At 45.6% G+C, this 137,805-nt stretch overlaps 2 protein-coding genes across 5 annotated transcripts; one reads left to right on the forward strand and one right to left on the reverse strand.

The window, feature by feature from the left end:
- Window positions 1-6,267: 6,267 nt before the first annotated feature.
- Window positions 6,268-48,327, forward strand: LOC144739050 (carbonic anhydrase 12-like). Of its 4 annotated transcripts, XM_078622053.1 has the most exons (14): window positions 6,271-6,806; window positions 7,836-7,865; window positions 10,716-10,892; window positions 20,876-21,024; window positions 23,196-23,291; window positions 23,895-23,961; window positions 24,672-24,829; window positions 26,551-26,707; window positions 35,418-35,615; window positions 36,926-37,126; window positions 38,114-38,225; window positions 43,573-43,599; window positions 45,225-45,309; window positions 46,804-48,327. In XM_078622053.1, exons 1-14 carry the CDS (start codon window positions 6,434-6,436, stop codon window positions 46,924-46,926), a joined length of 1,953 nt encoding a protein of 650 aa, XP_078478179.1. In that variant the 5' UTR covers window positions 6,271-6,433; the 3' UTR covers window positions 46,927-48,327. The 4 variants fall into 4 exon arrangements, with proteins under 4 accessions (XP_078478193.1, XP_078478199.1, XP_078478179.1 ...); XM_078622067.1 differs by lacking the exon at window positions 46,804-48,327 and having other exon boundaries at window positions 6,268-6,806; window positions 38,114-38,241; window positions 45,225-45,283; XM_078622058.1 differs by lacking the exon at window positions 38,114-38,225 and having other exon boundaries at window positions 6,275-6,806.
- An 11,090-nt stretch (window positions 48,328-59,417) lies between these two features.
- Window positions 59,418-84,704, reverse strand: LOC144739083 (gamma-secretase subunit Aph-1b-like). Its single transcript, XM_078622084.1, has 6 exons — window positions 84,178-84,704; window positions 81,799-81,969; window positions 77,833-77,906; window positions 66,130-66,252; window positions 64,617-64,744; window positions 59,418-62,594 (listed from the first exon to the last, which is right to left on the reverse strand). Exons 1-6 carry the CDS (start codon window positions 84,288-84,290, stop codon window positions 62,427-62,429), a joined length of 777 nt encoding a protein of 258 aa, XP_078478210.1. The 5' UTR covers window positions 84,291-84,704; the 3' UTR covers window positions 59,418-62,426.
- Window positions 84,705-137,805: the final 53,101 nt, after the last annotated feature.

Genomic DNA, 137,805 nt, shown 5'->3' on the forward strand with positions numbered 1-137,805 from the left:
GTTGAAATCATTGTTGCTGGAAGCATGTCTCAGGATTGAGACCAATGCTGACGTTATGGATATAGTATAACAGGCAAACAGGCTTGTAATGGCTATCTAACGCAAACAAAAATAAAACCCACTGTCATTACTATTCTGTAATCTTTCATTTCGAACTAGCTCATAAAGCCTGTCTTCGCCAGGCAACATTGTCCAATAAATGTAATAATTAACCTGATGTGATTATTATTTTTCAATTTATATCTATGATCAGACACTAACAACTACCACAAAAAATTGTATTTTTCCGCAAAAACAAAACACAAACGTTTTTGACGACTTGATTCAACCTCTTATACTCTTAGGTTTTTCGGTAAAGTAAAAAAACCTAAGAGTACGAATCCTTGCAGTCACGAAAGCTTCAAATCTAGATCAACCTCGTATCTTTAAAGACGTACCCATCGGCAATTGCTCAATTTAAATAATCAGTTTTTCTTTGTTAAGTGTTTCTCTGCCCTTTAACATTGTGTTATACAATTGATGCACTGCTTGCTTTCCGCTGTACCGCACCTGATTTTGTAATCTTTCGCAAAACAGTCTCCTATGAAGAGACACTTGAAGTCTTAGTGGCCTCTCACATGATCACCGATACAAATTGCTGTCGGTCTGGTTGATTAAATATGAATGATTCACTTGTTTTTTTTTAGTGTGTTGTCTCCCACCCCACCCCGCACCTCCGATGAGCACGGCTGGGCTACGTACGGTGCGAACAAAGTTCAACATACGATGATTAGTCATGTAATAGCAATGTTACACCGGGGTGAATTTGCCTCTGACCAACTCACTCTAAATGTTCTCTATTTCGTCAAATCTCCGAAACCAAGCAGAGGCGAGCCTGGATGGTGCTTGGACGGGTGTCTGCCATGCATAACAGGTGTTATAGGCTAGGGGGGGGGGTTACGTGGTTGCCAGGAGAGAGCAATGCAGCAAAACCCAAAGTTGTACTGTACTACGTTCAGACATCTATGTGCCCCGCCGATTCTGGGCTCGAACAAATGTTGACCATTGTGTGACTGATGAACGGCGATCGGACCAAGTACCGTACACACACTGGCCCTTGCCATGCGCAAACAGAGACCGTGGGATCATTGTCTGAGCGCTGACAGCAGAGATGCGACACCATTCCCAGTTCTCGTTCAAACGTCGAGACGCGTTCAGCTGAAGTGCGACCCGCCCTTGGTAATCTGATTAATGAGCTACCCTAATTCTCTTTTTGCGGGGCAGTGGACCAATGGGCGAAGGGTCGGTTTAGTCCGGTCCGGTTTAGTCGGGTCCGGTTTAGTCCAGTCTGGTTTGGTCTAGTCCGGTTTAGTCCGGTCAGGCTTAGTCCGGTTCGGTTTAGTGCGGTTCGGTTTAGTCCGGTCCAGTTCAGTCCGGTCCGGTTTAGTCGGGTTTGGCAGACTTTGAGAGATGTGAGGCCCATTACGTCACGCCAGGTGTTTCCATGTCATCCATAATGCAGGGGTTTTTGGGGGGTTAGATCGCGTAAATATATAAATGTGTCGTTAAACCCGCCACCACCCGACACAGCCAACTAGTAAGGGTTGTCACGTAAACAGAACGTGGCCAATTCGTCACTAGTACAGCACTAGTGTGTAGTAGTTTAGTGTATCGTGTAGTATATAGTGTAGTGTACTAGTACAGCACACCGGTGTGTTGGAGAGCCAAGCCACAACATTTACAATCTGAGTACGACGTTTGGCCAGTAATTACAACTAGCTTCATCAGGCGACAGCCAGATTTGTGGAGAAGTCCACCTGTTTCGTTCCTTATATAGAAGCTAGTTGTAATTACTGGCGAAACACCGCACTCAGATTGTTGTTCTTTGTGCACGATGTCGGGGCTTTTCCCTCTGCACGCTGAGAGCATCTTCAGCGTTCATTCTTTCTTGGGTGTCTTCAAGGAAGAAACGAGTTCAATAAAAGAGCGTTAAAAATGTTCCCAGTACACTTGATAAGAGAGGTCGGACGGATGTAGTGCCCAACAACGCGTGCAGTCCAAACCAGACAAAACAACAAACCTCACCGCTGCTGCTTCTCGGTCAAGTAAACACGGGGCTGGCCGTGCTATCGCTCTGAGCAGGGCCGGTTTATCGCCACCGTAAATTAATGACGAATTGTACACGGTCCGTTAATTGGCAGACACTGTGGAGCAGGACTGTGGTGGGGTCAGGAGGGCCGTGTTTGTCAATTGCCAAATTGACGGTGGCAAATCAAGCTTCGGGGTACAAACTACAAAGGGCAAGGGTTCATCATTCCCACGGCTATTTGAAAGGGTTGAATGAACAACACTTAATTCACCCCCGTGGTGACGAATAACAACTGTAATTAGGATAACAAAATTAATAATTCATCAGACAATAGGTCTCCACATATTCGTCTCAACATTCAAAATATACCAAAATATGTACGACGTGACCCAACTGCACAGCCTTCTGGGAGTGTGGTCGAGTTATTTTGAAATTCTAAAAAATGTATGACAGCCTGAACATCCAAAAAGAAAACAAGTCTTAAAATACAGTGGAGCAAATGCTGTCAGCAAGAACCTGTCGGAGCTCGCATGACTCTCCGCCTCTGTCCCTCCAGCACTGATGTTTACACAGCACACCAGCTACTCATTTTAGACTTGATCAGTTTCAGATACCAATTGGTCAGAAATCATACCTGGGTCTCCAGGCTTTTAGCGCATTGCAATAACCACCGCCTCTCTTATCACGTTTTCCTCTGAGGTGCGTGGTCGCCCTGTGCTCTTCCCCTTACATCAACAGCCCGTTTCCTCAAATTGTCGGTACCAACGACGAATGCTCTTTGACATTGGCGGGTCAATGCCAAAACGCCGTTGAATCGCACGCTGCACCGCAATTACGGATTCAGTCTTGCCGAACTGCAGAACGCAAAACGCCCCTTGAGTGTTGCGGGGTTGTCATCTTGCGAATGACTGAAGCTAGGGGCTGTTTGTGCGCTGGGAGAGGCATCGAGCGGTAATTTATGCCCCGCCCTTTCAAGTGGTAAGAGTTTCATTCATGGGCGGTTCGTAGTTGCAGAGATATAGCGATTTCAAATCGGGTCCATTTTTTTTAAACACGCTGTATAATTAGGCGTATAACTGTATAAAATCGTGCCACATGCTATGGGCACATGCTAAGTTGCATTTTAACAGGATGTAATAATTAACTCCTACCCAATACAAGATTCAATTTTTGAGTAGAGCCTTAATGTTTTTAAAATAATTCCATCACTCACCAACTTGCAGTGACTATGGACAATTTTAATTTTGGCTTTTAGAAGCCAGTTTTATTTTATTGATTCATATTTTTTAAGCTAATATATAATTGCGGATTCAAAGCACAGAGTGTGTGTTTGGTAGTCATTTACAAGTGAGTAATGCTGCTGACCATTAGGTACTACGGCTCTTTACTTACCAACCTATTACCTGTGAGTGATGTGCACAGGTGCGCAGCGAACGAGTTGGTAGACAACTATCAAAGTTAAAGTGACTCCCTGTGCAAGGGGTGGCAATCATTTATTTCCGCCCGGGGGCCCCCATCACAAGTGGCGAATATTCCACATTCCTATGACGGTGGAGCCCTCGCCTTCATTGGATGCCCACCGTTTGATTGCACAAAGTGGCACATTTTATTCAGGCCCAGAGATGAGGAACTGAGTCAACCTCTAACCGTAATTTTGAGCCAAAATGTTCTGATTGCGATTCGTGCTTTCCGCAAAAATGTAGGGAAAGCAAACGAGTGCATGGGCTGAAGCATATTTATGAAAAAATGGGAAAAGGTTTTACCGTTTCCGACAATAAAACAGGTGACACTGGTGAGACTAGGCCATGAAAAAGGCTGTCTCTGGTGTAGGCCAATCCGTTTTCGAAGACAATGCCATTTTCTATTATCACAGCATGCTCGTTTGCATGTTCACCACAAGTACGTGTGGTTCATGCAGACTTGATTACTTGCAAAAAGGTTTCTATTTGGTGTTTGAACATCTTAACACATCCTGTTGTATTGGCAGAGAGGGTAAAACCTATTCTTATTTGTCATACTTGCAAAAAAAATCCCATGATATGAAGCATATTTGTTAATGTTTTAGTTGATTGGATGGGTTTGTAGCCATGTCAGTTGAAAGATGCAGCAGCAGCAGCAGAGAAGTGGAAAGAGTACTGCAATGAGATATGGGTGAAGGGCATGATCACACCCCGGAGACCATTAAAGATCAAGGGACGAGAAAAATAATTTATTGGCAGGGCCGCATTGTACTTATGATGGGTAATAACGATGAAGGCAATATACAGTCATGCAAGTTGATTGCCATCAAATCTAAATATTGCACATCAAGCTCTGGTGGTATTTGAAAATAGGCTTACAATAAAACGAAATTGAAGGAATTTTCAGCGTACAATTATGATTCTACGCGTAGGCTTTGTGTTTTTTCGCTCCATGCCCGTGCGGTCCGGTTGCAAATGTAACCCCTTCACGCTCATTGTTGCTCGGCGCACAAAACTCCGCAAGGACTACTTACAAAACACCACGAATCTTAACTAATCTAAATGTACACGAGATCGTGTAGAACGAGGCGGGGGGGGGGGGGCAAAGGAGCACAACCCCCCAGTACGGGAGACTGAACCCGAGCACCAAACACACGCACAAAAGACAAAGACCCTCCATATAACCTTAACATACTGTTGGGGCAAGTGCTGTTAGCGAGCACCTATGAAGGCCGGCACGGCACACGAGGGGATGGGTGGCCAACACCACGCCCGACCGCCTTTGTCTCCCCAGTGGCGATGTTTACACACCGCACCAGGTACTCAATTGAGGTTCGTCTAGGGGAGGCCCATGACCGGTTCAGATAATCGTCACCGGTATTGGCCGTGAGCGGGAATCGACCCCTGGTCGCCGGGTTCGTATCGCAGCGTAGCGCTAACCACTGGACAACCGCTCCCCACACACTATCCAAACAACCCACCACCCCCCCTAACACACAGAGACTCCCAAACAAAGCCACGATAAACACATCACACAGGCCAGTGAGCCACACACTGCTCCAAATGTTGGCACGGGATCCACGAGTCACTTCCGTAACGGTGCTACCACGTGCTGAAGCAGGGTCGGGCCCAGGATTTCGCTCCCCCCGCTGCTTACCCCCCCCCAACCCCCCCCCCCCCGTTTAATGAATCACAAAGCAGCGCTTTCTAGCGACTGCTCTCCACGCTGTGTTGTTGCAGGTGTGTGTCCCTGTGCGCGCGCGATGTGTTCTATTTAAAGAGCGCCTCGTATCGCCGGCACTCCGATCTCGCGACTAGCGATGATGGCTGTCCGGGAGTGCGTGACGGGCCTTCCCCTAGGTCGACTCAGCCTCAAGTGTTTTCAGCTGGTGCGATGTGTAAGGGGCCGTCCATAAATGACGTCACGCACCTAGAGGGGGGATGGTCAGACATTTATGACGATGTGTGACGAGGGGGGGGGGTGAGAAATGTGACGTCACATCAAAATGCGCAACTTTAAATAAATATAGACAACACGTTCTACTTAATTAAATAGACTTTTTAATAAATGTTTTCTCCTACAACATCAGAGTGCAGCGCCACGTTAAATACGCACTACAATGACAATAGTTTAAAGCGATTTGAAGCATGTTTTATTTTTGTTTTGGAGGGGAGGGGCAGAGCTTTGTGACGTCATATTTGAGAGGGGGGGGTCTGACGTTTTGTGACGCCGTGTGACGAGGGAGGGGGGGGAGTCAAAAATAATAAAAAATCACGTGACGTCATTTATGGACGGACCCCTAAACATCGCCACTGGGGAGACAAAGGCGGCCGGGCGTGGTGCTGGCCACCCACCCCCTCGTGTGCCGTGCCGGCCTTCATAGGTGCTACTCGCTAACAGCACTTGCCCCTACAGCCTGGGGGTGGGGTGGGGTGTCTTGGGTCTTGGTCTGCACCGTGATGGAAGCGCACGTGGAGGCGTGGAGCGGTGGCGCCACGCGCTACCATCCCGGCGACGACGACGATGATGATGATCTGAACCCGGTCCTGGGCCATCCCCTAGGTCGACTCGGCCACGAATGAGTAACCCGGTGCGGCGCGTGACCATCGCCACTGGGTGGAGACAAAGGGCGACCGGGCGTGGTTGTTGACCCACGCGCCCGCCCACTCGTGTGTCGATGCTACTCGCTAACAGCACTTGCCATCGCAGTCCGTCGAGGCTACACGGGGGGGGGGAGGAATCTTTATCTTTGGTGTGGCGTTTAAAGAGCGCGCGTGTTGCCGGCGGACTCGGGGAGCGCAGCAGCAGCAGCTCCTGTTGCTCCTGCTACAGTTGCTACAGCTACTGCTGCTACAGCTACAGCAGCTCCTGCTACAGCAGCTCCTGCTACAGCTGCTACAGCGGATGCTGCTACAGCTGCTGCTGCTGCTACAGCAGCTACAGCTACAGCTGCTCCTGCTACAGCTGCTACAGCTGCTGCTGCTACAGCTGCTACAGCTGCTCCTGCTACAGCTGCTACAGCTGCTGCTGCTACAGCTACAGCTGCTACAGCTGCTGCTGCTACAGCAGCTACAGCTGCTACAGCTGCTCCTGCTACAGCAGCTACAGCTGCTACAGCTGCTGCTGCTACAGCTACAGCTGCTACAGCTGCTGCCGATGCTGCTACTGCTGCTGCTGCCCGTGGCGAGCAAGGTGGTGCTGATGAGGCTGTGGCTGCCGCTGCTGCTGGTGGCGACGGTGGCTCCGCTCAGCCTCGCTGCGCACGGCAGCGATAACGGTGATGATGATGGTGGTGATGACGGTGATGGTGGTGATGGTGGTGATGACGGTGATGATGGTGGTGATGATGGTGATGGTGGTGATGGTGGTGATGACGGTGATGATGGTGGTGATGATGGTGATGGTGGTGATGGTGATGATGGTGGTGATGGTGGTGATGGTGATGATGGTGGTGATGGTGGTGATGGTGATGATGGTGGTGATGGTGATGATGGTGATGACGGTGATGGTGATGATGACGGTGATGATGATGATGGTGGTGGCGGTGATGATGATGATGGTGGTGGCGGTGATGATGATGATGATGGTGGTGGCGGTGATGATGATGATGGTGGTGGCGGTGGTGTGAGCGCGTCGCTCGCTCGTCAACATCGCTTCACGCACGTCGCTGTCGGCACTTTGAGCGCAGCTCTCGCTCTCTCTCTCTCGCTGTCTGTGGCCGTGCTTGTGAATGTTACTTGCTGGTTGTGTGTGTCTGCGTGCCGTTTAGCCGATTGCACCGCTGCACACGTCCTTTTAGAACTGTGATTATGAGTGTGCGTGGAGATGCTCATTTGTTGAAATCTGTGTGCGCGGTCGCGTGAGCTTTTTTTTTTAAAAATCTTTGGTTGCATGTGTTAGCTAATGTGTGTGTCGGGTAAGTGTAGGGAGCGGTAGTGTAGTCGCTAGCGCGCTGCGCTACAAACCCGGCGACCCAGGTTCGATTCCCGCTCCAAGGCCACCACCGGTGATGATTACGTGAACCCTGTCTTGGGCCTCCTTTAGGTCGACTCAGCCTCAAATGAGTACCTGGTGCATTGTGCAAACATCGCCGCGAGGGAGACAAAGGCATCCGGGCGTTCCCGGCCTTCATAGGTGTTCGCTAACAGCACTTTCCCCAAAAGTCTGTTCAGGCCAATATGGGTACCCGGTGCAGTGTGTACATGTCAGCATTGGGGAGCAATGGAAGGCGGGCAGCACCAGCCCCAACAGTCTGTTATGTGTGAGAGCTTTGCCTTTGACATGGCCTGCATCTGTTTTCTCCAAGGATCGTCGAGCGAACACTGGACACACCGTGGTAGGTGACATTGCACGACAGACATGACGTCACTTTCAACAAGTGTGTGTGTGTGTGTACACGTTTTCCCGTGCAGCAATAACGCACATTGCTGCGTTATCAAGCCAAGCGTGAATGCACCGCTGCACGATACGAGTGACACTGATAAGGCAATTCGGGGCGTTTGTGTGAATGTTTGCACGCAGGTAGTTTCCACGTGGTCCACTGGGTTCTTATCCCCAGCCTGACACATGCTCATGCTGAAATACTTTGTAGAACAACACGTGTGATGCAGCGCACGTGCTGTTTTTAGTTACTTGCAATTATGCATCAAATGCCGCCTGTGGCCTTTATTATTTGTAACTGTGGGTCACTATTGAAAGAGTGGAAAATAATAAAATGAAGCTGCGTGAGATCCCACCAAGACACCCATCTCTTTCGCGAGGGAGACACTTTGTGTCAAGCCAACAAATTGCCGTTATGTTGGAGAAACGGGCATCTGCCGTTGGAGTGTGGACTTTACGCCACCGACTCAGAGCCACCAACAGCCCCCGAGTGACAGGTCAGAGATTGTTTGAACAGTGAGACACCGCCTCGTGCACGGATGTGTACACTGCATACACTGTGTATGTATATTTACATTCCGTAACGAAAACCCAACACCAACACTTCAATGTTGAACTCTCCTCCATTCAAGTTAAGACCTATAAAAAAAATAAGAATAGGTTTTACCCTTCATGGCAATAAAACTGGTGTTAAGATGTTCAAACACCAAACGGATAAGAGGTTCATAATCTTGGTTCTTTCGGTAAAGTCACGTAGAAGGGAAATAATAAAATAATGAAAAATATCAAACAATTAACAATATTTTATAATTTCTCTTCTACGTGACCTTACCGAAAGAACCAAGAATATGAATCCCTGCAGTCACGAAAGCTTTAAATCAAAATGTAAGGATAAGAGGTTTTTTGGGTTGGATCACGTGAATACGCGATCTATTTACGCGATCGAACACAAAAAAAACCTCTTATGGATGGTATTGGTCGCAAAAGCCTACGTGTTAAACTGACCAAATGGATACCTTTCGCAAGGAATGAATTCTGCATTAACCAAACGTACTTGTGTTGAACATGCAAACAAACACGCTCTGATTACTTACGCATCGTCTTTGAAACTGATTGGCCTACACCAGAAACAGCAGCCTTCTTAATGACCTCGTCTCACCAGTGTCAGATCAGAGAACGCCAAAAGACCAACAGTACAAAGACAATGCAAGTATTAGATCATTCATAGCTCGAGGTGAGCAGCTATATCATGAGACCTTTTCGCCAATACGAAAGGATAAAAAAGAACATCGGTTTTACCCTCTCCGGCAATAACAATAATCACATTGATAAAACAGGTGTTAAGATGTTGAAACGCCAAATAGATACCTTTCGCGAGAAATCAAGTCTGTGTTATTGCCAGAAAGGGTAAAACCTATTCTCACTTTTCATCATTTGATATGGGGCAACAACGACAAAAAGGTCCCATGATATAAAGTCAAGACCGCATACAAATGTCAAATCTGCGGCTTTGGCTGCCTCTGCGTGGTCTAAACTGCCTTAGGGCGTCGACAGTGAACGCGGTCAGGCGAGCACCGCAAAAAATCCTTGTAAACAAAAGTCCCCGAATTATGGGGATTAAGTCCACCGATGCTGACTCATGTCCATTGAGGCGGCCAAGAGCCCCGGGCTCACTTTGATGTTAACCTGACCACGCTCGTGTGCCCCGAGCACACACGGGTAGAAAGCAGTTGTCGTTAGGTTTCTTTTTAGCCGAACAAAGTGAGTCTCTCTCTCTCTGTGTGTGTTTGAGATCTCTGTCCTTCTGTGCGCAAATCTTGCTTTGCGTTTTCGTTTAGAGTAGTCGACACCGCGGAATTGTGAGGTGTATGGCCGAGAATAAATAACATTAGGGAAAGCGAAAGAGTTGACTGGGCTCAACATGCGCACCGGTTGGCTCATGGGCTAAAGGTCACTTTGCGGTACACTTTTGGTTATTTGTACATCTCATCGAGCTGCACTACAATTTAAAAAAACACGCAATTCCGCATCCATGAGCCACGTTGCAGAGACTTTTTCGAGAGGTAATGCACCTCGATCGACCAGCGTTCACTAATTTTCAGGGGTCGGGGGGGGGCAACTTTCGCCGGTAAGACATCAGTGTGAGGGCTGCCACACATTTGAAACCGTTGGGGTTAGACAGCAAGGCGATGGGGGGGGGGGGGGTGTTTTCACTCGTTGTCAGAGGTCGCAACCGGGTACCCGATACCCGTACCCTACCCGATACCCGGCTACCCGTACCTGGTCGGGTACGGGTAGCCGTTTGCGACCCTGGTGCAGCCGGGTACGGGTAGGCCGTGAGTCACTGGTGAGTAACTGTTTGTCACTCATTTCGGGTAGGGTACGGGTAGGGAATGGCTACCCGTACCCGGCCGGGTACGAGTACGGGTGGCCGTTTGCGACCCTGGTGCGGCCGGGTACGGGTACGGAATCAAAACCCGTTTGCGACCTCTGCTCGTTGTGTATTGCAAGGCCCGCGCCAGTGGGCCGCGGGCCTTGCAATGAAGCACACTGCAAGAGACCAACGCTTTGTTAAACTAGAGCCGATGAACCGTGTACACATCTTCTTGGTTCTTTCGGTAAAGTCACGTAGAAGGGAAATAATAAAATAAGAAAAATAAAACATGATAAAAATACAATTCTCACGACGTTTCGGCCACAACGCAAGCAGCCGTCCTCAGGTGACTTTACCGAAAGAACCAAGATGAATCCCTGCAGTCACGAACGCTTTAAATCGAAACGTGTACAAATCGTCGATGTTCCGCAGGTGATGGCGGTCAGGCGACGTGGCCCACCACGATTCCACAGTGTGGAGGCTCATCCCAGTCTCCTGTCAACATCGACAGTCGATTGGCCAACGCGGACAACAGCCTGCAGCCAATCGTTCTCCACGGATTTGAAAGTCTCAGTGCCGCCTACAGGATGAGAAACAATGGACACACGGGTATGGCGAACGCCAAACCGGTCGACGCATTTATCATGTTTTGCAGCTGGGTAGTGGTATTGGTAGGGCCCTTGCTCGCTCAAGGTTTCAAGTGGGAAATCTCAGATGTAGGTTGATGGTGATTCTCTCAGAGTAACACAAAACAAAACGGGTACCGAATTCTGCACGAGATTATTTCACACCTTGAGAAAGACCTGGACGTAACATTGACCAAGGGAGTAACATTTACACACGAAACACATCACACCCAGAACGTAAACATTTGCAATACAGGGCAGCAACAGTTTAATAGTTTACAGATGCCCTTGAAGCCAGACCTTTGCCCGTGTAGCTCAGGAGATGGCTGGGCTGCTGTATGGGTAAAGGTCTGTTGATCTCATAGCAAAAGGTTATGTATCAATGCTTTTCTGCCAGTTAGTTGTACAATATTTGATGTCCATTTATCACGTTTTGGGACAGTTAACAGCCGTTGTCCTATGAGTACAGATCACCACCATCAACAAAGTGAATTTCATCAGCTGGTTCAGGGTCCATATAACGATATGCACACTTCCCACTTCTTTGAGCAGGGAGAAATGAAACTCAATTAACAATTTCAGGCTATAATTTTGGCATGGTCATGGAAATTACAAATTTGATTCAAGTGCATGAAAGTTTGTAAACGGCCGTTGAACACTAGATTAGGAACGTCCAGGTTTGGACTGGGGCAAAATAAACAGCCCTGGCAACCACGAGCATACGGCCTGCGAAAATAGTGTGATAGTGGCACAGAGGTAGAGACACGCTTACAAAATAACCACCACACTTCCTTCATTTCTTCTCAATTTCACGAAATATGGCCGTATCAAATAGTAGCCTGTTTAATGATAAATGCATCTGTACTTACTCACAGATGCCTAACTGGGTGTTGACTCTTTTCAGGAGTGTCCTATTTGAGATATTTGGAAAACTACATTTAGAAAGTTTATGTGATTCTCTGAGGATATCCACACATCCTCGCAGCGGCTTTTGGCTGGCCATCGAACAGAGACGGTCACTGCATCGCACGCTCTCAGATGCGCTTCTGCTCTTCCTTCCTATATTAGGACGCCACTGGAGCAATGCACTTTTAAATCTAGATTGAAAACGAATTTCTTGAGAACTGATTTTTGTGTTTAGTTTGTTGTCCTTCCCCCGCACCTCTGATGAGCACGGTTGAGTACGTACAGTGCGAAAGAAGTTCAACATACATACATGTAGAGAAGTTCAACTTCTAGTAATAGGTTTTTACCCTTTTAACTGGTACAAAATCTGACACCTTTATACAAGTGTTAAGTAGTTGTTGCTGTTGCAGACGGAGGTACTCGGAGACGGAGGTGAGTTAGGGGCTTCCGCCAGGGTTTATTAACAGGTATCACTATAAGGGTTCCCTCTTCACCCCTTCCACTATCCCCGTTCCTCCAGTGACCCCGCTTACGTCACGGGGTCTCCCTTAAATACCCTCTGAGGCGAGACGTCACGTGCACTGCCCGGCGCGTGCGACCCCACGTCCCGTGATGTCACAGCACCGGACAGCGCACGCGACGCCACCACTCTCCTCTACTCCTCTACATCACCCCCCCCCGTGAAAAAAAACAGCCGACCCGGCTGCAAGCACCCCGCAAGCGGGGCCCCACACCGGACCGAAGACCGAATATTCACGAGTTCGTGTGCCTGAAGGTATAACCGGCTGCTAGAAACTAAACCTTAGGGCAGCACGGCCCCTCAAGCAGAACAGCAACAACAAAAAACAAGACAAATAGACCCCGAAGGCCTCATCCGCCGGATAGCGCCGAACGGGCGCCAGGGGCTGGGCCCGCTGAACGGCCATCAGGGCCGTCACCGGAGCCGCATCCCCCTCGAGCGGGTATGCGCTGCTGGCCCGCTCCCCCGTATGATGTCCGTCTCCCATGCAGGTGGCCCGTCAGCGGGCAACAGGCCCACCGCCGTGGCCTCCGGTGACCGGGGGGTCTCTGTCGGCCTCACTCGGGAGGGGCCTGGGGGCACACACACAGGTCGGACGTCACCTCCGTCAGCGAGACCCGGCCGGTCAGGCACGCCGGACACATCATCAGCCGGCCGCTCCGGAATTGGGGGTGGATCCCCCAGGGTAGATGGAACATAACGTTTGAGCCGGGACGGGTGCACTATCCACTGCCGGCGACCGAACCGAATCCGGACGCATTGCGGCCGGCGGACCTCCACAACCTCCACAGGGCCCTGCCAAGGGCGATGCAATTTGGCCGATGTGCCAACGGGGACCTGGGGACAATGCAGCCACGCTTTTTGACCCGCTATCCACGGGAGGCCAGCTGCCTGGTGTTTGGGCAGCCGCTCATTAGCCGCCTGCCGGCTTGCGGAATTCTCGGCAGCGGCCTGTCGCGCCTCGCGCAGCCGGTCAAGCGCGACCTTCAAAGGGGTCGGCACCGCCGACCCCTTCTTGGAGGAGCCAACGTCCATCTGGACGTGCACCGGGGGCTCCGGTTCCCTACCGTACATCAAATAAAAAGGCGAAAATCCCGTGGAGGCATGAGGGGCCAACCGATACGCCGCCAAGACCCCCGGGACGAACAGGTCCCAGTCTGACTGGGACGTGTTCACCTGGTGGCACAGCATGGACGTAAGGGTGCGGTTCAAGCGCTCTACCATCCCGTCTGACTGGGGGTGGTAGGGCGAGGTGCGGATTTTCTTGGTGCCAAGGAGGTCACACACCTCCTTGAGCAACCTAGACGAGAAATTCCGCCCCTGGTCAGTCAACAATTGTTCCGGCGCGCCCTTGTCAAACACGTACCCCTGGACGAAGGCCTCGGTGATAGAAGAGGCCAACTGATCGACCAAAGGCCATGCCATGGGCCAACGTGTGAGGTACTCAACGCCCACCAAGAGGTATTTGTGGCCCCGTTGGGATGCAGGGAATGGCCCCAAAATGTCGAGCGCCACGAGCTCATTAACGCGAGAAACCCGGATGGACTGCAGCGGGGCCCGGTCCCGGACAACTGGGGCCTTCCTCCGCGCGCAGTCGTGGCAACCCTTTAAAATCAGTGCCACGTCACCTTCAACACCCGGCCAGTAATAGTCCCGCTTAAGGGTCAATAAGGTCTTGTGGTAGCCAAGGTGCATAAGCTTCTCGTGAATGGCTCGGGTTAATTTACCACGCAGGCTAGTGGGCACAACCACACAATAGCGTTCCAATTGGGCATCCCAACGCATGAGTAGTCCGTCATGCACGGCGATCTCCGGGGCAGCCGACGAAGCTGAGCTCCGGGCCTTATGTCCGACACGGCGCCGTAGCTTCAGCAGAGAGGAATCCTCCATCTGCAAGCCGGACCATACCTCCCGGGGAAGTCCAAGGCCGAAATCCGCGGGCGACGCCGCACCTGGAGGGGTGTCCGCCTCGGCCGACGCGACCAACTGGGCCGCGGCGTCCCCTGGGGCCTTGCAACGGCTAGAGCCCAGGGCGCAAGCACACCCACCGCCTGCCGGCAATCGGGATAAACCGTCCGCATTTCCATGCTGTGTCCCCTTCCTGTGGATTACATCAAAGGGGTAATCCTGGAGCACTTCGAGCCAGCGAGACAGCTGACTCGAGGGCTGACTAATCTTCAGCGAATATTGCAGGGCCGCGTGGTCGGTTCGGACCGTAAACAGCCTACCGTACAAATATGGTCTATACAACTGAACAAAATAAACTATGGCCAAAAGTTCCCTCCGGGTCACACAATATCGCTGTTCCGTCGAGGACAGAACGCGACTGCCATAGGCTACCACCCTCTCAACCCCGTCGACCACCTGGGCCAGGACAGCCCCAATTCCCGTGTCGCTGGCATCGGTATCGAGCAGGAAGGGTTTCGTAAAATCCGGGTACCCCAAGGGCGGCGCATCGGCCAAGGCCGTGCGAAGCGCCGCAAAAGCCGCCTCCTCCTCCGCGCCCCAGTGAAACCTTTGGCCTTTGGCGGAAAGGGCGTGCAGTGGCTTCGCAATGGTCGCAAAATCGCGGACAAACCGGCGATAGTACGATGCGAAGCCAACGAAGCTACGCACCTCCGCGACAGATGTGGGAGTCGGCCACGTCCGGACACAAGCCGTTTTATCCGGGTCCGTGGCGACACCTGACGTGCTAACAATGTGTCCCAAATACCTCACCGATGGTTGTAGCAAGTGGCATTTCTGGGGTTTGAATTTCAAGCCAGCAGCACGCACTTTGACGAACACCGCCTCAAGGCGTTGCAAGTGCTCGCCAAACGTACGGCCAAAAACAATAACGTCATCCAAGTAGATTAGACAAGACTCCCACTGCAGCCCCGCCAAGACCATCTCCATGAGACGCTGGAAGGTGGCCGGGGCCGAATGGAGACCCATAGGAAGCCGATTGAACTCGAACAACCCCTGGGGTGTGCGGAACGCTGTTTTGGGTCTAGAGGCCTCATCCAGTGGCAATTGCCAGAAGCCGGAGAGCAAATCTAAAGTCGAAAAGAACCGCGCGCCCGAGAGGGCGTCCAGGGAATCATCCATGCGAGGCAATGGATATGCATCAGCCACCGAGATCTTGTTCAATCTACGAAAATCGACGCAGAACCGGAGACTCCCGTCCCGTTTCTTGACTAGCACAATGGGGGCACCCCAAGGGCTAGTAGATGGGGAGATGATGTCCGCCGCCAACATTTCCTCGACAGCCGAGCGGACATGATCTTTTTCCGCTGGGCTAAAGCGGTGGGAATTAAGTCGAATAGGGGCCGCGTCGCCCGTGTCTATGTGGTGGTCCAAAAGAGTAGTGCGACCCAGATCAAACTTACTTTGGCTGAATACATCGGTGAACCGCTCGATGAGGTCGCGGAGTTGCCGACGTTCCCCGGAGGACAACGAGGCATTCTCGTCGCACAACGTGGCAATCCATGATGCGTCGGGGTCCCCCGTGCGCATCACGCCCGCCACGACCCCTCCATCCGGGGCAGCGCTCTCGGGTGGAGGAGCCGGGGTCGCGTGTGCCAAAACGGCGCCGGCCGGGACTACGACCGGCAAGGGTCCCGAATTGAGGACCTGCAAAAAAAGGTCCTGGCCCCCCGACACGGCTGTCAAGGCGCCCACCAACCCCTTCGTCCTTGAAAAGTAGCTTGACGGAGACAGGAGGATACCCGTCTCCGTGGAGCCCATTTCGAGCGGTTTGCGCAACCTAAGGGGTATCAGGATTTGTGACGCCGGTGGTACGGTCACCGGCACTTTATTCAAGGCCCGTACACCGGCGACCAAGGGAGACAGGACGGTAGGCGATTGTAGGAATTTCAGCCGCCTCCCTGACGGCATTTCCACACAGCCCTGGTCAACGAGAATTCGGATGGGCATCCTAGACAAAAAGTCGGTCCCCAAGAGGCATGGCACTGCCAAGGTCCTGGAGACCAAAATCGGCCCGGCCAACTCAATCTCGTCAACCCGAACCGACGCTACAACGTGGCCCAAGATGCCCAAACTGCCGCCGTTCGCGGCGACACAAGCCCCGCGAACCGGCCTTAACGGACCCACGCTGCGGGGTAGCAGCCCAAAAATGGCCTCCGAAATAATGGTGGCCGATGCCCCCGTATCCACCAGGAGGCGAACGTGCACCCCTTGCACATATCCTGCCACCGCTGAGGAGCCGGCAGCTGCCGCCACCATCCTATGCGCAAGTGCATCCCAGTGGCGGGTCTGTCTGGGCCATTGAGGGGGTGATGACGATGGTGCACCCGACCCTTCGAGGACAACCCCATGACGATGGGTCCTAGCCCCGCTAGATGCATGAGGTGAAGGGAGCGGCCGCGCAGATGATGCGTCGCGACTCGCCTGGGGCCCCGGACCCGATGCCAAGGAGGGTCTAGGAGAAGGTGGAGTCCCTTTTCCAAAGGCCCCCGGGGCATTCCGGCAGCCCCGCTCAATGTGGCCCCGCTGACCACAGCGGAAGCAGGCCACCGTGTCCGCCTCCTGTGGACGGGAAGGTCCCGGCCGCCCCCGCTGCTCCGGACGGCGACCACCCGCCCCCCTTCCTCGACGATCGGGCACCGCCAGGGCCGCGAGGGTGTCCACCCCCTGAGAGGTGACCCCCCCGTCCGGCGCCGGGACCCCCGCACACGCCGCCATCTGAGGCCGTTGGCGGAGGGAGAGGTGCGCCTGAATGTTTTCGGCGACCGCCAAGGATGTGATCTGCCGATCATTGTTGATCGACAGAGCAATTCCTAGCTCCCTTGCCAGGTCAAGCAGCTTCCCCAAGGCCATAGAATCAAGTGCCCTGCCGTACAGGTCAGGGTATGCAGCCTGTGCCAGGGCCAGGAGCGAGCAGCGGAAGGCCAGCGGCAGTTCCCCCTCCTCCCGCCGCCGCAATGAAAACTTTAGCTGCGCGGTGGACGGCGGCTCAAAAACGTTGGCCATTTGGATATAGGCCGCCGGGAGTGTAGCCCGATTGGCCGGATGGATGGACTTGAAGGCCTGCAGAGCCCTTTCGTCCAAGCAGGTCGGAAGCGCCGGCAAGGCCTCCTCCATGGACCAGCCGACCGACATGTATGCCGCGTCGAACCGGTCCTGGAAGGCCGACCAGTCGCCTCCTTGCGCGACAAACGGCGCAACGTCGGGTAACCGGCGCTGCCATTGGCCGCGCGGCGCCGCGAGGTGTGGAAGCCAAGCGGCACCTGCGGGCCACCCGGCGGACGCGACGTGGTGCGGCGGTGGCAGCATTGCGGCTCCCGCGGGCCACGCCGAAGACGCGGAAAGGTGCGGTGGTGCTGCGGCTCCCATGGGCCACGCCGTAGGCGCAGCGAATTGTGGCTGAGTTGCGGCCCCCATGGGCCACGCCGTAGACGCAGCAAAGTGCGGCTGAGTTGCGGCCCCCATGGGCCACGCCGTAGATGCAGCGAGGTGTGAAGGCACCTGCGCTTTCGCGACCCACCTGTCAGCGGCGGCGTACGAAGCCACGGCGTCGTCCCGCAACGCGGCGAGGGACCACGGCGTTGCCGAAGACGCGGCGGTATAAATCGGGCCTGCAGCGGCCCCCGCGGCCCACCCCGCCGGCGCAGCGAGGTGCGGGACAGCGGCCGTAGCCGCGGCAACCTCTCGCGACGCAGCGAGGCACCACGGAGTTGCGGCCTCCCCGGGCCACGCCGAAGACGCGGCGGTATAACACGGAGCTGCGGCTGCCCCCGCGGCCCACCCCGCCGGCGCAGCGAGGTGCGGGACAGCGGCCGCAGCCGCCGCAACCTCTCGCGACGCGGCGAGGCACCACGGCGTTGCAGCCTCCATGGGCCACGCCGAAGACGCGGCGGTATAACACGGAGCCGCGGCGTCATCCATGACAAGGGACGCAGGCACGGCGAGGTGCAGAGCCGCGGCATCGCCGGTGGCCGGCCCCGTGAGCGCAGCGACAGGTGGAGCCGCGGCAGCACCCGCGGCCCATTCCGGCGGCACGGCGATGTACGGGGCAGCGGCAGCTGCCGCTGCCCACCCCGGCGGCCCGGCGAGGACGGCACGCGCGTACTTACCCGGGGCCCCCCCGGCGGGCGCAGCTTGATGTAGAGCCGCGTCGTCGCCGGCGGCTGGTCCCGCAGGAGCGGCGTGCCGAGACACCCCGGCCGCGTCAGTGTAGAGACGCGGCGTCGCGGTCGCCATGGCAGCACCCGCGGCCCATTCCGGCGGCACGGCGATGTACGGGGCAGCGGCAGCCGCCGCTGCCCACCCCGGCGGCCCGGCGAGGACGGCACGCGCGTACTTACCCGGGGCCCCCCTGGCGGGCGCAGCTTGATGTAGAGCCGCGTCGTCGCCGGCGGCTGGTCCCGCAGGAGCGGCGTGCCGAGAAACCCCGGCCGCGTCAGTGTAGAGACGCGGCGTCGCGGTCGCCATGGCAGCACCCGCGGCCCATTCCGGCGGCACGGCGATGTACGGGGCAGCGGCAGCCGCCGCTGCCCACCCCGGCGGCCCGGCGAGGACGGCACGCGCGTACTTACCCGGGGCCCCCCCGGCGGGCGCAGCTTGATGTAGAGCCGCGTCGTCGCCGGCGGCTGGTCCCGCAGGAGCGGCGTGCCGAAAAACCCCGGCCGCGTCGGTGGAGAGACGCGGCGTCGCGGTCGCCATGGCAGCCATGTCCGCCGGCCGCCGCGTCGCAGCCGTAGTAGCGGCCGCATACGTCTCCCGAGCCAACATGGCCGCCGCGGATTGCGTCGCAGCCAACATGACGGCCATTTCCGGTGGAGCGGTCGCTGGGAAAACGGCGGCGCTTTCAACGTTGGCAGTTGACAGTTGCTCCCGTCTCGAGTGCGGGGCGGTTGGCTGCGTCCGTGCCTCCACCTCGGCCAACCTGACGGTCAGCTGCCCCACCGCCTGCAGGAGCTGGTGCAGCAGAGCTGCGGGGACGCTTTCCGTCTCTGGCGGCGGCGGTGAGCTGGCACTCCCCGCAGCCGAATCCTCCCGCTCCGGCCCGCTCGTTTCCATGGGGACCGTCACCGGGGTCCCGGGCTCCGGGGTCACTGCTGGAGCCTCCTCTCCGCCTTCGGCACCCTCCAAGTCATGTGCCGGTGGGTTCTTACGCCGTGCGCCCGCTTTTGACATGTTGGCGACGGTGTAAACTTCTGACACCAGTTGTTAAGTAGTTGTTGCTGTTGCAGACGGAGGTACTCGGAGACGGAGGTGAGTTAGGGGCTTCCGCCAGGGTTTATTAACAGGTATCACTATAAGGGTTCCCTCTTCACCCCTTCCACTATCCCCGTTCCTCCAGTGACCCCGCTTACGTCACGGGGTCTCCCTTAAATACCCTCTGAGGCGAGACGTCACGTGCACTGCCCGGCGCGTGCGACCCCACGTCCCGTGATGTCACAGCACCGGACAGCGCACGCGACGCCACCACTCTCCTCTACTCCTCTACACAAGGCATCATGTTTGCAATAACCTCAACACAAGAAGTCAAAATGCAAACAAAAAGAAACAACTCTGATGATGATAATGATATGCACTGTCCTTTGTACCAGTTAAAAGGGTAAAAACCTATTACTATATTTTTGCCACTGGTAAAGGAGATCTCAAAGTTCAACTTCCATACACTATATACACACGCGAGCGATTGACGTTCACACTCTGGATAGATAGCCAGCATGTCATTGCAATGCAGCTGGGTATGAAATGCATGCCCCGTCTCAACCTTTGTGTTCAACCAACACCACGTCCAAGTCGCTGGATCACAAGCTGCGCCTTTGAATGCAACGGTGTTGCACCGTATGTCCCCCCCCACCCCGCATCAAAGCAAGAATTGTCGATTGGGGTCACCTGTTCCAGCTCATAGCAAGGAGGGCAGCTACCTGGCCGAGCGGTAGCACATTTACCACTTGTTGCTGATGTTCACAGTATGAAGCCAGCAGCTCTCCTGGTTAATACGGTTGGGTGCACTAACAGTGGATGTTAAAGATCCTGCAATGTTATACTGTGTGCCAGAATCAGCCTCCAAATTTGAATTATTACGTGCAAATTTCTTAATCGGGTTAAACCACGTAACATCGTCCCCCCCCCCTTGCTGGCAGACTATCCGTCTGTAAAAAAAAATCGCGCTTTCGAAATAAACTTGCACGTTAATAACGGCGAGAATACCGCACACACTAAATTATCGTTGTGTTAAACCCTTTCCCGTTCCGAGACGTCTGCAAGTTGCATGGTGGGTGTCCCGTTCACCGCTAGATCTCAGAACGCGGAAGCGGTTCGCGTTAATTTTATTTAGAGAGGCGTAGCGCCGTTGTTCTTATAGACATTGTAATCTCTGCAGAAAACCAAAGCGACACGACCGCACTCTACAAAAGCGGCCGCCAAACTGTGGCACACACCCTCCCGCATGGCCTTGTGGGAGCCTCGGTTCCGATGACGTTTCATTTTCGTTTTTCCGTCGGTTCCGACGTACGTCATCGGAACGGGAAAGGGTCAGAAAACAGATACTGTGGGCATTGGCTGCGCTCGTCGTTTTCCCACAGTCAAGGTGTACTTGCCCGAGTCGATGAGCGTCACCACCGGGCTCCCGTCCGAGCACACGGCCGCCCAGCTCCACCTGCACTGGGGCGCGCGCGATGAGGAGCCTGGCGGCTCGGAGCACACGGTGGACGGGCAGCGTTATGACGCCGAGGTGGGCGCAAGGAAAACCGCGTCGCGCGATCTTGCGCAGCGTTTGTGGGCAATAACACGGCCGGGAACCTCTGTCCTGTGCTTTCGCCTCCATATAAAATGCGTTTCAGTTCGTCGACCTTACTGGCTTTCCAGAAGCAATATTGTCCAGCGAGCATTTGTTTCAAAAAATGCTCTTGATTTGTTTCAACCTCCTGGGTCTCATCAGCAGTCCAGGCTTGTTAACTAAGTGCTGTTCGGTTGCCAGATATTATTGGTAAGAGCACAGTCTCAATGACAGGGGCCTGTTCAAGAGGTGGGAGTATGGGAACCGTTAATCATTAACAGGGGTATCTCAAGGGCCAAGCTTAAGGGACCGAGGCAAAGGAAACTGCAGAGTGAAAATGTTAATATCTGTAGTGCAAATGTAACACCATCACCACCACTAGCAAATGCCTCATTTCCATGGCACGTTAAATGTGCACCTTGCCATGCTGTTCCTGGGCCGTTTCCATCCTGTGGAATCCACACGATTGAAAAAGGCGACGACGTAACGATACCATGCAAGCAATTGTCAGTCGACTTGTATCTGGATCAACCTTTAAACCAGCCACCACGTCATGAGATCAACATGGCAATTAGACCGTGCCATGAGATGCATACACATATTAATTCAGCAGTGTAGAGCTGTATTAATCAAACAAATAATTGCATGAAGTATGAATTGCCTTCATAAAAAACAAGGTTATGTTGCTATTAAAACTTTTCCAATTGAAAAGCAGCCAAATAAATTAAAGGGCTATCCAAAACTTGGTGATAAAAAACATCACTAAAAGTATTTTTCCTTGCAAGGCAATGCTATTGTTACCGTGTTACATTGACCCCCCCCCCCCTCCCAATGATGCCGTTACGTGCAACATATTGAAATTTTACATGCCACATTGCACATGACATCCCATCATGTGACTTGGATCATTAAGCGTATTGATAATTCAACACTTCTAATGACAAATGCATGTTGGAAAGCATTACAGAACCCATGCATATACACGGTGTTCTCCTTGTTTAAATCAAGGGCTGGTTACAATTGAAAAGCCAAGTGCCTCTCTGTTCTAGTCAGAATGAACTGGCACGCAATTCTGTTGGCAGCCCTAAGCCAGCATTTAAAATTCCACATTTCTCTTTTCTCTGGTGTGGGCCACTCTTCCCATAGAACAACCACTGATGACATACTATTACTATTTATTACAAGGAGTCATGTTTGCATAGACCACAATACCTGCAGTCATAATGCAAACAAAAAACATAACTCTGATAATGTATGCACTGTCCTTGAAGTTGATTGGTCCACACCCGAGACAGCTTTCCTTAGAGCCTAGTCTCACATGGTGTTGGACCAGATGACGCCAAAAGGCGCACAACTCAAAGACAATGCACCATCAGAGTATGAGAGCTCGGGGTAAGCATTTACACCATTGGAACCTCATTTGCCAGATAGAAGGGTAAAAAACCATTTGCCAGATAGAAGGGTAAAAAACCAATTATCATATTTTTTACTGGCAAATGAGGTTCCAATGGTATTACTAATTACTACATTTATTTTACCAGGTAAGGCCAACTCTACCCACTAAGCTATATATAGCTCTTTTTCAGAAGTGACTTGGCCACAAATGATCGCTCAACAAAGTGGCTTATCATGTGGAAATGTATAGCAGCCAAATAGTCTAAATGCATGTTTATAAATGTGGAGGGAAAAATCCACGTGACCACGGGGAGAACGTGCAAACTCCAAATATACGGGCATCAGGGTCAGAATTGAACCCACGACCTCCTGTATACCAGGCGAGGTAGTTAACATCTCACCACTGCAGCGCCCATACAGTTGCATCTCTGAAACGTATTTATTCCTGTACAGCTGGTTTAAGCCAAACCGGCAAAGAGAATGGGACTTTTTTCAGTTGTTCGGATCTGGTCCAAATTATTGTTTTGGATGTGCCAACTACATAACTTAGCTTTTAATTGACACCCTAATAACGACTGCAGTCCCCTGGACGTTGTGACCCTCGTGACCCCTACCATGGCTCGTGGAGAAACGAGCCATGGTAGGGTCACGAGGTTTAGAGTAGAAAGCGCTTCGACGCGTCTTCTCTTGCCTGCTCACTGATGAAACACACACACGTGGTCCCATTGCAGATGCACGTGGTACTTTACAACTCGGAGAGCTATGCGAGTGTGGCCGAGGCTTTGGGAAAGCCCCAAGGGCTGGCTGTGCTTGGTGTCCTGCTCCAGGTAACGCTATCAGTAATACCAACACCACTGCTATCATCTTAACCACCTACCACCACCACCAAAAACAAAGACCCCCCGGATAAACTGAACAGACTGTCAGGGCAAGTGCTGTTATCGAGTAGCACCTTATAAAGGCCGACACGTCACTAGTACAGCACACCGGTGTGTTGGAGAGCCAAGCCACAACACTTACAATCTGAGTACGACGTTTGGCCAGTAATTACAACTAGCTTCATCAGGCGACAGCCAGATTTTAACCACATTATCACCATTATGGATGACATTGGTCGTGAAAGCCAACGTCTTATACTAGTGACGAATTGGCACGTTCAGTTTACGTGACAACCCTTACTAGTTGGCTGTGTCAGGTGGTGGCGGGTTTAACGACATATATATTTACGTGATTTAACCCAAAAAACCTCTATTATGAGCAACAAAAGTTATGAATTGATATCCAGGTTCCTTAGCCATTCGACGGTGTTGCCCGTGACCTGATGATTTGCTTCGGTGCCACCGACCCGATGGTGTTGGCGAGCAGCAGGTGACGATACTTGAACGCGCAATTTTACCGCAAGCGATAAACATTTGCCGTTGTGTGAACAGGTCGGTTCACAGGAGCACCCAGCCTTCCAGAAGATTGTCGATGGACTTAAAAATATCAAGTACAGCAGTGAGTTCTAGTGGATGTTGTCTTGAGCGTGGGAGAAGCGCCCATGTGGAACACACCCGTGGGTCTCTGCAGGCCAACTTCCCCTCCTCGAGTCTCTCTGCCTTATAGACAGTTTCTTCGCCGAAGTTTTCCCCCATCCTTTCCAATCTTGCACTTACATCTTAATGTATCCATACAGTCTCTTCATCAGCCGCGCTATTGCTGTAGTTGTCTTCCTTTTCTACCTCTTGGGTTTTTAAAATTGTATTTTATAGTGTCCGTTAAATAGCCAGCTGGTTCAGTGGTAGAGGGAGTGGCTTGCAATCGACAGGTTGCGATTTCAAATCCTTGGTTGAGGGTTGAATCAGCCCCTCATTCATCTGGGATTGGTGCTATGGATCACTCGCTCCCGCCACAGGAATGTGACATTTCCACCACTGTCTCAGGGCTCCCGATGGTGATTAACGCTTTCCTGCTACTCACTTGAGCAGTGTGGCACCTTGTATTTGCTGCTGATGAGATTTGTGTTTTTGTGCACGAACCACATACGCGCGTTTTTTAGTTCTCAAAGCAGTTGCCGAGGCCCCGCACGTAAAGCGGCAACCAGCAAACTACACCAACTAAGTGTTTTGTTATTGTTGTTTTTGTTTAACGGATTAAGAGTTCAATGTCTTGAATTGAGTGGGGTTCTGAGAACCCGCGGGAAACCGCGTGCTTTCCCGTGCGAGCAGATCAGGCTACGGACGTGGGGCCCTTCGAGGTGCGATCGCTGCTGCCCCCCGACCTGGGGCGATACTTTCGCTACGACGGCTCCCTCACGACGCCTCCTTGCACCGAGGGCGTCAGCTGGATCGTCTTCAACCAGACCGTCAGAGTCGGCGTCCAGCAGGTCCGCCGCACACTCACGGCCACCGCGGCCACCGTGGTGAAGAGTCGGGTCGCCGCATCATGTAGGACTGGATTAACCCGTAGGCTAATCAGGCCCGTCGGCCCTCGTACTTTGTGAGCGTGTGGAATTTTTCTTCACAAAGCCCTTACTGAAGTCTCATTTATTGTATTTTTAAAGTGTCCCATATTTAGACTGTTCGATCAATTCCTTCGTATGCTTTGCTGGAGTACTCGGAGAAATCCCCACGTGTTAAATGAACACATGCCCAAAGTATGGGCAGAAAGAGTATTTGGCTGCTATAAATTTACACGTGACGATAAGCCACTTCGTCGAGCTATCATTTGTGGCCAGGTCGTTTCTAAAAAAGAGCGATATGGCTCAGTGGGCCTTACCTGGTAAAATGAGAATTAAACATAGTTTAGTTTATTAGATCAAGATTCCATCAGCTGTACTACCACCTCCTTGTCAGTACATAGCTAAGCAGGCTGGAAGTGCCAGGCCCTTGATGACATCCGCACGATCCATCAACCCCACATCGAGTAAGCGGTGCACCTCCCATGCAGAGTGGGTTATCTTTCTCCACCCAAGCCACTTTCCTGCCAGGGTGGTTTTACAAGGAACTGGCAGTGATCAACGATTAATGACTAGAATCGACGACGGCTGACTGGAACCGATGGAGACGTTTCTGTGGCACGCAATCGGCCACTAAGGCTGAACAAGCAGCGGTGGCTGTGCATGCCTTCAATCGAGCACTGTGGCGGCAGTGACAGTTGGTGGATCGCACAAACTCCCTTTCTGTGGGTGTCGAGGTGCCATTCCCTGGCTCACCGGGAGAAAGCAGAACAGCAAGTGGACAAATCGGTAGCTGTTTCCATCTGTTACGGGTATTTATCGTTCCGACCTCGTGCACGTGGCTTTTATCCGGGTTCTCTGGTTTCCTCCCATTTATATAAACACTCATCATGAAATTTGTCTGAAAACCCAATGCAGGACCCTCCTGAAAGAAGAGTCAAATGACTCAGTGTGGCTCTGCTGGATGAATAAGTTAAATTAAATTAAAGGTTGTACCACATATTGTTGGGCACGATATGTGTGTGTGTGTGCGTGTTGTTACACATGAGGTCTATCTAGTACACCGAACAATCTTAAAAACACATCAGAGAGCTGTACAGTAGGGCTGAACGATTTGGGGAAAATATCTAATTGCGATTTTTCTGACAGATATTGCGATTAATTTGCGATTATATTTTTTAAAAGTCAAGCTTCAGTTCAATATTTACTGTGTAATAGATTTAAAACATGTGATGGAGCATTGCCACATGATACCATCAAAATATGAACTGCTCTATATATTTTAATGCAAGGATGAGAACTTAAAATATATGAATTGCCTCCAACATGTATTTATAAAAAAAAATGTGAAATAGAACAATCAAACATAAAACAATTGTTAAGTTAAATAAATAAAGTTATTATAATAATAAATAATAAACCAATGCCAATAAGACATTTATCGGACTTTTCAAATCGCAAAAAATCGCAGCCTTTGCGATTTGCTAAACGCACTGTTTAAAATTGTGATTTCTATTTGAAATCGATTAATCGTTCAGCCCTACTGTACAGCACAACCAAAGGTGAGGCTGTGACTCGACTGACTGACTGAGTCTGCAATGGAATTACTGTTGGCTCTGGGTTTGTTCTGTCGCCGTGCCCTGACCCAGCTGGAGGCCCTCCAAACGGGCATAATGAGCACCCAGCAGAACGACACTCAGCCGGAGCTCCTGGACGCCAACTACCGCCTGCTACAGGCGCTCAACAGGCGTTCCGTGCGCGCCTCGTTTACAACGTCCATCGCCGTGCGCGGCAAGCCGGGCACAGGTGAGCGTGTGTACGTGTGCGTGGGGAGCGGTGGTGCAGCAGTTAGCGCTACGCTGCGCTACATACCCGGTGACCCGAGTTCGATTCCCGCTCACGGCCAACACTCAGCGTCGTTATTTGAACCGGTCCTGGGCCTCCCCTAGGTCGACTCAGCCTCAAATTAGTACCTGGTGTGGTGTGTAAACATCGCCATTAGGAAGACAAAGGCGGTCGGGCGTGGTGCTGGCCACCCCACCCTCTCATGTACCGTTCCGGCCTTCACGGGTGCTCGGGAGCAGCACTTGCCCCAACAGTCTGTTAAGGCTATATGGGGGATCTTAGTCTTTGTGCGTGTGCAACGACGCGAGCATTTGGATGTGTAGGGCTGTTACGGGAGGGCTGTAAGTGCATACGATCCAATGGGTAACAAACACAGTGGGCGGAGTTACGGGAGTACACGGGGGGGGTGCCCGCAGCGACGTCCGCATCAGGCAGCCTGGGGGGTTGTGATCCTGATGGGGGGGTATAAAGGGGGAGGACAAAGAGAGCTCGGGGCTCAGTCTGGGAACGAAGGAGGAAGAGTGAAGATCCTCTAGCTAGAGCCCTGGACTCCCCTCGACGCCGCCCTTGTCAGGGCTGCAGAGGAGCGAGCCAGAGGCGTGGTTCCGTGAACCAGGGTTAGACCCTGGGACTCCGGAGACCGTAGCCCGACTCACCAGTGTCGGGCCAGTTAGCCTCCCCTAGCTCGTTAGAGGAGGACTTGGGGATAGGTGAGATTAGCTAGGGGGTATCCCCAGTTATCCGGGTGAGAGGGCCGCTACCCCCTCTAGTGTTGTCCTGTACCGATAAGCTGAAATAAATATACGTGTGCCTCAACCTGGGTGTCCAGCGTCTTCACCGGTACTTCATCTGGTGTCAGAAGTACTACGGACATGGAAACACGTCAGACAGCTCGAGCCAGAGTACCGGAGGAGGACACTGCTGAAGTCGTTGAGCCCGAGGCGGCTCACCAAGACATGGCGCAGCCGGGGGCCGACGCGTTCCTACCGGGGCATCGGCATGAAGAGGGGCCGCAGCCAGACGCGCTACGGCTGGCTCACGAGAGACTGGCGGAGCTACTGTACGCCGCTGCCGCCACGCTGGAAAACATCACGCGGCTGGGGGCTGGTGGTCCACCACGGGGCGAGGGGAGTCGTCAACCTGAGCGCCTTCCCGCCATTTCTGAAAACTCAAACTTTGAATTTCCCGCCATCGTCACGGCAGCTGCGGAGGGCGTGGCCGGGCTCAACCTTGGGTCCGACACCGCTCTCGCTGGGACAGCTGCGTCATCTCCAGCGGAGGGAGCGTCATCACATCCGCGACAGGCGATTCCATCTGCCATTCGCGCCGACGCACAGCCGAGTCCCGGGGATAGCAGCCTACAGACGTCCAAGGCGAACGCTGCGCTACAACAACGGCTGCCTCCGCTGAAAGAATTTGTTGGTGCAGAGGGCGACTGGGGCGGCTTCCAGCGACGCTTCATCGCCCACCAAGAAATGGCAAGGTGGTCCGACGATGAAGCCCTCTGCGCGCTGCCGGCGCTCCTCGACGCAGACGCGCTCGCCGCCCTCACATCGGCGCCGAAAGAGAAGCGGTCTACTCTGCCGAAGGCACTACAGCTGCTGGCCGGGGTCTATGGACCTTCAGCGGAATGCAGAGAGCGGTTCTACGAGCGCAAGCGGGGTGAGAAGGAGTCGCCCCTGGCATACAGGACGAGCCTCCTAGCGCTGGCTAAGACGGCTTTTCCCCGTATGGACGACGATGGCGTGGACGCGATGGTCACGGAGAAAATACTCCTCCTGGCAGACGACCTGGACATCGCTGTCGTCGCACAGGAGGACGCCGAGATGACCTCTCTTCAGGCGGCGCGCCTCCTTCACGCCAACCTTCTGTCCCTGCGGCGGAAAGCCAGCAGGGCATCGGCAGGGCGTGCGGTGGCTGCAGCCACCCTTCCGACGGAGGAGCTCTTCGCCGTCGACCATCAACGGCAACAGGCGCAAGAAGTACGGTCGGCCCGGGACGGGTCAAGCCGTTTCAACCGCCCGTCGTCTCCACCGGGGCTCCCGCGGTGTTTCAACTGCGGCGTCCGGGGCCACGTCGCCTCGGGGTGCCGCTCTCCTCGACAGCGCGGGACGACGGCTCGACGGGACGCCGGGCCTCCTCCTCCCAAGCTCCAGCAACATGACCCGGCGAGTCGCGGCACCACACATGTTTGGCCAAAGCACCTACCCGTTGCACGCTCTCGCACCACAACAAACGGGGGGCCGATGTCGCGTTGCGAGGGGCCAACGCGGATCACTGCGGGGACTCAAATCGAGCCCAAACAGTGGTCCGTGTTGGCCCATCGCGTGGTAGCCGCGTCGTCAGGGTCGTCGGCCGTAGTCGGATACATTGACGGGGTAGAAGTACGCATCTTGGTCGATACGGGGGCATCGGCGACAATCATTTCGGAATTAATTTACAATATTCTGCCCGTACAAAGCCGGCCTTTACTGCCGGTTAACGTCCCATTCTATGCCGCTAACGGGGGCTCTCTCGGCATCATGGGACAGATTCGAGCGCAAATTTCTATTGGGGACATCAAATTGTCGGGGCCGATTTTCGTTTCCTCCTCGCTGGCGGTTCCGTGCCTGCTGGGGACGGATTTCTTAGGTAAAATGCCCATTCGTATTTTGATCGACCAAGGATGCATTGAGCTTCCATCGGGGCGGCGCATGGCGTTCCTGCCATCCCCTGCGGCGGCTCGGTCGGCGTTCGCGACGGTACCGGCGTTCGTCGTTGAAACTGTTCGTGTGCCGCCGGGAGCTCAAATGCTAGTGCCTCTGAAACTTCGTAAGCCCTTCGCTAAGGGCATAGGGGATCAGGGTGTTTTGTTGGGACCGTCTAGGGCCGGGGTTAATGGGCCTCATTTGATTCCGGCCCAGACCGTCGTAAGAGGGGACGGGGACCCTTTCATCGCGGTCCTAAATGTGGGATCGCAGACGGTGGTGGTTCCTCAAGGGACGGTGCTCGCTCACGCGACGCCAATGCCCTGCGAGGAACCTGTCGCGAACCACGTTGGCACTGCTTCCCGGATGCTCCCACATTCGGACAGCGATGAAGGGTGGATCGACGCGCTTTGTGCGGGATCGACGGACCTGACAAATTCAGAGCGCCAACAGCTTAGAACGCTACTGAGGGAATTTTCCGACGTTTTCAGTCGTGATAAATATGATTTGGGTTGCACTCACCTGCTGCGTCACCATATTGACACGGGTGACAGCGCGCCAATTCGCCAAAATCCGTTTCGGTTAAGTCCCGCCGAAAAGGACCATGTCAAATCGGCTGTTGATGACATGTTAGCCGCCGACATCATTTCTCCCTCCACCAGCCCGTGGGGAGCGCCGATCGTCCTGGTTAAAAAGCAGGACGGCTCGTTGCGGTTTTGCGTGGATTTTCGGCGCCTTAATAAAATTTCGGTTGCCGACGCATACCCGCTCCCACGGATGGACGAATCGCTGGACGCTTTGGCGGGAGCGCGATTCTTCTCCACACTAGATTTACTTTCGGGATTCTGGCAGCTTCCTCTGGACGATGATTCTAAGCCTAAAACTGCTTTCCGTACACCGCACGGCCTGTTCCAATTCAACCGGTTGCCGATGGGCTTACACTCAGCGCCGGCAACTTTCCAGCGATTGATGGAATTGGTTTTGGCTGGATTGCAATGGGAATCGTGCCTGATTTATTTGGATGACGTTATTGTCTTTGGTAAAACTTTTGATGAACATCTCCAGAGGTTGCGGGCGGTTTTCCTAAAGATGCGGGCTGCTAATTTGAAATTTAAGCCCCAAAAATGCCATTTGTTACGCGAGTCGGTGCGTTATTTGGGGCACATCGTAGGGCGCTCGGGTATTGCTACCGATCCCGCCAAAACGCAGTGTGTCAGCTCCTGGCCGACTCCCACCTCGGTGGGAGAGGTCAGGAGTTTTATTGGCTTCGCATCATATTACCGACGCTTCGTCGCTAATTTTGCAACAATTGCCAAACCCCTACACGCGTTAACATCTAAAGGGGTTCGGTTCCACTGGGGTCAGGATGAGGAAGCTGCTTTCTGCTCCCTTCGGGACGCGCTGGTGAAGGCTCCTCCCTTGATTTACCCAGATTTTTCGAGGCCGTTTTTGCTCGACACCGACGCGAGCAACACGGGTATTGGAGGCGTGCTTTCCCAGGTGGTTGACGGCGTGGAACGGGTGGTCGCGTACGGCAGTCGGGTGTTGTCTCCAACGGAGCAAAGATATTGTGTCACCCGTAGGGAACTGTTGGCAATTGTCTATTTCATCCAACAGTATCGCCCATATCTGTACGGTCGGCATTTCACCGTCCGCACAGATCATGCGGCACTGCAGTACGCCCTGAAGGTTCAACAGCCATCGGGACAATTGTCCCGATGGCTGGAGGTCCTCCAGGATTTCAGTTTTGAAACCACTTATCGTAAGGGCGTTCGCCACACCAACGCTGACGCTCTGTCACGGATGCCAACCGCCTCCGAATGCGCATGTCTCCTGGGGTCGGGGCGTTGCAAGCCAGTGGGGGACGTGATGGTTCCGGTCCTGGCGGCGGCCGCCGACGATGAAACGGTAGTCCCCATTGATATCGCCGAACAGGGGAGAGATTCCCTGCTTGGATTGCCCGTTGATGAATGGGGGCGCCTCCAGTTGGAGGATGCCTCCCTCCTCGCGTTGCGTCGTCGCGCCGGGGAGAGGGGGCGTGTGACGGGTCATGCCGACGCATGGGAAACCCATGCGGGCTTGCTTATGCATTGGGACGGGAAATCCCAGCGTCACCGGCTGGTGGTCCCTTCTGGCCTACGAGGTAAGGTGGTGTGGGCTGCTCATGAGCGCCTCCTCCACCTAGGTACCCAGAAAACACTCGCCTTGCTTCAGCTGAATTTTTTTTGGCCGGGTATGACAAGGGATGTTGCTGATCTGTTGGCGGCATGCCCTCAGTGTGCGCAGCGCAAACCACCGGCACGGGAGTCGAACCCGCCCTTACAATCCATCCAGGTCTCCAGAATAAATGAACTGGTCGCACTGGATATTCTGGGGCCATTCCCCGCCACCTCCAGGGGAAATAAATATTTGCTTACTGGGGTCGAATATTTTACACGCTGGCCTATGGCCTGGCCCCTGGCGAATCAGTCGGCAGCAGCCATCGTCGACGCCTTTGTCCAAGGTTATGTCATGGACAAAGGTGCCCCGGAGCGGTTGTTGACCGACCAGGGTAGAAATTTTTCGGGGAAACTCCTAAAACAAGTCTGTGATCTCCTGGGAACGAAAAAAATTCGAACCTCCCCCTATCACCCGCAAACGGACGGGATGGTCGAGCGTCTGCATCGCACCATCACGTCTATGTTGTCGCAGCAAGTTTCGGACTCACAGGCTGATTGGGACTTACAAATTCAAGGGGTTCTAGCGGCATACAGATTGGCTCCCCATGCTGCGACGGGGTTTTCACCTTTCTTTCTTATGTATGGCCGCGAACCCGACCCACCTGTTCGGGCACAGTTGCAGATCCACGTGCCGCTGGGCAAATCTAAATTGGACGATCACGTTAAATTTAACCTTGACAAACTGACTGAGGCGCGGGATGCGGCGAGGCTAAATTCTGACAGGCGTCAGAAGGCGAACGAGCGCCTCAGACTGGCTCGCGCGCACGTGCTGCAGTGGAAGCCGGGGGACAGGGCATGGCTGCACTGTCCCCAGGTACCACTCGCGACCTCCTCTAAACTCGTACGCCCGTGGCGGGGCCCCGTCGAGGTTATTGAGGTTTTGAGGCCTCAGTGCGTTCGAATCCAATGGGGGAGGCGCCGGTGGTTTGTACACCCCTCTAGGCTGAAGCCGTTTGTTGCGGTGCGGGGGCCCACGCCACGCACGCGAGGCCAAGCATGTGGGGGGTCGACCGACTCGGAGGGTCCGTCGCTGCTCTCGCCTGATGTGTTGCCGGCTGTCCCACCCACAGGTGTACCGGGAATGACGGGCTCACGCCCTGGAACCCCCACAGGTGATGCCGACAGTCGCGCGACTTCAATCGCGACCTCACCTCGAATGGGACAGCCGCCACCGGATGGTCCGCCGTCCGGGGTTGCCCCGTGTGACGGGCCTGCGGCAAGGACGCGCGCTAAAATGCGCAGACTCTTATAATATACAGCAGGAAGAAAAAGAAAAAAAAAACTTTTCTTATTTATTTTCCTTCACGTGTCATGGTTACTGTATGCTGCGTCGGTGGTGTGCTCCTTGCACACTGAGTGTGTTGTGTTGTGTGGGCGCGGTGTGTGTGTTGTGGGTGCGTTGTGTGTCGTGGGTGTGCTGTGTGTGATGGGGGAGTTCCTGGCTAGTTGTACATACGTGCTTACGGATTTCGTATTTATGCGGGGGGGGGGGTGCGTCGGACATTCCCTTCGGGGGTATGGTTGTTGTTCTTGTTGTTGTTCTGCTATTTGCATTTTGTTGAAAAAATGAGGCACACACGGGGTCGAGGGGTAATTGTTCCTTTATTTGGAATTGTTGCAGCCGGGACGGCTGCGAGCTGTAATGGGGGGGGTGATGTAGGGCTGTTACGGGAGGGCTGTAAGTGCATACGATCCAATGGGTAACAAACACAGTGGGCGGAGTTACGGGAGTACACGGGGGGGGTGCCCGCAGCGACGTCCGCATCAGGCAGCCTGGGGGGTTGTGATCCTGATGGGGGGGTATAAAGGGGGAGGACAAAGAGAGCTCGGGGCTCAGTCTGGGAACGAAGGAGGAAGAGTGAAGATCCTCTAGCTAGAGCCCTGGACTCCCCTCGACGCCGCCCTTGTCAGGGCTGCAGAGGAGCGAGCCAGAGGCGTGGTTCCGTGAACCAGGGTTAGACCCTGGGACTCCGGAGACCGTAGCCCGACTCACCAGTGTCGGGCCAGTTAGCCTCCCCTAGCTCGTTAGAGGAGGACTTGGGGATAGGTGAGATTAGCTAGGGGGTATCCCCAGTTATCCGGGTGAGAGGGCCGCTACCCCCTCTAGTGTTGTCCTGTACCGATAAGCTGAAATAAATATACGTGTGCCTCAACCTGGGTGTCCAGCGTCTTCACCGGTACTTCAGATGTGATGACACATTCTCTTGTCGAGTACACCTACAGTTGACACCATCTGTTTGTGACGTCCTGACGGGCCAGAGTTGGTGAAAGATAAATGCTTCAGATCCTTCTGATGAAAGTGCATGCCGATGCATCACTTTCATTTGAAGGGAACCAAGCAGGGTGCTTTGTGGAAACGTCAAAAGAAAATGATGTTATCTAGAGTATTTATAACATTATTCGTGGCATTTCTATTTTCCAGCCTGCTGGCACTGTGGTGTGAGCACTTCAATCATCCTGAGCCAATGGTGGACTTCCACATTCCAATGATAGAGCCAATTTACATGAGAGTCAATTTGACAACATCTAAGCAGTTGCGTTAGGGTTACTATTATAGTTGTTTGGTTAAATACTGCAGTGGGCAATGCCCCTACCGTTGGGCCAGGTTTCAAAGCATCGACATATCAATTATCTGCCTCTGGGTCTGTGATTTCTACAGAAAATTAGCAACACTACAATGTGGGCATTGCAGATCCTTGAACACAATTCTCAAGGGTAGGATATTGTTTGCAGGTGTCATAGCTCCTCGCTGCTACAGCTGAAGCATGGACTATTTATAACCACAGGAAAATAACAACTTAACACTTTAAAATAAAATGCACTAAAATAACTACAGTTCCCATAAGTCACAATCATATGTTTCCTTTCCTGTGCTGTACCAAAGTGACAACACGAATTGCAGTTATTACAGCCATTTGACGGTGTTACTGACAAGTCAACGCCAACATTCAAAGTACAGGCGAAGCTGGATATATGCACATATCTTGGGAGCAAGTCAGGTCGTGCTTATATCCAAAGTATGCCTGCATCAGAAGTTGCAGTCGCCTTCCGCCAACACAAGTGTAATGTAAGGGTGTTTTGCTTATGTCAGATAAAAGGTGTGCTCAAAAAGCCGTTTCCATCTCGCAGCTTACGTAAGTCTGAACCCTTGTTATCACACACTCGTGTGAGTCCAGTCCATCACGAATGCGCCGTGCTGATCACACAGGGTAAGCTCTTTGGAGTAACAAAACTCTGTTAAGTCTGTTGCCAAACTGGCTCAGACTCAAGGACGGATCCCGAATATCTGCCACCTTTTACCTGGTCCCGGTCCTCGGGCCGGAGACCCCCGGCAACAGCTTGGGGTTGACCTTCATCCAGCAGTGAGATGGTCATGGCTGTCATACATCGCGCGCTTTCAGATGCGCTTCTGTGGCCGTCTGTAACGCTCTTCCTTCCGTTATTAGGAAGCCTAAATAGCTATGCACTTTTAAACTTAGATTGAACACTCGTTTATTTCGATTTAAAGCTTTCGTGACTGCAGGGATTCATCTTCTTGGTTCTTTCGGTAAAGTCACGTAGAAGGGAAATAATAAAATAATAAAAATAAAGCATCATATTTTTATTATTTTATTATTTCCCTTCTACTCGGTAATTTAGAACTGCTTTTGTGTTTAGATTGTTGTCCTTCCCCCGCACCTCCGATTAGCACGCTTGGCTACGTTTGGTGCGAAAAAAGTTCAACACGCATACACGATTGACGGTGACGATGACGCTGATGCCCAGACGGAGCCGCTCCGTGCCAGCAGCCGTTGGAACGTGGCGGCGAGCGTGGTGAGCGGCGCTGGGGGTTCGACGGCGCGAGGGGCGTGTGCGTGCCCTTCCTGAGCGAGGGCCAGGCCGGCAACGCCAACAGCTTCCCCGACGTGGTGGCGTGCTCACGCTCATGCCTGCCCAATGGAGCCACGCTATTCCCCGAGAGAGGTGTGCGCGTGCGCGTGATTTTTCTGCGCTAAGCGGTAGGTTAGCGCGCTGCGCGAGTTTGATTCCCGCTGACGGCCAACACCGGTGACGATTATTTGAACTAGGCCTGGGCCTCCCCTAGGTCGACTCAGCCTCAAATGAGTACCCTGCGCAGTGTGTAAACGTCACCACTAGGGAGACAAATAATGCCGTGGTATCCCATTCGCACGATCGGCGTCACATCACGAGACGAACAACACATTGGGATTTTTCGCAGAGCAGTGCAAACCCTTGGTGGCAGAGAACGGCTCACGGAAGAGGATTTCACAGAGTGACCACCTTCGAGGTCCCCGCAGGTGACCTCTGGCCCACACTGAGCAGAGCAGCACTTCCTCTTGCGTTCTGCGTTATGAGACCAATCTTTGTTGCATGACGAGTCAGATCGATAAATGTCAAAGATGGAAATTAGTCAAAATCGGAGCTCCCGTAAACAGATACAGACATTTGTGTTTTACAGTTGTAAACTTCGAAGCAAACGTTTGCTGAAGAATCTGCATTTCATTTCCATTTTGGCTATCAGCAGTGGTGGTGCTAGGCCATTTGGGGCCTTAAAGATAAATTCATTTAGGGGCCATATTTTATTCTAGAAAATCCGAGTAATATGACAGATGAGATTTCAACAATAGGTCCAGATGTAGTGAGGTAAGAGATATGTAGATCAAAGCACAGGTATAGTGAGACGAGAGCAGATAGGTGCAGACGATATACGCTATGTATATGAGAGAGATTAATTGGCTTTTTATTTTAATTAGCTCATGTTTTTATAATTGTAATTTGTGTTGATATATGGATGCACCTGTATATATATATTTTTTTATGAATCCGCAGTCCCTTGAGCTGTTTGGGGCCCTAAACGTATGCTTGGTTTGCTTACACTTTGTATGTATGTACGTTGAACTTTTTTTGCACCGTACATAGCTAACCGCAATGAGCCATGACGGAGAGTGAATTTCATTTGGTATTTCGCCTGGAGGTCTCGAGCAATGATCAGACAGACCCAGGTGTTATGTGTGCAGCAGTAAATACATTAGTACGCAGGACTAGGTGTTTTACAAAATAGTTAGTAAAGATTGTTTTATTGCCAAAATGAAGTAAAATTCAGTCCATTGACCAATGAGCTCTCTCAATTAATATAACCAAAACACAATTGTTTAATCGAGGAATACACTGAACAAGACAATGTGTTAAGTACATGTGTATTTAGTTAAGTATACTGTACAGTAAAACTTATTTTGCTAAATTGGATTATTTGCGATTTTATATACACACAGACCTGGCGTGCAAGCTGCCTGCCGATTCGGGACCTTGCCAGGAGGCCACCTACCGGATCCATTTCAACGCCAGCAATGGGCTCTGCGAGTCCTTCCCGTACTCGGGCTGCGGTGGCAATGGCAACTCGTTCCCCAGCACGCAGGCATGCCGACGCATGTGCGGCGCCCGGGCCATCACGCGCCAATCCTCGAACAATGCCGGTCAGTCCGTCTGTGCTCTAGCAGTCAGGGGTCGGAAAGCTTTTTCAAAAAATAAGAGACATTTTTTAAAATTGTATTTGTCTTTTACAAAAATTGTTCGAGAGCCGCATCACATGCGGAGCTACTTATACACACACACAACTAGAGCAGCAGGTATACGGCAGATGACAAACACATTCTGACTCGAACAAACTAAATAGGTGATGGAATAAACTGAGGCTATTTAACGTCCCCCCCCCCTTTTGGTTATTATTTAACAAAACAGTTTGACAGTTGTACATTTTGTTGTCACCAAGACATTCCACGGTGACCCATTCCCTACCATATTCAATCAGTTATCTTGACGTTAAATTATGTTTTAAGATTTGAGAATTTTATTAAAGTTTCCACGCTAATGTGACATTTAGACTCACGGAACGAACCCAACGCAACAAATCGGAGTGAATATACACGATGACAATTTCAACCCGTGTCACATCTAAACACTGCCGGCGCTCACGACGTTCGACAAACCTTTGCCTGTTGAACACACAGTCGGCCTTCGTGACCAATATCATCCACAATAGAGGTTTTTTTTTGGGTTAGATCGTGTAAATATATAAATGTGTCGTTAAAACCCGCCACAGCCAACTAGTAAGGATTGTCACGTAAACAGAACGTGCCAATTCGTCACTAGTACAGCACACCAGTGTGTGTTGGAGAGGAAATACACAAAATTTACAACCAACTTCATCAGGCGAGAGACAGATTTGGCTGTTGCCTGATGAAGCTAGTTGTAATTACTGGCAATACGTCGTACTCAGATTGTAAATGTTGTGGCTTGACTCTCGTTCTGTTTACGTGACAACCCTTACTAGTTGGCTGTGTCGGGTGGTGGCGGGTTTTAACGAAACATTTATATATTTACGCGATCTTACCCAGAAAAAACCTCTTACAAACCTTTTCCCCGCGCGAAACAATTGAAACAAGACGGTAAAATCTCGACAGAAAAGAAATCCGCTTCTCGCAGCACATCGTGCCTCCGAATCGTGACAATTCATCACAGCGCTGGTCGGACGAGCACGAGCCTCATCCATCGACTGCAGCGCGCACGGGCATGGTGAATGACTGTCAATGTACGGCAGCGTTTCTCGGATGAGCAACCAGTCAGTTATGTTGAGCGCGGTTACGATTTACTTTTCTCAGTCGGTGTTAGCCGCTGCGGGCGGTGACACGTTTCTTTCTTCGTTCCTGTTGCTCCGTGCCCCGTGGACCGTTCCCGTTCCGTTGCAATGTGCACTCGTGCCGACTTTATCGAGGGCAATATTGGCACGTAAAATGAAGATTTATTGATTGATTGATTTAAAAGAGACCCGCCAATGTTAATCGTCAACACCTGCTCACTTTTAGCATCCATAAAAGCAACAATAAAATTGTAAATCCTTTCACTGCTCGAGCAAAGCTGATTCCCTTGCCTCAAGGCAAAGTAATTTGTTTCTGTTCTTCAACGCTACACTATCTGTAAATCTGAGAGCAAATGGTCTTTCAAAACGAGGCATTTCCATAAAGACTAGCAGCTGCTTCATGTAGTCCTGGGCATTAACACAAACTATCTCAGACATTGCACTTAAGATTGTCTACGATGTTTCCATCTGTGTACATATTCGGACCATTCTGTTTTGCAATTGCAAACTCTGAACCAAACATTTGCCGTATTATCTGCATCTCAGTTCTGATGTGGATTTAATTTAGAAATGTGCAACTTAATTCGCTACCTTGTCTAGCATATTCACATCTGAAGCTTGGCTGAAGAAAGTTATAAGACGTGGGTGGTTTGGGATACACGATCTAGACAATTTATACCTTAAGTAATATTAAAGTCAAGATCAACACGATTCTTGCAAACCAACGCTGCCGATGTTGATATTAGTACATGAATCAATCAATCAATATCACCTGTGGAAGAAGAACAGATATGCATTTTTCATCAGCTGTGCAAGCAATGGCAGAGCCAGGATTTTCAGGTAGGGGGGGCAACCCCTCCAGCAGTGAAACATGATAGAGGAGTTGTTAGTAAGTGAGGACTTGTCCCTTGCTTTTATTTCGACGCGTGTGCGGCGATGGCACAGACATCGATCGAGGGTCGAATTCGAACCACGTTGTGTGATCGGCATCGCTCTCGCTGAAGGTGTTTGCCTTCAGGGAAGTGACTCAGAATTGCGCACAATTCTGTGAGTCACTTATAACTGCTTTGCTTCTAGATTTGAAGCTTTCGTGACTGCAAGGAATCATATTCTTAGGTTTTTTCGGTAAAGTCACGTAGGTAAAACATCAAAATTAATGAAAATAAAATAAAATAAAAACAAAAATCACGACGTTTCGGAGGCAACACAAGTCTCCGTCATCAGGTGGGACCGTCACAGCCGAATTAGCTGCATCAAGTGAGGCAATGATTCAAGAAGTAATCCCTTATAAGCAAGTTGAAGGGGGGGAGGAGAGGGGGGGGGGGAGCTCATCAGAATGTGGTAGCCAATGAATGGAACGTATCGGGAGGGAGGGGGGCGGGGCTCAAAGACAGCACGGAGTGCTAAGTACAACGCATCGGGAGGGGGAGGGAGCGGGGCCAAAACAATGGACGACGGCTTGGACGCGGTTGCTGCTGCACACGCCAACACAATGGGCAGAGAGGGGGAGGGGAGGTCTGATACACATGATAGACAAAAGAACGAAAATGCCCATGTTTATACCAATGCTGGCTGAACAATGAAGAGAGCACTGCCAAAAAATAACTGGGGATGTTAACACTCGGTAAAGTAAAGTAAAATAGTGCCTGTCAGATAAGATGGTCCAAAAAAGTGTAATTAAGTCTTTTTTGCGTGGTTGATAACATCTTTCCAATGATTACTAAGTTTGTACCCATCATCACGGTTGAAATTATGTATGTGTTTGTATATTTGTATGGCTTCGTGTACAAACCTTTGATGGTAGCCGGGAGGTTTGCAGAGAACCTTGGTCTCGGAAAAGACAATTTCATGAGAGCCCACCGAGTTGTAGCAATGATCGGCAACGGCAGAAGAATCAGTTCTGCCGTGTTTAAGATCTGACTTGTGCTCGCGGACACGATCAGAAACATGACGTTTCGTTTCTCCAATGTAGCAATCACCACAAATGCAACTCAATTTGTAGACTCCAGGATACTGTAAGTCAGGAACGACATCCTTCACAGATGGAATCAGATCACGGATTTTATGCACTGTACTGAATCGGACTTGGATCTTATGTTTGTTTAGAATTTTGGAGATCTTTTTGGTCACGCCTGCTATGTATGGTAACGTGATGGTTTTGGTCGGAGTTTCAAGTGGCTGTTTCTGTGTGGTGGGAGAGACAGCTTGGCGGATAGTACGGTCAGAGTATCCGTTCATCCTGAGGGCCCGATGTACATGTCTTAATTCACCGGTCAGGTGGTGTTTGTCAGAAATGCCATGGGCTCTGTGGTATAGCGTTTTGATGAGAGAATTCTTTTGAGATGGGTGGTGGTGGGAATCCGGTTTCAAGTAGGAATCTGTGTGGGTGGCTTTCCTGTAGACAGAATGTCCCAAGGATCCGTCAGGCCTCCTCTCAAACAGAATATCCAAGAATGGTAGTGTACCGTCTTTCTCCACTTCCATGGTGAATCTGATGGATGGGTGTCTAGAATTGATGTGGTCCAAGAAGTGGTTCAATGCTGGGAGGCCATGTGGCCAGATGACGAAAGTGTCATCCACATACCTCTTCCACAGGGAAGGACGCAGGGTAGATGTCTGGATGGCGTCTGATTCAAACTTTTCCATGAACATGTTGGCTATAACTGGTGACAAAGGGGAGCCCATAGGGGTACCCTCATTCTGTTTGTAGAAGGTGCCATTCCAGGTAAAATAGGTGTTGGTGAGGCAATGCCTAACCAGTGCAGGTGCATCAGAATTCAATCCATGTTGGACTAAGTCCTCAATTATTGTTAGGGTGTCCGGTACTGGGACTTTGGTAAACAAAGATACTACATCAAAGCTGACGAGGATGTCATCAGGAGATAGTACCATGTCCTTAACCATAGAGACTAATTGGGTTAAGGACATGGTACTATCTCCTGATGACATCCTCGTCAGCTTTGATGTAGTATCTTTGTTTACCAAAGTCCCAGTACCGGACACCCTAACAATAATTGAGGACTTAGTCCAACATGGATTGAATTCTGATGCACCTGCACTGGTTAGGCATTGCCTCACCAACACCTATTTTACCTGGAATGGCACCTTCTACAAACAGAATGAGGGTACCCCTATGGGCTCCCCTTTGTCACCAGTTATAGCCAACATGTTCATGGAAAAGTTTGAATCAGACGCCATCCAGACATCTACCCTGCGTCCTTCCCTGTGGAAGAGGTATGTGGATGACACTTTCGTCATCTGGCCACATGGCCTCCCAGCATTGAACCACTTCTTGGACCACATCAATTCTAGACACCCATCCATCAGATTCACCATGGAAGTGGAGAAAGACGGTAAACTACCATTCTTGGATATTCTGTTTGAGAGGAGGCCTGACGGTTTCTTGGGACATTCTGTCTACAGGAAAGCCACCCACACAGATTCCTACTTGAAACCGGATTCCCACCACCACCCATCTCAAAAGAATTCTCTCATCAAAACGCTATACCACAGAGCCCATGGCATTTCTGACAAACACCACCTGACCGGTGAATTAAGACATGTACATCGGGCCCTCAGGATGAACGGATACTCTGACCGTACTATCCGCCAAGCTGTCTCTCCCACCACACAGAAACAGCCACTTGAAACTCCGACCAAAACCATCACGTTACCATACATAGCAGGCGTGACCAAAAAGATCTCCAAAATTCTAAACAAACATAAGATCCAAGTCCGATTCAGTACAGTGCATAAAATCCGTGATCTGATTCCATCTGTGAAGGATGTCGTTCCTGACTTACAGTATCCTGGAGTCTACAAATTGAGTTGCATTTGTGGTGATTGCTACATTGGAGAAACGAAACGTCATGTTTCTGATCGTGTCCGCGAGCACAAGTCAGATCTTAAACACGGCAGAACTGATTCTTCTGCCGTTGCCGATCATTGCTACAACTCGGTGGGCTCTCATGATATTGTCTTTTCCGAGACCAAGGTTCTCTGCAAACCTCCCGGCTACCATCAAAGGTTTGTACACGAAGCCATACAAATATACAAACACAGACATAATTTCAACCGTGATGATGGGTACAAACTTAGTAATCATTGGAAAGATGTTATCAACCACGCAAAAAAGACTTAATTACACTTTTTTGGACCATCTTATCTGACAGGCACTATTTTACTTTACTTTACCGAGTGTTAACATCCCCAGTTATTTTTTGGCAGTGCTCTCTTCATTGTTCAGCCAGCATTGGTATAAACATGGGCATTTTCGTTCTTTTGTCTATCATGTGTATCAGACCTCCCCTCCCCCTCTCTGCCCATTGTGTTGGCGTGTGCAGCAGCAACCGCGTCCAAGCCGTCGTCCATTGTTTTGGCCCCGCTCCCTCCCCCTCCCGATGCGTTGTACTTAGCACTCCGTGCTGTCTTTGAGCCCCGCCCCCCTCCCTCCCGATACGTTCCATTCATTGGCTACCACATTCTGATGAGCTCCCCCCCCCCCTCTCCTCCCCCCCCCCCTTCAACTTGCTTATAAGGGATTACTTCTTGAATCATTGGCTCACTTGATGCAGCTAATTCGGCTGTGACGGTCCCACCTGATGACGGAGACTTGTGTTGCCTCCGAAACGTCGTGATTTTTGTTTTTATTTTATTTTATTTTCATTAATTTTGATGTTTTACCTACGTGACTTTACCGAAAAAACCTAAGAACTGCTTTGCTGTTACTTATTGCCAATTACAGACTCAGACTATTGTCCTATCATCTCATAGAGTCCCTGACACATAATAATATGCTACACAGTGGCAGTGGGGGTCGCAAAATGCCGATGTATTACTAATAAACCCCAATGATCCGATCTAAATTAGGGATTTCGACTTAGCGTTACTTCTGGGGAGACAAAGGTGGTCGGGCGTGGTGCTGGCCACCCACCCCCCGTATACTGTGCCAGCCTTCATAGGTGCTCGCTAACAGCACTTGCCCCAACAGCTTGTTAAGGCTACACGGGGGAGCTTTCGTCTTTTTTTTGCCAATCATTCGCGACTGGGCTGGCATCCCGCTTTAATCATGGACGGCTGCCTTGAATCAACCCAGCATCTCAGCAGTGCCAAAACCTGATGCTCTGAACCCTGAGCTATCCGACTGCCTCTGCATTTTTCTTTGGTGTAACTTTTAATTGTACTCGCGCGGGAGAGTATACTTCGTCATTGCCGTCATTGCTGTGTATCAGCCGCCGTGAAAGGTCGACGGTGATGTGCTCTGTTTTCCTGTCATCCCCGCAGCTTCCGAACCAGCGTGCGAATGTGCGGGTGAGTGACGTGGACATCCGCTCGCATTACCTTGGCAGCTTGGTGGCATTCATCCAAAGCGCGAGCACTCTTAGAGTTAACACCTCCACGCCACCGTATTTGTTGAAAGCGTTAAAAGTAGATTACAGTCACTCTACTAAGCTACTTCATATATTTTTTTATGAGCTCCGAGTGAGAACTTAAACAATGACAACCAAGTAAATGTTGATGACACCCAATGGCAGGGTTGATCACTTTAATAGTCGTGTACAAAGCAGAGGCTGGAAAGTGCCTAACCCCTCTCATCACCATGAACAATGCCTTCCTTCAAAAACTATAAACAGTTTATACATTAGGCTCGCAGTTTAGACAATGGTCCCCATTCAAAGCTGCGACGGGGCCATTGCATGATACTTTAAGCTACGACTGTAAATGTATATTTTTCAGTTAAAATAAAGCCTTAACAACAGTGTCAAATCTTCTTGGTTCTTTCGGTAAAGTCACGTAGAAGGTAAATAATAAAATAATAAAAATATAACATAATAAAATACAATTCTCACGACGTTTCGGCCACAACGCAAGCAGCCGTCCTCAGGTGAAGAACAGGTCTGTCGGAAAGACAGCGTCAAATTTGGACTTAAAACTTTCGTGACTGCAGGAATTCATATTCTATGGTTCTTTCGGTAAAGTAACGTAGAAAAAAAAGTGACTAAAAATATCATACTCTTTGTTTTTTTCGGTAAAGTCACGTAGGTATAAAATAAAATAAATCACGACCTTTCGGGCGCAACACAAGCGTCCATCATCAGGTGGGAAACCATAGAATAACAATCTGTCACACTGTGATTTGTCCCATGTAATTAGTGCCTCGAATAGAATACAATTCGGACACGGTTTACTTGTGACCCATTTAATACAAAACCCCTGCAGTGTTATGCAGGCAGGTGTCGGTTCAAGTGTTGGTGTCGGGGTACAATAGCATGGTCGCTTTCCAACACTCAGGCTGTGTAGTCAAGGGCGATGTTTTCAGTGCCTCCTGCGATCACACGTTCACTGAGACACGTCCCACCAACTCTCCTTCTTATCCGCCAGACTACTCACGGCGTGGTGCTGCTGTAGCAATCATCTCATAGGGTAATCACACTCCAATGTGTTTATATACATCTGTGTCAATATACGTAAATGTGCTTCATTGTGAATGCTGGTTTACTTTTTTATTAAAATAATTGGATGGGAATTTTTTTTTGTCAAAATTAGTGTCTGGAAGTGCAGCAGTGACACACAGTGGTGAGTTCACTGCACTAAGAGCCCAGCCACCTGAGTTCGAATCTCAGGCATGGCTAATGCCCGTTCTGGGTACCCCCTCCCTCTTTCACCAACCCGCACTTACCAGAGTGGTGAAGTATGGTCAAACAACTCCCCTTAGACCCACTCAGCATGGGAAGGCCTTAATCTAGTGGAAGACTGACACATTGCAAAAAATATTATTTGAGTATTTCATGATTTGGCAGAGACAATATTTACTCTTTATCCCCAAATGCTTTGCCATTTGGTTCTTGAAGGGCTGAAAGAATATCGCACGCCAGCACAAAAACGCGCGCAAGATGCACCGTCTCGATGTCTCCCTCCCTCCTTCCCTCGCTCAGGGAACACAACGGCGATCATTCTGGGGCTGCTTCTGGCCGTGACGGTGCTGACTTTCTTCATCTACTTCTACCGCCAGCAAAAGAGGTGTGGCTCGTCACAGTGTTGATACTCCGACTGATGCTCCTGCTGTTGTGGAGTGACTCATGCAGCCAGCTATGGCTGCAGAGTTTGGTAGTACATGTTGTTGACGTCGTTTATTGTGAAAATTCGGTGATTTTAGAAAAAAATGTTTGGTTTAGCCATGTTTGTTTATTGTAGTACAGAGTTAGACTGATGGCCTTAATCTAAGTTGTCTTGTGGTTGTTGTTGTTTGACCTGCATCCCACTGGGATTTTTGCACACAGTGTTGGTGTACGGTGCTTTTTCTGCAATATTTTGCGGTCTTTTCTTGGATTTTCTGTTTGCACATAGTCACTTTAAGATGTTTTCTTGTTCATGTTTTTGTTTTTTGTTTGTTGCGGTTGCACCCGCTTGACAATAAACCACTCGGCCGCATTGGACGAGAAGGCTGCTGTTGGGGGTGGGGTGGGTGGGAAGAAAATGCAGCCGCTTCAGGCTGACGGCTAAAGATTGCCTTGAAATGTATCCGGCACGTAGCACCTGCTCGGACCTTGCGGCGGTGTCACATGGCACGGCGACAATGAGGGCCTTGTTCCGGAGGTCATGTCCGTCCATGGGAAAACGTGCTCAGCCTTTGTTGCGAGAGGCTTTCGGCGGCCCAAGTGTTGTCTTTCAATTGAGGGGAAATTTTGCCTGCAATAAAGCAGCACCCAATGCTTCGTGCTGAACTCGGGTTCAAAGTGAAAGGAGCACGTGCATAAATCCTTTTTGCACAAGCACGGTTTTGTCTCATTCGATCCGTTTACATCATTGTCTCTGTCTGCAATCAAGTCGTTGAGGTGGTGCTCATCCCCATCGGCAAACCTGAGCCAGTGCTGGGAATTCCACATCCCGATGGTGGGCGTCAGTCTGCCCACAATGCAACTCGTGTTTGATGTTGCACAACATGGAAGTCGTTGAATTGACCACGGAGATATAATAGGTTGAGTCAAACCCCCAACTGGGATTGGAACTCACACATTTTTTTTTTATTTTGAGTCCAGCACAATAACCTCAGGGAATGCTGCCATAGTTTCATGGTTAGCACGCTGGACTTACAATCCGGAGGTCACCGGTTAAATCTCCCAACGCAGCAATTAAAACAATGGGGCAAGTTTCTCTACTCCCTCCCGCTTCAAAAGGATAAATGGGAAAACTGATGTTCGTCAATCGGCAAGTTACGTGTGATGGGGTGAAGTGTGGCTATTCCTACCTCTTCCGAGACATCTATCCAGCATGGAAGAGGGGCTTCCTTTAGTGGAGGCCCTTCCTCTAGCAGTGGAGTGAGCAGGGTTCGTACAGGGCTGCATATTTAACTTTGACTCTCTCCCCAGTGCCAGCTGGCCAGCTACGATGTAGTGAATGTAAAATAGCGGCGACGACGACGATGATGATGGTATTCTTGACTGTAAATATATATATTGTGTGACTTTGTATTCCTGTAAACTGAGGGTTGAGTGTCTCCGGTGTGTTTGGCAGGAAACAGAAGGCAGCCACGGAAAACGCAGCCATGTACACACCGGCTACGACCAAGGAAACCATCTGAACTTGCCAGAAGTCCCCTCCAATCGTCAGAAACACAGCTCTAGATCTCCTCATTAGTGCGTTGTGGAGTATCTGCTGCCCTCTTTAATGCAGTAGGAAATGGTTGAGTGTCTCTACTGAATTAATGGCGCGATGTGGTCGTATTTTTATGTCTTCGCAGCCTTGATGTTATCGTTGTGACGCGATCGACCGAGTGACAACGTTTACGAAGCCCAATTAGACAAGTTGCCACTAAGGTTTCCCATTCACACTCACGGATTTGCCATTTCCTAAGCACAAGAGTTGTCTAATTGCAATAACTGTCGTGCAACTGTGTTCACACTTTTATGAGAAAAAAAATCATGGCGCCGTATGCACCAAACCAAGGCCAAAACTACTTCATTTTTCACGGCCCATTCTATGATTTATTTTGTTTTACCAGAACAGACTATTCCAATAATTGCAGATTACTTATATCCTTGAAATAATTCAGCCTTATGATAAACACATATCATTAACAATGGATTCTACACACTGAATATTATACAAATCTACATCATGGGACCTCCTTTGCCAGTACCAAAATATGACAATAGGTTTTGAGACGAGGCTAAAAAGAAAGCTGTCTCTGGTATGGACCAATCAGTTTCAAGGACAATGCATATATTATCAGAGTATGTTTTTTGTTTGCATTTTGACCACAAGTATTGTGGTTAATGCAGACATGATTCCTTGTAAAAGGTTTCAGTTTGGTGTTTTAACAACTTAACACCTGTTTTGTTGCCAGAAAAAAGGGGAAAAACCTATTCTCGTGTATACAAATGTTAAAAACAATTTGGTTTACATCATTCAACTCTTGTGAGTAACTTTATTGACGTGAATTTGAGCAGCGTCAGCTTCACTACACCGTGCTCTCCGTTACCAACCGTCGTCATCCCCAGCCATAGGACAACTAAAGTTGATTTCCCACAAAAATGGTACTTATTTCTCACGGAAATGATGTTGGGCGAAGCTGACCTCTGGCTGAGATTTGAACTCGCAGCTTTCTGACTGTTCAAGTAAATTTTGTCGATCCAGCTCTCAAACTTAGAGACTCGGTTGGTCGCATTTTCACGAGTGACCTGGGTCGCCAAAACGACAAAGGCAAAAAAATAAAATCTAAATATTTACATCAGGACAAAGACAGCCGACTGTGATTCGGGTTTTCTATCCCAGCTCCATTCAGCCAATATAATTTCAAATAACGCCCCATATGTATTGTCGTTGCTGATGCCTTGAAATAAACACATGGCTACCAAATGCCAATGCCAATTTTTACACCTTCGCATATACTGTAGAGCATTGATTATTTTTTCTATTGGGATATTGTTTTTAATAGCATAGTCATTGATACGTGCATAAATTTAAATTCTAAATTGCAATGTACGGTGGTGAACGTTAATTGTGATGTCGATGCTGGAATTATATTTGCCATGAGAAGTGCAGTGTGTCTGTATTCCCTTTCTTACCATGCACCATTCACTCTGTGATCCGTAACTTGTCTCGTTTAAGTTTCACTTGTTTTGCACGCTCCTTCCCACTGGCAGCCATCGGCGGAAATTCAACATCGATGGTCCCAAGATACAAAGTCGATGCATGTCTATAGCGTTTCAGATTGCCCAGTTCCTCGAGTCCTGCTGTCATCATTGAATGCCTTGCAAACGAGATGCACGGACTCAGTAGTCTGTCACCTGGTGATAAAGATCATCCGTATAACCAGGTGAATTCCATCTAACATGTGACGGGTCTCTTTTTTGCCAAAGGAGACTTAAAACCTTCCAATTTTTTTTCAGAGCACCACATTTAAATATTTGCTCCCTGAGGTAATCTGCCTCCTCTCTCAATCTGCCACCTCTGTCGCGAGAAGGGCAAAGGGTCAAAAACCTGAGCCTCCTTTGTGTTTTCTGTTACAATGCGGCGCTAATGAGAAGGCATGTGACGATTCATCAATTCATAGATCCATCTAAATTACAGTGTCATCCTCACTTCGTTACATTTAGGCTACCGAAAATGAAGGAGTATCAGTAAGCGCACTGTGCTACGAAACGTAGCGAGCCGAAGTTTGCTTCCTGCTCGTGGCCAACACCAGTGACGATTATCTGAACCGGTCCGGCGCCTCCCCGAGGTCAACTCAGCCGCACATGAGTACATGGTGGGATGTGTACATGTCGCAGTTAGGGAGACAAAGGCGGCCGGGTGTGGTGCTGGCCACCCACCCCTCATGTGCCGTGCCGGCCTTCATAGGTGCTCGCTAACATCACTTTCCCCGACAGTTCGTTAAAGCTATCCGGGGGGTCTTTATCTGTTGGGGGTGGCGGGTGGAAGTGATACGGGTGACATAACGACAGTCGCAGCGACGTGGCAGATGGTGACGGCTCAGGGAAGATCTTCATACAGCGGTGGACTTACCATGGCTGATTCTGATGAGCGGCGAGGGTGTGAGGTGTATTAGCCCGAGGCCAGCCGAAGGGGCCGACATTTGTGACGATGTGTGACGAGGGGGGTGGGGGGGGGTGAGAAACGTGACGTCACATCAAAACGCGCAACTTTAGATAAATATAGAATTGTTATAACAACACTGCTACAACATCAGAGTGCAGCGCCACATTAAATACGCACTACAATGACAATAGTTTAAAGCGATTTGAAGCATGTTTTAATTTCAAAATGGAAATATGGTTTTGGGGGGGAGGGGCAGAGCTTTGTGACGTCATATTTGAGGGAGGGGGGGGGTCTGACTTTTTGTGACGCCGTGTGACGAGGGGGGGGGGGTCAAAAATCGTCTAAAATCGCGTGACGTCATTTATGGACGGCCCCTAAATACGTTTGAGATTCATAGAGTGCAGTGCAAGGGTGAGTTATGACCCGTAGAGAGAAAATAAAACCCCGCTGCTGGTTTACCGCCTTGGTGAAGGTCTGCCGGCAGGTGGAGGCACACCACGCAGTGAAAACAAACAGAGACTGAAAGTAATCCACGCAAATCGATGTTCATTATTTAGCCGGCAGCCAGCTTACTCGGGAGCCCGCGCTCAATAATCGGCGAGCGAGGCACGAAATCGTGCCCATGTGGTCTCAGTGCTTAATCGCAGCCGGGTTCAATCGCCCTCAATGAATGGGTCATAATTACTTGCAACAAAGCAGGGTGCCGTGATAAACAAGCTGTACAACAACCTTCCATCGTTAATTTTTTTTAAAACGACGTTGTTTTATGGAGGTAAACTGTCACGCATTTTGAAATGGTACATTTCTGTGCTGTTAAATATGCAGTCGCAAATGACCAAATCACAGGTAACACACGTGTGTTTAAATTTCGATTTAAAGCTTTCGTGACTGCAGGGATTCATCTTCTTGGTTCTTTCGGTAAAGTCACGTAGAAGGGAAGTAATAAAATAATAAAAATAAAACATAATAAAATAATTATCACGACGTTTCGGCCACAACGCAAGCAGCCGTCCTCAGGTGGAGAACAGGTCCGTCAAGTAGACAGAGGGCAGTGCAGCCTGATGTGGCCGATACGTCGTGAGAATTATTCTATTATGTTTTATTTTTATTATTTTATTACTTCCCTTCTACGTGACTTTAACGAAAGAACCAAGAAGATGAACACACGTGTGTGTTGTCCTGTTACACAGGGAACACGTGTGTTGTGCTGTTACACAGGTAAAACACGTGTGTTACGTGTTACACAGGTAAAACACACGTGTGTGTGTGTGTTGTAGGCTGCTGCTGCTGCTGGACTACGTTGTCAGCAGAAGGCAGTGCAGCCTGATGACGGCCGCTTGTGTTGCGATCGAAACGTCGTGATTTAATTTATTTTATACCTACCTGACTTTACCGAAAGAATCAAAGAGTATGGATCCCTGCAGTCACGAAAACTTCAAATCTCGATATCCATGGTCCTTTAGCGCCACCCTATGACTCTGTATGGGAACTTCCGTTTAAGGATGAAGTTCAATGTTTGTTTTTTCTCGAGTCACCTGCAATCTCATCGTCATCATCATTTGTGGGCTTGACGTAACAATATCGGATCACTATGAGATCTCTTTTACCAGTGGCAAAATATAATGGTAGGTTTTTACCCTTTTAACTGGTACAAAACTGACACCTTTATTCAAGGCATCATGTTTGCAATGACCACAACACAAGTAGTCAATAAAGCAAACAAAAAGAAGCAACTCTGATAAGGATAATAATATGCACTGTCCTTGAAGTTGATTGGCCCACACCCGAGACGGCTTTCTTTAGAGCCTAGTCCCCATTGGTGTAGGGCCAGATGACACCAGAAGGCGTACAACTCAAAAACAGTGCAATATCAGAGTATTGAGAGTTCGGGGTAAACTACTTGTGTTGTGGTCATTGCAAACATGATGCCTTGAATAAAGGTGTCAGTTTTGTACCAGTTAAAAGGGTAAAAACCTACCATTATATTTTGCCACTGGTAAAAGAGATCTCATAGTGTAAATGTTTACCCCGAACTCTCAATACTCTGATATTGCACTGTTTTTGAGTTGTACGCCTTCTGGTGTCATCTGGCCCTACACCAATGGGGACTAGGCTCTAAAGAAAGCCGTCTCGGGTGTGGGCCAATCAACTTCAAGGACAGTGCATATTATTATCCTTATCAGAGTTGCTTCTTTTTGTTTTCTTTATTGACTACTTGTGTTGTGGTCATTGCAAACATGATGCCTTGAATAAAGGTGTCAGTTTTGTACCAGTTAAAAGGGTAAAAACCTACCATAATATCGGATCACTACTGTTATTCTTGAAAATCCATATATTCTCTAGTGCAACATGCATATTTTGTTTTTCAATGTGAAGTTAAGTTTTTAATCTTTTATGGGTTAAAGTTGTAAAGGTTTCCTACAAATGTTTAAATATAATTCTAAACAAAGCATCAATATGTTCATAACGTTTTGTATTGCATTAGATCGCGTCAATGTGTCGTAAACCCACCTCCACCCAACACAGACAATGAATAAGGTTCGTCACGTGAACAAAATGCGTGCCCAATTAGTGACTACTTCAGCACACCGGTGTGTTGGAAAGTAAACCCACAACATTTACAATTTGAGCACGACATTTCGCTGATGATTACAACCAGCTTCATCAGGCAATCGCCTTAAGTAGTAAATCATTGGCACGTTCTGTTCACGTGACAAACTGTACTAATTGGCTGTGTCCGGTAGAGGTGGGTTTACGACACATTTACACGATCTAACCCAACAAACTTTATTAACAATATTGTTCACGAAAAGACTTGTGGTAAATCATCAATGTCGCCACATTATCATTCATTATTGTTCCAGGCAAGTTCCCATACAGAAAAGAGATACAAATCACAGCAATTACAATGCAACGAGAAGCACCACGTGATGTGCCTCTGATAAGCACGGTTGGTTACGTGCGGAGTGGAATAAATTCAAGTCAGTCCTCGACTTACACGAGCACTCGTACTTATGAACCAGCTTCCATGAAACATTAAAAAAAACATTGACTTAGAAAGATTCCAAGAACACAGGATGAGATGTTACTATCCTTTGTGCAAGCACTTCCAAGAGTTCAAAAGCACTTCCAAGAGTTCATGACACTTGAAAACTGAACGGCGTAACTATTGTGTACTTTTTTTTAATCGTCACACATTCCATAACACTGACCATATGGGCATTTAAATGCAGTGCATTGTTGTGTTCCTACTTACGAACGGGCCCCATGAACGAATTACGTTCGTAAGTCGTCGAGGACTGTCCGACATACGCGCAACACAAAAAAAACCCACGTATACCACATTGCGCTTTGTTCTCAAATTTATTGAAAATCACAGGTTGCTTTTAGAATTCAAAGGGTCATTGGTATAGCAACGCCACGTGTACAGCTGTAACCTTCCAACGTAAATCCACGGCTGCAGGTATGGCACGACTCGAGATGGTGACACATGGAGGTGGCTCATTTGTAATCCACAGCACGACGACGACCGTACTTGCCCCCCATTGGCTATGGACCAGGACCGGCAGAGCCAATCATCGTGACGAGTTGTGATCCGTCAACGACCCGGATATATCCTCACATTACACTTGTATTGTGAATTTTAGCCTAAAGGCTTTCTCTGCAGCTTCATGATTTTTAACACGGAGGCTTTCACGACCAATATTATTCATTATAAAGGTTTTTTTTTAAAGTTTAGATCGCGTAAGTATGTGTCAAAACCCTCCACCACCCGACACAGCCAATAAGTAAGGGATTTGTCACGTAAACAAAACGCCAAATAGTTATTACTTCAGCCAACCGGTGTGTTGGAGAATATCCACAACATTTACAATTTGAGTAGTACGACGTTTCGCTGGTAATTACATCCAGCATCATCGGGCGATTTGCCAGAATGGTGAAGCCATCCACCTGCTTCTGGTCTTAAATCGAACAGGATGACGTTATCACCTGAACCCATTAATTATTTTTCTCGAAGTGAAGCGGCTACCATCAAATATGTTAAAGTATACATTAGCTAAATATTAATAAAAGCTACACCATAATTTATCCAGTCTCTTAAACACATTCGTACATTGACTTAACTTACTGTTTCCTATATACAGTAAATTTGCTACAAAAAACTTATTTTTTTCGAAAATTGCCCTTCATTGACAAACACGATTGGAAACACTGTACAAAAGTAATAGAATTCAACTTAAAACTTAAAAAAATTACCAACGCAATGCAAGACACAATTCATTTTTAAACAGTAAGCGATGCGTTTTGGCATTGGGTATTTTTCAAAATGACGGTGTTGGTGCAACAACATAACAAAAGAAAGCGCTGCACATACAAATAAGATAAATTCACACCCATACTCTCTGCAAAAGAAATATCACACCAATTAATTCCGAAATGGGAGTCAATATGACAGTTTTTGTTCAAGTGAAGACCAAGGCTACTCACGGATTTGTCTGTATGAAAACTCATACATCGACTATTACCAGTATACACCACAGTACACATAAGGATGATTGATACATGCTTGGGCTCTCAAGTAACCCAGTCAATGTACAGCAGCCTGATTTAGCCACTGGCTTAAAAACCAGCCACAAATGTAGCCAATTTCAATTGTGGAGCAGTTTAAAAAACCACGATAGCAATTAAGTGCGTAAATGCACCCCGCCCCCCTCCCCTTCTCACACACAGCTGACACTTTGATTGTCACGTGATATGGGTCACGATTCGATTAACCTCTCAACCTGCATGAAGCAGTGTGGTGAAGTATGGTAACAACAAATCAACACGACCAACAAAGCATGGGGAGGTCTTCATGCAGAAGTGGATTGAAAAAATGGGGTGGTGGATTTGATTTAAGAATCGATAATTTTTTACATTGTGGTGAATGTAAGCAAGCCACAAGCAGCTGCAGGAATCAAGTGAACTCATTACATAGAACATTACGCATAGAAAAACAAATTGCTGCACACGCGATCGGATGCCTGATTCGTAAGCACAATAATCTATCTTCTTGGTTCTTTCGGTAAAGTCACGTAGAAGGGAAGTAATAAAATAATAAAAATAAAACATAATAAAATCATTTTATTATTATTTGTTACTTCCCTTCTACGTGACTTTACCGAAAGAACCAAGAAGATGAATCCCTGCAGTCACGAAAGCTTTAAATCGAAACACAATAATCTATTTTAATTGATTCATTGTTACATCCCTTGTAACTATGGATTGTTTTGTTATTTATACAAGAGCATGGCTACACAAAGCACTACTCATCTTTTTACCCTGTGTTTTGTTATGCAACACAGCTTTTCCCTTTAACCTATAGCCACAGTGGGCTGGCATAACCTAAAAAGGTTTATTTAATAGGACACGTGCCCTTATCTGACAAATCTTTTTTTTACACATTTTCTTTCCCAGCTGATGGGGTTTTTCATCAGCTAAAGCAGATGTTACCTTGTAGAGATTACTGTATTAATATCTGTACAGTACCATCATGACAATATAGGGGGAAATAGTTTCAGGAAACTATCGAGAGGAATAAAAAAAACAAGGAACATGGAAAATACAGTCCGTACGTTGCATTATATTATAATTATCAGCATCCCACAGATCGCCAGCATGATTCATGTAATGATGGGCCGCGATTGGTTTACATGCGGTATACCAGCCTGCATTTATGCAGTGTCAACATACAGTTAATCTGTATGGTTATTCATAATTGGCATTTAGTATGCTCATAAATCCTGCATAAGCCAACTAAACAAAGACCCATGCCAGACAGTAGCAGACGTCCAGTGCTTGGACCAATAGGAATTAATGCTAATGACGCATTTTGACAATGTAAAAATCAAAATATTTAACTTGGTCGTCTGGCTTGTGCTGCAACATAAAACCACCGTGCACATCATATAGAGGCCGACCGAGACAGAATTTCTGGTTTCAGCCGAAAACAAAACCAGACCGAAAGTAAAACATTTACTTTCAGCCTAAACCGAAAGTATGCCGAAAGAGGCCATTTGCCACCTTTCGGCGCCGAAACCGAATTTCGGCCGGCCTCTAACATCATACTATATTAGAACAAAAAAGTTTTGCTGGCTGGCTGTGATGAAATCACGCGCATCCCACGGCGTTGAGTGGGGCTGGTGCGTGATGACGTCACGCCCCCACGACCCCTCCCCCCAATCCCCCACCCACCTCCCACCTACCTCCCACCCGTGTTGCCTGCGCCAATGCGCGGGCAGTGCTCGTTTGTAAAAAAAAATCTGTCCGCTATCATGCTGCACGCTGTTCATAGCAGAGGTGGGACAAAGTCATTGTTATGCAAGTCCAAGTCGAGTCGCAAGTCATCAAATTCATGACTCGAGTCTGACTCGAGTCCAAGTCACATGACTCGAGTCCACATCTCATAGGTGGGACAAAGTCATTGTTATGCAAGTCCAAGTCGAGTCGCAAGTCATCAAATTCATGACTCGAGTCTGACTCGAGTCCAAGTCACATGACTCGAGTCCACATCTCATAGGTGGGACAAAGTCATTGTTATGCAAGTCCAAGTCGAGTCGCAAGTCATCAAATTCATGACTCGAGTCTGACTCGAGTCCAAGTCACATGACTCGAGTCCACATCTCATAGGTGGGACAAAGTCATTGTTATGCAAGTCCAAGTCGAGTCGCAAGTCATCAAATTCATGACTCGAGTCTGACTCGAGTCCAAGTCACATGACTCGAGTCCACATCTCATAGGTGGGACAAAGTCATTGTTATGCAAGTCCAAGTCGAGTCGCAAGTCATCAAATTCATGACTCGAGTCTGACTCGAGTCCAAGTCACATGACTCGAGTCCACACCTCTGGTTCATAGTGCAAATTATGTTCAATGGCAACACACCAAAATCTTACACGTGTGCCCTTTGCCCCGTATCATAAAACAGCAGTGATGTTCTGTGCAGACATGTTCCTTTAACTGAACACTTAATTTTATAACTTCCAAGTTCCATAATTGTAGCTGCCATAGTACAAATATTGGATATACAGTACACAAAGGGTCACAATGCAACGTTTAACGTATGCCACCGCACCTTCTCTGGAATTTGTGTAGTCTAAATGTGTGATTTTTTTTTTACTATTTGAAATATTTCTAATGCTGTCAATGGGAGAAAACATACATCCGTTCCAAACCACCAACATCATTTTCTTACATATGACATTAGATTTCAAAAAGGACATTACTTAAAATACTACAAATTGTCTTAGTATTGTGAGGCTTCTTGTAAGCAGGGCATCTGTTGCATGTGTAATTACGGTGTTTGCACTCACATATTCACTTTAAGATGTTTTTTTGTTAATGTTTTTTGTTTGTTGCGGTTGCACCCGATTCAAGAGTCGAATGGCTCACAGGGCTATACCTAATAAATCAACTTGAACTTGACTTGATGTGTCAATTGCGATCCAACATTTTGGATACTCGCAGGAGAAACCTCGATATCAGATCGTTGATAAAGTGAGAGGGTGTTCTCTCTTGGCAGCTTCTTCATTACTTTATTTTATTACAAGGTCGGCAAAGTGGCAACTCTACGGTGATGCACAAATCTGTCGGTTTAAAGCGGTGTGATTAAACAATAACTGCACTTCACACCTTTTGACATACTGTCCCAACGTGAATCAAAACATGCAAGCAGCAGCCCGGCAGCATTACTTTGACTTTTTTTTGCAGCTGATCAACATGAAAGCACAAAACAAGATTAAATAGTTCGTTTTTGCGCAGTTATAAACAATGATTTCTCATGATCACCATTGTAGCGATCTTAAATATTTTTTCTCCCAGTTATGTCAAACAAATATCTACTCAGAAAAAAACACATCTTAAAGGCAACATCTTGGCAAACTTTTTTTTCATAGTCTGATTTCTAATGCTCACCTGTATTTAAGTAAATTAGTATCTATGAAATCAGTAAGTGCAAAGTGACGTTCACCTGCACAAAACACGCACCTTCTGATGCAAATGTCACACATGCTGCTGCCGAGACCAAAAATAAACACCCGAGTGCTACGCGGTTGGAAATGTCGTCACTGTGCTCTTGATCACTCCCAACGCGTGACAAACCATCAGCCCTTCCACGACGAAACGTCAAGTGATATTCGGCATGCCAGCATTGGACCATCAGCACAAGACGTGGACAAAGTGTGTCGGCACGCACAACCATTGTATTAACAGTGACAGTATTATCGTGTTGGCAGGAACTATTTTTGCTACATGTTTGCCAAGTCATGAATTGTACAGACACATTTCGATTTAAAGCTTTCGTGACTGCAGGGATTCATCTTCTTGGTTATTTCGGTAAAGTCACGTAGAATGGAAATAATAAAAATAAAACATAATAAAATAATTCTCACATTTCGGCCACAACGCAAGCAGCCGTCCTCAGGTGGAGAACAGGTCTGACGAAAAGAGAAGACAGACCTGTTCTCCACCTGAGGACGGCTGCTTGCGTTGTGGCCGAAACGTCGTGAGAATTATAGTTTTATTTTTATTATATTATTATTTCAATTCTACGTGACTTTACCGAAAGAACCAAGAAGATGTACAGACACACTTTAGACGTATGCATCCATAACTATGTTTTTTTTGCGTGAGTTTTTTATAGCGAGTAATCAACTGCATATCTGATTTCTCTGGAAGCGCTTCTATTTTTGGTGTTCCAGAGTGGAGACATGTTTATGTGTGACAGTACTCTGCGTGTGGTAAGACAAATAATTAATGCTTTAATACCAAGTGTTACTCATTAAAGCAACATGCAGCATGTTTCCGTCATAGCCCAAATCTTTTTAGTTAACGATCTTCTATCTGGCACCACACGGTGCACCTATTCGTCGACGCATGCACGTGTGAAAGTTGTGGCGTATGACTGCCTCCTTCCTTCATCATCATAAAGGTTTTTGGGTTTGATCGCGTTATATAAATGCGTCGCAACCCTCCACCACTCGACACGGCAAATCAGTAAAAAATGTATCACGTTAACAAAACGCCAATTAGTTACTTCTTCAGCCCACCGGTGTGTTTCAAGAGTGAATCCACAACATTTAGAATTTGAGTACGACGTTTCGCTGGTAATTACATCCAGCATCTTTGGGCGATTTGTCCAAAGATTCTGAACAAATTGCAGAACACGTGTGTATCAAGCCAAGTGAAGATGTTTGTTTGGTGATGTCGCACACCTATCCATCCAAATGTACATCACTGCAATAACGAGATGACTTTAAAAAATAAACAAAATAATGTTAATTTAATTTTAAATCCTCTGCGTTGTGTTCAAATATATGGAGATATATTATCCTCGAAAGCGAGTGCAAGTCTGTGCATATGAATTAGCTCATTATTGAAAGTTTCCCACTCGTCAAAGACACAAAAAAAATAATAAACACTTTAGACAATCAGTGGGGTATTATACAAGTAAAATCAGACAAACATTATTACCTCGCATGCCAAACATTATTAAAAATGTATTGTCACGGACGTTATAGCTCGATTTTGCTTTAACTTTTTCATGTTTTTGTTAAACTAATTCTATCATCCACAATTTTATGCGACTCGCATTATTTTGCCCGTGAAAGTGAAAAACTGTAGAGCAAAACCAAAATAAAATGTTTGGAGTTTCAACATGAAGGAAAGGATAAATGAATACACGCGCTATGTAAATTCCTCTTAAAATGCCTAAAATTTACATTTGCTATGTCGGTTGGAAACATGACCACATCATTTGTAAGGGTCTGTTCTGCAGACTTCCTCTCACTCCCACAGGAATGTTTTCATCTTTTTATTTTTAATCTCACTGTCAAAAAAACATGAAGTGCGTGGAGCCATGAGCCTCTTCAGCTAATCTGCGACGCACATACAAAGCAGAGCAAACCCATCGTGACAGTCTCTTCTATGCGTCAATCTGTGGTGTTTCCCCTTAACCCACAAAGTTGCGAACAGGAGAGTCAATGAGGGCATCCAGCGCGATTGCAGATTGGCCGGACCAGTAAATAAAGAGTCGTGATCACAGCAACGCGGATATTGTTTACATGCATTTATTTTGAACACGCGTGTTCATTGGCAGATTGCAACAGGGTGAAAGGTGGTCATCGTCTAATTACAGGGGTGGGGAACCTTTTTTCTGCCAAGGACCATTTGGACATTTATAACATCATTCGCGGGCCATACAAAATTATCAACTTAAAAAGTAGTCTGCTATATTTAGTCAAACATTTCATTAACTCACCCCTAATGTGATGGCTGGAACTGCTTCTCTTTGGTGAGGCGTGTGATGTTAGCTGGTATTGATGATGTTGCTACTCGCAACTGCTTTTCCAGGTTTGCTCCTAGATTTATTGAATTTCGAGTCCCGCCTGCAGTTGCCTTGGCAGGGCCACACCAAATGATTTCGCGGGCCGGACGTTCCCCACCCCTGGACTCTAATACAATACTCTATTTTACTCTACATCGTAAACCTATGCTTTCACTTGTTTGAAAGGAAATCAATTTACCTGATAAAATAATTATGCTAATGCTGTCGCAGTGAAGTTGTGTACAGTATATAAAATATTAAAAATGCTAGGTTTTATACAAATACAGCCCTTTTTGTCAATTCACTGCTGCATGATGGCCTCCCCACTTCTGTTGCGGGTATTTTGGCCATACTTCACCACACCGGTCAGTGCACGTTGAAGGCGGCGAGCGTAGTAGACGTAGGAGCATCGTACAATGCAATAATGGATTCTGCTTCTCACACGCGCAGCCCCAGTGGGTTTTACTCAGTGATAGTCAACTAAATATTTTCGTAGAAAGACCTTAATGAAAGGCATTACGGGCAACCTCCCAATGGAGACGCAATACACATGTTCGAAATGATAGCTTTTCCCTGGTGTACCAATTGGCCATCAGCCGACGCACCCCATAAACTGCCACAGCACACACGTGACGCGTCAGTGCAAATCACAGCATAAATAATGTAATTATGCGTATTATTGTTGCCAGGATATAAACGAGGTGAACCACTTGCTGGATGTTTTATTGCTAGATTACAGAAGTGATACTGCAGTGGCACGCACACTATCACTCAAAAAACACACAAGTGCCTTGTGCCAACATATCACATAAGCAAAGCGAAATGGGTCACCTACACAATCGTTATCCTTCATCTTGAAGTTTAATGTTTAATCAAGTCACCTGCCGCATGCCTTGTGTTGTACGAAAGCATCTTTCGGTCCAATTTGTGTAAAACTCGAAATCCTTCACTGGCATGGCAACTTCAAACAAGACAGTGAGATGACATCGAGGCGTTATCTATGCACGCAAAAAAATGGCAAAGATCCCTCGTATAGCCTGCAACAGACTGTTGGGACCAGTGCTGTTAGCGGCACACGAGGGGGTGGGTGGCCAACACCACGCCCGGCCGCCTGTGTCTCGCTAATGGCGATGTTTACACACTGCACCAGGTACTAATTTGAGGGTGAGTCGACCTAGGGGAGGCCCAGGACCGGTTCAGATAATCATCACTGGTGTTGGCCGTGAGCGGGAATCGAACCCGGGTCGCCAGGTTCGTAGCGCAGCGCGCTAACCGCTACACTACCCCTCCCCACATGTATGCACGTACACACTCACATAGACACATGTGGAGGTTTACCATTTCTCTTCTCATGTCTCATATTAGTCAAATACGTTAACTCTTCAGTCCCCCACAAGTTTACCAGTCCGTCACACTTAATGCAACTTCATCAATACACATGCCGCACGTGTTGACTGATACAATGCAGAATGATCGTTCGCTGGAAATAATGGCAGTTAAGGAAGGCAGAATTGGGTAAATCTAATAAATACCAAAATAATATTGCTCCATTGAGAAAGAGGGATTTACATATAAATGTATCCGACACACATTTACAAACACACACATACATGCAAGCACACAGTACCAGGCGAAACATCCTTTTGGGGCACACCCAAAATCCCATTGTGAGTGACAAAGAGAGATGTGGACGGACAGGATGAGGGAGATTGCTTTCTCCTCCATTACTTCTCCCTTAACCCCCCTGCCCCCCGCCCCACTAATCAAACGATGCGGGACATGTACTTCCAAGAAATTGCCATTGAGTGCACCTCTAAGATGTATTGCTCGGCGTCCTGTTAAACATCATAATCAGCATCAAGAGCAGAGCTTAACACACTCGACCAACGACAACCTTGTCACTCAACCAGGGTACAGGTATTTTCTAGTAACACAAAAAAAGAATGATTATTGAAGAATAAGCTGCAGCTTCTTTGCACTGGACTTCAAAGTTATTTCTCGAATGTGCATCAAGACCATAAGATGACAAGTGGCCAGGAGACACACAATTGGTAAAAGTTCGTTGATTTTTCATGCACTTCCAAAGAAAAATGTAACCTAAAAACAATGAGTGGTATTTCACGACATTTTCAAAACAATATTTCACAGAAACGTGCGCAGATTAATTTGGCTTCTTTGAATGAAAAAATATGTTTTATCCCTGAAATCCCAGCTCCCGGCTGCAAGACGTTGTGCTGCCATTGTGGCTTCAGATACCGAGCTCTTTATGCGAAGATGAAGAGACGCTCACCATGCAGTGCACAACGTGAAGTAGCCGAGTAACAGGAACCTCGCCGTTGAAAAAACAAACGTGGTCGGGACATCACAAGAGGCCGACACGGCGGTGCATCTGCAAGTCACGCAGCTGCAATTTTTCAAATATTTCCTCTCATTCATGAACCTTTAAAATAAAATTGGAGCGCTTGTGACACCGTATGACCTACGTGTGTAGCTACACAATAACCTCAAATTAATAAATGTACAGACAACATGAGCAGCTACTGCTATGGCAATGTCCACATGCAGTTCTATTTGGATTATTATGACTGAGAGGCAAAGCCTCGGTGGGATGAGTTGCAGCTCCCCGTGCTCCACACACTCCTGGATTGACAGCACTTCACCCCAAAATACACGCATATTTGCACGTCCACGAACACAGACACGCATGCTGAATCGCACGCCGAGGGGCAGGCAGCCCTATCTTTGGCGGTGGCTGGCCAGCAGATACTCGGAGCTCTTGCACGTCACAAAGCTCTTGATGTTCCTCAGCGAGCCGCCGGACGTGAAGTACGCCCACGTGCCGAAGGCAGCCATCATGAGGTAGGCCGGTATCAAGCTAGCCTCGTAATTGGGATTCGCGAACGTCTGCAGGCAACAACAACGCCACCGTTGTGAATGCGGTGTTTGCACAAGTCACCATGTTTACAATACACAGACAAAAAGACGAAGATCCCCCTTATAGCCTTAACAAAATGTTGGGGCAAGTGCTGTTAGCGAGCACCTATGAAGGCCGGCACAGCACACGAGGGGGTGGGTGGCCAACATCACGCCTGACCGTGTTTGTCTTCCTAGTGGCGATGCTTACGCACAACACCAAGTACGCATTTGAGGCCGAGTCCACCGAGGGGAGGCCCCGGACCGGTTCAGATAATCATCACTGGTGTTGACTGCGAGCGGAAATCGAACCTGGGACGCCGGATTCGTAGCGCATTGCGCCAACCACAACACGACCGCTCTCCACAAAATACAGAGCAGACAATGGGATCTGCGTTTGGCTAATGTATAGCTAGATATTGATATTTCTCATAGAGGTGACAAAACTGAACAAACACACAGAATACGAATCTAATCATAGCCTGGAGGTTAAAGAATCATTGGCATTAAACGATATAAGTACCAACATCGTCTTGTAAGACATGTTGGTAAAGCCCTCAAATTTCATTTGGAGGATTGTGAGATCATTACTTGATCAGCTGTCAGCTAACCATCGTTGTGAGGTCAATACAATGTGATGTTAACAATGGTCATGATTTAAGACTGGCCCCCATTACAGCAATGTGGAATTACCAAACTGGGAAAGGGCTGCTAGTGATAAGCATTCATACAATGCTCATTCTAACAAGGAGATGTTTCACTGCACATTAAATGTTACAAATTGGACTCTTCGATAGCATCAATTTAAAACGTCTCTTGAGATTGATTATCAGACACAGCAACATGCTCAGACACGATCTGACCGTTCACTGCCACACAGTCATGTCATCAATTGCAGATCAGTTTGTTCCCACATTACATTACAGCTGATGAGGCAAAACACCAGGCCGTTATATTGCAAAAAGGAATTGTCAAACAAGTCGCAGTCACAAATAACTGTATAATAAGGCATGTTCACACCAACGGTACATTTTTGGGTTTTAATGACAGCAGAAATAAATGCCTCATACATGGAAGAATGTTCACATTAATTTGGCTATGTTAATTTTTTCAGGAGTGCTTACAAAAAAAAAACTCACTTAATTTTATTATGCCTCTGAACACACTGGTTTTGTCTGGTCCTCACTTTTGCCAAATTGAAGCAATTAAAACAACGTGAAGTAAAACATTGGGGGCACTGCGGGCCACTCGTCAAAAATGACCACCGTAGCCACAGTGGGGGTGTGGTTAGAAGGAGGAATAATTATAGAGGACTGGGGCTGTGACAGGAGGAGCAGCACATTGTCAGGGAGAGCGATTAGACACACAGAGCGAGAAATAAATACAGCAAAACAGAGACACCGTGAAAGAGACACAGACCGATACATAAAGACAGATAAAGACACACGGATGTCCACACAGACAGATTGAGAAGCAAACATGAAGACAGGGAGTTAGAATCAAGGACAGGGAAAAAGATAGATGAAGATACTTCAAGATACTAGATAAAGAGTATGAAGATACTTGCCAACATATTGAAAATGTACGTCAACAGAAGTCATAATTAGGAATAGCAGAATAGCCAGGTAAGCCAATTCGTAAAAAGTGCTATTCGCTGCACCTCCAGTTAATGATAATGCACTCAAGATGTAGACGCACGCTGCTGACAATGCTAAAAAATCAAGTGCTCTAATATTTGCCTTGTTAAAACAAAGGGCTATATGGAAACATTTGTCTGGAATACTCATTCAGTCACAGGAATGAATTATTTTATATCGACAAGCAAACAGATGGCTTCCTCGTTATTATCCACAGCGTGTCGAGGTATAAAATGAGCAGTTGTACCTTTGACAACTCATCTCCCCCTCGCTCTCCTTGCAAAAGAAAGTTGACAATGCATGTTACAGGCCTCTCACCGCGACAGGTAATTGACGAGGAGCTGAATGAAATTGGCTCTACACATTTCACACTCACCAGTGAGGACACGAAGACGTGGCTTAAAACAACCGCAGCCACTCCCCACCAGTGTTTCCTGTCACAGGACTGGAAGAAGACCACACCCCAGGCAGTGTGCAGGAGCACCATGGCCATGGTCATGAAGGCTGCAGGAGGAGACACACATGTGTGACGCGAGACTCAAATGCAGGGAATGAGCAGTGAGTAAGAGTGCATGTTTTCAGCCGTGTCTGGTGATCAATTTTTAAGATTTGTCAACCACGTGCGAGTCGGTCGAGTTGACCGTAAGTCCGGTAACACATTCCAGCGCTCTGAAGTCAAACGGCTCGGTTCAAAAGCATAAAATGGTAATTCGTGCAGGAAATTGCCAATTTACGTTGCATCCTGAACAGTGGACGTTTTAGACCATATGACATTGTGTGCTGGTGTCATATCACCGTATTAAAACATTACCTGCAACTATATTGTACGAAAATAATAACTCACCTTTCTTCATAAAATTAATCCTGTGTCTCCTTTGAGATTGTACGGCATTATTACACAGCTAACATATAAACTCACAACTGAACATGAAATGTGTACATGCCACTTGTTTATAATTCAAGTTAATTCCCTGTGAAGCAAATCATAATTCTCCATAACGCTGTTGTGCATAAACATGTGCTCTTGTGAAGCTTATGAATAATAATATTTTTTCCCATCAAACCATAGCAGCTTAGATAGTTTTCACAACAGCACAGAAAATTAGGTTTTTGGGTTGAGTCTCTAAAAGTGTAAATTTACATACCGGTAATACAAGTGTGAAAAGCAAGTCAGGAAACATTTTGAATTTAATAGTTTCATGTTCAACTCTTGTTTACTGAAATTTTCAAATAGCATGCATTTTTGTGTTTTTTTATAGTCTAAACACCATGAGCCAAATTTAATTGTTGGTGAATGTCAATTTTCATCAGATATTTGGCTAAAATGTGGCAATGCCACCTTTATCAATAATCCATACAATTTCCATGGCAATGTGACTCATTTGCACTATCCACATCTTGGCAGACAGTTAAGCATTTCCCTTTTAAAAATCCACAAAATTATAAGCATCACAATAGAAAATATCTTAACAGTAGTGTCATTGGATTTCATTCACTAACTCAGAAGTGGTATTAGGGACCTTCATTGGAAACAATAGAGTATATGTTTATACATCCGAGTGCTGTTTAGATGTGTTTGTCAAACACCACATATGGCAAAGTAAATGTAAGAGCACACCGAAGTCATAAAATGTATTTAAAATTAAACAAAATTAAGGTGAGTTTCACAATTTTACACACAAGAACCTGGTTTTACCTCGGAAAGTTGATTGCAATTTAACCCAGGAAGGTAATGCCATTTAACACACCTCTATTTGTTTAGAAATCTGGCTAAGGGAATTACCTTCCCGAGTCAACACTTGAATAACCAGCAAAAATACACAATCAGATCAAGGACAAAGACTGCAGTAGTTAAAAAAAAACTTAACACAGCAACAAGTAAGGCCAACCTGATGAGAGGAAGTAGTGTGCAGAGTCTCCGTGGATTCCTACCGTCCCAGGGCCCAGAGACTCGGCAAGGATGTTCACGCCAGAAAAAGCACCGCTCATCATGCCGAAGCCCAGGCCAGACACTGTAGAGGAGGAGGGACAAGGCAGACAAAACAAGTGACAACGAGTACTGCATGAGCCAACACTGGAGTCGAGGCTCGATGCCAACCTGTTAAAACAAACAATGGGACAATGCTCAATCTGAGCCATTGGTGGAAATTCCACATTCTCATGGCATGGGGCCAGTCTATTAAAAGAATAACAACTTTTGTGGTTGTCATTTTGTTGACCACGAATGAAATATAGGCACACCTCGATTTTAACGCGTAACCTTCAGATTGCCAAAGCCCTCCAATTAGCATAGTTGGCTACGTACGTTGCAAACAAAGTTTAAGGGATAAAAAGTTCCAATGGTTAATTCTAAGTCCAACAAGGAGATGTATGGAAACAACAAACATCGTGAGGCCTTTGCTGTAAAAATGCCAGCCTCCCAACTTGTCGTATAAGCTTGTAATCCAGATCTTTAGATGCACATTGGTGGATCATACAGATTTTAACAAGATGACCAGTCGATAGCAGTGCAGAAAATTGAGTCAAACCAACATTTCTTAACTTTTGATTGGTATCATTTCATACTTGGGTATCCTCTGGGATACATAACACTCATTAGGGAATTTGCCAAACATCCCAATGCAAAACTCCTCCGGCAACACGTTCAACACTTAGTAAAACGTTCATGGAAATATAACATTATACAATTAGAGCCAATGATGTCAGATAATTATGAAGGCTTCAGAGCATTTATGAACATATCGGTTGCATTTGAATCTAGGAACATGCTCATCAGCAGTACTCCAAAGAGTTATTGTTGTGTCTGAACTGCTTACTGCATCCTGAAGGCACGTTTCTATAGGATACCAGACGTTGGAATGGTATAGCTATTGGCAAGGCAGCAAGCTCTTGCTTAGCTGATTGAGGGCATCATGGTGGTGAGATGTTAACTACCTTGCCTGGTATACAAGAGGTTGTGGGCTTCATTCCATCCCGGAAGCCTGTATATTCGGAGTTTGTATGCTGATCTCATCACTCCAGCCCTACAGAGTCTGTTTTCTCGGCTGTGTGCTCTACTTTTGCTGCCATTCCATCACTACTCCCATCCATCAACCATCATCCACTGTCATGACATTACCTGCCCAATCCATCTTATGTTCCTGAACAGCTGATATGATGGAACTAATTCACATTTGTTCCCCGAATCATGTGTTCCACTTTCTTATTCTCGGTCTAATACCAAGCATACATCACCCCCACCCTCCATGCTTCTTTACGTAATTTTCAACTTTTGCTGATTTTTGTTTTAATTAATGTCCATGTTTCTGATCCACACCATTATAGGCAATACATGACGATTGCAAAAAATGCTCACGCACACAGGCAATTTTTTTTATTTAGAAATTGCAGTTTAATTAAAGCACTCCATCCTGATCTCACTGACCTCTTTATTTCATGATTTTGATCCCCACTGATAACTCAACATTTCTTAATGATGCATATTATATTGCTTTCCAGTTGTGTGTGCGTGTCAAAGTATTATTTTCTTTTGTTCAGCGACATTTTCACCACACACCACATTAGTTTAATTAGTTGCATTTGTAGAAATCCCCAAATAACTCTCTCCGCTGCACAATGCCTCGTCTACAGCGGCCGTATTCTGTGCACCTTGCGATCACATTGCAGTACGCTAGAGACAAAAACAAGCTCTGGATGCAGACGCAGCCATTCAGTGTCCTAATTACCGAGTCTTAAAGACACGCAAGGGCAAATAGTCATACGTACAACAGCAGCCATGTGTGGCTCTCACACAGCGTTGAATAACCAAGCACAAACTGGAGTTCTGTGGAAAGAAGTATTCAAGGAGCTGATAACCAATTTCAACATTTTCAGGAAATATAAGTACCAATTTTCCCATTTCTAAAAGAATGCATAAACGCTACCTTGCATAAAGACACCCAAGCTCCTCTAAGGACTAGGGACCCTTTAAAAAACCAAAGATGTGTACTATTTGACAAGATGGATGACCTATATCACAATTAGAGCAAGTCAGATTGTGTCCTTGCTCAAGCAAGAAATAGGGTGGTGTTCGTTCATCTCCGTTGGTGGTCCTGAGCTAGCAATGGAAATTCCGCATTCTCATGGCAGGAGTGAGTCTTTCCAGAGTGGTGTTGAAGTTATATATAAAACTAAACTATTTTTATTTTACCAGGTACGGCCCATTGAACTGTACAGCAATTTTTCAGAAGCGACTGGGCCACAAATGATAGTCCAATGGAGTGGCTTATCATGTGGAAATTTATAGAAGCCACATATTTTCAACGCATGTTTCTAAGTGTGGAGTGAAAACCCAGAGTACCCGGAGAAAAATCCACGTAAGCACGGGGAATACATGAAAACTCCAAATATATAGCCTTCAGTGTTGGGATCGAACCCACGACCTCCTGTATACCAGGCAAGGCAGTTAACATCTCGCCAACGTGTCACCCAAATGGATGGTATAGAGCAAAAATATTTATTGACAAGCTGTTTTTAACCCCCTTGGATTTTAACGTAAAATCTTCTAATTGCTAGACAAGCATTCCAACCACAGCTCCACCTGGCTGGATGTGCCAGGCTACGTGATGTATAGAAAAGAAACAAACACTTCAAATCCTCAGGTTATGTTTTAAATGAGTTGGTTTGGAAAAATATATTGCCGCATGCGATTTTTTGCACAATTTTGGCATATTGATTTCACCTGGTAATCGGAACACATCAAGCTTCTTTCAATGCAAGTGCAAACCTTGAATTCAAATTTAAAAGCAAATACGATTTCAATCAAATAGAATCACTATGATGCTCTAATAATGGGCTGTTTAGCCATCGAGTTGATTTAATTTTTTTCATTTTGAAATGGCTACTGTGCAATTAATTGCTGCAGATCCTAGACCTGTGTACTGATGGGGGGAAATGTCAACGTGTCTGCAGATTCAAAACCTGTTAAAAAATCAGGTCGAAGCTCAAGGCCACACATCAGGCAAATATGACGCAAACGTTATGATTACGTTAACTAGATTACTAAACCACAGGCAGGCAAAAGCGCTCATTACAACACAACATTTAAGGCGGAAAACTAACCACTTATGTCAATAAAAAAATGTTTCCTTCAAAAAGGTTCAAAAGCTTAAGAAGGCTGCTCTGAAGGATAATTTCCCAAAACATGAGCCCGCGACATTTATTTTCTCTCGAATAATGCAGTTGTCATGATGAAAATTGTGAGTATTTTTAAACAGTAATTTGCAATTGCTTGCTCAACCCACGACTGGGAGAAGGGCCTTGAGGGAGCTGCAGAGAAACACTCAAGAGGGAATCCAGGCCTTCACTTTCATGCTGGCCACACATTTTTAATAGAACTTGAACTTCTTTCACACCGTACTTGACCAACCGTGCCAATCAGTTGGATACTCCCACTTCACCCCTGCACACGTGACCTGACCAATGGAGCAACTGTGGTGTACCCATTCATACTGATAGGTGGAGAGGCAGGGGGATTTACCTGCGTCATTGTTTCAACTGTGTCACGACAAGATCGAACCTGCGACCTCTGGATTGCAAGTCCAGTCTGCGAAGCATTACATCACAGCAGCTTCCAGTTACAATGCCCTCACGTGCATTTTAACTGAAGCTGTGCAAAGCAATAAAATATTGGGTCAAGCACACGTCTTCTGTTCATGACAACTAGCACTGCCCACGTATTTGCACGGGATACATGGCCGGGGTTGAGGGTGCATGGGCGGGGGGAGGCGTGACGTCGGCGCAAGGCACTACCGGCTCAACGCTGTGGGATGCAAGTGACATCACAACCGCACACTTCACATTGCACCAGCTAGCCAGAAAAACGTCGTTATTATAATATAGTATGACGCTTTGTCCGACTTGAGCGTCACGCGGCAGGTTACATTTTAAGTCTGTTATTGCATAGAAGCATCGTGTATCACGTGACATTTTGAGTATGTTATTACATACACGGTTTACATATATAGGCAAAACAATAACAAAACACTGTTGGATTCTGGTGTGCGAAGAAAGAGAGAGAACACTACAGATTGACAAGAGTGCAAACCTTTTCTATTACGGAGAAAGGAGTTGCCTAGTTAAAAAGAAACTGGATTTACAGAGCGTTCAAATGCTTGAGTACCTTAGATAACATTGACCAAATGTGCAGAGTGAAAAATAAACTATCCCTAACCCCCGTGGGTTGACAAATCTTTGCATCCAATGAAACACAGCATGCCATGAGATAGTCCACTTATCCAATAAATCGCCATTTGAGTCTCTTACGCATATTCTTGCCGAGATTTTACGTTCTTCATAATCATTCTTTTGATCCTGAAAACTACAATTGTGCATTCCAAACGGACGCCTGATATATGATCACTGGGAGACCACAGCGATACTACGCTGCTCCAGACACAGTGATCTGGCTTGACCGACTGACTGTCAAATTGTAGTTGCTGCTCTGTATCTACTACATCAGTCAGACGAAAGAAGAAGACCATAGAGAAACACATTCCTGCGAAGGGAGCTGGTAAGAACGTTGGGTTGCTCGGTCAATGGCCAGGGTCAACGGCGGCGTGGTGTATTCCGCAAATATGCCCGACTTTGAGGGCGGGCACAAGCCGGCGTGAGTAGGTTAAACGTTGAGTTTTATAAGGGCACCACGGGGTGACCAGCCCCTCCCCACCCTCCCCACCCTCCCCTCCCCACGTAGCCCCTCCCCACCCAGGCCCTCCCCGCCCCTCCCCACCCTCCCTTAAATTGTAATTATTTAATAAATGAAAGCCAAACAATTCTTAAGGACATATATACATATATATACACGTAGATATGTATCGCTAAGATTACATTTCCAGACTAGCAACACAATGGGGAGCAGGGAAAAAAATCAATGAAATACCACTGTAAATGCAGAGAATTGAATCACAGGCTCCTGCTGATGGATTTCTAGTTTTAACTACAATTTATGTATTCTTTTAAAATGTCCAAAGAGATTAAAGGAAGTGCTGTTTTTCTTCTTCGTAAGGTAGCAAGCCATTAATGTATTATGAAGGATGAACAAGAGCTAAATTGGAGATGTATGCATTACCACAAGAGATCAAACGGAAAGATTGAATCGTACAGCCATGTACACCACACGCAGTGGGCAAGTGGTTGTGATATTCATGCGAGTGACAAATGGTCGTTGCCTGGTTATTTAAACACCACCAGCATAATTTAGTTTGTTAAAGGGCAAAATACAATAAAAGGAATAAAACCAGGATGATGGATCAATACGTTGCTGATGACTCATTGCGTGTCAGCTGGAGGGAGCTACAGTGCTCAGTGGGAGGGAAAAATCTAAAAGAAAAATCAGCGCAGCGGTTTCCAGCCACATTGGTTTACTCCACAGGCACTGCAGTTAAGCAGCAGAATTATCTACACTCAACATTAGAAGCCTAATTCACAAGTTGCTGGAATCCATTATTCCACCATTTAGCAGAAAATTGCTTGATAACGTGTAACTTAATTATCCAGTTTCCACCAAATGCAAAGTGATTCTTCAACAATTGCTAAATTCTGCCAAAACGGAGGAGTAATCTCGGAGGGCTGGGACAGAAATGCAATGGCACGAAAAAAGGAGTTGAACATCCCCACAGAAATGTGGCATTTCAGCTGTAAAGGGGCATGGATAGAATATTGGGTGTGGTAAAGGCATGGCGCCCATTCCAAACGATTCAAGGTGCCAAACAATAGACGCACTTTGCCAAAATGTGGGAGAATTGCCATAATTTTGCCCACCTGGAGTTGCTGGACTACAGACTAATGTCTACCTCCCTGCAGAAAAGCCATTTGCAGCATTTGAGACGTAACTGAAAATGGCTCAGTACTCAGAGGCTTTGATGTGTAAATTGTAAATATTTACATCAAATCGCAGGAGAAAGGCAATCTATCCAAACGGTAAGCAATGATGGACAGTGCATTAAAGTTTGCTTAAGAATGGTTAAGGTAGAGGTACAGCCCTGCAATTTCTTGCTCACACCAGTGTTGATGGAAGGGCCTCCATTAGAGGGAGTTCTACTGAACCTTTCAACACGGTGTTTTTGACCTACTCTTCGTATTGGAGGAGGTGCGAGTACTCGCCTCACCCAACATGGGGGAGAATCTGCCAATCTACATCTGACGTTAACCTAAGTTTGTTGAAAAAGTCAAATTGTAGCACTGCTCAAATGAAGCGGCCTGGCCACAAATGATAGCTCAACGAAGTGGCTTATCGCGTGGAAATTTATAGCAGCAGCCAAATACTCTAAACGCATGTTTCTAAATGTTGAGGAGAAACCCCAGAGGAACCAAAGGAGAAAAATCCACATGACCACGGGGACAACGTGCAAGCTCCAAATATACAGGCATCAGGGTCAGGATCGAACAATTCGCCACCGTGGCACTTAATCAATTCTTACAAGCAAAAGGGGGTCTAATAAAAGTCAGGACAGAAGATGTTTTCTTTAAAACAAACTCCAGAATTCCATCTACAAGACACTGTCCTTGTCTCCTTTAGCATTTCAAGGGCAGCATGATCCAAACGACACATCTATGTTGGAACACTCAACATACAAAGCCATAAAGCATTTCATTTTCTCACTGTGAGAGTTATTTCTGTTAATAAAATATCGCTGACATGTGTCCCTTTGGTCTTGTAGAATGTGGCATGCTTCCCACACCCCACCCATTCCACACAATACTGACGCATAGTCTGACCTTCATGAATATTCACTCAAAATATTTTTTGAGTGGTGGTGGGAGAAGGGGCTCTGAAAACAAAAAAACATCAACCCTTATGCCCTCTAAACCCACAGCGAGAACTTGTTTTTGCTTACGCCTTGCAGTTCTCCTGCAACATAATGCATGCTGATGTTTTGTTTCCCAAAGAATGCATTCACCATGGAAGAGGATGCCTGTCCCCAAGGATGTCCAACATTTATAAAGAGTGGTATATTTTATTGAATATATTTTTTTCAACGTCTAAAATGTAAAGCGGCAAATTGACACTTCAATATGAAGGAAACAAAAACGCTTTTATATGAAAAAAATCATGATGCTGATGTTCTGGACTGGCTCCACAAAATTTAAAACGTAATCAACTGAGCACTGGGGTGGAGTTGATATCTCTGTTGGTGGTTCAAAACTGGCAGTAAACATTCTACATTCGCTGGTGTGGGCAAGTCTATTTGACGACCATTCTTAGCTGCTCAAAAGTGGTACTCATGCCATTGAACATCGCTGGAAATAGAAGCCACAAAATTATGATTGTAAGGCAAGCACTGAAGCCACAGTGCTGCCCGGTCACATTGCTGCCCAACAATATCCTTCCAAATTCCAAGATGAAAAATCTACAAGTGTTCTTTACTACAATTGTATATCGCACAACATTTATTGTATTAATTACGAGTGCAATTCCCCTTTGTACGCAGCCTTATTCACATTACTACTACATTTTCAAAGTTAGTTTAGATTTGTATTAATTGAATGTTGTTAAACTATTGTGTACTTCAATTTTCTAGATGTAACTCAGATCACCCTTGCATAAGAGGCAATGTTTCATGTGTCTCAATACGTTAATTTCATCTCCTGGTTAAAAGAATACTGACCGATACCAAAATCCTTCATAACACATTATGGTTTAAGTGTTAATGAACAACTGCTTCCATTTGCAAAGCATGGAAAGTTTTAGGTGGATGAAACAACTAATTCGGTACGCAAGGGCAATCCATTACAAAAATGGAAATTACCAAGCATCGTACAAGAGAAGGCTCATGAAATAGCCAATGACGGTAACCAGGTCACGCTATTAAAACAGGGCATGCAAGCACCTAATGAGCTATTAAGACAGAAGCATTACAGAAAAAAGACCGGCTGCAGGATTGTGTTGCAAAGCTATCCATTTGCATACACATGTGACTGTCCCCAACTGACAGGTAAAGAGTCGATCCATTTTTAACCCCCCGAGAGCTTCCATCACACTATGTCGAACGCTCATCAATGTTCAAGCTCAAGGTGTATGACCTTTTCCAAATGCAGCTTGCTGTACTGTGTACTATCCTTGTTTTTAGGTGAGGCGTGGTAGTTTTCTGCCAAAATTCTTGTCATTTAATCCTCCACTACCTAACTAGACCGTTACATTTACATAGATGGTATTAATGTGCCAAAGTATTGATCAAGTTCTCAGCAATACATCTTCTCACCAGTCGCTTACCAACGTCATTCCCATTTTTTATGAATTGGGCTTGGCTACTTAATGCACAATTTTTTCTAAAGAAACCCATTTCAACAGCGATTGCATCCGAGCTGGAGGGTGTTGTTGACCACCATGCGAATAACCTGTCTTGCAGGATAAGCCTACCCTAGCCGTCCACTTGTCAGTCTGCTCCTCCACTGAACAAGCCGAGCAATTTGAAAAGCGATTTGCCGATTACAAATGAAGTATTGGGATTATTGAACACAGAAAAAGAAAGCGGCAACAGTAATTGCTTTGAGAACCTGGGTAAGAATTAATGCAGCCATCCATGGCTAAAATGGGTTCTTCTCAAGTGCGGTGAGTTGATGGATCTCAGCCTGGTTACCAAGAAATGCACCATAAAAGAAAATAATGTATTTTGTTACACTCTGGCTATGACAAATTCAGTATAATTGACATTCAGCAGACAATCATTTCAAGGGCATATACCAGCTGTGTGCCCCTCCTGTAGAAATATGTCTATGGAGTGAATTCAGAAATAATTCTGTGATTTAATCTACCAGATGCATGCTCTGCACCGATAGCTGACAGTGTTCTCAATGGAGTTGTATTAATTTTGCAATCGGACAGCAACAGTACAACTGGAATTTCATTCGGGGGGGAGGGGGGGGGGGAAGAGTAAAACCTATAAGTATAGTATTCCATATTGGGCATCATAATAATTGTCAAGGGCCATGATGCCCCAGATATATAGTGTAATGTTGATGTATTCAATATTTGCTCTCGAGTAACATAATAAACTAGCTGTACTCGCCGCAACATATGCCGATCTATCAGGTCTCACGTGTTGCAGCAACTCTTTCTCCTGCGTCAGCTGTTCTCCTGCTGTGTTCGTCTCGCCTGATGACGGTTGCTTGTGTTGCGATCGAAACGTCGTGATCTATTAGTTTTCTACCTACGTGACTTTACCGAAAGAACCAAAGAGTATGGATTCCTGCAGTCAGGAAAGCTTCAAATCAAGATAGCTGTACTTATAAATGGGTCTATTGCATTTTTGTTATATTTCTCAAAAAGGTATTGTACTAAGTTGCTACCAATAAACTATTTTTAGTCCGTGACGCATCAGACGAGGATTCATACTTTTATGCAGATTTAAAGGTTGCTGGACCCAGTTGTATAGTGGATAGTGAGACCTCCTTCCCCAGTGGCAAAATATAGTAATAGGTTTTTACCCTTTCAAATGGTACAAAAACTGACACCTTTATACAAGGGATCATGTTTGCAATAACCACAACACAAGCAGTCAAAAATGTTTATTGCAAACATGATCCCTTGTATAAAGGTGTCAGTTTTTGTACCATTTGAAAGGGTAAAAACCTATTACTGTACTATATTTTGTCACTGGTAAAGGAGGTCTCAGTGTAAATGCTTACCCCGAGCTCTCAATACTCTGACAGTGCGCTGTCTTTGAGTTGTACGCATTTTGGCGTCATCTGGTCCAACACCAATGGAGACTAGGCTCTAAGAAAAGCTGTCCCGGGTGTGAACCAATAAACTTCAAAGACAGTGCATATCATTATCATAATCAGAGTTGTTTCTTTTTGTTTGCATTTTGACTGCTTGTGTTGTGGTTATTGCAAACATGATGCCTTGTATAAAGGTGTCAGTTTTTGTACCAGTTGAAACGGTAAAAACCTATTACTATATTGTGCCACTGGTAAAGGAGGTCTCATAGTGGATGGTAAATGTGTCTGAGTACAGAAAGAACAAGACCTGCTTTCAAATTAGCTGTAATAATAAGGTAATCCTCTACAACCATTCATTTGTTTAGTGCACTGTTATGTCATGAACGTGTTTCCCTCTTTATTCAAGAAAGGAATGCCGATCATCTCGATTTAAACAACAAAATGTTAGGTTTTTGAAAGTGATACTAATAAAAAAAATGAATAGATATCCAATCAGTATATACACTACCAACCTTCAAATTGTATGTTGAGCACTCTAAAAACAGTCATACTGCCCTAGACTTCATGCAGACATGTGAAACCTGGTTGTATGATAACATGAAAGTGAAAAATAATTACTCATCTTGCTATCCCATCTTGCTATCCCACCTATTTATGAAAGCCACCGTTAAGGAAGCAACTCCATGTGTGGGATGTTCTCAACTCGCTAACCCACCAGCAAAAAATAACACGAAACAAACTGCTTTATTTTACATTGTCGTTAATGTAAATTTCATCACAAACCACGGGAGCATAAAAAAGGGGCCAACACCAAAGAGAAATAACAACAAAACACGATCAATGGTAGTGACCCAAACACATCGTGAACGAGGCGAGGTCACAGTAATATCCCAAACTCCTGACAGCGGCTAAAATCCAGAGAACAACAATAACAACAGTTCCATCCCACATTGTATCAACCATACAAACATCACCCCAAAAAGCACAAAAGCTCCATTAGCCGTAGGCAGCAGCACACAAGATTTTTTTTTCCCGTGTGATTTGGAAACTGAAAGGAAGCAGTGTTCACTATTACTTTATATATTTTGCCAATGATCAATTGCTGCTTAAGCCAATGAACTAGTCATGAGTAAAATCAATACTTGGAAAATGTCCATATAACGAAAGTCTATACAGAGACTGTATAAGTTTCACAAACAGGTTAAGTTATGCATAATTTATATGTTTTCACATAAAACCGGATGACTCAAGCAAGATACTGCTGACCTCTGCACAAAAAACCAGCAATCACTGGTTTTGACTGCAACAAGGTAGCATTGCCAAAGGATGCACGTGGACCATGGTGAAGGACGACTGAAATCAAAGCTGTGCGCTATGTAAACAGCAGCTTCGTGTTTCATACTTTGGAAATGGTGTGTAACAGCAGCTATAACTTCCTGCAACAATAAATTGTTAACTCGTACATGATTCGTACGTTTCAGTTACATTTGCAGGGTTTTAACGCTGTTGGTTATTAAGCCATTGCTTTACACTTGCTTTACTTCATTTGACAGTTTCTATCTAGGCTCATGTGTAATTAATCACGGGGAGATTGGGTCATGTTAATCAAGAACCGCAGAAAAAATAATACATGCATAGACAGCATTTCTTTGCAATCGCCTGTCTACATGTTGACAAGCCAAGGGCATAAAGCCGTTTCATGGTCTCTGCACCTAAATGGTAAAATAATAATAAAAAATTTGTTTAAAAATAGTTTACAGAAATCATCACTTAAGTGCAGCCACTGATTTCAGAGCACTTAGCGCGATAAATCAAACATTATTTATAGTTAAGCACGCACACATTAACATCTGGTCTCTGAAGCAAGCATACAGGGACTGACCCACACTTACCGTAGGCCATCTGTCGGATGGATATGGGGGCCATGCTCTCTTCGCCAAGAGATGCTAGCCCTTCATTAGCCTTCCTGCAACACAAAATACAAATTTTAAAATGATAAAACATGCATATCTAAATAATTATACATCCTCTAGCTAACATCATAAATCAGTTAGAATTGTCTCCATACCACAATATTTAGTTTGTTGTCGTTCCCCCACACCTCCAATTAGCACAGTTAGCTACGTACGGTGTGAAAAAAGTTCAACATCGTGTGTTGACGTCCCATAAAGTGGCACCCACTGCATTGGGTCCAGACAGTTCATGGGCTCAGCTGACCCCACCAACGAGAATTTGAATTTGCAACCCTCCAAATACGAGTGAAGACCTCTTCCAACAGTGCTACTCGATTCGCTAATAATAAAAAAATACATGCAAGTAACTGAACAAGCAAAATATGTCAGCATACTAAGGCGAGAGGCCTCGAAATACAATTGCTGGTATGCTAACAACAGCATGCCACAAGACTGGATAATGTATGTGCGTATGTTGAACTTCTTCCACACTGTATGTAGCCAACCATGCGAATCGGAGGTGCGGAAAAAACTATCAAAAATGTTCATTAAATTCTAATACCATGTCAACACACTTTATGGGAAACGTTTATGAAATGTACCGTAAAAATAAGAAACAGTGAAGTTATGGTGTAGTGCTCATCTCCATTGGCAGCACTGAGAAAGAGGTGTTAATTCCACATTACTCTCTGCACAGGACAACTGTTGTTGATTTCCCAGTGCTTTTTTTATTGTATAATATCCCTTTATCCCACAGGGATAAGTATAGGCTGAGTCAACCAGAAAATCGATTTTTAGCTTATGAGCCAATTAGTATAACCACTGTTCCACCCACACAAATATAAATAATTAACTAGGTAATTTTAATTGTGTAAAAGACGTGCAATGCTTCTTTTGGGTCAGCAAGGAGGAAAAACATCATTAACTGCGAACAAAAACCAGTAAAAATCAACACGTAACTAAATCAAATATAAACATGAAATTCACATATTCTTGAATGATAAGCATGACATTTACAATGGTTTTACCTTGTGCCACAACATTCATGATTATTTTGGAAGACATCATTTGCAATGATTATATTTCAGTTTTTCGCATTATCCATAAGTGCATGCAAAAACATGACTTCCTAAAAGGTATTACAAACGTTTAGCAACCCTAAATGTCAAGCATGGTGTATGGTCAGCCAAGTCTCATGCCCGACAAGGCATAGCGAGTGACACCTTCAACGAGCAAACAGCCAACAAAGGACTGTATATATGCTGTATGTAATTGGCAGTATGTATGTATAACTTCTTTCGCACAGTACAGTAATTGGTAGTCATGTGATAGATCACATTCATACATGCCATGTGGCTTGATTGTTCTCATATTTCAGTCGGTTCGATCGATAATAAAACTGAACTGCATCCCATCATCCTTTTGGAAATAATTAGCGATTTCGTAATAAGTACTTAAAACATTTGATAATTGATCAAGAATCCTAATTGCAACAACCACATTATCGATATTCCATTCCAACATGCCTTTCTGTACAATTATTTCCTTTCCTAATTCCAGTTCCACAATAAACCATGGTAATTCCTCTTCCCGGCGTGTTTCTCCAATCATGCTTTACATGTGTTACTCTCCCAAGCAAAAGCCACTTTTTACACTTTAAAACGATTCTGTCTGTGTTACAGAGTACCACTGTGGTGATTACATACTTGATAAGACGTGGGAGGAGGGGGGGGAGTGTTTCTACTGATGCCGAAAATGATTACGGCTTACAGGACACGCTCTATTCATCAAAATAAAATATTATCCATCTGCCAAAGGGAAGGAAAGATAAAACTAATGTTTGACTTCAATGCTTTTATTTCCATATCAACTGCACACTGAGAAGGCAGGGCATGCAGTGCTCAGCTTACCAGTTAAATGCATTTACAGCCTACGACTTGTACTGTGTAAGCACAATTTACTGCAACGGTATGTGAGCACATTATGTGACACCACGTGGATATTATGATATTTTATATGGTCTACCAATTTTTATTGGACTAATCTCTACGTGTAGTAGCAGCAAAACTGAAAATCAAACCAAATTTTAAGCGGTTTAAAATTATGTCTATTACTCCCTTCCATATATTTCATGAGTCAATAGCCAGACAGGCGAGTGATTAGTGTTTAGAGTGCATGACTCACAATTTTAAGTTTGGGGGTTGACTTAGCCCATCCTACCTCTGGAGTTATAAAATGAGGTTAACATTGTGGTACAAGTGATTGTCCAGTGTCGTGAACAACCCCCAGTGTAGAAACATGAAATCTCCTCCATCAGCTCAAGGCTGTAAAGAAACTAGAGTAAGACTTTAGAAATCGCAAAAGGGGCAATCAATGAGGTGAGACAAAAACAAACTCGTTAACTAAAGAAAGTACACTTTATAGCGTCCCACCATTTGCAACCAAAACACAATGTCTGCCATTCCTCTTAAAACACGATGCAGCAGAATGCTCTGATTGTGCAACCAGACTAGACGGAGCCACATTAACTGCTGGTTCTCCGTGCATAGCTTTACACCGCAAGGATCAGTTGCAATCAGCAAATCTATTAAGCTTTGCCAATCGGTTAAGTGTGAGAAATACGATCCTGTGAATACTTGCCCCCTGCTGCTACACACCTGTGTGGACAATTATTGATTCAAACAGTCTTCAGAAGCAGTCAGAGGCAACCAATGCTTTTCTCAAAATGCAGATAAATTAACTGCTGTGGGAGTGAAATAAAAACTCAGCACGCCTAGTCATAATGTTTTCTGCACAAATGAGTTTATGTGGCAACTTGTGAGACTAATGCACTATACTGTATTCACAAATTTTACAAGTAATTTCGGTCTTGCATTGTACTGTTACAGCTGAATACATTTTAACAATGAAGATGAATACTCTTTGGTTCTTTCGTTAAAGTCTTTCTACCTACGTGACTTTTACCGAAAGAACCAAAGAGTATGGATTCCCGCAGTCACGAAAGCTTCAAATCAAGAATGAAGATCAATTAATGTTTCATGTTGCTTTATAGCAATTTGTTGATGGGCGCCAGGGTACATTTGTTGGCAGGGGTAGAGGTGTTTACAACGAGGATCAAAACAAAATTCAACAGGTGGCAGTTAAGTAATTTATCACATTTAATCTCCCAGAACTTAGACAAATATGGTGACACTGCAGGAAACTGCCATTCACAATCGCCCCTCCAACATCACAATGTAATTTATCGTTATATCAAGACATCTTGCCACATGCTAGTGGCAGTGCAGGCATTCAACAAAGGACTGTTATCAACATTCTCATGGTTAACACCACCCAATTTCAGACCGTCAATCACGCTTGGAAGTGATGCTTAATGACAGCACAACTAAGTTGGAGCGGTAACATGGCCTCGTGGTAGCTCGTTTGCCACTTGTCGCAGAGGTTCACAATACGAATACAGTGGCCGCCACGACTAATACTGCAGGTGTATTGACCATAAAAATAAAACATTCTGTGACATTGCTCGTAATAGTAGGCCAGTCTGGGATGACGTCATGGTGCAAATATATTTTTGTTATAATTCAAATGACGAATTTGTAACAAAAATAGCAATCATCACCGACAACTGTGAAAACTAGGTAGGACCATTCTGAAAAGGCTTTCCTGCGTAAGCAAGCATAATAATTGCTCTTTGGTTCTTTCGGTAAAGTCGCGTAGAAATAAAATAATAAAATAATATAACTACATTTAGTTCGACCTGATGATGACCGATTGTGTTGCAATCGCAACGTCGTATTCTATTATTTAATTTATTTTATTTCTACGTGACTTTACCGAAAGAACCAAAGAGTAATTCATGCAGTCACGAAAGCTTCAAATCATCACAATAATGTTTCTGTGACTCACTTCAGCAGACGGAAGTACCCGTAGCGGAAAGTTTCCTGCATGGCGATGGAAAAAAGGACGCCCATAATCAGCAGGCCTCGCTGTAGCCCCTCATTGGTCTTGTCACTGAGCTGGTAAGCGATGAACCACAGCAGGGAGGACATCAGGAGCGACACCAACCAAAAAAACGCCCTGCAAAGTGGACAGGCCACGTTCAACAAACACACGCAGTCACAATTATTGTGATATAATTCATGATTTTAAATTGTCCGACCAGTGTTTTCTTTCTTTGGAGCCTAGGCTCCAAAGAAAGCTGTCTCTGGTGTGGACCAATCAGTTTCAAAAACAATGCATAAATTATCAGAGTATTGTTTTTTTGTTTGCATTTGACTGCAAGTATTGTGGTTAATGTAAGCATGATTCCTTGTTGCCAGAAAAAAGGGGAAAAACCCTATTAGTAGATTCCGCTGTAGTTTATTACCAGTTCCTGACTTTTCAAATTGAGTTCAATTCCCATTAAAGGTGGATATCTGAACCGATCTTGAGTCCCCCGCCTCACCCAAATGCCCCATCACCAACCCACATTGACAAGCATGGTTAACATTGGTCAAAAACATCACAAACAGCATAACTGTGGATTGAAAATGGTAATTTTTATTCTCTATCGGCTACATACTTCCAGATTTATATCAACATTCATGGAATTTATATAGCACATCTGGTTAATGGGGAAGAATAGGCTATGAACTTGGTTTCCTGAGTTCGACTTCCATTAAATGGGAAATTATATCCGAATGGTTCACCCCCACCCCTATCACCAACCCACACTGACCAATTGCTAAACTTCCATGATCAACACAGCATGGAGAGGCTTTCATCAAGCAGCAGATTCATGAGCTGAACATTCTTATTGTCAAGCACATTCTTCAGAGCGAACAATTGTATTACAAGTTTCCCAACACAAAAGTTATAACATCCCATTGCTGTTCAGATTTTTCACTTCTATCATTTATTGGGGCTGTTTCAATCCTAATATTTATCTTACCCCACGTGATATAAGCCAAGTCAAGAATAAATAGTTTCCAAACATAAACGGTAATACGTGGGTCTTGCCAGTGTTACTTTGTCCAAGTTAATATTTAACTAGGCCGAATACTGTACATGTTTTATGAAATGACAGGTTACAATTCATAGAACAAATCAATAAGCAGTTGCCACACTGTCTCAACAAGGTTGCTCTCCACAAAGGTCCAGAAACAGACAACACTGTTGACCAGCTGTTGAATACAAGTGGTCTTCAACACTTGCATAATTTGCCAAACATATGCAGACCACGTATCGAATTACGTGTCGAATTAGTTACACCGTAACACTGTAATTATAATGTGTGTATGCATACACTATAAACAGGCGACTAGCAGAGCTGACAAGTGCTTGATTTGAAATCAGAAAGTAACAAGACAAAATCCCGGTCGGTGATCAACATTTCGCATAATTCCTCTGAGATTGATTAAATAATTTTTAAAATGTGGGCAGCCATCAGTGGTCGTCTTATGGAGAACCTCGCATGGAAACACTTTGCCACCATAAATATGGTTCATATCCAGTCAGACTGAGACCTTGGGCGAACGATATACCGTACACTGACAACAGCTGATTTACTCGTACCACATGCACAGCGTTTGGATCAGCTCACTTCGTCCCCTTCTCATTGCCCATGCATACGTAAGGCATGGACCAGAAATCACACACATTGACAAGAAGATGCAAGTGTCATTAACCATGATATAGCAACATGCAGCAGCTGCCAAATACCCAAGGCAATTCTCCGCTCACCGAGGGCGCTAAGCCCAAGCGGACACACGTTTCAATGTGCAACCCCGGGGACTATGTTATGGCAAGGGGGGGCAATAATGAAATCCATTTGAAAGTCACAAATTACAAACGTGTTAGTTGCACTGGTGGTGGTGTTTGGTGTGGTATTTTTGTTATGATAGTGACTAGTTTTAGTGATTATGTTTGTGGTGCCGTGCGAAACACGTGGGCGATGTGCTTCTGTAATTTATAATTGATCGCAGACGTTTGCTGTTGGTGGTGTTAGCCGAGAATGCTCGCAATGCTTATGGTAGTTTACATTTAAACACGATTGACTAAATTCGTGGCACATGTACCACACGTATCGTGTACGACACGGGTCCCCTCGTATCCCACATGTCCCGTCTCTCACACATCACACATGTGAGCTCTAGTGCCCCGCGTCTCGCACACACACGTGTCCCGTGTCCAACACGTCTCGCAAGCAGTGCCCCGCGGCTCACGTATCGCCCATGTGCCTCGTGTATCCCCCACCCACCCCCCCATCACACTTGTGCGTCGCCAAGTCCCACAAGCCGCGCTCACCCTGCGATGAGGACGATGACTCGGAGCGGGTCTCTGGCTATCGTGAACACGAAGAGCGCGAACGCTGGCCCGAACGCGATGAAGGTGCACCCGAAGAACACAGTCGCCGTCATGACGAGCAAAGCGGCGGTGGTGGGGACGACGACGACAAAGAGGGGGGAGAGAGAGACGGAGACGAAAGTTGTAGGGAGTGGCAGCGGCCACGACTTCGCCTGCCGGCCCACAAGTCGCTAATCCCCGCAGGGAATCTAGGCAACGCCTAAAGCTCCACTAGGCCGCGGGAAGACCCACACGCTCGCTTCCAGCAGCTCATAGTAGTCAACCTCAAACAACAAAAACATGAATCTAAGGACACGCGACGCTTCCCGGGGGAGCTATGGACCCGACGCTCGCAGTGTTAGAGTTTCATAATTATTATTTTTATTTTTTATAAATGTATCGGCAAATCGCTCCCCACCCCAACCTCGACTGACTCCGCACCGCCAACCGGTCGCAGAACGGGGCCGACATTGCCGCTGTATTCCCCAGCGCGGATAGGCGATCGCCGGCCTCTGATTGGTCGAGGCTGAGCGAGCGGACCAATCGCACGCGTCGCAGTCGGCCGCTACCGCTAATGCGCGATAGGGAATGTAACGAGCGGGCGAAGGGGGGGGGGTCCTCTCCACACCCCACATTGCGATTAACCAACGAGGGCGGGTTTCGATCCATCGATTCCGCGTCGATTCCTCCGCTGTATATATCAGTCCACGCGACGAATCCTGTTTGGACGAATCGATTAATTACGATTAATTACGTTCAGGCGTGTCTCGCTTAACGAGCCGAGATGCGTTCCGCGAAAATTGCTCGGTAAGCGAAAACTCTTTAGACGATCATCGTTTTCCTATTGACTCACTCTCCGTTTCAGTCCCAATATTTTCCACTCTTAACCAACTTTTTTTTTATGTGAGAAATACAAATTGTAACGTAAAATAAGGAAACATCAAATATAACACCCCACATAAAGAAGCACATTGATTGCCTGTACTCAGCGTCTGCAATTAATTAGTGCCTCCCATCACCCATCCCTCCCCCATTGCCCGAAACGTCGGATATTATAATGTATATACTGTATTTGTTTCCATGTTAGGCAGTGTTATTGATGAATGTGTTGCGCTTCATGAATTGAACAGGGACATTGGAATCGCGATGAGGGGTGTGATTGATTAGCATTGATTGCATAGCCATTGGAGAGGGTGATCCGATTACAGATATTGTAACCCATTAAACGCATTGCGATCAATTATAGAGAAAACATTTAATTAAAGCCTCTACATGTCTCGCACCAATTAGCAATAGACCATTGCTTTCACAATATTCAATCACCCAGAATTCTTTCACACCGTACATAGCCAACTGTGCTGTTGAAAAGAAAGCAGGAGGGTCATTATAGATCAATGGGGTATGAATGGAAAAAGCAAAAAATGAAAATCCCTAATAAAACGGACGATTCATGGCCAATCTTACCATGTTTACAATGGGCTAGAAGCATGCATATTTACACATGGGTGTGTTTCTTTGGGAGGTGACTGATGACTTTGGAGTACCAACCTTTCTTGGGATAAACATGTAGGATAACATGTTCTCAAGTTTATTACATTGTAAAACAGTAAAACAAACGCCATAATGTCTTTATGCTCAAATTAGCATTGGGTGTTCATCAAGATTGAGGCTTATCAGCTAGTTGTGGTAATTCCACATTCTGATAGAGGAAAACCAGCATCTTACCGAAAATGGTCAAAAATGTATCAACCCCAGAAGGACGAGTGGCTGAGTCAACCCTGGACCAGCATTCAAACTTACACTATTACTATTTCTAAATCACTATTTTTTATTTAGTGATTAAATTTAGTTATTTTATTTTATTTTCACCAACGTGACTTTACCGAAAGAACCAAAGAGCAATTTCATGAGCGTTAAGCAAAATGCAATTATGGAGCAGGCAGAAAGATAATATTCCAAAATCAATTAAAATTGCAAAAAAGTTGAGTGCAGTATAAATGTAAAATATACAGGCCTTTGTCAATCCACTTCTGGATAAAGACCTCTGAATGCCATGTCAGAATGTATTTTTTAATACCATACTTCATGCTGGTCAATGTGGCTTTCTGACAATGCGGTCTGGGATAGACCTCAGACTGGTTCAGATATCACTCGTCAATGATGTTAATCACGACCAGGACTTGAACTCGGGTTGCCGGGTTCATAGCACAGTATGATAACCTGTGCCACCACTCAACCCCGCAGCATAAAAAATATATACTATAAAGGCATATTAACATAATAATTCAAATAAAACATACATGTCAGGGAAACAATGTGACTGTAGTTTAATTTATTTGTCTAAATGAGAGAAAATATCCTGAATATCATAAAAAAACATTAAATTTGTAATTTGCCAATTTGTGTTTTGTCATTCTTTGTTAATTTGCAATTTTTTGTAAAATCCTCAAACACATTGACAGCCACCCACAGTGTTAATTCTAGCACACAGCAACACATGGGAGGCACCAAAGTGTGCACCGCTTAATATAGAGACACCGATATCCACACCCTCAATGTAAAACTCCATGAGTGGGAAGACCACGGGCAGACCTTGGAGATTGGGTGTCGTCAACTGTGCAAGTCCTGCGAGATCTGACATCGAGAAGGACGCGATGGTGAGGTGTGGTGCAATCAACAGCACTGGATGTGATGATCTCTTTAACATTATTATTATTCATGTTGTTTAGCCAGGATTTCATATGAACTTTGATTTCCTGTTTGAGTTGAACTCGAATGTCTCCCGAGCCATTTGGAGAAGCTGCCTCTGAATGGGGACCATATCAGAGGCCAAATGCTGTTCGGCAACAGGGAAAATGGCCCTCAGATCACCGACTCAATTGCCACCACGAGTACCCATGCAAATGCAACACAAAGCATCGTACAACTTCCCACTGCTGGGTAAAGGCATCCCCCATTTTTAAATCCTTTATATTAAGTTCTCTTGCTTGCTTGCTTGCGCGCTTACGACCGTGCAAATCTTTCGGTCGTTTTTTAACCCACTTCCCGTGATCAAATCGAGCTGACATTTTGCACACAGACTCGTTGTGCGTGACAATTTATTTTCGTGAAAAATTTTTTCCAAAATTTTACACTTTTTAGGGAAAAATAAATTATATTTAATTACCAATTGCTTAATGGTGGCAGGCAATCATCTGACCCATAGGTGGCAGCCATCTCAAGCCAGAGGATGAGAGGACTCTAGCCGCCACGCATATAAAGGATTTATAGTGAAAAACTTTGTTTTTACGGGTTAATTTTTTTCCATTTCTTTCCTTAGTTTCAGTACAGTAGTGGCCTCCAAACTGTTTGCTTTAATCTCGCGATCTTTCACGCTGTCTTCTGCCTTCTCTCGGTATCCAGCCTGAAGCACATTTTGCCCATGTATCAACAGTTGTTCCGATGGCATTTCGATTTAAAGCTTTCGTGACTGCAGGGATTCATCTTCTTGGTTCTTTCGGTAAAGTCACGTAGAAGGGAAATAATAAAATAAATAAAATAAAACATACGCTGCGTCTGCCCGACAGACCTGGTCTTCACCTGAGGACGGCTGCTTGCGTTGTGGCCGAAACGTCGTGATAATTATTTTATTATGTTTTATTTTTATTATTTTATTATTTCCCTTCTACGTGACTTTACCGAAAGAACCAAGAAGAAGATAGCCCATGTTCACCTGATTTATTTTGCACAAGTGACAAGCCTACATGTCGAACCAGGCAGAGCTACACGATAGGTGGATGAAACAGGGACTTGTTCGCATAAGCTGGTCCTGGACTGGTGTCTTAGCAGCATCCACCGGTCTGGGTGAGATCTGATACAAGGGCAGAGAGTCCTCGGAGGAAGCTTCAATAATAGCCACTATGTAAGCATTCAAAAGTAAACATTACCTATTTTCCTCAGCTCAAAAAACGTTGTGTTAGTGCTTATGTGTTTTTCCAACCCGAAGCCAGTGGTGGAAATTGAACCATTGGTCTACCTTTGTGAAGGACTTCCAGGGATGTTTAATGTCTGCTGTGGAGCGGACGATTATTTTCATAGTGAACCATAATAATAACCAGGGTTGCCAATGGATTCGAACCGTGAACCTCTGCAAAATCATCAAACGCACTCCGGCTGGGCCAAATCACAATCAGTATTTATTATACCTCAATTACGTAGCATTTACATCTATAACAAATTGGCACCACTAAAGTTACATGGACTAGCCTGTCCACATACATTTTAAAATGTACTCCTGTCCCCATTGTAACACTGCATGCAAAGTGCTAAACAATTACAAATGATGATAATGTATCTGAATATTAGGATAAAGCCAGAACACTCTGGTATGTATGTACTGTATGTATTTTTCGATTTAAAGCTTTCGTGACTACAGGGATTCATATTCTTGGTTCTTTCGGTAAAGTCACGTAGAAAAAATAAAATTAACAATAAAATTATCACGACGTTTGGATTGCAACACACAGCAAGAAAATGTTCTTGCTGTGGTTTTCACACCTGATGACGATTGCTTGTGTTGCAATCGAAACGTCGTGAGGATGTTATTGTTCTATTTTTATTATTTTATTATTTCCCTTCTACGTGACTTTACCGAAAGAACCAAGAACACTGTATGTATGTTTAACTCTTTCGCACCGCATGTAGCCAACCGTGCTAATCGGAGGTGCGGGGGAAGGACAACAAACTAAACACGAAAAGCAGTTTAAGCAGGTATCATCGCCACATTAAATTCACAGCCTCTCCAGGTTATGTGAACAAGGTGTTGCTGTGTATATACATATTTATTCGCTGCAGTGATCATCCATCATGAAAATATACAGAGATTAACTGCCTAGGCTACCTCGAACTAGTAGGGATCCTACTAAGAGTGGGGAGGAGTGAGTTAAGGTCAAGATGGCATCAAAGCCAATGCCACCACACCTCGCCATTGCCTCCTTTCATTCAACTATATCACTCAAATGTTACACAATCAATATCAGACCTCTAAGCGTGGTTGGAATATTACAGTATAATCCTCATTTTCTGTTCTTAGACAACCCAACCCCATCATTGGACCGATTTGTGACCTGATGTAATAAAAGTGTGATTTGTAGTGTCAGGGTGAAAAGCTAATGTCTTTTTTTTTGCCCGTGATGATTCATTTCTCTGTAAGAACGTTAATCCTGGGGAGTAGGCTTAGCTTTGTGGGTGGGGTGGAGGAAGTAAAGAATGGGTGCCAGATTCAAATGAAATACATTCAGCGTTCGATTAACTGTGGTGTGTCATTATATCTGGAGTTGAATATAACCGCATCGTACTTGGTGCATTTTAATGCCCACAATTGAATACCTTCAATACATGAGATCCCAGCAAAATCACCATATGATTTACTATGAATAAGATATACGTTACACCGAAGACAAAAGTAAAAAGTCTCCCGACCTAAAAAAATAACAGGATTTATTTGTACTGTTATTTAGAGAATCATAATATATTGATGTTTTAGCCAACTGCTCTTCTTAAATATTGGTAGATGAAGTTGGGTGGTGAGTGGTGTCTGATTATGGTCTTGCTGCAGTGCAATGAGTCATCTGCATTTGATAAAAAATAACACATAATACTCTCTGCAGATTGTCTAACTGAAGTCTAATGAGTTTTCTTATTGTGTGGGCACCAACGCTGGCAACATTTGATAGTTTGATTAAACCTGCTGTAAACAATAGGGTCGTGAATGAGATTCTTCTCTTTGAAACACAACATTTCTGCTCGGATGCTGTTGAACTTCGTTCGCACCGTACGTAGCCAACCGTGCTCATCGGAGGTGGGGAGGAAGGACAACAACCCAGCACAAAAAGCAGTAAACAAAAAAAATGAGTTTTCAACCGAGATTTAAAAGTGCAAAGCGTGGTATCTGCTGATCTAAAACAGTTTTGATACCAAATGTGTAGACACGAGTCAGCAAACATGTGTACCCCACGTACACGAACCACAGCATGACTGCAAAATAAATATGCATAGATTAGGGATTTGCATTAAACTTGTATTTGTATTTCTGAAATGGCGTCTACTAACACAAGTAGTTATTGGAGGTTTATCCTTCAATTAAGGCATGGGAGCCTGTTGGCTCGTAGCATCAACACAAGTCTTGTTTCCACCTGTATGCGAGAGAGTGAATCTGTGAAGTTGTTCAACAAACAACATCTGCTTTTTGTTAAGGCGCTCTTCCACCTCCAACCCAGTTTATATATAAGCTCCTAGCTTGGTAGTGTCTCATTCTTCACCTGAAGACGGCTGCTTGCGTTGTAGCCGAAACGTCGTGAGAATTATTTCATTTTATTATGTTTTATTTTTATTATTTTATTACTTCCCTTCTACGTGACTTTACCGAAAGAACCAAGAAGATGAATCCCTGCAGTCACGAAAGCTTTAAATCGAAAAAAACAACATGTGGTCATGTCAGCGAGGCTGTGTCCTGTGGGTATAAAATGTCCAGTGACTTGGTTTGATGAGGTGAGCTATGGCGTCACACATCTCCGTTGTTCCCTGAAGCGGTCGATCAGCCTTCTCTGGGTCTCACTAATGCACATGGCAGGGTATCTTCTGCACGATATGCGGTCGCCACATTGGTCCTGGTACATTTGAACTCGTGTTCCCTGTGAAAACATCCGTTTAGTCTCTGCACCAAATTGAGGATGATGATGATAAGGATGCAGATGTTGCAGCTATTGCGCTGGAATGAGTACTGCTGCTCCAGGATCTGTAAGCAATGTGAAACAAGGGCCTTTACAGGTCAGGTGGGTGACAGAAGGAATGGGAACATGTTCTTAGTTGCCACATTGTTCTGTAGGAGAGCGAAGTTGTTATTGATGCGCTTAGCGGACCGCAGTGCACACTGGGTGGGATGGGAGGGTGACTGGAATACTGTTACATTTGGTAAGTTCGCTTGTGGACTAGCTGGACGATACTGTCTGGATATTCTGTTTGATAAAAAAAAAAGACATTAGTTACATAATTTAGACAAACAGATAAATTGTGAGTATGGATATGTGTGTTTTATATGATTGGAATGTGACTAGTTATACGATAGCTGTGTGAATAGTTTTCTTTGAAATGAACCTGTGCGGCTCTACGATTCTCCTGTGGAAGATTCATTTCACATCTATTGTGAGAAGATTTATCCTTGAAAAAATCCGCGGCTTCTTGTCCGATGTCAATGCTGTAAATCCCAATGAGCGGCGACAGTAATTTCACTGATTCGTGGAGCTCGTTCCACGTGAGGGATGTACCCCGAACACCGCAAGTGGAGCGCTTGTCGAGTTCAACTTTGGGGCCTGTGCTGCCACGATTAATATTTGCGAAAACTCTGAACCGTCCTTTATTCACACGGTGATTCCGTTGACCTGCTGGTAAAACGGCCGATTAAACTCGAACGTTTTTTCCACCGTTGAGTTGTTTAATGGCTTAAATAGACGCTCCAAGCCTGGGGTGTGTCATTCAGACTCTGTCTTCTCGACAGACCTGTTCTCCACCTGAGGACGGCTGCTTGCGTTGTGGCCGAAACGTCGTGAGAATTATTTTATTATGTTTTATTTTTATTATTTTATTATTTCCATTCTACGTGACTTTACCGAAAGAACCAAGAAGATGAATCCCTGCAGTCACGAAAGCTTTAAATCGAAATTTGTTTAATGGCCTTCAGGACTGGCCAAGAGAATGGGCATGTGATTTGGAGGAATTTGCTCAACTCTCCTGTTTGAGAAAGTGCTGCAGTGCTGTCTTCACCTGGTCTCCTCCACACGACCACGAACGCCCATGCTTTCCTTGTTCATTGCTTTGCTGCTGCTAGTAAGTTATTTGCGACACCGCAGTAAACGTGCAACGTTCCCCCAACAATTGCCCAACCTTCCTTATTTACTGGGACGCAGCCATGGAGCGGTTAAGTGCAACAACCAAGCTAGATCTCTGCAGAGGTGGGACAAAGTCATTGTTATGCAAGTCCAAGTCGAGTCGCAAGTCATCAAATTCATGACTCGAGTCTGACTCGAGTCCAAGTCACATGACTCGAGTCCACATCTCATAGGTGGGACAAAGTCATTGTTATGCAAGTCCAAGTCGAGTCGCAAGTCATAAAATTCATGACTCGAGTCTGACTCGAGTCCAAGTCACATGACTCGAGTCCACACCTCTGGATCTCTGCGTTTACAATTTCATCTTTACTTCATTTGATTAGTTTTGTTATGAATTTAATTGCAATCAGTATACAGTGTTTTTACAAATATATAATATGGCCTGCAGGGGATGTGGTTCATAGTGTTTGACTCGTATGCATGCGTTTGGAGTTCAAATACATTTCAGCGGGTAGACTCATACCATCACTTGTCCCAGGGTCGATAACACACGTACGCATACCACGTTGTGGGACGTTGCCAGTGGTCGTCCTGTCCCCTGCTGTGATCATGTGGAACTTTCATTGCTGGCTTAGGGCTACCACCACCACCACCAAAGACCGATAGTTTTCTCACATCCAACGCCGCCACCACTTGATGGCAGTCGCGGATCACCTGTGCCGCATCACGAGTTGCATGCTAAAGCAGAAGAATAAGAAACGTTACGATGCACATTAATAGATTTATTATTACATGTACTCGGGTTGTGAAATAGTATTTTTTTTTGCATTAACCGTTAACCGCACATATATAAGCGTCTATTAATAAGCGTAACACGTTTCGCCCTTTGAACTCGGAAACATGGGGGAGGCGGTGATGTGCTGCTTGGGAAACTGGACGAGCTTGGGATCCAGAGGTCACCGGTGCAACTCTCACCTCCCGGCGCTGCAGTTGAAGTAACGATGCAAGTTTCTTAATGAAGTCCCGCTGGTCCTGCCCAACTCGCAAATGTGAACACCGAATTTTCCACAGTCGATCGAAAGGTCGCGCGCGGTGGGGTCAAGTGTGAGTACGCCCACCACTTTGAAACACCTCTTCCAACACGAATATTCAGAAAGCCAAAAAGTTTACCGAATTACCGGTAACTATACATTCTCACGGCTCACAATGCGCGTATTGAATTGCAAATCATATGCGCCCAGTTCTTACCTTGCTGCAAAGCGAACAGGTTGATTGCTTAATCCAACACTCAATCATTCCCTCCAGTCATCCACTCACTCACCGGAAGGCATTCGCCTCCTTATCACTATTCCATCGCTACTTCCATGGTTACTGTTCCCATGAGCTTCGCTCATTGATTCCTCCACTCACGTTGAGAACTCAATTTGCCAGGCCAATGGTTTTGTCTCATCAATGCGGCACTGTGTTCACCCACCTCCCTGACGGCTTCTTTGTAAGCTCCGTGATCCTTTTGTAATTCCCTCCCTGGCTTCTTTCCCCGAGGTCTTTAAAACCTTTCTCAAATCAAGAAACATTAACTATTAGTATTTTCTTCTCTTACACCTTCAACGGTGTTGTTTGTTGCAAGCTGCTGGGTGTTTTGGAGATTTTGGGCCTGCGCTCTGCATCCACGATTATAAAAAAAAAGTATATATTGACATTTCGATTTAAAGCTTTCGTGACTGTAGGGATTCATCTTCTTGATTCTTTCTGTAAAGTCACGTAGAAGGGAAATATTAAAATAATACAAATTATTCTTATTTTTTGGTGAGAATTGTATTTTATTATGGTTTATTAATTATTATTTTATTATTTCCCTTCTACGTGACTTTACCGAAGGAAACAAGAAGATATATATTGACAGACAGATGAGGCTTGGGTGGGACACGTTACAAAGGAATGATCGCCGATGCTTGAGAATTGTGATGGAATAGCACCCAATCGTATCAAGGTGGTGGACACGAGTTATGTTTGGTAAACAGAAACAGTCATTTTGTATCTTTCTGTATTGTAGGAAAACCATAAAACATTGTTTAAAAAAATTCAGGTCAGAAAGTAACGTGCAATTAAAAAATATCTTCAAGTGTGTCGTAATTTTTGATAGATCAAAAATGGTGAAGGTGGGTGGCATATTTTGGTTACAATAAAAAATAACAACAGTTATTATTTAGCACTGTGGTGTCAGTTTCTTAATGCTGTGTCAAAATGTGCATTTTGATCATTTTAAATTTTTACTTTTATTAGTTATTGAATATGACGTACGATTTAGTTTTACTACTCGCTCTAAAATCCTTGACAATGCAAACGTTTTATATTAGTCTGTATTAAAATATGTTTTAGATCTCTACGTAAAGAATTCATGCCAATATGAATTTTAATCATGTAGGATTTTTTTCTTCATGAAAGCTTAAAATAAATGCCTTTGTGGTTAAATGAGGAAAGTGTGAACATTATTTTAGAGGAAAAAAATGGCAGGATATCATCAGGGCGAGCTGATTTTGTGATATTTAAAGAAGCCTTGACTTTTTCCACTACCTAACGGTTAAACGATTTGAGATTTTAAAAAAGAGCTCACAATATAATGAAAGCTCTGCAACTTTTTTTCAAGGACAAAATTTGTGGAAATAAAATTGGCGAAGCTGAACATTCTTCAATGTTGTATTTAATTAAAGCAAATATGAGACGGAGCTTTTTGCAGCCAGGCTCCGCCAATTTTGGAATTCCTTTTCCTCGGTCAATTAGGGAATTTTAGTTTTTACACATATTAAATCGCCTCTGTAAACTTCACCTGTGTTTTACAGGCTTTCTCCATAACTTAAGCTTCATGTAAAACAATTTGAGGCCTTGTGAGAATTGCACTATAGAAAACTGAGTTTGTATTATCATTTTATTATTCTGGTGGCACATCTTGCATTGTTTCACCCGTGCCCATCAATATAACAGTGTTAGTTTGCGTTAGACTTACCCACTATATATATTTAATTTATCCAAAAATATTCGTGAATTAAATTACGAACTTCGACATTTAAGTTAGCCCCGGGGGATGTATGTCATTTTTTTTATCTTTCTCAAAATCTTACACTCGTTTTGTGGGTGGTTTTTATTTATTTATTTAAATGTTGACATTTTCACACGTGCCAATGGGACCTTTTTTAGTGTTTCCTGCCTCTCTGGTAGAAATAACATACCAGAACATCCCGACTAACACCCTCCCCTGGTACAAAATAACATACCAAGGCGTGTTCTCATGGTAAGTTGAAAGTCTACGCCCGGTAAACACACGTCTCTTTAGAGGTGTTCCATTTAGAAGACGTTTTCCAGCATCATCGGCTGTGCAAATGCTCACCATGTACAACAGCCGTGGGCAATGCATTTACATTTTGACTTAAAACTTTCGTGACTGTAGGAATTAATATTCTTTGGTTCTTTCGGTAAAGTCACGTAGATAGAAAAATTATAATAAAATTAAAGTGAATAAAAATATAAATGATAAAAATAAAAGAAAAATATTTTACTTTATAAATAAAAAGTATTTTATTTTCATCATTTAAAAAAATATAAATGATAAAAATGAAATCATAATTATTTTATTTTCATCGTTAAAATTTTCATTCACTTTATTTTTATTATATGTTTTCTATCTACGTAACTTTACCGAAAGAACCAAAGAAAAATGCATTTACAGCCCTTTGTCAAACCACTGCTGAAGGAGGGTCTCCCCATGCCATGTGCGTCGAGGCGGTTTATTTCACCATACCTCGCCGTGCTGGTCAGTGCGGGTTGGTGAAGGTGAGTTGCATAGATATGGGCGCATAGAAGTACAACACAACAAAGGCATTGTTGTACTGCCCTCTACTGTCCAACATGCAGTTCTGTAGTCTATAACTTTATGTTATGGCATGGTGGTGGTTGCCTGGCCAAACACTGTCCAGGCTCAAACCTACTTAGCTTTCAGTTCTGATAAGATAGGGTGCATTTCAGTTTATGTGATCATAGTTTCGGGGAATCAATACTGTTTAACATTAATGTTATGCATTTCTAGTTGTATGCGCAGTGGTTCGAGATAAAACATTCAGGGAGCAGAGTTCATTTCCCAGCCAAGACTGATATTGTTTGCTTTTTGTTTGTTGCGGTTGCACCCGATTCAAGAGCCGAATGACTCACAGAGCTATACCAAATAAATGAAATGAAAACTGAAATGATATCAGTTGTGAGCTATTTATGAGCCGGTTCACCCCTTCACAAACCTCTATTGACCAGCATAGTGAAGTGTGGATAAACATTCGCCATGACCGACACATCACGAGTGGTCCTTCATACAAGAGCGGATTGACACGGGTCGGGAAATTTGAATGAATTTCTCTGCTATCGTGACCACAAAGTCCATTTGCATGATAAGGCTCCAGCACATTACGTCCTCGCAATTCGAGAATATATTTAACAAGGAATTCAGTGGACGACGGATTTGTAGAAAATCGAATATGTTGTGGCTGCTACGTAGCCCAAACGTGGGCTTCCCCTTTTTGGGAAATTATCGAGGAGAATGCGTCACATTTAAGACTGACGAATATTGAGGAACTCTAAACAGCTTTGCGGAACTGCTTTTAGAATGAGCAGCTATCATCCACTTGGAAGAATCTGTCCCGGAGAACTCGGGCACGAATCCAGCTCTGTGCTGAGAAAAGGGATGGCAACACACGGAGCTGTTCTTATAGAGTTCATCTTCTTACATGCAAATGGCCTTTGCTGCCACCAAAGCCTCCATGATATTACTGTCAAGGTGTTTTTCAATGAATTTGGATTGTTCCAGTTTTGATGACAAAACATTTATATTTTGTTTGTAAGTAAATAACGCTCTTCCCAGGCCTTGTGGTGTGCTTCCAGTGAGGATAAAGATGCCTATTGAAGTGACTTAGAAAGACATCTGATGTCATATTATTGTGGAGCTAATCTATGGCAGAAGGAGGTGTATTGCTAGCTAGCAGCGTTTTTCATTTCAAACTTTTATTTTATCTGGAGACATGATGATGACAGCACCACGGGGATATCGTTGCTTAAATGTCACGTGTTTCTCTACCAGGCACTGTTAAATGAGAACCCACGCGTAGATTTCCAATGAGACACGCCACTAGATGGCAGAGTAAGCGCACAATTGCAATGTTAAACTAATTATTCGGTGATGCTTCTACTTTGGCGCTGGTGTACAAGCACAATGAACACAAAATAACTTAACGCATTTGGCAATAACAGTGGTCTTGAAAGAAGAAAAAATCTAAAATAGGCAACGTTTTGGACAATGGCTATTTTTCATAGCACATGAATGATCCTAACCGTTATCTGGTATGAACGAAGGGCCTTTGCCCGATATTGTCTATTACGGTATCGATTTTTATTATTATTTTACGGCCAGTGTCATTGACGATGGTGTTGAGTTTAAATGTTGTTAATTGCTATGTCATGGATTTACAACACAACTTGGATTAATGCAGGCCTACATACCAATGCGTACTTACTCAAGCTACCAATTTAAGTGACAGGCTGCGAATTTTAAACCCCTCTTTACAACGTACTGATTTACAAAGCTATAATCAGGGGCGGTTTCTTCATTAGGGCGATTGGGCGACGCACCACCAATGTCATTCAACCACAGAGTCACGCTAGCCGTCACTGTGCCTCTGGATATAGTCCAATCAGCGTCATGCTACGTTCTGTGGAGTACCGCCTCTTTTTGGGCGATTTCCCTCCAGCTGAGAATCGCCCCGAGTGGTCCCATAGACTTACATTCAAAGATGTTTTTTTTCGAACGGGGGCGCTGCAATGCATTCTCTATGGCTTCCGGGAGGGCTCGCCCTAACGTGCTTACGTCATCATACGTGCTTACGTCATCATACGTAAGCACGTTTCATCCAACAATATAATTTGTCGCCACCTAGTGGAATCTTTAATAAAAGAAACTTGAGTGGTTTGTTTTAATAGTGAGTATAGAAACAAACAAGATGTATTGTAAGAGTCACTTTATTTTTCATTAATATTAAAGAAGTGAAGTTGTCTTTACATGCTTAAGCTGTTAATTTATCCATTGCATGGGTGGACCTTATCCTTATCAATCATCCAGACATTTGCCCCCCCTGAGAGATTTTGCAGGAGCCGCCACTGGCTATAATCATATAGCTTTATGAAACACGTTTTAAAGGAAATTGTTGGCACAATGTTTGCATTGTGGCCAAAACGTCGTGAGAATTATGTTTTATTTTTATTATTTTATTATTTCCCTTCTACGTGACTTTACCGACAGACCTGTTCTTCACCTGAGGACGGCTGCTTGCGTTGTGGCCGAAACGTCGTGAGAATTGTATTTGATTATGTTTTATTTTTATTATTTTATTATTTCCCTTCTACGTGACTTTACCGAAAGAACCAAGAAGATGAATCTCCAGCGACGTTTGTTTTTTTACTCATTTTGGCTACTGGGGTTAGAGCTTGTGGGCTTACCAACACTGTGACCGAGACAAGCGCGCAGTGCGGGAAAGAGGCGCGGATGGAAGTGGTAAATAATAAAATGGCGGCCCACGCGCGGACTCACCGCTCTCACCTCCTGCTGGGCGGCCCGGTTCCTAACAGGCCACGGACCGGTACACTCTCATTCTCAACGGGGCAAGGGAAGACAAGCGTTTACCTGTGGTTTGTCGGAGAGAGTTTTTTTTAATCAGCGTTAGCTTCGAAAAATAACGCTCCCCTTCACATATTGGAAGACTGGGGAGGGTGGGATGACCTAAAATAAAATAAAAGCTACGCTAAATTTTCTAATATATTGCAAAATTTCAGTGTCATCAATTACATATGAGTAAATTATTTTAAATACGAAATACACAAAGCAAGAAGCCAATAACAATCTATGAACAGCAAGTCCAAACAAGAAGACAGAAACTACTAAGAAAGGAAAAATTAAATATTAGAATTCCATTTAAAAAATTCCATAAAGTATAGACTTAAGGACTAAGGCGCTAAATGTTTTTCTGATTTAGCCTAAAATAGCAACCAAGTAGCCCTAGTCCCTGCCACTTCTGAAATGATGATATACAACATAAACTGGGCGAATATGACAACTTATTTTTCTATGCAGTAATTTAGTAAAAATGTAGTATGTTAGAAGACTCGTTATAAGTGAGGCATATTACACCTAAAATAACAGTCAAACAAATCTTGAAGCTTAAACAAAAGTAAAATCCATTTGTTGCTCACCATGCGGTCGTCCTGTCAGAACATTGAATTTGTCATCGATTTGCTATATTTCAAAGTGATCAAACATGTACTGAAAACAAAACGGTCATACGAAGTAAGAAGTACACATTCTGGCGAAAGTAAATTATGCACTGTCCAAATTGGCATGACTGCATTGTCCAGCCTGCTTCAAGGCACATAATTGATTCGTATTTTTCCGCAAGGTAAAAGCCATCTCTTGAAAAAGAGACGTCCGGTTTTAACAGGGCTCTTACCTGGAACTTAGTAAATGGAATTGAAAAAAATGCAATGGTAATATTAATATATAAATAAATGCTGATACAGAGTAACTATAAATACGAGAGAATAATTCAAGCGCAACGTTCACTTCAGAGCCAAAAGTGTCTCCTTCCTCTGTCGGGTAAAGTAAACCAACACTAAAAATATATAACAAAATAAATTACCAGGTAAGGCCCACTGAGCTATATAGCTCTGTTTCAGAAGCCACAATTGATAGCTCAACCAAGTATCTTGCTTATCGTGTGGACATTTCATCACAGCCAAATACTCTCAACGCATGTTTTCAAATGTGGAGGGAACAACCGGAGGACCTGGAGAAAAATCAACGCGACCACGGGTAGAACATGCAAACTCCAAATAAACAGGCGTTAGAGTCTGGATCGAATCAATGACCTCCTGTGAGCTAGGCAAGGTAGTAAACATCTAACCACCGCGGCCCGCCCTTTAAACGACCCTGGAGAGATGATGGTTTGAGTCAAGTCCCAACACAGATTGTACACGTTGCCAAACAACTTATACCCCGCCACTCGCACCATGAAAATTATACAATTATTGTTAATAAACAAAATGACTGGCCATTAATGGTATACGGTATAGTAATGATATGCAATTAAAAAAGGAAAGCATCAGTTGTAGAGTTTCAGTAGCAACTGAATGCCTAGGGCTCATTCATTTGCTCTGCTGCCCTTTGCATTGGCTCTCAGCGGCGCTTATTTTGTTATTTATAGGTGCTCGCGAACAGCTGGGCATTGTGTGCCTCAGACGGCCCCACCAAATATGATGCTAAGCGTTATCGCGCCAGACGCCGCCTGCCTAGCCGTAGGACACGTAAGAGTGATATTCAAGGGCAATCTATTTCTGAAGAAGCATTCTCCCCTTCAGGCATGCGCATACAAATGACCACACTGACGCAAATGTGCAGACAGCATTGCAGGTCTTGTTCCTATTTTTTTTCCGTTTCTTTTTTAAGCAACGGACACATTAGCCGGAGATCACTACTAACTTTCATGAATCACTGATCCAGAAGCATCAGACAATGCTATACGGTATGTTCTTCATTGGACGTACTAATAGTGGCACCACGGTGGCGAGGTGTTAACGACCTCGCTTGTGGGTTTTACCCCGATCCTGATGCCTGTATATTTGGAGTGTGCATGTTCTCCCCGTGGTCGCGTGGAATTTTTCTCCGGGTCCTCCGTTTTTCCATACACATTTAGAAACATGCATTGAGAGTATTTGGCTGCTATAAATGTCCACGTGAGAAGCCACTTCGTTGGGTTATCATTTGTGGCCAGGTCGCTTCTGAAAAAGATCTGTACCGCTCAGTGGGCCTTAACTGGTGAAATAAAAGTTTATTTTAGGAACCACGGCCAAAGGAAATTAGGCCGATAGAGTACGTGGCCATATATGGGTGTCTCCAAAGCAGTGACGGTCAATTTGTGTTCATGGCTTCTGTGATAATTCATGTTCCACTTGGATTTTCACTTTCATACATTCTTGTCGAACGTGAACATGTTTTTACTAATTCGATTTGTGGCAAGAGCACTTGATCCATAATCAGAGACGGTTGCCAGGGGCTCAAATCTGCGTTGCCATTTAAAATCTTGGTTGGGGAATGAACCAGGGCATGATTACTTTAGGGGTTAATGCAATTAGTGCCAACAATGTGGGAAGTCTTGATTCAGTGACTGGCGCTCAGGATGTGAGTACCAAGGTCTGGGTGATCAATCGAGATGAGCGGTTGCCTCAATGCCCAATGCCTAGACTTTGACTTTGGACTTGATTATTTTTTTAAAGATATATTAAAATCAATAGACCTGCTTAAAAAACACATATCTCTGCAGAAATTCAGTCTCCATGGACCATTTTGGTCCGCTATTCAATAATCCAAGCGATCAACATACGCAACACACGTTGCAACTGACACTTGGTCCAGCCAAGTATCTGCAACACCTGTATAGAGACATGGTTGCCCATGGTTTAAGAGGTAACAAATGCCATAAGACTGCCATTGAGTCTACACGTGAATGAAGATGATTGTGATGGGGCATGTTTTCTTGGAATAATATGCACATGGACAACCTCTGTCAATTCGCTGCTGGATGATGGCCTCCCCACACTGTTCGGGTCATGGGGGTTACTTCACCATGCTTCACCAAGCTGGTCAGAGTAGGTTGGTGAAGGCGAGGAGCATTGCCACGGAACAATAGAAGCAGTACAATCGATTTGCTGCGCTGTCCTCTGCTGTCCACCATGTACAACCAACCCGGTTGGGCATGGTGGTCACCGATCTAAGCGTTATCCAGGCTCAAATCTGCTTAGCATCCGAGATCTGCACTGTCCTGATAAAGTCAAAACTAAAGTGACTGCATGCTCGAAGAAGTACTGATCGGCACCTATCTCCATTGGCCGCCATGAGCCTGCCGTGGAAATTCCACATTCCTATGGTCGGAGCCAGTTTATCTGTCGTCTACAGATAATATGGTTCTTATAGTCATGCAATAATAACATTTATGACTCTCACTCTCACCATGGACCGCATTGGTAATTTTAGGGGAGAGACTGTGGGCCAGTGAAATGCGTATCCGATGGGCCGTTAGGTATGACCACGATGAAAGACGCATGGTGATGTTAACGCTTCTGAGAAATCGTGCATTGATCATACTATATATTTATAGCCCTTTGTCAATCCACTCCTGGATTAAAGCCTCCCCATTTCACGTCGGTCATAGCAGGGTTTGTTTGACCAAACATAGACACGGGAGCATAGCTGTACAGTCCACCAATAAATTTAAGCGTAGCGATTGCCAAAAGTGCCTCTAAGATGAAATTATCATTGGGATGACGTTCATCTCTGTGTGAGAAGCTCAGCCAGTCGTGGAAATTCCACCGATCCATGGCAAATCCGGGAATGGATTACATGCTGGAGGGACTATGGGCTGAGAAAGCCCTGCCGCTTGGGATTTGAACTCGTAACCTGAGCGCTCCAACCAGAGCAACCTGGCCGGGTGATAGAAGACTAATGCAGTCAAAACAAAAAAGGGAACAATGCGTTGTTTGTAATAAAATGACTGGAATTATGGTAAAATGATTAAATTAGAGCACATGTGTGTTTAAGTGTACAGTTTTGTTTAATATCCATCTCAACCACCTGTGGATCTCCTGACAAATCTAAAGGGAGAACTTCACCTTATCACTTTGTAAAGTGACTCATTTGTGGTTCTGTAAGTGCCTTTTGGGATTTAGATGCTGCTGTGGAATGTCTTATTTGACACTTGCTTGTGAAATGTTCCCTGGGCATTTTCATTTTCACGTAAGAAGAACGGATCAAAGGCCCTTCAGTGTGATGCTCAGACTATGGGTTTGATCACTACACGTGCCAAACACATTTGTTTTATTTATACAATAGGATGAAAATGGCTAGCGACAGATAGACGTGTATATATATGTGTATGTTTGTATGTATGTCCACGCTGATAATAAATCCATGTAGGTCGTACAATGGTCAAAACAGTTAACTAACAAGCAGATGGTTGCTAGTTCAAATACCAGTTGAGGTAAAAAATCAGTGCATCATACCTCTTAGAGTCCCCAGTAACCATACCGGCCCCTATCATAGAAATGTGAAATATCCTCTGGAGAGCCACCAAAAAAGGTGATCAATGCTTTAAACTCATTTGACACACCTTGACTTTAGTTTTTCTGGCATCAAATCTGGATATTACTCTTGGCAAGCATATGCCATTTCAAAATGCTAAATTACAGGCTCACCAGTTTTTTTTATGTCTCTCCCAATTACAAAATAATGAATTTCAATCTCCATCTTTATGGAGCACTTTACACCAGAGTGTTAGATTTAAAAAAAAACATGTTGGTGTGAGTGGCTCTTGATACAAATTTTTGTGAATAACGTACACCGGTGGTGATGCATACCTAGCAAGAACGATTTCAACAAACCCCCAGAATGCCCCTGGGTTTTACCAAAACGTTCAGCCTATGTATGGTCTAGAACAGCAGGAGTTTTAATGTAAGAAAAACAGTAGCACAATTCAGAAAAGGCAATGTGACAGTGAACGCTGCAGCCTTTTTGGGACGTGCGTTTGAAATTGGCCAAGTAAATTCTCACCAAAAGCAGGGTCCAGCTTCTGTTGTCAATCCTTGTCCAATTAAGGTGGGAATGAAACAAAAATTCTTTCCGTTTTTTAAAAGGCATGGTTGCAATGCAATTAAACTAATGGACACTTTGGCCATGTGTTCAAGATGACGTCTGCTCTGAGCCAACTATGGGCTTTCATATGTCATTGATCTGTGCTTTTCCATAGGTGGTCTGATGCAGTGTTGCATTCCACCCACATTGATCCGCTCCACTCTTTTGTGAAAGTTTTCTTGGCGGACATCCAGGACGTGTCAGGTTTTTTAAACTCCTTTCCTGCCTAGGGCTCCTTCCCATGTTTATTTTCCTATTACTGCTTCTATTTGAGTGGTATATAATAGTAGCAAGCACGAAAGAAGGAATGCATTTCAGCTCACACCACAATCGTAAAAACTATTTTTTTTCAAAGCAATGACCACATAAGTATAATATCATTAACGGCTGCCAACGGTAAGGACACATTGATTAATATTTGTATTATGTAAATACACATGTGGACCAAAATCTGATATTTTAAAGGCTTTTGGCTTTGTGATAAAATATGCCTCGATACCTTATGAATGTCACTTTTAAAAGCACCCATCACCAGTCCACAGACCATAAAAGCAGTCACACTTTTTAGATGTCAGGAATATTTTTTTTTATGAAAAACTAATTAAGAAAACCACTGTCCCATGCCCATTTGTGCAGACATTACTTTGACTTGGCTTTTGCCTTATTCGGTGCAGCCTATTAAAATGTGACACAATGCAAATTTGTAAATATTAATCAGAAGTTGGAAATTGACATTACAGATTGGAATGTTACTTAATAATAGAGTCATTAAAAAAGTGGATATGTTTTAGCATCCTATAGTTTAGTTTTCACAAGACTCGCCAATCAATATAGACACTGGAAGCGGTAGAGCTGAATACAAAAAAGAGGTTTTTGGGTTAGTTCGTGTCAATATAAATGTGTCGTTAAATCCGCCACCACCCGACACAGCCAATAAGTAAGGGTTGTCACATAAACAAAACGGGCCAATTTGTTATGAGTTCATTACACCGGTGCGTGAGAGAGTAAACCCACGACATTTATAATTCGAGTAGTATCGTGTCGTTTCGCCGGTAATTGCAACCAGCCTCGTCAGGTGACAGCCAGAATTGCGGAGAAATCCTCCTGTTTCGGTTGAGCGACACATATTTCCGCGATCTAACCCAAAAAAAACCTCAATTATGGATAATATTGTTCGCGAAAGCCTACGTTTTAAACCGAACTAAATACAATAATACGACCACTAGATGGCACACAAGCATGCAATTTCCACGACTGCTAACGGGACTCCAACGTTCACATCACAGTCCAGTTAAACTTGGTAACGAAACGCTAAGCGTACCCTCAAAGTGTCCTTTTGCGGCAACACTCTGCAGCAACATGACCCAACTCCAACCTATATAGGAGTGAAGCTGGACCGCGCGCTAACCTCACATGACCACCTGAAGAAGGCAGCCGTTCAGATGAAGACAACTTGGGCCAACTTGGTCCAGAAAGTGGCGAGCACAAAGCTGGTGACATCAGCAGCGGCAACTTGTGCACCTCGTAGCTGATTACTGTGCGGCATCGCTATTGGCCAGAAGTAGCCACACTCGACACATGTTGATGTCCTTACTGAACGCCGCGATGCGGTGGTAAAAACATTAAAAAAGTAAAATAAAATAAAAACACGACGCTTCGGAGGCAAGACGGAAGCTTGTGTTGCCTCCGAAACGTCGTGATTTTTATTTTATTTTACTTTTTTAATGTTTTTACCTACGTGACTTTACCGAAAAAACCTAAGAATATGCAATTAGCTGACTCAACCACCCCAATGTGAATGTACAGTTTTTGCACAACATCAGCCGTACGAAGAAGAAGAAGACGCTGCTCCATCCAGCATTAAGGCAGTGCTTATATCTAATGGCAGCCCTGAACCAGTGGTGTAAATTCCGCATGGCCATGACAGAGCCAGTCTCATTTAATTAGACAACCACTCTTGACTACAGCTCACTGATGTGTTTTCTATAGCCATATGTTGTTCGGCACGATGTCCAAAGTTTTGATGCTCGTGATGGAAGCCTCTTCTAGAACTGAATCATTCAGCAGAACCACAGTTGATTTCCCACAAGGCAATGCTTGATGTTATTGTCCCAGAAGGTACAATCGGATAAATTGCAATAGACTCAGTTGAAACTTGACAGGGAATGAACACACAACATTAAGATTTTGAGTCTTGCATTCGACCAGTAGCGCCACCTGCCTGGGTGGCGTGAACATATTCTCCATTCATCGCACGTTTTTTAAAGTTTTCAAACGAAAGTCAGATAAACATGCCGATACTGACAAGGGCGCTTTTCACTGCGACCCTAAGGGGTTGAGTGAAAGCTTTTCAGCTACACGTAAGTACGTCACGCTCTCTGCCACTATTGATTGCCACTCGATGATTTTTTGCCTCTCTCATCGCAAGTGTTGAAAGGTGACTTCATTACTCTCCTTTTACCGCAGAGTTTAATTTCATGGTGACCTGGCATATTTGGGAGCCAAAAATTTACCACCAGGATGTGCATTTCAGTATTAAGAACACCACATGGCAAACCTGTGCCTGTTTCCATTTTCCAGAAACGTTTTTGGGTTGTGGCCTGCTGTGAATTTAAATTGTTGCTTTTGAAAATTAAGACATTGGCATTTTTTTTAAAAAACACCATTTTACCACTTAATGTTTGTCCTCTGGCCAAGGTGTACTGTGGTTAGAGTGCTCATTACAATCAAACTTTTGATAATTAAAAATTCAGAACGGGGGTCGACTTGGGCTAGAAGAAAAGTAGCACGTTGTGAGAAATCAAGAGTGCTTGGATGGTCCCCACCAGAGGAATGTGGAATTTCCACAATTGGATCAGAGCCCCTTAGAGAGATGAGCACTGCCCCATGTGAATTTGAGCCAGGCTCCACTCCTTTTTCAATAATATTCGTGGTTATTGGATATTCACCATTGGCATTCCCAGCTGCGATGAATATCTTGCTCAAAGTTGAGTTATCTCCTTTAATATATTTCATCCCCAAAGATCCTTTGATTGAATAACGTACCGACAGCCACTGCACCTTCTGATGAGATTGGCACAATCCGTTAAAAACGACTCATGAAGGTCCTCATTTTATTAGAAGTAGCTTCAGACGATGAAATCCCAGTCTGTTCAAACATCAGCAGAAGATGCGGTCATCCTCCCAGACTGATGGGGCCGTGCAATGCACACGTTTGAGTAACACTCTGCACTTTATCTCACCACCAGAACATTCTCCTCCCATGGAATCATTCACGGCCCGTGGCCAACGTGCTTGTGAGTGCACGGAAAATAGATCATTACAAGCCACTATTAAAATAGAGTGGTAGCTTCAAAACCACATTAGACGTCTCTTTATATGCACGTGATTTGTTGCAGGAGTGAGGCTAAGACGAGAGCAATGCCAGCTCAGTGCAGTAAGTTAATGCACAACATCCTGGCCTCCGCAAGCCGTTATCCTCCATCACTATCCTGCGATGCAGCAATCCACCTAACACAGGGGGTCTTAAAGGACTGCTTCGTGATGTTATTTATTCAGAACCAGCATCTCGCACTCACGTGTATTGCGGCTCTTGAAATCTTGATTTTTTTTTATGTCTCTTCTTGTTATTTAGGTTGCCAACCCCTGACCTAGCACCTACAACATGAGCTGATTTTGACCACGTCACCCCTGCAGTGGATATCCTCTTAGGCAGTCCCTCCGTTGACTGCATAATATTTTAATAAATTCACTTTTAATTACTCGAGATTTAAACCCTCTCCATGCTCAAACATGCAATAGTGCAGAACTCACCACCATATCCTGATAGTGGAAAGTTCACATTCCCAAGGCCAGGGTTAGTCTTTCCACAGGAAGACCACTGGTGACTTCCCACAAAGTGGTTTTCATTTTAATGACCGCAGAGGAATGATTGGGCTGAGACAACAACCGACCGGTTTTCAAACTCTGCCGTTCAATTATCCAGTCGAGCTTTATGACCACAGAGCGACTCAGCCTATTTTACTGCATTTCAATGCCAAATATATTGTAAATAATACTGTGTAACACAATTTGTTCCTGGATAGTAAGTGTTATTTCGTAATTGCTTATGCCTAAAAAGTATAGAATCCCCGACAGGCATGCCGAAATAAGCCCTGTAGGCCTCACACATCTTATCAGATGCTTCCACACAGTACTTTTTCGCTCCTTTATAAATTGGCTGCAGACATAGCAAAACGCGTCTGCCGGATGCTTGCAGCCTCTTGATGCCATCTCAGGAAAATGCAGATATGTATCCACTTAGGCAGCTGGAACTAAACTGAACTGGTGGGCTTAAGGCCCCTGTATTTATACTACTATTAATATTACTGGAAAGTTCTAGAATGTTCGAGAAGCTACTCCAAGTTTACTCAGCATGGAATCTATCTGGAATGTTCTGGAAAATAGGTAAATTTCAAAATATAAGTTTGTGGGGAATAATAGCCATTTTCTGTACTTTTGAGGAATAAGCAATTAGGAAATAACACTTACTACCCAGGAACAAAAAATCTAATTTGTTACAAAGTGTAATGTTTTCTTTTACAAATAATCACAAGATGGCCTAAATAATATCATAGGATGGATGAGGTGCACTAAACCAGTGCACATTACACATGGACTTTAAACCTTGGTTACCTGCCTCCGTGGCAATCAACCTCACCACGATGTTATTCAGCTGCAGCCTTTTAAGATTATGTAACAAATTAAAAAATACACACCAATTAATTTAATCTACCCTCTTGCTCCTTCCAGTGTGGAAACAATATAATGTCGCAGCAGTTAAAGACATCATGCTGCAATCATGGTCTCTGGAAATCATTATTATTATTATTTTATCATCTTTGGTTCTATCGGTAAAGTCACGTAGGTAGAAATAATGAGGTCTGTTTGCTTATGACCTCAATATCCCAATTAATTGTAAGTGCACGTCAAAGTAAAGTACAGTGCGGTTAGTTCGTGAAGTGTATTCCAAGCACAATATTAGATTAAAATAAAAAAACCACAGGCAGTATCAAATGTAAAAAAAACTCCAGCTGCGTTGGCCCACGAGCATAGTGGCTAATATGTTCAGAATGTGCAGGAAATGGCTGCGTCTGTGTTTGTGCAGGTGCCCAGCTCCTGGCAGCCTCTGGTTTAAACTACGGCCGCTTGCACACAAATGCCCCAATCAGGTTAATTTAAAGGATACATCAAACAAGTGGCACAACAGTGCCGAAATATTTTCGTCCAAGGAAATGGATCGATTTAATGCATTTCATATTTGATGTCTTTTTGATTAATTGAACTGTATTATGTTGATGCAGGAGTATTGTCTGTTACTGTGTGGCTCGGAGCCGGTGTTTTAACAACGTAAACTCTACCAGAAGATTATGGATTTTCAGCACATGTGCATGCATAACATGCTAGTAATTTAGTGACAGGATAGGATAATAGATGAATGTGAAGGTTCTGATGGGACACAGCAAGAAACCATGGTATATGCAAGCAGTCTTGGGTTCTCGAAACCAGTCCTTGGCTTCGAGTGAGGCTTGAGGACTGGTCTCGTTCTTGACCTTGGCCTCAGGGGTGTGGTCCCTGGACTTAGATGCACTGGCCTTGACACAAAAAAATAAACAATGTTTTATTTTACCAGGTAAGGCCAACTAAGCTATATAGCTCTTTTCAGAAGCGACCTGGCCACTAATGATAGGTCAACGAAGTCGCTTATCATGTGGAAATTTCTTTCGGTATAGTCACGTAGGTATAAAATAAAATAAATCACGACGTTTCGGGCGCAACACAAGCGTCCATCATCAGGTGAGAAAGCATGGTCTGCTGCTGAGGCAGACTGTTTTAAAAGGTTTGAAATGGGTGTAGCTCAAGGATCATAAAGAAGTGGCCGGGGCTAGTGATGTTAATGTGAGAAATCACCTGATGACGGATGCTTGTGCTGCGCCCAAAACGTCGTGATTTATTTTATTTTATACCGACGTGACTTTACAGAAAGAACCAAAGAGTATGGATTCCTGCAGTCACCAAAGCTTCAACGCAAGGCCACATCATGTGGTGCTACGCCAGCATTATCTCATGTATTTTTCTCCTCTGGCTAGGGATGAGATAATATGTTGCAACAACTACGTGCAACCTGTTTATAATGTAGCAATCAGATCTTCGAATAACGGCTTTTCTGGAAAGGAAAAAAGCCCAAATTGCTTCGTGAAAATGAAATAAAATCTAAAAGATCAAAATAACGGGTAAATATGAATCTGAACCACCATATCGTCACAACGTTAATGGCATGGCTTTGGTTCTGCAGTTGAAAAACAACCTGGCACCTCCTGGTCCATGCCAGGCTGACTCAGCACAGACCCAGTGCGGCTCGGGTGTGCAGTGGAAAAAAGGTATCAGTCTGAACAGAGTACCTGGCAAAACATCAGTAGTGGAGAGACACAAGCCTGGCCAAGACCACCACCTCCGTATATGCATGCGCCTTGCAGTGCGTTCGACTCTGCTCACGCAGCTCTGTGTAAGACGTTCAGTATGCAACAGCTACACTAACCGACGCCCGTGTAAGCCTGCATTCCAGTGATGTGCATCAGTGGGCCCCAATAGATTAACGGGGCAGATATTGCTGTGACTGGAAACCCCTTTATAGTTCCACAACCAATGCGGCCACTTAGATCTGGAATGTAGCAGCTTTCCAACAGACTGCAGCCTTCAGGACAGGGAGGAATGCGTATGAAATCCCTCGGCGCTCTCCCAACTGTGGGATTTGGTTCGACAGGACGCGTCGGCATGTTCCAATTAATCCCAGGGGTGTGCGGAGCGTGTTTCATGAGATGGATTGCTGTGTCGGGTTTGTTCCATTTAATTGTGGGGTTGCACAGCGGATGGGTTCCACTAAGTGCTTCCACATCTGTAGAACAAGTTCTATACGCTAAAAGGAGTCAACACGTTGTAGTTATCGTGAAAGAACCTAAACGTCATATCAAATGAACATTTTAAAGCTTTTTTTAACAACAAAATGATCCCCCCCGGATAAGCCAGTCCAGAAATATAATGTAGAGTTACAACTGGTCACTCCAGATGGGCTGAAAAACAGGGATAAAACCATCTAAAGCCAAAAGCCTCCAATTACTTCTGCATAGAGATGTCAAATCCTTCACGTGGCAGCACTGGCTTTCCTATAATCTATGTCACTGGCTTCAGTACAAGAATAACACAAACTATGACGATAACCGTTTTTTTCCGAGTGATACGACTGGCTCAACAAGAGAATGGGACCCATAAAGTCGAAAGTGGCCCAAAGTGTGTTTGCTTAAACACACACTGCTGGATAATATTGGTCTGTAAAGCCAGTAAGCTGCTGGACTCAAACACAGTTGTACTTAAACGTAGACGCCCAGAGTGATGCTTCAGGGAAACACAACGAGTTTGTGGTGTACGATATTCCACGTAACCCTTACGCTGCCGTACAATTCTGCTCATTGAGGTGGTACAGAACGTTTGGGACATAAAAGACTTGAGGATGTGGTAAATTGCTGTGAGAAAATGACAGCGGACACAGTTAAATGTGTCCCGAACAATGTCTGATTGCGGTGCCGTGTGTGACGCTTCGTTAAATTGGCCCAACCACGGAGCCAAAAAACACACGCCAGAAATGATTTCAAATAAATAAAAGGAATGGCTCCCCTGAACATAGGATGTAATAATAACATGAGGATATTAGATGGAGCCTCAAACAGGAAAACTGGACTCAGCTTAGCCATGAAAAGGAATTACAAATATATACATGGTGTATTTAACTTTCAATATAATGCCAAATTGCATGGAGATGCCTATGGCAATTCCACATGTTCATCATCACCATCGTGGCCCAACAATACCAATGCCAAATTAGACCACATGGCCATCTGTGAATGGGAGGCATCTTTGGCTGTGCCCAGTTATATTCGCTTGCCTAAACTGTGTATTTTTACATCCTCAACATTAGCAGCTCGGTGTACATTTTGACATGGCCAACCGTGCCTCCTCTGTGCCGTTAAACGGGTTGATAGCAAACAATTGCATTAACTGTACTCTCATTGTGCGCGACTTTAATAACGGTAGCGGTGCAGCCCTGCAATTACCTGCTCATGGCAGTACTTAGCAGAAGGGAATCAACTAGATGGGAGTTCCAGACTGTAGACACACTCGATTATATTTTGGCTTACTCTTCCACACTCTGTCCATCCGCACAGAACCTCCAGGTTGACTCACGATTGCGTTCCCATCAATGTTTCTAAGTGAACGGAGACGGGAGGATTTCACAAACGTGTCCATATTTTCCATTCCCACACTGGTAGATGGAATTGAACCGACGACCTCTGCATTGGAAGTCCAGTCTGCTATTACACCACGGTATTATCTCTTTATAAAAAAAAGTACATTTAATCAAAGCAATGGGGTTTCACGGCTACTGAATTGTATATACCACGAATATTGAACAAAATCAAAGTAATCAACGCCCACTCGTTTATTTCGCTAACACCATGAGTTCAATAAAATCTTCACACGTAAATGTATAACCATTCACAAATGTGTTTTTTTTCTCCAAGGAATTATTTTGATAAAGTAAAACATAGAACTGGTTTGTTATCTGACCAAAGAAAAGTAATATTTACAACATTGTCCTCAAATAAATAAAATCAGCAAATTCTTGGAATAATAAATGCTCTACAGTATCAAAAAGCCCGTATCAAGTGAATTTCTCGGCTTCAACTTATATCACCAGGGGGCGCTATCAGATCTGTTCAAGTTATTGCCATCTGCGAAGTAACTGAAAATCATGGATTCTCGCGCATTTTAGTGCGCAAAGCTCCAAGTTCAAGCAATTCCATTGCCCCATAACCTTCTAATTGCCATTCTCGTTCTACTGAGCTCTCATTCATACACAATTTGGCGTTTCTGTAGGAGTGGAAGATTGCACAGATCAGATTAAACATTTGTTGCTCGTCCATCCAAGCACTATCCACAGGATCATCTTTGCGCAGCTTCCAATATTTGATGACTTTCAGGTGCGCTCTGGGTGATGTGAAGAATTCATATTATTACACGCATAATAATGGCAGGATATAAAGTTACACGGTAATATATATCTACTTTAAATATAAAATAACTTCAAGTCGTACCTAGAGAGACTATCGCACTTAACAATCGCAATTCCAAGAAAATGTTATGTTTCCTCTGAAGAAGAAAAAACTCATTAAATTTCACATTTTTGTGTCGAAAAGGGCAAGCTGGTGGCAAGGCGGCAGCCTCGGTTTACATGGAATTTCCCTGTTGCAGGAATTCTTACAGATTGACCCCCATTGACTTCGCCACACATTCTCTTCCCCGTCAATGTTAATGTGACTACTGGATGTAAATTTAATTGAGAACTGACGAAATTAATCCAGTAAGTGAAATGATCAAATCGAAAAAATTGCAATCACCTACTTTGTTTTGTTTTGGGCCAATTCCTTGGGCCCCTTTAAAACAACGACGGCCACCCCCACAATCCTGTCTACTGAAGGTGGGAAACCCCCTACAAACCACGCCCAATGTGCTAATGATGTCACTGAGACCCGCTCATCCCCTCCCGACTTGCGGATCGTCGATTAATGGAACCAAATATTGGTAGTGTAATTGATTTCTTAACAATCAAATGGTCCAATGCTAATGAATTAATCGCTTGGTTTGTTTTTATAAAGTATTCACTCATTTACCCATCAATTATTATACACATTGATTCTGTAATCCATTAAGATGTTTATATTTTGTTATTGGTTTATTTATCGATGCATGTATTTGTCTTTAAATAACCGTTTTCTTTTCACAAATGGTAAACGAAATTAAACCGTGCCTTGTGTACGTCCCACATTAGCAAGTCAATTAAAAGTGAGGGTCAACAAACGTCAGTGTCTCCAAGATGAAATGAGCATGAGGGTGGTGATCATCTCTGATGGTTGCCCTGAGTTAGTGGATATTCCACATATCTTTGGAGGGGGGTCATGCTTCTCTATAGGACAACCACGACTGACTACACATGAAGTGATCCCTAGTTTATTAGTTAACCCCTGACTGGGTTTTGAACTCGCAACATTCCACGATCACTCAAACCACAGCGACCCCTCTGCCTCGTAAGATGTATAAAGATAATACGTTGGAGACAATGCAGTACTCAGACAGTGGTCACACTGAGCATACATCCCATCGGAGGCCATTCCCAGGACTTTTAACAATTCGTGGAAAACCAATTCCGGTGTCTAATTGCGGCTAAACCCCTCGTGCACCAAACCAACAGTGACATCTCTTTAGCACGTAGGCTTTCGCGACCAATATCATTCATAATAAAGGTTTTTGGGTTAGATCGCCTTATTTATAAATGTTCCAACCTTCCACCACCCGACACGGCCAATCAGTAAAAAATGTGTCACTTTGACAAAAGACAAATGGTTCACTACTTTAGCCCACCGGTGTGTTGAAGAGTGAATCAACATCATTTACAATTTTTAAGACCGGAGCAGGTGGAGGGCTTCACTATTCTGGCAAATTGCCCGATGATGCTGGATGTAATTACCAGCGAAACGTCGTACTCCAAAAATGTAAATGTTGTGGATTCATTCTTCAACACACCGGTGGGCTAAAGTAGTGAACGATTTGTCTTTTGTCAACGTGACACATTTTTTACTGATTGGCCGTGTCGGGTGTTGGAGGGTTGCGACACATTTGTAAATAACGCGATCTAACCCAAAAACCTTTATCAGGAGTGAAATCTTTTGTTTTCCTACAGCAGGAACCGATAGATGCTCAATGTTGTTCGTGAACAGTTGGCCTTTGAAAAAAAGGCAGGAAAAAGGAAAAAAAAATAACTAAAGACAGAAAGGGAGGAAATGAGGGCAGTGCCACGACATGGCCTGAAATTCCTCACTCGAGGCCCCCCGTGTGGGCTGCCCGACAGAGGCATGTGCGCCCCAAGCAGACGGAGTGATCTGCTTCTGGCCGTCTGCTACTGTGTGGCAGTGGTGGTGGTGGTGGCGATGCAGGCCCTTTAGGGTCGCAACGCAGAAAATAGTTTTACCCCCACGCCCTGACGCTTTGAATTCTATAAACCCTTCTTGAGAAGACAGAAGAGTTGCAGACAAGAGATAGAGATGTTGCGAGATGTGATAAATGTGGACAAAGAGAAGCAATTCAGCAAATAAAGGGATGAGAGAGGTTAATTATTTGTAATGTCAATAACTCTCTTTACCTTTACTGTATTAGTATTTGAGCTGATATTGGATGCACCCCTATTTTGTCATGAATCCAGGGCCCCATTGAGCTTCTTCGGGCCCTCTTGCTTGGTTGACTTACACCCCGTGCCACCGCTGGCTACTGGCCACGCCGAACTACAATCAAACTCAGCTCCTTTTTTGGGGTGACCGCTCGGCCGAGCGAAGAAAGCAATTGGATGGGCCTCTTCAAACGAACAGCCACATTGTAAACCGCTGACCTTGTACGCGGGGGCGCCGAGCCGTGGGTGCGCACACAGCGTTGCTCCCGTATCGCAGTCGCTGTGCCTTCGCGATAAAGACCGTGTGTGCGTCAGTGCCGGATTAAGCCAGTGCGGGGCCTGTAGCATATGTTGTAAAGGGGCCCTAAATAAAACAAAACACGTAAATATTAAAACACATCAATGTTTTACTTGCGCAGTAAAGTAATTGTAATTTTTCATTTGCTATACAGTCAGATAATACGACAAATCGTTAACCTTAAACACCTAGTCGTTCATAAAATTGAAGGCAGTATAGTACTATGGTAATAGAGCAAGTGCAGAATCACTGATCCGGAATTGGTAGCTTTAAAGCATTTAGCGCGGGGCCTTTGAAAGTACGGGGCCCGTAGCATATGTAGCTAATTTTGCTACTAGGATAATCCGACACTGGTGTGCGTGTGACAGTGCTTAAGTCTCTCGGTGGCCATGGGCCAATCTATGAAAATTACACATTCCTATTGCAGAGGTCATGCAGGCTCTCCGTATTACAGCAGCTATCGACCGCCATACAAACCGGTACTTGTTTTTCGTTCTGGCAGACCCCAAAATAAAGACTGAACTAAAACACTGGAACTGAACTCAAACACTTCAGAAGTGTGGGTTGTTCCGCGCGGCTGAGTTAGTTTGCCGTGGTCTCAAGCATAAATACGGTGATGTTTTGTGAAACCATACAAAATTAATATTAGTTCTGTTGTGCCAAAGTGCATCTGCACTTTAAGCATGCCATGTTACAGGAACCTGCCACCTCGTGTTGGCACTTCAGTGAACATACCAAGTAGGTAAAAATAATAATAGGGTAAATTACAATTATTTTATTTAAACTCACGGAGAGGAAAGGTATAGGAAAGGAAAATGGTCTTATTTTGTAAATATACAGCAAACCAATAGTCTCCTACATTCTTAATAATTAAGGTCACCTACCTATCTATCATTGTCAGCCATGATCGAGCCACTGCTGGATGAATCCCCAAGCCACCGCTGTCCCTCACTTAACACCTGCACATGCACACAAGCTGATTTCATTGCTTCATCTCCCTAGAGAACGTAAACTCGAACACGTTCCATCCCTTACTATCAGCGTATCTCGATTTATTCAGTCAAGGTGACTTAATGAGCAACCGTTGTAGCGTGTAGTAAACACAGCGGTGCAGTAATTTTGTTCGATTTGGTCATTCTTCAGCAATTTATCAATACACCACGGCTGGCCTGATTGGTCGTGCAATAACGCCGGAGCTGATCAATGCAAGCCAATTCATCCCTGAAATAATTCCAGCATGGATGAGTGGCCCTTTAGATATAACCCATGCACACGCTAGGAAAACAGACGCTATTCAATACGCGTCGCACATCTGAGTGAACCCTATGAATCGGTGAACTCATGCGATTTAAAAACAAAATATTTTACAAGGTAAGGCCCACTGAGCTACAGAGCAGCTTTTTCAGAAGCGACCTGGCCACAAATAATAGCTCAACGAAGTGGCTTATCGTGTGGAAACGTATAGCAGGACAAATATTCTAAGACTGACATTGATTCTAAATGTAGAGGGAAAACCCTGAGGACCCGAAGAAAAATCCATGCGACCACGGGGAGAACATGCAAACTCCAAATATACAGGCGTCAGGATCAAACCCACGACCCCCTGTATACCAGGTGAGGTAGCGAACATCTTTCCACCACGGTGCCCAATGCTGTTTGCATGACGGCGCCTTAAACCAAAAAGTGATTGTCTCTCTCTTATACCTACGCTGCACTGCTTGAATTGGACAACTTAGAGAAATATTGAGCCATTGATGTCTTGACTGTATCAGATCAAGGTGCAGCCCTGCAATTACTTGCTCACACCACTGCTGGCAGAAGGGCCTCCACTATAGGAAGCTACCCATCCCCTTGTGGGCTTCATAGGTCCTTATTAACAGCATTTGCCCCAAAAAGTATGTTACGGCTCTGTGACTTTTGTCTTTTTGTCTTATCTGCATTTATGCATGTGTAGTGACTGACTTGGAGACGTAAGTTCTTGGAGGCAGTTCTTTAAATAACACCGAGAACACTTTGTACGCAACTCTACACTGGTTGCTAGCCTACACACTACGCTAGTCGTCCGACACTGACGGCGCTGGACCGAGGCAGCCAACTACGTCTGGCAGCGCAATGTCAGGTGACGACGACGGCGACGAAGGCGACGAGACGACAGCGACGATGGTGACGATCTTCAGCAGCAGCAACGACAACGGGGACCCCACTCCAAACGACAGCCCCAAGGTCCCCGCCCAGGGCCCCTCTTATACTGTCAGCGTGGCCTGGCTCCGCCCCTAAGGCCACGCCCCCCTTCTGGAACCTACCAGCGGGTTCTCGACGTGCCCCTTCCGTAACCTTTCCCCTAGATCCCTCTCGGGTCTATCACGTGACCTGCTGTCAGTCAGGGCTGCTGCAAGCTGCAGATCCCCTTCCCTGCCAGCAGCCAGCGCTATGCTACTAAGTGACCAATTATATGTCACTACACATGTATTCATAATCAACGTTTTTTAACTTCTTGTATGTTGAAAACTTCAATGATGACAAGCAAAATCAACAAAGGCCCTGAGTATCGGCGTCCTTTAAATAGGACAGGGGTGCTAAGAATCTCCGAGCTTGTGTCAAAGAACCCTTTCAAAGTAGCAACTTGGAACGTTAGAAGTTTACTTCAAGCAGGAAAACTAGCCAATGTCATACAAGAAATGGATCGACTTAAAATCAACATAATCGGTCTAAGCGAAACTAAATGGCCTGGAACAAAAAAGTTTATATCGAGCGAACACCACATCTTCTGCTCCGGAGGAGAAGAAAACACCAAACAAACATACGGTGTCGCCTTTATAGTACACAAGAAATTAGCGAATAAAGTCAACAACTTTACCCCAGTATCAGAACGAATAGCACTACTACAATTAGCAGGCAACAAAGTCAACGTGAACATTCTACAGGTTTATGCTCCAACAGCAGATAAACAAGATCATGAAATCGAATCGTTCTATGAGCAACTAACCAACACGCTGAAGCCGCTGAAGAAGCAAGACATCACTATAATCCTCGGCGATTTCAATGCCAAGGTTGGCCACGGTCGAATGCAGAACATTGTCGGAGAACACGGACTAGGAACAAGGAATGAACGAGGCGACAGACTGGTTCAATTCTGCCAAGAAGAACGTTTCAGTATTGCTAACACGTGGTTCCAATTACCACCTCGACGACTGTACACGTGGACCTCGCCGCAAGACTCCGACAACAACATCGTCAGGAACCAAATCGATTATATCCTAATTAACATCAGGGTTAAGACCAGTGTGATTACAGCAAAAACCTACCCTGGAGCCGATATATCGTCAGATCATAACCCAGTAACAGCTACAATAAGACTCAAATTGCGATCAATACAATGTACAAAGACGAGACGAGCAGACCTGGAGAAACTGAAGAACAGCGCCGATAAAAGACAAGTACAGCAACATCTCAACGATAGCATCCGCTCAATAACAACAGAAACAGCAGATGTTCAGGAGTACTGGCGCTCGTTCAAACAATGCATCACAGAAACAACAGAAGTCATGCTGGGACATCAGCCACCGAAAAAGAAACAACGATGGATGACACATTGTATTCTCGATCTAATGAGCCAACGAAGAATGTACAAAAACAACAACTTGGAGAAGTACAAACAAATGCAACAGAAGATCAGAGAAGCAATCCGACAGGCAAAAGAAAAGTGGATGGAAGAACAATGCGCCGAGATTGAAGAACTAATTAAAAAACATGACAATTTTACTCTGCACAAGAAGCTCAAAGAAGCTGGTAACATCTACAGACCAGCCCCAACAGCTACCTTGTATGCGGACAACAACCAACCAATCCTAAATAAACAAGAAAAAATGGACACCTGGACAAACTATATACACAAGCTCTATGGCGCCATGAGAACACCTGCAGAAAAAGACCAACAGATGTCGAAAGACGCTCTACACATTTTAACATCAGAAGTAGAACATGCAATCAAAACAGCTAAGTCAGGCAAAGCGTGCGGGCCCGACACAATCCATGTAGAATTGCTCAAACTATTAGACAGTAACAACATACGACAACTGACTAATTGGTACAATCAAATATACAATGGCAATAAAATTCCATCCGACTGGCTACAATCCATCTTTGTGGCCATACCAAAGAAAGCAACAAGCCGGAAATGTGAGGACTACAGACTGATAAGCTTGATGAGCCACGTGCTGAAAGTCTTCCTGAAGGTGATCCAACAGCGCATACGCTCCACATGCGAAAATGCATTGAAGAACACACAGTTTGGCTTCTGCAAAGGACTAGGCACAAGAGAAGCAATCTTCTGTCTACAGATACTACTACAGCGATGCTACGAACATCAGAAAGAAGTGTACATCTGCTTCATAGATTACGAGAAAGCCTTTGACTCAGTCGACCACGACCGACTAGCAGCTCTATTAAAACAACTGGGACTAGATAAAAACGACATCAACTTCATCATTGCTCTTTATTGGAAGCAAACAGCCCAACTCCGATATGACAACGAATTGACAGACCCAACACCAATACAAAAAGGTGTACGACAAGGCTGCCCACTTTCACCCAGTCTTTTCAACATCTACTCGGAGCAGATTTTTGATCGAACACTAGCAGATAAAAACATTGGTATTAAAGTCAATGGACAATACATCAACAACATCAGGTATGCCGACGACACTGCACTGCTGGCCGATTCGGAACAAGACCTACAACAAATCTTGGACGAGGTTGCCACAGAGAGTCAAATATGGGGCTTACGAATTGATAAAAAGAAAACAAAGGTTATGAAGGTCAGCCGAACTACAAACGAAATAACAATCAAGCTTGGTAGCGAAAAATTGGAACAAGTACACCGATTTAAATACCTTGGTGTAATCATTGACGATCAGTTGAACCATGAAGTCGAAATCAAGAGCAGAATTGAACAAGCAAGGCAAGCATTTATTAAATGGAAAACACTCCTTGCAGACCGCAACTTGAGTACATCACTGAAACTGCGCACACTGAAATGCTACATCTGGTCAATTTTGCTGTACGGAGTTGAGACGTGGACACTGACAATAACAGCAACAAAAAGGCTCGAAGCTTTCGAGATGTGGCTGTATCGAAGAATGCTGAAAATCCCATGGACAGCCAAAACCACCAATACACAAGTTCTGCAAGATATGGGCACTGACAGGCAACTGCTGAAGACCATCATTAGCAGGAAGTGTTACTACCTAGGCCACATTGCCCGAAACGACCACAAATACCAGCTATTAAAGCTAATCCTGGAAGGAAAAATCGAAGGGAAAAAACGACCAGGACGGCCAAAAACGACATGGCTCAGTAACATCAAAACATGGCTACAATTAACAACAGCACAAACTCTACACGCCGTGCTAGACCGGGACCAATATCATCGTGAAGTCGCACACGCCGTTAGGCAGCACTAAAGAAGAAGATGTTGAACTTCTTTCGCACAATGTGTCGCCAAACGTGCTAATCGGAGGTGCAGGGGAAAGACAACAAACGTCACTTTAAAGCTAAGCTTTTTACCACATTGATGCAAAGGTTGCTGTGTGTGCAAGAATCGCAGATTTGTTCTAAATCACCGTTGTTGAGCACAGGGTCCAAAGGCCCAAAACACCAAGCGGCCATCAACGAAGAACACTATTGAAGTTGTCATAGATACGAGTTAATGCAATTGTTAAAATGTAGCAAGGTTATGAGGACTTTGGAGCCGATGAGAGGGATTTTCAAAGTTGAGCAGTGCGAGAAGAGGAGCAGGAAGTGAAGTGGTGTTGACCTGCAGTGTGGTGGCTGCACATAGCGAGGATGAGAGGGAGACCGAATCATCAGCATTGGTGGACGAATCAATGAGTGACGTTGATGGGAACAGTAACCATGGCAGTGGCGATAGATAAGTGACGTGTCCCTGCGTCATCTATGTCTCTCTGCCGGTGATCTTGATTTTTTAACCTTGGTTCTCTTTATTCATCTTTGTCGTCTCTCTTTACCTACGGATTTTTGACCTGATATGTTTTGAATTTCCTGCGTGATTTGATGTAAGATGCCACGGTATTTAAGCGATTGATAAATGCAAATACTTATACTGTATTAAGCCTTTTTTCCCTGCTGAACCTTCCGTGACCCACTAAAAACAGGGTTGTTAAAAAAGAGATCTGTTGATGTTTTGTTCATTATATATATGGTTCAGCTGTCTGTTAAATATTACTTGGCAACGTTAATATTGTATTAACAGCGTCTGTCTCTTAATGCCCCTTCGGGCCAATTAACTAAATTGCTGATGCCTTTCAAAGTACGTGGACATATGATGTGTACGATACTATTTGTCATTAAATGTTATCAAATTAAAGCTGAACCGAATGTCAATCTGCTTTATATATATATGTTAAAAAACATCCTCGTTTTAAAAATCCCTTCCAGGGTTATTTTTGTTGTTGCATATTTACATGGAAACCTAATCGCAAAAGGAATTCTCAAAACTGGCACATCTAGGTTATGTCGATGTGATCTTTTTGCCTTTTGGAGTTCTCTGGCCTAACACTCTGGTGTGGCAAGGCCATATAGAAGGCTGTCCCTGGAGTAGGTCAATCAGTTTCAAAGACAAAGCAAATATCATCAGCGAATGTTTGTTTGCATGTTTTGCCACAAGTATGTGCGTTTAATGCAGACTTGATGCTTTGCAATAGGTATCTATTTGGTGTTTGATCATCTTAACACCATTTTTATTGTAAAAAAGTGTTAAAGGCCATTCCTATTTTGTCACGTCTCGGTTGCCAGTAAGTTTGCTCTATTAGCTGTACAGGTGGGCGTCTCTGCACGTGATGTCAAAGTGAACCATCCACCCTGCCTCCTTGGTCACCGGGGTACATGCGTGCATGACACGCCCGGCCTAATCTTGTAACTCGTAACACGGTGATCCACGCAGGTCACAACACAACACATGGCACGCCAAATATTCCGCTGTGATGTACCGAGGAGCTCCATTTCAATGCCACTGCGAGCATCGAAGTGCGGATATCTTTGAATCCCAACTAAAAAAACATAAAACTGTAAAAACAACGTGCTTCTCATTGGCTCCGTTCCTCGCTGGTTCTTATTTTGTCCTTTTTATGCACAGCGCCTTGAGACACTGTGGAAGGCGCCTAATAAGTATATATTTTTAAACACATTCCTCCTGCGGAGGGAGCTGGTAGGAACGTTGGGTTGCTCGGTCAATTGCCAGGGTCAACGGCGGCGTGGTGTATTCCGCAAATATGGCCCACTGTGAGGGCGGGCACAAGCCGGCGTGAGTAGGTTAAACGTTGCGTTTTATAAGGGTAACACAGGGTGACCAGCCCCTCCTTACCCAGCCCCACCCCTCCCACCCCCCACCCAGCCCCACCCTCCCCACCCAGCCCCTCCCCACCCTCCTCTCTCCACCCCACCTCGCCCCTACCCACCCTCCCCACCCAGCCCCTCCCCACCCTCCCCTCCCCACCCCGCCCCTCCCCAACCTCCCTATCCAGCCCCTCCCCATCCTCCCCTCTCCACCCAGCCCCACCCCTCCCATTTTTGGATGCACGACGGACGGACGGACACAATAATCCCCTGTGGGCTGGTGTAACCAGGAAGTTCCTACCAGTATAATGTTTTATTATTGCGTTACCTGTGCCACCACGCGCTGCTGATTCGCCAGGTTGGTGGCTTGGGCATTTCTCATGACACGATGACCCACGGAAAGTTTGGCGAAGCTGTTAATAATTACCGGAGGTTGGCCCTTAAACAGCTGAAGGTTTTCCAAAAAGTGACAGGGTTAGGAGTGGTGGGGGAGTTCGCGCACAGACACGGAGATCGGTCTGCCCATGGGTCTCAACCCTGTAAGCTCATCCTCTAATTGTAAGCAGAAACACGGTCCCTGACTGCAACATCTTTCAGAAGCCATCCAAACATGTGACTTTTCAGCAAAAGCAAATAAGGGGCAAATTAAACATTAGCGGTTCCACAATTAAACGGGATGTTGTGGACAAATTTGTCAATGTTTTAATCTGGCTGAATGACACTTTCGTGAAAGCGTTCATCTCACAGGTAAAACCCGAGTTTGAAATTGACTCAACATTATCATTATCATTAATCTTGAATGGTTACATTGAGTACCAACACCACGGCGAGTCAACAGCGGTTGTCCGATGGCAAGAATGTCCCAAGCTAAATAAAACAAAATTCAGGTCCGCCAGTGGAGACGAACATTGTCCCCGGGCTCTTGCAAACAAGGAGACGCTTTAACTCGACCTGAAACACATCTCAAGCCGCATCATAGAGATGTCTACGTAGTGTAGTGGTCAGAATGGTTATCGCGCAGTTCTTTCATGGAGTTGACAGTTCAATTTCCATATCCCCCACTGTAATATATGCATTGAAATGCCAATGTTATGGCATGGATGGCATGTTAGTAGGCCGTGTGATATGATATTAAGCCACTTTTAAAGCTGGATGAAAGGTGTTTGACCATACTTCACCATGCTGGTCAGGTGGGCCCAATATCAATTGCGATATAACTCACCACTGATTTTAGCCGTGACTGGGAATTGAACTCAGTCCCACCGAATTCAAAGTGCAGTGAGCTCATCACTCTGCCATCGCTCCCCATCTCAACTCCTGTATTTAATATTAAATTGCAGGGGCCCGTCGTTGCAGAAGAAAATCACTGTTTACTTTTTCACAAAGTGGTGCTCATTTTATTGACGCCAGAGAAATGATGAGCTGAGTCGACCCCCACGAAAGGGGATTTGAACTCGCAACATTCTAACTAAGAGTCGAGAAAACTGATTAATGTAAGTATACGTATGTTGAATTTCTTTCGCAACGTACGTAGCCAACCGTGCTAATCGGAGGTGCAGGGGAAAGACAACAAACGAAACGCAAAAAAGCAGTTCTAAAGAAATGCGTTTTCAATCTAGATGATTAAAAAGCGCATAGCTCCAGTGGCTTCCTAATATCGCAAGGAAGAGCGTTCCAGACGGCCGCAGAAGCGCATCTGAAAGCGCGCGATGTAGTGGCCGTATTTGTTTCGATGGCCAGCAGCCAACAGTGCCCGCTAAGCCTCCGCCCCCAGTTAACGGATTAGAGTCAACAGGGCACAGGAAACATAAAGAAGAGACTGTACATACATGATTACATTCACATCAACTGGTTCTGTTTCTTGTCATAAACAACGTGACTTTTTTTTCATGGTTGAACGAGAGACGGAAAAACTTGACGTGTTGTAAATGAGTGAGGCATGCGCCATGGAGCCATGCAGGAGCCATGCGACGTGGCCCGAGAAGCCTGGGTTATTCAATAACAACAGGACGGCTTTAGCCACCGATCAATAATCACACTTAACATGTTTGTGATGTGTAATGCGAATACACCACGCACTGCACTGACATGTAAGCAGCTAAAATATGACTGTATTGACGCAGCTTTGTAATGCATTCAAACACTTCACTGACTATAAAACGTTTATATTATTTTATTATTGCATGTTTTTTTTTCTCCCGAAAAGCACTGCAAGTTAAGCTTTGATCGTCACTAGACAAAATACATTTGCATTTGGAACTCCCACAGCAATCAGCGCAACACCACCTTTGTGTTAGGGAATGGCCCCGGAAGATGACGTCGCAGAACTATTTCAGAAGTCACTTCAATGGGCCTCTTTTTCCACAACAGTCACCAGAATTTCATGCACCCTATAAAGAAATAATTTTGTGTCACGTGACATTTTTGCAAAATTTAATTCACACGGGTAGAATATGCTGGATTAAGTGACAAACCAAATGTTCAGCATGGGTTGTTGTTGTTTTTGTTTTTGAATGCACTCATTGGTTACAGGGTGAGACAATAATTTCGCTGCACGGTCTGATAATCTGTTTAATCAATGATGGCCAAATACCGGATATCAGCAGTCCCAGCCCAGTGCTCTGATATGGTCTTAGCTCTCCAGGACACTTTTAGATTGTCCACAACTTAACATAATTCCACTGTCTCTCAACTGTCACGAGTCAACAATGTGAGAGGACAAAACATATACACATGGCTATTGTGCTGTTCTAAAAGCAGCTCGATCCGTTTTCATATAGTAAGGGCCTGGCTGGACTCCAGCCCAGTTCCTTTTGAGCCGGGGCCTCCCCTTGAATCATTGCTTGCAAACTACCTCTCGTGTAGATTTTCTCAGTTGCGCGGTACACCTCTCCGATGTGTTTTGTCATTGTACCGCACATTGTTAGGCAAGATGTCTGACGTTTCGCTCCATTTTTCGGAAGCATTTTTTTTGGAACTGCTCCTGCGGATGCTCCCAGCAGTTTCCGGCACGGAGCTGTCCCCAGCACGCGGAGCGACACGTCAGACGTCATGCCGCATGGCACGCGGTGCAATCCGCAAGCACACCGGGGACCTATGGCTCCAAACTGCTGCTAGAGAGTGTCTCTAGATGATTATGGGCTTCTCTTCCATGCTGACCAAACATCGTGAAAGAGTCACGTAGGTATAAAATAATAAAAAAATCACCACGTTTTGGGTGCAACAGAAGCGTCCGTCAGCAGGTGACTTTACCGCAAGAAGCAAAGAGCACGGATTCCTGCAGTCACGAAAGCTTCCAATCAAGATCTTGAAATAAATATTAGTACCGAGAGAAGGCGGCAGTTTCGGGAGGCCTGGAATGACCAAGGCAGACGATGATGACAACGATGATGGCATTTCCTACAATTACACAGATATTATTTTTGTCCATCTACAACAGGGGTGGGGAACGTCCGGCCCGCGGGCCGTACAAGGCAGCCCGCGAAATCATTTGGTGTGGCCCTGCCAAGGCAACCGCAGGCGGGACTCGAAATTCAATAAATCTAGGAGCAAACCTGGAAAAGCAGTTGCGAGTAGCAACATCATCAGTACCAGCTAACATCACACACCTCAATAAAGAGAAGCAGTTCCAGCCATCACATTAGAGGTGAGTTAATTAAATGTTTGACCAAATATAACAGGCTACTTTTTAAGTTGATCATTTTGAATGGCCCACGAATGATGTTATAAATATCCAAATGGCCCTTGTCAGAAAAAAGGTTCCCCACCCCTGATCGACAAGAAAACAATTTTACCCTGGGTCTTCAATCACATGTGCAAAGGTTGACGCAGCGCCACACTACTGGAGATGGTTCCAAACGATCAAAAGCAACTTGCACTATTCAAACACTGCTCTGGCAGCGTTTGGCATTGCTGAGCCGGCACTTTGTGCAGTGTCTGGACGCTCATTAGAGAGTGATCAGGATACAAAAAAAGAAAACCCAGTGTCACGTGATTTATGGACGTGGGAGTTTACACGAACACTTCGCAACACTTGAGCTATTAAACTCCATACTGCATCAACGATCTCACACAAACTAGATTCGAAGCTTTCGTGACTGCAGGAATTACTCTTTGGTTCTTTCGGTAAAGTCACGTAGAAAAAAACATAAATAAATAATAGAATACGACGTTTTGATTGCAACACCAGCAACCATCATCAGGTAAGAGTGAATGAGAAAACAAACATTTAAAACTTAGAAATATAATGCAATACAACACAGAGAGTCGGCTAACACAACAGTCAACACCCTACCTGGTTGATTACGTTCTTCCTATCTGCTTGTTTGTCTGTCTGTGTGTCTCTGTGTCTGTGTTTTGTCTCTCTCTAAAATGTTGCAATCTTTGGAGTATCTCACGCAACTTTAACCTAAAAATCACAGCCAGTTATTAACTAACATCTCAAATTGACGCTATCCGTCAGCTTAAATTAGTGTCGCATTGAGAATACTTTTGTTAGTTCGCCAAAAATGTGTTTTTGTTACACGGTGATTAAGCACAGGCTGAAAATACTTTGTAACCATCCAACCGTGTGGCTCTGTAGTTGGAGCGGTCGTCTCGCAATTAGAAGAATATGGATATAAAGATTACAAGTTCAAATTCCAGGTTTATTGCATCAAGTCGCTGTGGTCATTCTATGGAGATACTAAAAGTCAAAGGGATTTCTTCTTCAAGTTAGCATTGAGGTGGGGCTTATTTCGTGTTTACAACCCTGAGCCAGTGGTTGGTGTAAATTCTACATCCTCATAATAGCGATGAGTTTCTTGTTCGGACAACCACTGCTAACTTCCCCACAAAGTAGTATATATTTTATCGATCCGAGAGCAATGATGGGCTGAGTCAACACCCAACCCGGATTTGAACTCGCAACCTTTCAATTGTGAGCCACTCACTCTCGTGCTGAGCTCCCTGAATAAACTTAGATATTACAAATTATGATGCCCTTCATTTTTACCTAAAAGCCAAGTTGAGTCGCAACCCTCTATTTCAGCCATTGTCATACAGCACCTACAGGGTCCTGCATCGGGGCATTTGACGAATTCTGTTTTCGAGTGTTTGGCATATGGGAGGAAGTCAGAGCAAAGGACAAATAACACTTAAAACTCCATACAGATAGATTATAGACTCCTTTGCCGACTTGCCATCTTCTGATCACCTGGCAGCAAAAGCCTACAACACGTGGCTTTCCCAGACAGTTGCCCATCTAAGTCCTGCCCAGGTGCAAATCTGCGTAGCTTCCATGACTGGATTAGATCAGGCACGTTTGACGGTGATTTTGTAAATATAAACATTTTGCAGTGGAATTTCTACCATCAGCTTAGGGTCACCAAAGGGGATAAGCATTTGCCCATTGCACGTGAGGTTCCCTTTGACCTGATCCTCAGGTGTCCATTTCGCAAAAAATGGCCTTAGCCTCAAACATTACCTAACGACATATTCTGAGTGATAAGGCTGTGTTTGTCGATGACAAGTATCCTTCAAGCTAGCGCAGTTCTGAACCCAGGATTGTATTTGCAAGTGTGTAGTTACTGTTGTTTTTATATGTAACAGTGCTATGTGTTTATCATGGATGGATCCCGCGTACTATGATTAGGTATTACAACGTTCTACACAAATAATGATACCCGTTGTGCGCAAGAAGGAAGAGTTTCAACATTATATTTTGTTCTGGCAATTATCCCTAAATGTTTCCTGAATGTGTTTATTATGATGACAGATTACTCTCCAGGATGTCAAACTACACACGCGATCTTATCAGCACTGCACAAACCACACGTATATATATCCACTCCACATAAGTGTTTCGGGAAGCATCTATAAATTCGCTTCACGAAAATATAAAGACTTTTTTTTTTACAATTAACCTCACCCAAATCACGGTTGGGTGTTGCTCAGACCATCATCCTTCAGGGAGTCAGTAAAATAGATACCAAATGCTGTGAAGTCAACGGTGGCCATGATGTTGAGAGACTGACCCCCCACAGAAGGAATGTGGAATTTCCACCACTGGCTCAGGACCACGCGTGGTGAGAAGCGGCTGCCACCCAGTGATCGTTTGAGCATGGAGACAACTGCCTTTTTCCTGACCCCCTCACATTCCTGCGTGCCTTCCAGGAATTATAATCTCGAACAAAGTTGCCATAACATCTTCTTGGTTGGATGAATAGAATGCAGAGGTCGGCATGCTCCCAGCTGGCTTAGCTCGCGTGAATTGACTCCACCGTTCCATCCCCCGTGGCGATTTGGAGAATTCTGTGGGGGAATTACCAAAGCATTCGGTCTGCTATGAAGTGGATAATTAAAGACCCCGAGACCTCATTATTCGCAAGCTTAAGCCAATCTGGGCGCGTGTCAAAGCTTAAATCTGAATCGTAAACATGATGATGACTGCTAAATGAATACGGCTCTCTTTTGAATTATGATACATCTTGTTTAAGAACTTGCATCTTGGAATCCCTGCCTCACTTGATACAGCAAATCTGGCTGTGACGGTCCCACCTGATGACGGAGACTTGTGTTGCCTCCGAAACGTCGTGATTTATTATTTTATTTGTATTATTATTTCTATTCTTTTTATTCTTTATTTCTATTTTTACCTACGTGATTTTACCAAAAAAACCTATGAGTATGAGGCGGGGGGGGGGGTTGAGAAATGTGACGTCACATCAAAATGCGCAACTTTAAATAAATATAGACAACACGTTCTACTTAATTAAATATACTTCTTAATAAATGTTTTCTCCTACAAGATCAGAGTGCAGCGCCACATGAAATACGCACTACAATGACAATAGTTTAAAGCGATTTGAATCGCGTGACGTCATTTCTGGACGGCCCCCAAGAGGGGTTTTGCCGGTGATAGTATGGTCAGATAATGAGATTACCGAGCCCAAAAAGCGATGATGAGGACCGAATCGTCTCCCTTCATGTACCCAGACATTAATCACGACTGCACAGGCCATGAGAGCAGAGTGCCAACCACCAAGGTATTCTCGATGTTGAATAGATATTCGGGAGAAACTCCTGTAATCCAACTCTCTAATATCTGCTACTCCTCTTAGCTGTGTTTCTAATCTAACCATAGGAAATTATGTCAACTGTGGCTGGAGTGTTCTGATGAGCTGTGCTTTTCTACAGGCCATGAGAGTCGCCTGAAAGGGGCGAAAAACTCATCATATTATCCACATGATGAGCCACCCAATCTCATCCTATTATCCACGTCTTTTTTAGGATTATATGAGTGGTGGAAAGATCATTCTAGCATCCATACTTATGGACAGATAAGATGAGCAATTTCTCTATATAAATCTGGATAATAGGATCTGCCAAAAGCGACCCCCAACACCACCACCACCACCTCAGAAAAGAGGCATTTCACAGTGGACATACATGTTACATATTTGTCCAGGTGGTTTTGTGATTTGAGTACTCGACGTTCAACTCGGATGATGCGGGAGACACTATGGCTTGAATCTTCACAGACACTTTTACATGTGCGCATGGACAGAAACACATGATTTTGGAACCCTGGCTATTTAGCGTCGGGTACACATCATTTACAGATATTCGATCGGGCAGGTCCCGTGGTGGGGCAAAGTGTGGGTCCTCCCTCCTCTTTCAAGAGCCGCCGTCTTGAGCTCCCTCGAGTGGGAGGCGCTTCTGCCAGCAGTGGCACGAGCAAGTGATTGCAGGGGCTGCACTTTGAACTTTTCTTGCCGTTTCTCTTTTTTTATTGTGGAAAAATCCTTCAAGGTAAAATGCTCCTTCGCCAGGAATGAGGCCTGGGCAGGAACGCGGACTAATGCGCGGTCACTTCGATGGGGGGGGTGGGGGGCGATGGGAAAATGCCACAATCGCGAGTCGGGAAACAGGAAGAGCGCTGCGGTGATCTGGCCAGGGGGGGGGAGGGGCACGCTTGAGCGCGGTGGTGGAATGCCGCCCCGCGATGCCGCCTCCACCAACCGCCGCCGTTCGCGACCCCCCGCAGCCGCCCCAGTCCCAGCGCTCGAGTTCAAAGCGCCCGGGGGGTGGCTTTGTGTGACCTCCCCCACCATCACCACCACCCACCATCCCCAACCATCAACCACCCACTACCCACCAACCACCACCATCCACCACCACCCACCACCACCCAGCAACCACCAACCACCATCCACCAACCACCACCAACCACCAACCACCCACCAACAACCACCCACCACCCACCACCACCACCACCCACCACCACCCATCAACCACCAACCACCACCAACCACCACCCACAAACCACCACCCACCACCCATCAACCACCCACCACCACCACCACCCACCACCACCCACCAACCACCACCCACCACCCATCAACCACCACCACCCACCACCCATCCACCACCCACCACCCACAAACCACCACCACCCACCAACCACCACCCACCACCACCACAAACCACCCACCACCACCACCACCACCACCCACCCACCACCAACCACCCACCACCACCCACCAACCACCACCCACCACCATCCACCACCCATCAACCACCAACCACCGACCACCACCCACCAACCACCAAGCGACCCCTCGCTCCGTGCCGCTGCACGGCGAGACGGGCTCTGCTGACGGAGCCCGTGATGGATCTTCGTGATGCGCCGCTGAGCCCGGGCAGCCAATCGAGTGGCTCTACCCCCCACTTAGGAGACATGCCTCACACCCCCCCCCCTCTTAACCCCTTTTGTTTCTTGTGCTGTTGATGCAGCTGGAAAATGTTTAGCGAGTTCCATACGGGGCAAATCTCAAGTCACAATACTCTTTCCTGGAAAATAGACTTCTGCGGCGAAACCACGGCGTCAGACGGTGGTGAAGGGCCGCTATTTCATTTGTGCGGATTACGTTGAACGCGCGCGATCCGTAATTGTGTGTTGTGATTACTGAGGAATGGATTTCTAACAGCGAAACGTGTTGCACGTGCATTCTACGGGCAGGTTGAATCATCGCTGCGAGGCGCAATTGAAATGCAACCTCTGCGTCTCACCTGGACAGCTGGAAGGGTTCATGTCGCCACGTGTGTGGTTTTCCATTTTGACATCACGCTCTCTCGCGTGCCAACAAAATATTGCTCACATCGCTTTTGCAAACACAACCTCGCAAGGTTCGAGCATGGTTGTGTATGTGTTTATGCAGCTGTCAAATATCCATTGAAGGGTACATTGGGTATCTGTGGCTTTGTGCTTGTTTAAAAACCACAATCACTATTATTCTAATTTGAAAGGGCTTTTGCCATGTCATAGGCACAAGGCTGGCATTACTAAACGAAACTAAACGTTTAAACTTCACCAGCTAAGGCCCACTGCGCTCTATAGCTCTTTTTGAGAAGCGACCTGGTCACAAGTACTGTAATAGCTCAGCGAAGTGGCTTATCGCGTGGACATTTATAGCAGCCAAAATACTCGAAACGCGTGATGTTGATTTTAAATGTGGCTGGAAAAATCGGAGGACCGGGAAATAAATCCACCCGACCACAGGGAGGACACGCAAACTCCAAATATGCAGGCATCAGGGTCGGGATGGAACTCACGCGAGGGGGTTAGCGACGCCCCATCATCATTACCGGCTATGAGCTATCCACTGCTAGCTGAAGCCCTCTCCGCATCTTCGACATCACTCGCGCGGTCCTGTAATGCCACAATCCATCTCATTTCTGTGCGTTAGCTGATCTCATCGCTCCACGTCTTTGGTGGTTGTGCACTGGGGCATGTTCCCTCATTTCGCCCCAATTAACGTGCTTGCCTTTTACATATTTACCACTGCGGTATCGCAGATAATAAACAGCACCAACTTAATCAACTGAAGGTGACAACGTCGTATCTGAGCCTTCAACGTCTTTATGGACAATGTTAATGCCACCAAATCTTGCCGTCCTTGTTTTTTACTTTGAAAAATCCTGCCGCGGTTAGCCTGTCAACACCACATCTCCGATGTGTTTTCTCACATTGCCCCTCCATCTGGTTCTATATTTTCCTCTTGATTGCTCACCGTAAAGTATTTAAATAAGAGACGTATTCAACTTCCTCCCTGCTCAGCCGTGTATTTGGATGGTATTTATAGCCCCAGTGTGGGGGCCAGTCTCTTCACAGCGCAACTCCTATGAGCCTCCCACAATTGTATTCGGGTTATAAAGCCAAAGTGGACCCCCCCCAATCAGGATTTAAACTCGTAAGCTCCTGACTGCGAGTTGAGCACTCGGTCAGAGCAGGACTGAAGCACACGTCTTTGTCCTCATACCGATGACGACAATAATGCTGCTGTATTTAATTAATTCATGTGAACGTCAGCCCTTTTGTCAATCCGCTGCCGGATGAAGGTCTTCCCACGCCCTGTCGGGTTGTTTGACCGTGCCTCGACGTGCAGGTCAGCAGAGGTTTGTGAACAGGGGCCCAGGATTGCTTGCAGGTATTGTTGCCACTTATATGTCAGCTGAGGCCGGGATTCAAACTCAGGTGTCCGGCTTCGTCGAACCCCCCCCAGCGCATTCAACACGTCACCTTGCACACAATGTCCACCGGTGTGGCCTATACGGCGTTGCCATTTTGTTAGAGGTAACTGGAAACGCTGATCGATACTGTGGCTCCTAACTCTGGCAGCCTTCGCAGTCTCAGCCGTAGCCCCACGGGGAACCTCAAGTCGGTTGCCTCCTTCCAAAACATCAAAGGGGGCCAACCTGCTCTGCAATCAACACCATATGGGTTGAGGTTTTAAAAAATGTTCCCCCTAAATGTAAAGGTCCAGATATAAAAAACAAATTCTCCCAGCCGCACGCAGCTTCGCGGAGCTGTTTTGTACATTCAACGTCAAGCACCGCATTGCAATGTGTCGTCTCGAACGAGGGGTAGCCTGTAAAATGTCACAGTTCCGTCCCCATTCGTCATCCCCATTCATCGCCAATCATCGGCCATTGTCTGCCCACCGCTGGACAAAGGCCTCTCCCCACGTCATCACAATCTCTCATCGTCCAGTCCCGATACCATCCATCGCCAGCTGATCTCATCGCTCCACGGTGGTCGTCCTCTCAGACACGTTCTCGCCTTTGGCTGAAGTTCTGCAACTCGTCACGGTGGCAAGATGTTAACTACCTCGCCTGGTATACAGGAGGTCGTGGGTTATATCCAGACCTGACGCCTGCTGTATATTTGGAGTTTGCATGTTCTCCCCCTGGTTGCGTGGATTTTTCTCCGGGTCCTCCGGTTATTGCTTCAACACATAGAAAGACGCGTTTCGAGTATTTGGCTGCAGTAAATTTCCACATGATAAGCCACTTGCCTGAGCTATCGTTTGTGGCCAGGTCGCTTCTCATAAAAAAAAGATAGGTGCGGTTATCTGGCTTGACGACCTGAATGTTAATTTGTTAGTTGTTGCTCTGCATCGACATCATCAGCCATAGGAAGGAAGAAGAAGCTGAATCGGCCCTACGATCTTTTCGGAAGAGGGGCGGGAGGATCCACAATTTACCCCGCAACCCCCATGAAGCGTGCAGATCGTTATTCATGTTCTATTAGTATTTATTTGAAGAGTTCACTTGTATTTAGAACTTGTATATTCCCATTTAGCATTGTGCCAATCCCACGATATACCTTTCAAGCCAATCATAGAGCTGATGGACAGTTTTACAACGTGCATTTTTTCATTAATATAAAAATTATACAATGTATTACTTGCTAAGTCAATAACTAATAATTCAACCTGTCGCTATATTCAAATAAGCAGTAGAACATTGCTCACCTCTATTTAGTGACCCCAGGCTGCTGGTGAATATTCCACATTTCCAAGGCAAGGCCAGGATGTCCATAATAAGTGTTACCATTTAGTGTCAGATTTCTACAAAGTGGTAATAGCTTTATGTACCACATAGGGAAGATGGGCTAAGTAGACCCTGGAACCAAGAATTGAAATAAGTCTTCTGATTGTGAGTCAATCGCCCTATAGCAACAACACCACATTATGACTGTTTATAACATGAATGCGACACATTTATTATTTCCAGGCTAATAAAGTGGCACTGATTTATGATTGTATTCATAGAAAATATATGGAAAGCCGGCGCGTAAAAAAATATAATGAAAATGAATGGTCTGTCCGTACACCATACGTGGGACAGGAACGCAGACGCTGTGAGAATTTAATACGAAGTGGACTTAAAGGCATGTGAGCAAAGAAATAAAAATACAGCGGGTGAATAAACGGCCGACTGGTTGAAGGAATAAACACACCCGTCATAACTGTGACATGTTTGGGCATCTGCAATCGTAATAACCCAGTGCGACCGTTTAATCGTTTTTTGCACTCCCTTTGTGCGATGTCACTTTTCCTGCGCTCACCCCCTAATCTCCCGCTTAAGCTGCTCATATTAACGTGGCCACACCATCGTCATGACCATCATCATTCATCAGCAGCGTGTCACACGTCTATGACTCACAGACACGCATTGTGATTATGTCCTCATGCTGCTCGCTTCAACCGTCATCGACTGTAGTGTTATCCTCCCTTTTTGGGAAGGACAGAGACGGTATTGTATCCATGCACTGCTTTAAGGGTTGCACTCTAAAGGGCGATCCCTCAATAGATACCCCGCTAACTTCGAAAGACTTCTGGGGCGCCGCGGTGGCGAGATGTTAACTACCTCGCCTGGTATGCAGGAGGTCGTGGCTTCGATTCCGACCCTAACTCCTGCTGTATATTTGGAGTTTGCGTGTTTCTCTCCCCGTTGTCCCGTGGATTTTTCTACGGCTCCTCCGGTTTTCCCCTCCACATTTAGAATCAACATCACGCGTTTAGAGTATTTGACTGCTCTACATTCCCACGTGATTAGCCACTTCGTTGAGCTGTCATTTGTGGCCAAGTCACTTCTGAAAAAGAGCTACATAGCTCAGTGGGCCCTACCTGGTAAAATAAAAAATCTTTATAGTTGTTCATCGTTTTTTTTAGTTTTACTTCTCCACAGGTGACTGAATACATTATCGTGAGAGCATGGCTTCCTATCGAACAGAGGAGAGTGTTCAAACATTTAACAAAGTGTTCATATTGGTGACAGGAGTGTTGTGGCTTTAAAACAAAATGTGGTTTTCTCTATAATGTATCCCTATTATGTTAGTGGGGTATCCATACATGTTGTAAGAAGTGGCAAAGAGGATGTAAGCCATCCTGACTTGTACCATTAAGCAGTTCAGTGGGGCTGTAGCTCGAGCACTCAACTCACATTCAAATGGGCGCAAGCACGGTTTCAAATTCCAATTAGGAGGGTGATTTATCCCTAGCTGGGGGCTCATATATATACAAAACACTATAGAACTAAAAAGTGCATGTCTTGTTGGGAAACAGACCACCGCCATTAAACCATGGAATCTCCACCACTGAGCTCAAAGTTTTCATGGACAGAAGCGCTGATCATTTGGACAACGCGGGTGACAGTCAACTGCTGGAGAAAAAGAGTTCTGCCCGCACGATTTCGGTGATCGGGGATGTTTCACCATACTTCACCATCTTGATCAGTGTGGGATGGCGAAGGGTAAGGGTCAGGACCGGTTCAGATATATCACTCACCATTGATATTAGCCATGGTCAGGAATCAAACTCCCGTCACCAGGTTCGTGGCGCAATGTGCAAACCACTTGTGCCGCTTGTTCAAACATAACACTGGTCAACACACTTTTTCTGGCATAAGGTATTCCAACGGTTTTAAGGTAATTTTGGGGTGCTGATTCCAAATATGGCATCAGTTTTTGTCTATCACATCAGGTTTTTGAGATATCAAATATTGCATTTTCAATGAAAACTGCAGAAGAAAAATATTAAATAAATGTGGATATATATATAAAATGATATTATAAACACACTATCCTAAAAATACAGCACCATATTTTAACACTAAAGCAGTCACTAACTCGCAACAACTTTCAATCATAAGTTACAGAGTTAATTTCGGGTAACATCAATGAAAATGGGGTACGCCGATAGCATAAAAATGAGATGTGATAGAGCAAATCTGAGAGCAGATTTGGAATCAGCACCCTGCAAAAGTCCAGGCCAGAATTTGTTTTTGTTGACCAGTGTAATTAGTGGGGGGTGTTTGATGCCCTCTTGCCTGTCTTCCCAAACCGATGTTTTCGCTAGATGTTGCAAGATGAACAGCGTCGCTGTGTACACTGGCCACAGGAAAGTGCCATAGACAAGAGTGATGGAGGTTAGAAAAGGCACCACCGGGTTGCCCTTACATTTGTTTTTGAATCCTGATTCAATTTTAAAACAAAATATGCACGTTTTAAATAACTCCCCAGCCAATACACATTTCCTCCCGTCACTGGGTATTTTGAAGCCTTGTGTATTTTTCCCACCCTTAAGTCTGAGTGTTTGAAATGCCTCTGGCTCTGTACCTCTCCGTGTTTCGTGCCCGAAGTACAGAATTGGTACGGTGATAATGGCCAAAGTCGCAGCATATTCACGCTCAAAGAATTGTGGCAGAGTCATTCTCTATTGGCCATCCTGATCCAGCACTGGAAGTTCCACATTGCCATGGGGGGGACCAGTGTCTCCATAAGACGCCTATGTTGACTTCTGACTAAGCAGTACTTATTTTAACGGCAGCATCGGATTTGTGGTTGAGTTAATCTCTGACTGGGATTTGAATATTAAATCCTGCAATTATTACCCAGCTCCCCACAAACATCATTATCCAGCCAAGAGAGAATGTTATTGCGTGGAATATAACGTGCGTTTTATATCCTGCACCTGTTATTCGCTAATATAATGAGCAAATAATGTCTGTGTGTAACGCGTGTGACGTCACTTTACGTTGACCAGCCCCTCATTATTAATCATGTACAGGTGGGGTCCTCTACATGGACCCCCCCCCCCCATCATTAATAATCATGAGCAGTTGACGTCACTCCACATGGAGGGGGGGGGGGCGCCTCCTCACCGAG

This window comes from Lampetra planeri, chromosome 3 (assembly GCF_965212315.1).
Source record: "Lampetra planeri chromosome 3, kcLamPlan1.2.h2, whole genome shotgun sequence".
NCBI classification, from domain to species: domain Eukaryota; kingdom Metazoa; phylum Chordata; class Hyperoartia; order Petromyzontiformes; family Petromyzontidae; genus Lampetra; species Lampetra planeri.

Coding starts and splice junctions, on each gene's coding strand:
- LOC144739050 (XM_078622053.1), top strand. CDS start 6,434: ATGCTGCTACAGCTGCTGCTGCTGCTACAGCAGCTACAGCTACAGCTG. Junction 7,866..10,715: donor CGAACACTGGACACACCGTG/GTAGGTGACATT, acceptor GATGTTCCGCAG/GTGATGGCGGTCAGGCGACG. Junction 23,962..24,671: donor TAAAAATATCAAGTACAGCA/GTGAGTTCTAGT, acceptor CCGTGCGAGCAG/ATCAGGCTACGGACGTGGGG.
- LOC144739083 (XM_078622084.1), bottom strand. CDS start 84,290: ATGACGGCGACTGTGTTCTTCGGGTGCACCTTCATCGCGTTCGGGCCA. Junction 66,253..77,832: donor CATCCGACAGATGGCCTACG/GTAAGTGTGGGT, acceptor CCTCCTCTACAG/TGTCTGGCCTGGGCTTCGGC. Junction 62,595..64,616: donor ACGTCTTCGTGTCCTCACTG/GTGAGTGTGAAA, acceptor TGTTGCCTGCAG/ACGTTCGCGAATCCCAATTA.